General features: G+C 40.6%; 7 protein-coding genes across 11 annotated transcripts in view; 6 read left to right on the forward strand and 1 right to left on the reverse strand.

Annotated features, from left to right (window-relative positions):
- Positions 1 to 649: 649 nt before the first annotated feature.
- ncaph (non-SMC condensin I complex, subunit H) lies at positions 650 to 18,505 on the forward strand. Its single transcript, XM_083783564.1, has 19 exons — positions 650 to 704; positions 951 to 1,082; positions 2,229 to 2,457; positions 3,274 to 3,364; positions 3,971 to 4,063; positions 4,155 to 4,272; positions 5,668 to 5,801; positions 6,566 to 6,755; positions 7,398 to 7,480; positions 8,090 to 8,277; positions 10,981 to 11,126; positions 11,487 to 11,593; positions 12,389 to 12,514; positions 13,454 to 13,561; positions 13,809 to 13,949; positions 14,612 to 14,722; positions 14,995 to 15,071; positions 18,101 to 18,176; positions 18,333 to 18,505. Exons 3-19 carry the CDS (start codon positions 2,234 to 2,236, stop codon positions 18,390 to 18,392), a joined length of 2,073 nt encoding a protein of 690 aa, XP_083639690.1. The 5' UTR covers positions 650 to 704; positions 951 to 1,082; positions 2,229 to 2,233; the 3' UTR covers positions 18,393 to 18,505.
- A 2,484-nt stretch (positions 18,506 to 20,989) lies between these two features.
- On the forward strand, positions 20,990 to 31,116 carry vamp8 (vesicle-associated membrane protein 8 (endobrevin)). The gene is made up of 3 exons (XM_083783244.1): positions 20,990 to 21,159; positions 24,763 to 24,927; positions 28,600 to 31,116. Exons 1-3 carry the CDS (start codon positions 21,145 to 21,147, stop codon positions 28,813 to 28,815), a joined length of 396 nt encoding a protein of 131 aa, XP_083639370.1. The 5' UTR covers positions 20,990 to 21,144; the 3' UTR covers positions 28,816 to 31,116.
- A 6,139-nt stretch (positions 31,117 to 37,255) lies between these two features.
- Positions 37,256 to 44,353, forward strand: vamp5 (vesicle-associated membrane protein 5). Its single transcript, XM_083783985.1, has 3 exons — positions 37,256 to 37,541; positions 39,425 to 39,568; positions 42,780 to 44,353. Exons 1-3 carry the CDS (start codon positions 37,539 to 37,541, stop codon positions 42,933 to 42,935), a joined length of 303 nt encoding a protein of 100 aa, XP_083640111.1. The 5' UTR covers positions 37,256 to 37,538; the 3' UTR covers positions 42,936 to 44,353.
- A 1,542-nt stretch (positions 44,354 to 45,895) lies between these two features.
- Positions 45,896 to 52,857, forward strand: rnf181 (ring finger protein 181). The gene is made up of 6 exons (XM_083784772.1): positions 45,896 to 45,947; positions 46,354 to 46,447; positions 47,712 to 47,845; positions 51,396 to 51,511; positions 52,072 to 52,146; positions 52,264 to 52,857. The coding sequence occupies exons 1-6, from the start codon at positions 45,923 to 45,925 to the stop codon at positions 52,321 to 52,323; spliced, it is 504 nt and encodes a 167-aa protein (XP_083640898.1). The 5' UTR covers positions 45,896 to 45,922; the 3' UTR covers positions 52,324 to 52,857.
- Positions 52,858 to 53,009: 152 nt separating this feature from the next.
- On the reverse strand, positions 53,010 to 75,987 carry LOC310872718 (transmembrane protein 150A-like). Of its 3 annotated transcripts, none has more exons than XM_083784770.1 (8): positions 75,909 to 75,987; positions 73,906 to 74,203; positions 71,781 to 71,828; positions 69,818 to 69,904; positions 67,773 to 67,840; positions 65,956 to 66,083; positions 60,073 to 60,250; positions 53,010 to 57,523 (listed from the first exon to the last, which is right to left on the reverse strand). In XM_083784770.1, exons 2-8 carry the CDS (start codon positions 73,968 to 73,970, stop codon positions 57,204 to 57,206), a joined length of 894 nt encoding a protein of 297 aa, XP_083640896.1. In that variant the 5' UTR covers positions 73,971 to 74,203; positions 75,909 to 75,987; the 3' UTR covers positions 53,010 to 57,203. The 3 variants fall into 3 exon arrangements, with proteins under 3 accessions (XP_083640896.1, XP_083640895.1, XP_083640897.1); XM_083784769.1 differs by having other exon boundaries at positions 75,905 to 75,961; XM_083784771.1 differs by lacking the exons at positions 67,773 to 67,840; positions 69,818 to 69,904; positions 71,781 to 71,828; positions 73,906 to 74,203; positions 75,909 to 75,987 and adding an exon at positions 67,031 to 67,601.
- Positions 75,988 to 78,183: 2,196 nt separating this feature from the next.
- Positions 78,184 to 96,780, forward strand: LOC310872650 (prominin-2-like; the record flags this gene model as incomplete). The annotated part of the gene is made up of 17 exons (XM_083784694.1): positions 78,184 to 78,403; positions 79,207 to 79,238; positions 80,339 to 80,541; positions 80,964 to 81,084; positions 83,074 to 83,142; positions 84,046 to 84,109; positions 85,281 to 85,431; positions 86,470 to 86,628; positions 86,847 to 86,970; positions 90,000 to 90,146; positions 93,429 to 93,500; positions 93,582 to 93,671; positions 94,965 to 95,045; positions 95,129 to 95,197; positions 95,777 to 95,866; positions 96,290 to 96,402; positions 96,636 to 96,780. The coding sequence occupies 17 exons, from the start codon at positions 78,184 to 78,186 to the stop codon at positions 96,778 to 96,780; spliced, it is 1,950 nt and encodes a 649-aa protein (XP_083640820.1).
- A 4,351-nt stretch (positions 96,781 to 101,131) lies between these two features.
- The window catches only part of LOC310871654 (cytotoxic granule associated RNA binding protein TIA1), a 16,861-nt gene continuing 1,207 nt past the window's right edge, over positions 101,132 to 116,785 (forward strand). Inside the window, exons 1-11 of one of the 3 annotated variants that reach the window (XM_083783281.1) lie at positions 101,133 to 101,375; positions 102,305 to 102,401; positions 102,912 to 103,010; positions 103,893 to 103,947; positions 104,763 to 104,850; positions 104,993 to 105,068; positions 106,766 to 106,874; positions 108,408 to 108,503; positions 111,254 to 111,338; positions 112,929 to 113,067; positions 114,196 to 116,785. The exon at positions 114,196 to 116,785 is cut by the window's right edge and continues 1,207 nt beyond it. In XM_083783281.1, coding sequence (XP_083639407.1) covers positions 101,344 to 101,375; positions 102,305 to 102,401; positions 102,912 to 103,010; positions 103,893 to 103,947; positions 104,763 to 104,850; positions 104,993 to 105,068; positions 106,766 to 106,874; positions 108,408 to 108,503; positions 111,254 to 111,338; positions 112,929 to 113,067; positions 114,196 to 114,351 — 1,032 coding nt within the window. In that variant the 5' untranslated portion in view covers positions 101,133 to 101,343 and the 3' untranslated portion in view covers positions 114,352 to 116,785. Of the gene's footprint in view, positions 101,376 to 102,304; positions 102,402 to 102,911; positions 103,011 to 103,892; positions 103,948 to 104,762; positions 104,851 to 104,992; positions 105,069 to 105,282; positions 105,432 to 106,765; positions 106,875 to 108,407; positions 108,504 to 111,253; positions 111,339 to 112,928; positions 113,068 to 114,192 lie in introns of those variants that run through there. The other 2 variants (XM_083783280.1, XM_083783282.1) reach the window with 2 other exon arrangements.

Here is a 116,785-nt window from a genome sequence, read left to right on the forward strand (position 1 = left end):
CGAAAATAAATTGGTGAAACTGAGGCACATGTCTCTGTCCTTTTCTTTCTCTTTAAAGTTATTTGAGGAGTGCTGTCATGTGTGTTTTTAAAAGTATATTGGGTTCATATATATATATATATATATATATATATATATATATATATATATATATACACACACACACCGGTATATATACAGTATATACACACACCATATATCTAGGTGTGCCCCGAGATTTTTAGGCTATGAAAAGTGTGCCCCGGGACAAAAAAGGTTGAGAAACACTGCCTTAGAGTATATGTATATTCATATATACTTAAGGTCGCTACTCTCCTAATCTACACTTGGTCTGGACCTATACTAGGCCAGGGGTCTCGACTCGATACATGCACCTCTGTGAAATTATCTTTGTGGCTGTTTTGACAGCTGTGTAAAGCAAAGTTCAATGTGTGGACTGTGTTGTAGTGCGAGTCTGTGCGACTATAAGAAATGGAATATGTTCAAAGTTTTATTTTCTTTTAATCAAAAGGACAATTACGTAGTAGACCAGTGCAGACCAGTGCAGTGCCCATAACACTCAACATAGTATACAAACGTGCATACAGTGCCAAGGATTTAGATATGAGTAGTTGAGTACCGTACTCCGTAGACTAGTTTTTATTGCCACCTAGCGGCCACCTTCAGGAGAACCTTTTTTCTTTTGTATATCCATATCTCAGTCAGTAAGTACAATCATGAATCAAATATTTTTTGATTAATAATAATAAAAGCATGTTAATTATTTTAACAGTATTTACAGGCAGCAGTAAACGCTGCCTGAATATAAATGAAATGTGTATCTGGAATCTGAATTTCCAGTAGACCTAATGTTAGAATCATTAGGTGGGCGTGATGAAACGTAATGACGCAACACTGAACACTTCACTACGTAAACCGTTCGTTCGGCAATCGGCGCAAATTTTCAAAAGGTACAGAAAGAAGTAACAGAACACAACAACAACACAGGAAGAACAGTTCGCCTCTGGTAGTGATCCGTGATATATCGTCCTTATACGATCATATCCATCGACACCGACCCAACCTTCTGTAAACATCTGAAGGTAGTTTGTGCTTAGAAAATGTGACTTTACAAATCCTAGTTACTCCCTTTTGGCTTGTTAGCCGTTAGCAGCTTTAGTTAGCCCACAGCTACGTGCAAATGCTAACTTGTCGAGATAATGTCTGAGCTGCTACATATGTAGCCCTGAAACATGACTGTCATGATTATCGTGAAGTACGAGCGTCATGTGAACCATGGCTACTACATATGTTCCTTTCTCTTTTTAATGCGTTAAATAATGGTTTTAATCGTTTTTTATATAATTGCTTACTCTTAGCCTAAACAGGCGAATTAATTTATTGCTGTTATTCTGGAATGTATTTTGTTTACATGATTGCTTGACCTCAGTACTGGGTAACTAACTACAATGGACACTTAAACATTGTGGGCAGTGCACTGGGCACCTTAGCCCTGGTCCAAGGCTTACAGCGAGCCTCTCTCTGACGCCCTGTGGAAGTACCTTCCACAGCCCTCTGGTCATATTTCCACTCCCGTGCGCTGTTTTTCTAATACCAGCAAATAAACAAAACGACGTAACCACTCACCGATACAAAGCCTGCTAGACCTTGGTAAAAGTCTATTCTCGAACCTGGGAAGCGTCTCAGGTCCCCAGTTTATCTCTAAAATGCACTTTGTGCCATTTTAATAACGCAATGTACCCTGAATTTAATGACAGTAACGCTATCCTACACTCGCGATCCTGGCGGTTCGCGAGTGTAGGATAGCGTTACGCAGTTTGTTTCGGTGAGTGGTTTCGTCGTTTTGTTTATTTGCTGGCATTAGAAAAACAGCGCACGGGAGTGGAAATATGACCAGAGGGCTGTGGAAGGTACTTCCACAAGGCGTCAGAGAGAGGCTCGCTGTAAGCCTTGGACCAGGGCTATGGGCACCTCAAATCTTAAATTCTTAAATTGTTATTTTTTTCTTCCATGTAAATAAAATAATGCACAAAAAAACCCTGCGGCAATGTACTGTCATTATGGAAGAAGGGTACGTTTAGGTTTGATTATCGATGTACCGTGCATGTACAAATCATGTATACTTTACATTACTTTATTTTTTTACATTGTGGGAACGATTTATGTGCCCAATTTTGCTCTTCCAATAACTGAGACCTGAGTTGCTGTTATTTGTCTCCACTCTCCAGCTAAGATGAGTGCGTCCTCGACACCCGTGTCCCGGGTGCGTCAACAGAATTGGGGCTCCGCCTCTCTGAAGGGCAATAAGGGACTGTCCCCAGCAGCCTCCAGCACTCCACTTCTAGCTGCGTTCCCCGGCAATGACGATGAGCAGGAGAGACGTCAGAGACGCAGGTCAAAAGTTATTGACCTGCAATCCGCAAATGACTCTTCCATCACCGAGTCTCCGGCTCACAGGTTAGGCCTCCTCCATAATTCACTCAGACTGTCACGGAACTAGACCTAGAACGCCTGTGATCATTTAATTAACTTCGTACATTTTCATGTATCAGAGGCATAGAACGGTCCTGCTTAATTTCTGGTCAGACGTAAAATGGCCTAAATGTGATAAATGCTCCATTTGTACTCACCCATTAAATAATTCCAAAGACGTGGAGTAAAATATGGTTTTAAATCCATGTGAAAGTTCTGGCACAAAACGTGTATTTAGTCAATTATCTCCACTTTTTCAAGAGATGCACACGGACGTCTTTCTCTCCGGGCAAGAGGGGCCCGGAATGATCGATGAACTGATTTCAGCAATACTTCCTGTGCACCAGGTGCGCTGACATTTGCTGGGAGCAAATGTCAGCGCACCTGTCAATTTGTTCGGTAAACAACAGGAAGTATTGCTAAAATCAGTTCATCGATCATTCCCAATAAAAGCCTTGATGCGGGAAAGGTCCAAAGGATGTTCTGGTTTAGAGGGTTGCGGCCTGATGACTACAAAACAATGACTACAACATGACATAGTGATATCATCCGCTCCCAACCAGATTATAAACCCGAAAAGGAATGCTGCCCAGGCTAAAGGCTGCTTTGAAAAAGTGTTTTTGGGGGTAAAATCTACAAGTTAATGTAATGCTGAGAGTCTGTGTACAGATTTGATTACATTTGTAAACAAATAGATGAATTAACACTGAGGATTTTACTGTGTGTTGTTGCCTTCCTTTAAATGTTTCTGTATAGACTTCTACGTAAGTGACCATCTTTGTACTGTATTTTTGTATGCAGTCTCTCAGGGACCCCTGCTGCTGTTCCCAAGTTGTCAAATGCACAGATCTCAGAGCATTACTCCACCTGCATCAAGCTCTCTACAGAGAATGTAAGTATGGTTGTGCATATACATGAATTTAGATTGTATTTTAAAAAACAACATAATAGTTTAGATGGAAGCAGAATCATGTAGTGCTGGGTTCCCCAATTAATTTTCCTCAAGGGCCATATTTTGACTAGCGTACCAGGCTGGGGGCCGAGTCTGCACGCGGAGGTCGAGGTCTTGCCCTGAAAATGAATTTTCAGGGCATTTGAAAAGGATGCCCAGTTTGACATGCATAGGCTACTGACCCCCATTTAATGCCATTTATATCTGGGACCCTTAAAAAAAAAAAAAAAAAAAAAAAGAACATATATTTCTTTTTTTTTGGAAATTCTTTCATGGGCCACAAGGGGGCGCTCTGTGGGCCGCAAATGGCCCGCGGGCCGCCTATTGGGGAACCCTTTGTAGTGTATCATTATTTAACATCGGAGCCAGAAGCTTAGAATATGAATAGAAAAGTAAACGTATTACAGCAATGATGTACAATACAGGCTAAAAGAGACATTTCGATCCTAATGGATCTAATGGTTTGAACCTCATTCGAGCACCCTAGAATGGGATGTGTGATTGTGTGTAATGTTAAATGTTTTGTTTTCTTCTTTTTTGCTGCAGAAAATCACCACTAAAAATGCCTTTGGTCTCCATCTGATTGATTACATGGCTGACATTCTGAAGCAGAAGGATTCTGAGCTCACAAACTTTAAGGTACGATTCTGTGTCATTAAGTGTCTAGGAACATTTTATGATTCATGGGTACATCTGTCTTTGAAATATATCTCTGCCTGTGGTCATCCAGGTAGCTGCCGGCACTTTGGACGCCAGTACAAAGATCTATGCTGTCAGAGTGGATGCTGTGCATGCTGATGCCTACAGAGTGTTGGGTGGCCTTGGCGCAGAAACAAAGCCTGGAGCGGGTGAGGGAGAAATAAGCCATTGTCCAATGTGTCCATGGCCTCTTATTAGATGAGATTATCTCAGTGGCTGCGGTTACATGAGGGCTTTTTCATTCAGAATGAAAACTTCAGAATTAATTAATTCAGAAGTAAGTTTTTTGCTGTGTGTTTACATGGGAAATGGTCATTCCGAATGAGTGTTTACATGGACAATACTTTTAAATCCCATTCTTTCATTCCACATCAGGTTGGGGGCTGGGAAGGCTTCTGATTGGATAGGGGGCGGGCGGATATGTTTACGTCCAGTGGTGGAAAGTAAATAAGTACATTTACTTTAGTAGTATTTCTACTTTACTTGAGTATTTCAAATTTCCAATGCTTTTACTTCTACTCCACTACATTTCAGGTAAAACAAAATAATAATAATAATAAAAACACTTTTATGCCATATTACTTTATATTTGATGTATCCTGTAGCCTATGAGAGGTTGCTCTCAGAGATGTGAAATTATTAATTAAACATGTCTAGTTTCTTATAATTAATCGCAAAACAAGAGCATAATATAGCCATACCAATTACATGGAAACAAGCATGCACAGAAAGACCAGAATGAACTTAAATCCGAATGAGTGTTTACAATTACATGAGTCCACAATTGTTTCAATAGGATTTAAAAATTGAATAATCCGGTCAGTTACATCAGATCTAAGTTTAAATCAGATTGGCCATTTTCATTCCGATTTAAGTTTTTGTAGGTGTTTACATGACAACTTTTAATAGGATTTAACTTTTATTCTGAATGAAAAGGGGATTTAACTGTCCATGTAAACGTAGCCACTGTCAAAGTTAAAGAAAATAAACTATATTAAAGCCAAAATAGAGGTGCTGTACAGGTTTTTCTTTGTTCAGTACGTGTATGCCATTATCTGTGAAGCAGTAAAGTAGGAGTGACCGTGATCAAGTAATTTCCCCAAATTCAAGGTACAAAAAGTTAACTCTGAACTTGGTAGATCTGCTTCTAGCTTTTGTGGCCCTAATACATGGAATGACCTGCATTCCACAACATTAAAATTGACCACATTAGTACCCTGGAGTTGTTTTAAAACCTTGGTGAGCATACCCAGACCCGCACAATATGTTTTTAGATCGTTTTGAAATTTGTCTTAGCTTTTTTATTTGTAAACCTATGTAATTCACATGTATACCTTTTTTTTGTTTTTCTTTTCCTGATCTTCTGATGTATTGTGATGTTTTTTTCTATATGATATTGTACTACTCGACGACACTGAAAATGAGTTTAATAACCAAATAACTTTTGGGGCTGCCAGTCAAAAACCCACTGCACTACTACACTTACAGACACTAATAAAGCATTCTTTCTTATGTGTGTGTTGATTGTGTATTCACTGTTTCAGAGCCTGGTCATGAGGCGGAAGATATGGATGGCGAACTGGCTGTCAAGCAGGTCAAGAGAAAAAGGCCCCCTAAGAAGACTGTAGAACAGAATCTCAGCAACATCAACAGTGCAGAGTCTGAGAGAAAGTGCGAGGTACAGTATGGCCATTACATCCCAAAGAAGACATTATCTTCTGTCATTTTGGTTACCCCTAGTTTTCCTCGACGTGGCGAAATGGAAAGCTATTCCTTGAACTGGAGTGGAGAACCAGTCTGTCTTGCATTACATTCAGTTCCAGTGGAAGACTTTATATTGTTAAACTAAGTGGACATATACTGGACAAGTGGGCAGTCCACTATACTTGGTATTTGTTTGTTTATTTAGAAATCTTGTGTCGATAAAGGTAATTTAAGGGTGTGGCTTTTGAATTGCACTGTGCTTTGTTGACAGTCACTGATTGTATACAACCTGAAGGTGCTTGAATTTTATATAGCACATTCTTCTGCTAGTTTAGAATAAGAATCAGACCTGTCTAAAGTGAGTGGTGCAACAGCGCCACTTTGTCACCTGTTGGTACCCTAAACATGCATACATACATATGCCATCTGGTGGCTAATGAACCAAACACAAATCTCAGAAGTTGAAGCAGTTTTTAAGGACCCACTTTTAGGCCAGTGCAATAGAGCATGCTTTTGCCTTTTTTAAACCTTACCCATTTTAACCAATTACACACACACACACACACACACACACACACACACACACACACACACACACACACACACACACACACACACACAGGGACGGACATTGCTAGTTATAGGAGTGGTTGCACCACTCAAAAAACTGTAGCCATGTAACCATGAATGTGCTCTAAAGGTCATGAACGCTCACCTGTGCTTATTCCTGCCACCCAGGTTGACCCCATGTTTCACCGCATGGCATCGTCCTTCGACGAGAGCAGCACGGCGGGCGTCTTCCTGTCAGTGCTCTTCAGTGAGAACTGCCGGTGCGAGCTTCTCTTCCCCTCCGATATGACCTTACTGCAATCCACGTCTACCTACAGCGCCCCTCCCCTGCAGCGCGTCCCTGCAGCACCCTTCACGTGTAACGTTTCTCTCACATTTCCAATGACAACAGAACCACTAGTGGAGCTTCTTCTGTTTAGTTTAGTACTTTGTGACAAATCTGTTTCTTAAAAATGATCATTTGTAATTTTTATCAGTTTTACGATGGTGATGTACCGGTAGTAAAGGAAGATTTCATTTCCCGTTTTGGGGGAAATGAAAGGAGGGGGCTTTCAGAGTAAAATCTCCCTCATCTGCTTGGCACCTTTATTCAAAAGAATTCCCGGCACCCAAATTGTTCATTTTTGCCACCTCTCCGGCCATCTATGGACGGCTAATTTCCAGCACCATTCAGTCAGATGTTTGCTGATTTTTCTTTTATATATTACTCCTACAGATTTTACTCGTACATATTTCACAACAGCCTGTTATAGTGAGACCAGCAGGAGGATTTCTGCAAAGAAATGTTTTGCAGAATCTACAGATTGTGTTCAAACATCATACAAATAGCTACACATTATCTCTATAGTATTTTTCACATTTAATGTCTTCAAATCTTTTCTAGTTTACCCTGAGTTACAACACATTCCGACCCCAAGTAGTCAACTTTGACCAAGCAATGTACAATACTGTACATACAGTCACACACCTAAACAATTTGAGTGTTTACTGTGTCTGTCAGGTGGTCTTCAGCGCGCCCAGGAGAAGAACGCTATCTGTCCCACTCTGAAGGGCTTCTCCTTCACCAGATATAACCCTGACCAGGTGAGACAAAGTAGTCAGATAGATTTTTTTCTTCTGGGGAGGGTAGGTGGTGTTCATCCACCTGTACGTTTTTCTTTATTGACAGTACTAATTAAGTCCAGAGGGTGTTGTGCAGAACAATGAGAACTTGGCTACTTTGTTATTGGGCTGTCAAAATTGGACTCCAATATTCATTATTAAGTTAACACATTGTGTACACACACAACACTTACATTCATTTTCTTGACATATATATATTAAAAAGAAAAATTGCCAAGACGTCCACAGACGTCTTGGGCACAACATGTGTTAAGAAGAAGAAAAAGGTTGTCTGTCGGCAAATGAGGTGTCATAACTTTATTTTTAATATTCAGGATTTAATATAGAATATTCTTTGGTAGACCTACTCTGCTAGTACTACCAGTTGGACTTTATCTGGATGATTTGCAGCTCCTATTGTTTGACCAATGGGTTGCAATCTCATCATCTGTTGTTCCCTGTGCCCTGTGTGCATTAGTGTGTTGAGTTTGTGTAAGAAAAGGAGAAGGAGAAAAGGATAATTATATGCAATTGGATAGGGATCTGTACAATGGACCTCCTTTGTGATTAACTAAATGTGGATCCTTGCAGACCATGAGTCAGCTGCTGGAGAAGGTGACGCAGGGTGAGCATGTGTTCGACGTAAACGCAGAACCTGAGGCAGAAGAGGAAGACTGCCAGGACTTTGGCCAAGACTTTGACGCTGAGTATGAGGATGGACCAGGAGACGGTGGGGTGGAGTACAAGGAGGGCTCCGAGGCCCAGCGCAAAGGAGGACGGTGAGTACCCAGATGGGGGGCTGAGAGAGAAGGGATAGAAGGGGTGGCCATAGATGAAGGGTTAGTGAGCCCGCCTGGGGAGCCAGATCCTCTGGTTCTATCAGGTATGATTCCAGGCCAAGTCAGCAATGTGTCGATGTGTGTCCCTCTCGCAAGACCATTAACCCCGAATTGCTCCCAGAGTACCTTAGATTCCAATGGCAGATGGCATTTGGAGAGAGAGAAAAATAAATTTAAAATGAATTGTGGATTAGTCAACCGGAATGGGTCTTAGTCGACGTTTTTTTTAATGATGATTCAACTTAGAGATTGGCCTATTTTGTTATATGAATTAACAAATATCAAGCACCCCCACAGCCCAAATGGAATGATTCTCTGTTGCAGGGTTCCCCAATTAGTCTTCCCCAAGGGCCACATTATGTCTAGGGTGACGTGCTGAGAGCCACGAAAATGTTATTGTATTAGTTAGAAATTGAATAGCTGTAGAAGACCTATTTGACAGTTGCAGAAACATAATTGCCTTGCTTGATGCAATAACGAGCGTCAATTTCTCTCCAAATGCCCTTGAATATGATGTAATTTGATTAAGGATCACTGTGGTTATGGTAAACTAAATAGATAGGAGTGGGGACTATTCTATTTAGGTCTGGTGGCTCAAAGGTCATGAGTCACAGTCTACCCAGTCAGTTTTTGTACTCAAGGGAAGCACACCATTGGGCAAGTCAAAATCTTGTTGAAAGAGGTTAAAATAGTTTTTTTAGGTTATAGGATTTGCCTCTGTATTGGGAATGGATAAGGTAACAAAAAAATCATAACGTTTTTATGTCTATAATTATATACAGTATATCTCGATAATAATTTGTGTTTGGCACAAAATCCCAAAGCACACCTGAAATTCTCACCGAACACCAGTGTGCCTCCGACTCAGCACACAATTCTGCAACCACTTCATAGACACTTCGAAACACACACGTACTCTTTGTTTGACAGATATCTTTTTCTATGCAGCTTCATCTGTCAGATAGTCTGTAAAACAAGAATACTTTTGTTGAGTTTTTGTTTACTAAATTTAAAAAAATATGTATGTTTTAACAAGACTGAAGAATATTGTAGTAATTAGATAAGTACGCTTTTTGCTGAAGATCACTGGTTCAGACTGACTCCTGCGTGGAAAGTGAACATGATTCAAGGAACAATATCTCCTCACCTTTCGCCTATATTGACACCAAAGGGCCTTAGGGCCTCTGACTGCTGCTGTTCAGTGGCCAGCAGTGGAAGTACTGTGCCAGCTCATGTGTAAATGTTTGTACTCACTTCACATCTAGATTCTATAAAATAGTTTCTTATTCTAAAAGGCCCGAAAAAATGGGAACATGGGGTTTTCTTGTGCTGATGGCCTCCTTATTCTATCTTTGCTCTGAAAAGTATGAAATTAATTAGTAACTTTGTCTTGGGAATGGTAATTGGATTCCCTGTGGTCCGTAAGTTGGTGGTTAATTTGTTAAAACATGCTGATTGGGACAAAATCCATTTTTATTTTATTTTTTGACAAACTGAATTAACGAGATAATGAATTAATGAGTCTTTTGTCTGTGCCTGGCTTGCTTGCACAGTGATACAATTCAAATTAAATTAAATTTAAATAATTAAAGTAAAGTACAGTGGGGGAAATGCAGTGATTTTAAAAAATGAAAAGAAAACTCAAAGGAGTGACTCAGTGGAGGTCTGCAGTTGTTCCTTTTTTTGTCAGTCTATTTACACTGTGTTAAGTCCCTTATAGCACTGATAACAGGTCTTCAAACATTCTATTGACTAGACAGCCTCTATTACACATTTTGTTCAGGTGAGATAATGACCCCAAAGACAAGAGGAATGCAAGACAAGAAACGAACACCTAGGGTTTCTGTCTAGCATACTGATAAGACGGTTAAATTGGAACCACAGAGTGCTGGTGGCTTAGCATTGATAATGAATATCGACCTTCCCTCATCATCACCTTATTTATACTCGGAAATACAGTTGAGGGCAAGCCCTCATTTTCAATGTAGCCGAGGTTACAATACACAAAATGCAGTCAAAGAACTACATCCAACACAACATTATAAATCAGGATAAATTACAAAGGAACTTTATGCAGAACAACCAGTCAGTAAAATAAATTAATTGAAGCAGGAGCAATCGCGGTGAAAAATGTTCTAGAGCATTCCTTTGAACTGACCGAAGGATGGCAGGGATCCCTAGTATTATCCAAGGTTTATTGATAGGCTACAGTCTGTCTGTCTGTCTGTCAATAACGTTTTTGTGTATTTTACTCAATATGTGGGGGTATATTATGTGTCCTGTGTTTACTTTGGACATGTATTACTCTTTTTTTTTTTTTTTTTAAGATATTTTTTTGCGGCTTACGCCTTTTATTGATTTTTGAAGGGACAGACAGTAGGCTGACAGGAAACGGGAGAGAGATGGGGGGATGACATGCAGTAAAGGCCGTGTCGGGTCCGGGAGTCGAACCCGCGGCACACTGCGACTGGATTACCAGTCCGGTGCCCAGACCGTTACGCTACGGCCTGGGCCGACATGTATTACTCTTAACTGTATCTTGAAGACCTCATCACTGATTCCATCTCAAACACCCTCCTAATACCGTAATCTTGATGGTTAGAGTTTGTATGATACTGAGTGTTATTATCCTCGACGGTGCAGGGATGTTATCCCCATCGGGGAGGGCGACATAACCACCATGTGTCTGCAGCTATCCTCTCAGCCCAGGGAGTATTCCTACTTCAGCCCCAGGACCATGGCTACCTGGGCAGGACCTGGCTACTGGCAGTTCAAACCCAAACACAAGCGTGAGTGGCATCCACGCATGTTTAATACTACTTTTATTATATAGATAATTGGTCACTAGTAGGTTAACTGTATGTCTTTTCTGTATCTCCTTATGTACTTGCTCACTCACTGTATATGTGTCTGTTGTACTATTACATGACGTTTTGTTGTGTATCTATTGCTCGCTACAGATAACATAATCTGTCTTTTTTTTGTACTTCATGTGCTTCAACTTTAAGTTATGGTAATATTTTTTACAGTGCTTTGCTTTAGAAGGGAATTGAGGGACAAATTGAGCAACGCTGCAAATAGTATACCGATGGCGTCTGTGCTGAATGTATACAGATGATTCACTGAATGTATCTTTCCTTTTATTTTAGTCGATCATATGCCTGACAAGGAGACTCGTAAAAGGAAGCCCAAGAAGACATTTGAAATAGACTTCAATGATGACATTGACCTTGACACCTATTTCCGAACTACCAGAGTAAACTTAACTTCTTTTTTTTACAGGCATTTCATATTGCTGTATAGTTAGTTACTTACTTTTTGGGGGGGAAATAATACCTGATGTAAAATGTAACCGTATGTTAATTGTTAGTTAAAAGACTTATGTTGATTTGATTGCAAAAAGTTATGCGCTATGGTATATGCTGGAAAGGAAACACATTGTCACCTAGTCTTTGTTACCTGATGATGATGATGTCTTGTTCAAGGCAAACTTGGGTCTCAGTGAAAAATCACTCCAAAAGATTAATATTTTGAGTATGTACCTGTAGTCTATTGGGCCAACATTGGCCTTTTTCCCATACATCGGATATACCACTTCCCTCTCTTTACGTCGTCCTCAGACGACTTCCCTTGTTTACTTTTGACACTTGATAAATAGCACAGAACAGTCTGTCTCGATATACTTTCCAATAGAATGCCAAATGCATCCAGACTATCTAGGCATTAGTTTTGGGTTCCATTGCTATATCAACCACTCATTCATCACTTTGGGACAAGATAAGATCATCAGCATGTCATGACATGTAGACTTGTTTAATTTCACTGTGATGCGTTTAGTTTTTTTCTCTCATAATTTATAGCTAATTCTTATAATTAACTATATGGATTGATTTGGATTCATTGAACACACACGACACGAGGTCCATGAAATGCCATAAATGACGGTTAACTTAAAACCTACATAATATTGAAATGTAAACTGTATAGGTGCCCTGTAGATTAGAATACTATTCACTTTGAACTGAATGTGTCTTTATCCTTGTCCTTTAAGGCTGCCACCACTCACACCAAGTCTGCCCTCAGTACTGCCAGGTCCAGTAAAAAGACCACTCTTCCAGCAGACTTTCAGTTTCCCCCAGAAACACTGTCCCAGCTCAGCCTAAAACCCTCCAGCACGGTAAGGCTATCCACACATGTACATGCCTGCTCACATTTAAGATTGATATCAATGTGACCTACCTCATCTTAGAACACTTGAAGCCAGGTGGTTTAATTTATTTTGCACATAAAACATCACACCCGTGTGAAATGAGGGGTGCTCTTATCATCATACATCATCTCATTCCAGCCAATTAGAATTTGCGTCCCCACCTTTGTCTTCAATGTTTATGATGGCCATTCATTGTCAATGGCATTTCATGTTTGTGTTGGGACAATGATGTAAAACTGCCCCCCCCCCTCGCTCTCATTAGCAGGCAACAGTGCAGCACTATCCCCCTCTCTCTGTTTCTGGCACAACAGCGCCCCTACTGGTACTCATAGTCATATACTGGTGCTCATTAACCAACACAGACACACATACTGTAGGTGAACACAGGCATAGGTGAACACAGACATTGCTGTTCCTTGGAGTGGTTGCACCACTCAAAAACACAATAGAAGAGGAGGGTGGACACACTACATAAGGAATATGAAATGAGTATATCAAGTAATATAGTAAATCTGTCTACACGAAAAAGAAGTTTTGATTGGCAAGATTTGAAGATGTTTGCTATCGTATATCTTTTAACAGTGTGACAGAAGCAGGGAACAGGTTTTTTCTGTGCATATCTGTGTGCATATCTCTGTACTGCATTTTCCCACAAAAGCACATCACGACAATTGATGCATGTCAACAGAAATGCCACAGTGAAACTCGTGGAGAGTGATTTTTGTGTTGTAGTTGATGATGTGTATAATATGCAAGTGAGTCTCATAGAATAGTCCTTGTGAAGCAGCAAATTTGTACCTATGAATCTATTCTTTACATAGATGATTTGATCAACAAAAAAACGGGGCAAGGCATGCAGCAAATAGGGGCTGTTGTCAAAAAGTATTGTATCCTACTCTATTATAGTTGTGTCAAGAATCCACAAAACGTTTGTCTGGAGAGCTTGGAGAAGGTATTGGAGACTACGACTATAACAACGCCAACGATACAGCCAACTTCTGCCCTGGTCTACAGGTCTGTTTTTTATTTTACACTTTGCATGGCACTGAAGTATACATACAGTGTCTTTAATGATTGAGCAGGCAGGTCTTGCTCAAGAACACTGATTGTAAATGACTGTTAAGTGTATCAGGCTTAACTCTCTAAACACTGACTAGAACACCCAGCTGTAGATAGGCTTAAAGCTTCTGATCAATTATAAATGTTCTCACCCATCTTCACAAATGTTCAACTCTGTGTTCCCACATTTACCAACCTAAAGGGTGGAGACAGTGATGATGAAGGAGAAGGATTTGCTGGGTCAGATGACGCCCAGCCCCCTATGGACAGCATGCCCATCTCCCAAGACCCAGACAGACTCTCCACCTATGGAGAAGACAACTTGGTCCCAGAGCCACACAGGGTGAGCTTCTTATTTTGGTCAGGATAATTGTGACATAAAATGTTCATATTGTCCCATGCCTAGTCTTAACTCTACAGTGCACATTAAACATTGCTGTTCTCAACATAGCAATTAATATTGTTCAATGGTGTCAGCAATATTTTCATACTTTAAACTCTCATAGGGCTATGTTTAATAATTATCTTTGGTGCATAATATGAATGCTTGTAAGAAGTTAGAACATAACTATATTCTAAAAAAGATTCCAAGGGTCATCGGTAAAACCATGCATATTCAAAGGACGGGTTAATAAAGGTTTGCAGTGGACCCTTAGAAGAGGAACCACGCCAAAACGCGTGATGTAATTAATATCTGGGCGATGTGAACGACGACCATTGGCGTGGTTCTCGTTTTGTATTAATATGTTTAGATTAATTCGCTCTGGAGCCCTGTATAAAGGGGTATACCACTCATTTTCAACGTTTTACTATGTCATTAATATACCTTAGAGCTGTTGGAAATAATAAAACAACGTCCCCCCATTCTGTGTTCTTGACATCATCAAGATGTACTTCACCATGTTAATGATTTTTTCTTTCCAGCTCTAAGGTATATTAATGACAGTAAATTGTTGAAAATGAGTGGAATTCCCATTTAATGTAAAGCTGTGCTTGCTTCTTTAGGTCAACAAGATTGAGATCAACTATGCCAAGACAGCCAAGAAAATGGATATGAAGAGGCTCAAGAATTCTATGTGGACACTTCTCACTGAGAGCTCTGAAAAACCTACAGGGGTGTGTTTGTTGGCCTTTAGTATTCCTGCCTATATGTATGTGTTTCACTTTGTAAGTCAGTGTCTGAAATTCCTGATTCATAAATTATGTTGATATGCTTGTTATGAGTTTGTGTGTTTGGCTGTTTCCATGTCTAGGTGGGTTTTATCTGTGCGAGAGAGGGAAAAGCTTATTTTTTTTGTCTGGGAACATGGATTGGTACAGTACGTGTGTGTGCGTGCGTGCGCACATGCGCTCCATCCATTGTGTTCACCTTGCTGTGTTCTCTGTAGGAGGCAGAGAAAGTAGAGCCACCAGAGGTGCCTGGACAGAAACTCTTCAGTGAGACTGCAAACTCTCTTCTTCAAAGGTATAAGCATCATTGTACTTGACTGCATAACTGTTTATAAATTATCATATGACATATTTCACTGAAAACAAATCAATAAGAGTTGAAAATCATAGTTGGCACTACAAACGGCTACAAAAACCTACATAAGGTTGTTGTCCAATATACATCCAAGGTACTTGATTGCTTCCTTGGCCGAAATTTCTTTAGTTTCGCTCTAGATGCAAAGAGAATCGACTCTGTTTTGCCGAGATGTAGAGACAGCCCATTGTCTACTAGCCAGGAACTGATCTTGAGCAGCTCTGAACTCGGCACTCTTTCTACCTCCAATTTGTTTTGGTGTGAGACAAGAAGAGCAGCATCATCAGCAAAAAGATACAGATTGCAGCCAAAGGCTGACTGCATATCATTAATGTATACTAAGAAGAAGAGTGGACCTAGTATGAGAGGTGAAGATATTGTGCCATTAACGTCCACCACTTGTTCTCTGCTTCCTAAATAAGAATGCACCCACTGTAGTGACCTATTGCAGAGCTACCAACCTGCACACATTTTGTGTACCAACCACGCAATTCTAGGTGTTTATACGCCTAGAATTGCGTGGTTGGTACACAAAATGTGTGCAGGTTGGTAGCTCTGCTATTGTAAAACCCTAGAGCTTAAGCTTCATTAAAAGAATGTTATAATTGACTGTGTCAAATGCCTTTTGGAGGTCCATGCCCATGACCATGCCACAATAATTCCCCCCATTAATTTCAGACCTGATCTGTCAGATATAGCAGACAGGTATCGGTGGAGTGGGATTTTCTGAAACCTGATTGAAACTCAAATATAAGGTTCTGGGATGTCAGATAGGAGTTTATTTGATCATAAATGATTCTTTCTATGATTTTCGATATAGAGCTCAGGGGCTCTTTGTGGGTTTACTTGACCCTAAATTCATTAAGTGGAGTCATAATGATGGGCTGCATCAATGAACTAACCTGACGCTGCCAGATGAGGGCGGTATTGGGTAACCATGTTCCCCAACACAGCCTTCATCTGGGATCTCTCAGGGAGTTGAGCTGACAAAAATCCGTTCCGTACCGGACCAATCAGCGTGAGCTAAGGGCGGGATATGTGCGAAACCGGATGTGAAGCTATCTAGACACGTCAATATGATTGGTTGTGTTTGCACGCCCACACGGTGATAGACAGACGGTCCCATCCAATCATCTACCAAGTATCTTGAAAAAAAGGAACAGCCCCGTCATCGAATTTGCTTCCGCGATCCCAGATCCCAATAAGCTGTGAAACAAATTTGTGTAGCAAGCTTCTTGGATCTGGCAGCGTCAGGTTATCAATGAACCATACTACAGAGCAAAATCTGAATGGTGCTTTGCAATGCATAGTACAGTACTTTGCATAATCGATTCGTCGCTGTCGGGCAGAAACATTGTAGGTCCAACATGGTTCCTTTTTTATTAATATGTATATTTATTGATTTTGAAACATTTAAGGACAACAAACAGACATTACACAACAAGAACATGATAACAAACGACAAAAGAAAAGAGAAGAAAAGAAAAACAGCTCAGGCACAACACTATTATAAATAAAAAGATTGAATATACAAAGACATGGCAAGGACAATGAACCATAATGACAATAAGTGGCTTTTGAATTTTGATAGACTCCCATTAGGAAATGCATTCATACAGTATATAAATAAAAAGGCAGACAATACAGTTATCATAGGCATAGCCTCGATACCCAGGCTTTCATTTCGTCTGCGCGAAAGATGAAAGCCTGGAAAAAGCCGTGGGCTGAACCAGTCTAAAAGTGGGAGTCAACCCTTCCGGGTGGGCGTCGCTCTAAATGATGTGACGTAGCGCTGCACTAGGGGGGAGAGGAGGGGCCGGGGGTGACGGACAGATCGATGAGATCCAATCAGGGTGCGCGCATTTCCTGAGGCGCGACCCGCCCCTCTAGACCAGAAATGTCTCTGCTTAGGTCAGGCTATCATAGGCACCAAATCATTACAACAAGAGCAGACCCATGCATACTCCACTCAAAGGCGGCAACCCCCCCCCCCCCTCCAGGCGGCAGGGCCACCGCCCCAAGAAGCGGCCCCGATGCAACGCATCGAGACCCCTGCCCGGGCGACCACCCCCCCCCCCATACCAAAGGGCAAAAAAGCCCCCACCCCAAAGCAGAGCACCCACTAGGGAAGAATGCTGGCATATAAGAAAGCTAAGGTTGGCACGGAAAACCTCCAAGTACTGTGGCAGACAATGTTGGTCAAATATATAATCTAAATAAGGGTCCCAAATTTTGTAGAAAGTGTCCAATTTAGAATGCAACATTCGACATGATTTCTTTGATGGAGCAACATCCTTTTTTATTAATATTTTAAAATAGCTACTTTTGTGTGACACTCTGACTCTTGTATTATGAAGTAGGGCATTCATTTACAAAAAAGTAAAAACATGTGAAATATGGAAATGTGGGGTTTCTGCCTGACAGTGACATTATATTGAGTAATATATTACTATGCTTCATTTAATAAAGGGGTTTATACCAGATGTCATTGACGATACCTCCATTTAAATTAGGCAAATCAGTTGCTTTCTCCAATTCTTTTTTAATTCGTAGAAAGCCTAGTATTTCGAGAGGCTGATGAAAGAAGGCGGTGGTGGTCTTTGATCCTTTGACAGCAGGCCAAGGTTTAGTTAGGCTTCATTCCCTCTGGGCACATACTCACATCTCCACTATTTGGTGAGCTCAGGGCATCTTCAGGTCTGGAAACGGGAGTGTAGTTTGATTTCAAAGTCTCCAAATAGAAATATCTTCAACACTTTTATACATATATCAATATGAAATTAAGAAAGCGAGAAAAGGCAGTCTGTGTTCTGTATTGTGGCACCAGAGCAGAAGTGTGTGGGGACACCAGGTTGAAAGTGGTATTAAAGGCACATAGGCAGGTCCGTGCCCCTCCTCTACTGCCTCTCTCAACCTCACCCATATGTATGTTTCTTTCCTATATCCTCTCTGTCTCCATGTTTTTTCAGATTGCCCTCCACGATGGCTCAAAACCTTTCCGTTCCATTGGCCTTTGTGGCTTTGTTGCACCTCGCCAACGAAAAGGTAGGCTGTGTTCACATCACACATCTGTTTTGGGCATGAGTGTATTTAAGTGTTTCATTCATTCAAAAATCACAGTTCAGAATTAATCAACATTTCTATAATATTGTGAATCCCTGGTTTACATGTGACATTACGTTTTATGATCTTTTTCATTAGAATTTGGAGCTGGAGAAGGTTGATGACATGACTGATGTAATCATCAAGCAAGGCCACTGAGGGGCAATGGATGTACTGTCGCTCTGTTTCTTTAATAGTTTCTTTTTTTTTATTGTGTTATATTGCTTGGTTATTTTAATCAAAAAAAAAACAATAAAGGTGCCTAATGATGATGTGGTGTTTATAGCCTAATTCATTTTTTGCCATACAAAAGTGTTGCCCAACAGATAATATTTGAGAAGTGACAATGTTGTACGACCATTACATTAACCCATTCTGACCGGGCACCCATTTTGGTGTCGGCATCATGTTATGCTTTAGCTATTTAAAAATAGCAGATCTACAAGCTCATATCGCGCCACCGAGTGGCGCGATACGAGCTTGTAGGTCTGCTCTTTTTGAAAAAAATCGAAGAACGACTGAATTTTTTTTAAATCTGATCTCAGGTCAGAATGGGTTCATCAGACCAGCGTGTGTCCGGCGGAAACCTCGTGTGAATCTGATCTCAGATCTCAGTGCCGTCCAATGGAATGTGGACAGCAGGATTTTGGCCAGTTTAGCCCTCTTCCGAAGTTCCGGTGGGGTGCTTGTGTTTTCATTCCCACTAACCATGTATACACGTTCTGAATGCCCCTGCCGACAGATTTAGTAGCGCAGTTCGGAATCTGTTCTTGAGAGATTACTATATCAGTGGTGCTCAAAATGTGAAGGACCCCATCTCAAAATATAATTAATTATAGCATATCTACAAGTCGTAGCGTGGCACAAAGTGACACACTATATTTGTATACCTGCTATTTCCAAGTACAAAATAATTTTAGCTCAATCTAAAATGACACAGATGCTTTCCCGGTTTTTTCCCCATTTTTCTTCTGGTGTTTTTTTTTTTTTAGTCTTGACAGAGCTTTCTGTCCTGTTCCTTTTTTTCTTTTCTTTTTTCCCCACTTGCCTTCCCTGACTTTAGCAACCGGTTGGACCAGTACAGGGTTAGTGGTGCTGGCAGGGTGAGACAATGTGACTTTAATACCTTCTGGGCAGGGAGGAGGCTGTCTGTCAACTGTGAGAGAAAGCAAAGAAAAACCATTATTATATGGTGTTACTTGCAGACATGCAGAGTTCCTTAGTTCACAGGGCTAAGGAATATCTGGATTGACATGGACAGATGTATAACAAGACCAGTATCAGAAAAGCTGCCAATACTGCTTAAAATGCTGGTATCTGCCAGTCCATGCCATTCCCATACCACCGAATTTATCACATTCATTTACAGTAATATTTTCAATGCTTCATGTTGCATGACTTGTTTTATACTCTAAAGGTGGTTGCACACTGGACGTGTTTTTCGGAAAACGATGGAGAAACGCAACTAAAACTGTGGGGACCTTTACTGTATTTGCATTATTTTATTGTGGCTCTGCACGTTAACAGTTATGAATGAAAAATTTGTTTATTCCTAGATCAGTGGTTCAAGGAAAAATGGTATCGTTACATCTCTAATTTGAGAGTTTCTGTCTAACCCTCCAAGAACATTTCACAACCTGCTTTGGTACCCGTCCGGTCTCTGGCAACATCCACAAAAATGTACACTGTTCTTCAAATAAAATGAATTCCTGAACATCTAGGTTACATTTATTATAGTCCAATGTCCCTGTGAATGTGTGGACTGAAATTGCAAAGTGATTGGATTGGAAAGTTGGATTTATGTAGCTATTTTACCAGGTCTGATTTAGTTCTACCCTGGTGAAGACAAATTCACAGGCCCACTACATACTACATCACAGTTGTAAGCTGCTTTTATACAGAAGTATGCCACTGTTAATGTAACTTTTGATCTCACGTGATTGGCTGAGAGGAAAGGTACTCTCATAACTCTATTGGAAATTAACCTAATGGGTTCATTCGCACACTAGTTTACAGACCTCTAAGGTTCCATTTAGAACCCCCTCAAGACACCACATTGAGAACTACTGTTCACACACTGACACTAAAACACTGTGGCCACTGGCTAATTAAGCAATAATACACTTGAGGTCATTGGCGTGAATGAATAAAACATTAACCAATCTGTTTGGTAGTATATTCATACAATATTAATGTGTCTGTCAATGTGTGTATCTGCTGTGCCAGTGGTTGGAGGTGGTCTGCCCATTCTTCCTTGGAGGAATGTTTTGTGTTTGGTTTCCCACAGGGTTAGAGACTCATGTTCGAATCCTGTAGAGTTGGAATTCTCTTTTGGGAGAAGACCTAACATTGTCATTTTATTTCACAGTCAGACATATATAATTGTATGGATAATTATTTTCAGCTCAACTGGATAGGCCTATTCTTAATTTCTTAGTTAGCCTAACTTGTCAACTACATAACATCACCATTACACGTTTCAACAGTGTGGAACCTGAGTCTAACTCCTGAGCATTATACATCGTAGATGATTTTGTTCTAAAGCAGAGTATATGAAATAGTTACAGTTACAGGTTACAGTAGAAGTGTGATTTCAATCAATACCCAGGCTGTAGTGCACACCTGAAGGAAACGCCCTCAAGAGGGATGGAGGGGAACGGTTGAAAGAGGAGGAGGGACAAGGCAATGGAATTTGGTGACTGGTGGCCCTGGTGGGGGGAGAAAAAAACCAGGAAGTTCAACAAATTAACATACGGGTAGGCTGGGGAGGAAACAAAACAGTATCGGGAGCGAGCGTTGAAACTAACTTAAAAAAAAAAACAAGTTCGTAAAGATTTAACTATCACCCATTTGCCCAAGACAACTTCCACCGCCGTCGTCAGGAGACAAGGGTGTCGTATTTTCAGACAAAATGGACAAAGATCCGGTAAGTGAGAAGTTAAAGAAACGCAACCTGTGTGTTTCTGTGTTGTCTTCATGTTTAGAGCTCAGGTGGTGCAACAAGTGTTTGTTTTTCCTTCTCCATCTTGTTTGTTGGACTTTGCAAACGTATTTTGAACACATATTGCTGTTAGATGTCCATGCTTGCTTTCTCCACCACAATCTATAATTAATTGTTATGCATTTGCATTTTGCAACGTTACATGAGATGATGAGACCACAGAAAGGACGTATAGTAGGCTAGCCCGGACAACAGGCCTCTTTACAGCCACTACGGCAATTCAAACTTTATCTTTATTGGCTTGAACATAAATCTGGTGTTTCGAGTAACATCGTCGTCCCACATATTTTGGTTGTAAATATTTTATAGTTTACGTAGCGTGTATTGACAATTCAATAAAACACATTTAAAGTTCACATTTTCAGCAGATCAAATATACTAAGATTTCGTTTGGTGTGCATGATGATGATCAGACTATCTCAGTGTTTCCTTTATTTTTTATTATGCTTTAAATAAAATAAACATAAATCATACATCACATTAAATGCTTATGCTTCCAATGTGCTATGCTAAATGGTGACAGACATGACCTCAGTGCTGTGGGAAAATTATATGCTCTCATTTGTGGAGGTTTAGACAACCTTTGAACTGTGGTGGTGGTGGCACCATTTCTCTGCTGAGAGGAAGTCCAAAATCAACACAGTCATGGCCTTTCCAAAAGACTGTTTGTCCATTACATGCACAAATAATATCTGCATGTTATTCTAACTCTTGGGTGTACAAATTATGGACCCGTAAGGTTCCATTTTGTTCACACTTGAGTTACAAATGCATAAATGAACACGTACACTTCAATACATTAGAAATAGTCCAGAGGGAAAAATCTATAAATAATTATTCAGGTGCTGAACAAAAACAGGATTGAAGGAAGTCCCCACACTGTTCCCCACATCTCCCAATTATAGTTTTATTTTAATTAAACATATATAGTTTTATTTTATTTTTTATTATTATTATGGTTTTAAATAAAACTACTTGGGAGCTGTATAGAACAGTGTGCGCAGACTTCCTTCCTTTAATTCTAGACATGAAACGTCCCTTCTCTAACAACCCTGCATTCTCGAATATGTTAAAATTCATGAATGGATCACATTTAAACAGAAGAAGTAGTCACATTTGTAGCTGTGTGAATCTTATTAAAAGTAAACCAATGTTCCTCTGGGTATTTTGTCAAAACTTTGCTCTCTTTTGCATTAAATTCACACTGCATCGAGTTTGTGGTGTCAGTGTGACTGCTTCATTTATAACATTCTTCTTCATTTATAACTCTTCCTCGTGATTGTCACCATCTTCCTGATATTGGTGTCCCCTTGTCTTGGAAAATGGAAACCAAGTACATCATATACCTATTTGGGGGAATCATTTCCTTTTGTTTGTTGAATTGATCAATGTTTGAAATTGAATGTAGTCTGTTCATAAAAGTGACACTTTAAGTTTATTATGTAAATCATGTTCATAGAGAGTTAGTGCCATGTTTTTTATTTTAGTTTTAACCACTTAAACCTCTAAACTTGGTAAACTGGACCTGTCTACATCATATCTTTACCAAAAATAGCACAACTCGCAATGTAATTGGCTGGTTTTGGCTAATGTGTCCCTGTCCCCCGCCCCAGAATGTGGATGCTGGTGTTTAAGTGGTTATTGAAATCGTATTATCAACTGAAGAAGATTGATGCGGCCTGGTACCAAATTAAACTAAATATATCCCTTGTATTCACAGTGGGCTGTTTTATCTTAGAAAATAACTGAAAACACACGTGACTCATCACCTGACTCATTTTTTGATTATTAAAGCGTTACAATTAGGACATCTCAGTTAATGTGCTCACTGCAAGTTACGTTACGTCATTCCAAATGTAAGTTGGAATGACAATGAAGTTGACCTGAAGTCAAAACTTGTTTTTCAGGGCATGTTACCGTTTCCTTTTCTCTGATGGAGTTGGCTGACATGCGATAGCAGACCTCATGGAGTTCCTTGTGCCTGTTGGCTAGTTTGGAGAGGGGGAGGGAGCAGTCTTTTCTACAGGAAAGAAAGACAAGAAGGGAGGGGAGGAGAGCTGGATGACGTAGCCAAAGCAGCTGGTTTCCCGGAGACGGCTTTGTTTATTGTCTGATGGCATCACAAAGGACTTAGAAGGCCTATAGACATGCACACAGTTGCACATTATGTGTTCCATTAACCGTAAAATGACTACATCCTAATTGAATTTCCATATCATTAGAAGCCACCACGTAACAATGACCACATTGCTAAACTATTTTGGTAGGGCAGGGACAGGTGTCATTCACATCCATGCAGGTCTGGTGGCTGCAGGCTGCACTGTAAACTAACAGGTTGGGCTGGGGGAGTGTCCAAAGTGACACACTGGCCAACACCAAGTCCGCACACAGACTGGCAACTAGAAATATGTTCCTTCCTGATACACATCATTTGATTGCCTCCTTAGATACTGGTGGCATGTGAACTTGTCCTTGATTTAGGTAGAGCTAAAGAAACGCTGTATGCTCAGTTTGCTTTAGTGTTTCCCCTTGACTGACACCTAGTTTGACGCAAAAGCCGAACTGCAGTTACGTTTTGTATATTAGATATGTGAACTATATAGAGAAATTAATGCAGTTAATTATACCATATAGTTACCTGTTACCTATCCACTTTGTACCTCGTGGTACATAACATAAGGCCTTCACAAGGCGCTTCCACTTTTCACGGTCAGCAGGTGACTAGTTATAGTTATATTTTATTTTACTTACCAAGTACAGTAGTTGTACAGGAATTTACACGGACAGTGATGCACACTTATTTCTTCGTTGTTTATGTGCCCACACGTCATTGTAGCTGTTATGCTGGTATGAAAACACTCTTGAACTAAGTTTATTTTTGCATTATAAGCCCAGTGGAACTGCACTTTTCAACTAACTTAACTTAGTTAGTTATAAAGTGTTCATTATAAGTTGTTATGCATAATGATATACACTTATGAGTGTTATGAAGCATAAGTGCATTATAATGCATTTAAATGTTCCACTGAGTTGATAATGCATTTGGCCAGCTCTTATACATTTACACATTTTACATGTTATAATAATACAAACAACTGTTATAATACCTTAAGTATTAGTGTGGGTATAACGCATTATAGACCTGACCTAAAGTGTTACGTTAGCACACCAACTTTATCTGAAATCACTAGTATTTTTATGAGCCCATCTAATGTAAATGGTAGCTACGGTATCCTTCCTGGGTTGGTTGTTGGGAGAAATGCGAGTGTGGTTGCTAGCCTATCATCATTAACAAGAATTGAATGTGGTTTTGTAGATCACTGCTATGCATTTTACGAGAGAGACTACAATTAATTGGAAAAATTGTAAAATAGACTGCCGCAGTGTCTCAGTGGCCTCTGGCCTGCAAGCTTTATCAGAACAAAGGGTGCTGTGTAGAATCAATATTGACCTCAACCCCACTCTTTCCCATTGTCTCTCTCTCTTTCCCCCTTTTTTTTACTCCTCTTTCCCCCTCCTTTTCTGTAGGAGCGGAATGCGGCTGGTGCTGAGGTTGCACAGGATAAGGTACAATCCCTGAGGTCCCAGGTGGATGGAGTTAAAGACATCATGACCCAGAATGTGGACCGCATTCTGGCGCGGGGAGAGAGGCTGGACGACCTCATGGACAAGTCAGAAGACTTGCAGGCAGGGGTTAGTAACTTGGTATCTTTGTGTGGGATTTAAAACATCTTGGAGGGGTGGGAAACAATTACAGACTTAACCTCTTGACTGAGGAGGTAGGGTGGACCCTAACCTCGCGTCACCAGGCTTTCCACCTCGGAGGAAAGTCTGGTCTTTGTTACTAAATCGCTGTTACTAAATCGCTGTGTGAACCAGCTGTCTGGAGTGGAATGGTAATTTACGTCATGTTGTAGTCATCAGGCAGGAAACCACAACCGGAATAAGAACTTCCCAAAATAATTCCCCATGATCATAATTTTAGGGCCTACCCAATAAAATGGAATTTTCCCTGTGGGATAACAAAGGTATACAGACGCTAAATAGTCTCTGGAAAGTACACTCTCATTTATATTTTAAAAATCAACCAATAGCCATTGTTGTTGTTTTTTCCCCTCCTTCCTCATGTGTGTTGCGCTGTGTGATGACGCTGAAAACGGGCCTCGGCGCTGATTGGTTAGACCCACCCCCACCACCAATTCTCATTGGATAATACATTTTTGTACCGAAGAAATTATAGGTTCACAGTGCAACACCAGACCAAGAGATGCAGTCCACTCAGAGAGTGGGCGGGGTCTTTGGGCTGGATCCAGGCTAAGGTGGACCCCAGTTGCAGTGCTTTGCCAATTTTACATTCGATTTGGCAGCAATTGTAAATTATCTCCCCCTTTTGAGATCTTGGGCCCTCCAGTCACAGGCAGGGGTTGTCGTCTCTGTGTGATGTAGAGCCAGAGTAAAAGCCAGAGTGAAAGATAACACGTCTTTGATGCCTAAATGTATTCACCACGGGTGTACTTGGTAGGGTGCTGCTATCTTGGACAAACAGCTGAGCCAGATTGGGCTCTTGTGGAGCATATTACCTCTCTAATTGCTCAATCTTACCATAAACTTGATGTTAGTTACATAATTTTTATACTCAAAGAGCTATTCCTTTGATGGTACACGACACTTGTAAATTTCCATTTGTAACCATGAAAGTAGGGCCAAAAGTTGGCATCAGGTTGTGCCACGAAATGGAACACTTGAGGCTGTATCAATTTTCTGTATAAAATACAGTAACAGAAAATGGCTACAGGCTGTATTATGCACAGGGCTGCACATAAGTGGTGCGCAGGTGCGCATGCGCGGTAAAAATTAAAAATGCGCTGTCAATCAAGCGCCGGGAAGCGCTTCTGCGTACCAACAGCTGGGGCCGCCCAGAATGATTATTATGGCCAGAATACTAGAAAATGTTGTGGCGAGAGCATTTCCCACCGACTGCCACTCAAAGTGGCTACTGGCCCAATCACAGCGCGTCCTTACTCATAAGGGGGAGGATCCATGCTTCTTTCTGAGTGCTAGGAGCCTGGGAGGAGGCGGAGGGCGGTTGACAGGAAAACCTTACACAAATAGTTTCGTCTTCTCTTCTCCGTTTCAGATAGCAAACTACTGTAGTCCCCGGTGTAAAAGGTCATGCTTTGGATGCTTTGCACTCTTCCCATTTGCCGCTGTGCTTGTGTTTGTTTTCCGGCTGCTGGAGCAGCATGGTTGCTCGTGTGCGATGCCGTCTCAAAACCCGAATCCGAGGCAGAAACCATATTAGCGTCTCTCACAGCCTAGGCACCGGCCACCGACTTTTTACGGGTACTAAGGTTTTAGTTCCGACATAGTGGAGTGGGAAGAGTTTAAAGCATTGCGGACTGGCACTGCTGCTGCCCAACATGAACACCGTGTCTCGACATACTGTCCCTTATTATCGTAAAGTCGGGTAGTGTACACTGTTTATTTTTTTCACCGAGGAGCCATGTGTGTCTGACTGTCTGACTACGTACGTCGCCTCATCTAAAAACAAAAGGGAACTAGGGAAGCCTGATGTATGATTCGCCGTACGATGTGTCGCATGTTAAAAAAATAGCTGATCTGCAAGCTCACAACGTGTCGCAACACGTTGTGAGCTAGTAGATTGGTTATTTAAATACAAAATAATACAAAATCTAAATATTGCTTTGATGCTCATATCATATTATCCTTAAGTTGTTAACTTGTTTTTATTATAATATGCATTCCATAGGGCTGGACCACACATGGACCTAGATTTTAGCAAATTTATATATTTTTAATAATGGGATGAATCTACAACAAGAGCCATTCTAGGGCTAAATCTAGAGTTGCAATACCCTCCATTGACTCCCCACTCATCCAATAAATATTGTTTTGCTATAAGTTATTCATCCCTCTTTTATCCATCCGGCGAGACGGGTCGCCGCATTTTAGGAGCACCAAGCAACTCCTCCAGGTGCTCTTCTGAGTACTAGACCAAAAAAGTTGTGTGCAGCCCTGATTATGCAGTAGATGGATACAGATGGTAGTCCCTTGGAGGGCAGGCTTATTCTTAGGTTTGAATATAGGTATTTTTTCAGCATTTTATTTATATGGTTAATGTACAGTGTACTCAGTCGTACAACAGTGTGTGTTGTGCATCGGAAATAGCCGATCTACAAGCCCACAAATGTGTTGCGATGTGATGCATCATGCATAGTGAGCTTGTAGATCTGCTAGTCTCACATGATTTGTAATGTTTTTTGTAGTTCCTTTTGGGTTAATGGTAGGAGTGGTAGCTATGTGGTCATCAGAAATCATTTATAAAAGCTGGAGGCAGCTAGTTACATGGTGTGGCTCTGTAAGAGACAAGTGAAAACGTGCAAATGAAAACTTCTGTATATGCAGAAAAAAACAATCGCACAAGCTGCAGACCTTTGGCAGCAGTTCATCAAATATTTTGTACATTTTATTTTTATTTTTTTCTAGTTTCTTTTCACAAATGAATGCCCTACTTTGTCATACGACGCAGCAGAGTGAAAATAGCCAATCTTCAAGCTCACAACACGTTGCGAGTGACGCATTGTTGGCTTGTGGATGTTTTCAGTACATTGGATCCATTGGATCATGAGTTGTTTTCTGATATTTTCAGTACATTGGATCCATTGGAACATGGGTTGAAGTGTAACGATTTTAGACTTGCAAGGTTTCCGCCAGACAACGATTTGGTGACATAATCTCACAACCACATCCTGCTGTCTCTCCATATTTGGTCAGACTCAAGACTGACGTGATCATCAACATGATCACGTCCACAGATCCAAATGGGAGTCGCAGAGTTATTGGACCTGGTCCTGTTTTCTAGTTTGCTTCCACTGGATGAATTTCTGTAATGCTGTAATGTTTAGTTTGGCATCAGCTATATGACTTTGTGCTTTTAGATCCGATTAGGAGGATGTTTTTCTTCATGTAACAGACGGGTCTATGTTGTAGGCCCGGTTCTACTAGACGGCTTGGTGCCATGCCTTAATGTTGTAAAGTAAAGTTGACGCTTAACCCATTCTGACCGGGCACCCATTTTGGTGTTGGCATCATGTTATGCTTTAGCTATTTAAAAATAGCAGATCTACAAGCTCATATCGCGCCACCGAGTGGCGCGATACGAGCTTGTAGGTCTGCCATTTTTGAAAAATCGAAGAACGACTGACATTTTTTTAATCTGATCTCAGGTCAGAATGGGTTCATCAGACCAGTGTGTGTCCGGCGGAAACCTCGTATGAATCTGATCTCAGGTCAGAATGGGTTAAACACAGTATCTCTACCCCCCCCCCCTGTGTTCCTCACCAGGCCCAGCACTTTAAGCAGACGTCACAGAAGGTGGCTCGCTCCTACTGGTGGAAGAACGTCAAGCTGGTTGTGGTGATTGTGGTAATCGTGCTCATCATCATCCTCATCATCATCCTCCTGGCCACCGGAGTCATCCCTGTCGGCTCTCCTGTACCCCCTATCACCCCCACCAAAAAGCCAACATTACTCCCACCCGGAGGCGCAGGCGCAGAGTAAACGCACATACATTTCTATTCTACGTCACACAAAAAAGTATCCATATACTGTAAATTGTTCATGTAAAAACCTGTAAAATCCGTTCTTTCACCTCTTTATTCCACTGATCAATATTTATTTTGCTATAATGGAAGATCTCAATTGTCCTCACTCGGTTGAATCAAGGACAGAAACCTCTGACTTTGAAAATTTGAGAAAATACCTTTTGAGACTTCTAAAACCCTTTCTAACACCATATTATTTGGTTCCTAATCGGCACACCAATTTTTACACAATTAGTTTCAAATTATTTCCAATTTTTACTTTTACTGAGGATGCAAGGTTTTTTCCGGAGAGTTGCACAGTATGCATTTGAATGTGACATGTATAGTTTAAAATGGTGAATGTGGTTTCCTCCGATCTCATAGTTTTCCGTTTAATGAATTTGTATATGGCCTATTTGCACATTTTTAAAGTCAGTATGTCGCCAGTCACTGTGCAACCTGTGTGTTGTCGTAACCTTTTTGGTGTATTAGTTTTCTGCCTGTCCAAATATATACACATGAAAAAATCTGAGTGAAAAATGGTCCCTTGGGTTTAAGATTTTCTTTTTCCGCGAATGATCAACTAAATAGCCATGCAATTTTGAACTTCTGCTTAGGTTTCATGGGCTAACAAGATTCATGTGCTCCATGGATTGACCATGTATAGTATATTACTTAAATAAATAAATAAAGGAATATTATATCACATCAAAGTCATAGCCATGATTTTGATCTATTTCACATTATTATCAACACTGCCATTGCTGTGAGCAGCAATATCAGATTAGTTTATGTGAAATATATCAAACCAGAAATGCAAGATTTGTGAAATTGTGCTGACACGTGGTTGAATAATCATCTGTTAACTTTTAACTTATCTTGTTCATCCTTTTGTCTGAATGAATTGTAACTAATAGTAGAGATGTCATCAGCAAGGGGGCTCTGGTACAAGTGTTGAGTCACCTGGGTGTACTGCACAAGCCAGTCCATAGTTCTTTGTCCCTGCTTTTTGTCTTTTGAACTTTCCTTTGTCCAACAAGGTCTCGGATTGCCCAGCTTGGCTTTAATTCCAGATGCGTGTTTGGTCACTGTATATCGCCTTTTCCCTCGCTTATCAGAAGCACTCCGCTTCTGCTTTTAACCTCAACTGCATAATGGCCTTGTTCTCCTTCCACTGGTCCTTGAAGTCAGTGGAGAACTCATGCCAGGCAGTGAAGAAGAAGCCTATTTGAAACAAACTCTTCCAGCCAGACAGCTGTGAGAGATTATGTAGCATTTTTAGCAATGTCTCCCCCTAGTGTGAAAACTAATGGCCACATTTGCTATTCCAAGTATGGCATGTTACACATGATCAGATTGGTCAGATTAAGATTATTATTAAAGTTTCTGCAAACAATATATCTGCAGATCAATAAGCATGGCGTAAAATGTCATTACTTTGTTTTTAGTCCCAAAGAATGCTGGAGAAAAAGAGGACTGTCCAAAAGTGTCCATGTCAGTCCAAACTCCAAAGCAACTGTTCTAAAACCTCGGGTTTAAAGAGGTCTCAAACTTGTACATAATCAAAGTCCTCACCCATTTGTATATTTGTAATGACCTCAGTGTTAAAGAAAGCATATATTCTTTAGTGTATTTATTTTAAGGTCTTTGTTTTCCACACACACACACACAGTCACACACATGTATATGTATAATATGTACCGGTATATATGTGTGTGTATATATATACACACATGTATATATAATATATATATATATATATATGCCGTATCTTTCTAATCTTGTTTTCTTTTATATGCATATTGGAAAATGAAGGGGTAGTGTATGTTGTAGAAATACTTATTCTTTAGATAAATTAATTCTAAACTTGTATGAAAAAGTATGTCTAGTCTGAGACAAGACAGGCACTTCACATGAAAATTACAGAACATCAACACAACATATATTGTTCGTTATGACAGTCATGAACATATGTTTTAACAGGGATTTGTTTCAAATCCTTTTTAAGAGGTGAACCAAATGTACTTCATACCAGAATCCATTGTCTGTATTTTAGTATAGGGGAAATGCTTGCCACAGGTCACACCTACTGTATTTTTAGACTAATAGATTTATCTTGATTCTGGTGTTAGTAGTTTAATCTAAAAATAAACTAGTATTGCCTTGCACATGTTTATTGCTTTAATTTCTTTGGTTTTCATTTAAATAGCCAGATTACTATTATATTTGTCATGCCTTGAGTATTATTGATTCTCCAATAAATGGTTGTTTTATTTGAGTTCATAACACCCCAAAATCTGTGTAATGCAAATAATACCCTATTGGCCTGAATATAAGACTGTTCTTTTCCAATGGAAATATCCTAAAAAACTGGGTCGTATTATAATCGGGGACTAGACTATTTGACATTTAATGTTATTTTCCCACAAATTAGTCTTGAAAAATGGGGGTCGTCTTATAATCAGTATGATATTATGTATTATCCCTCATTATTGAGTCACTACAATGTTTTTGGGGATACATGTTTACACTTTACACTTATGTTGGATAACACAAGAGGGCGACAGAGTAATGCGAATAGAATGGATGGTAGCGTTGTGATGTTGCTCACACTGGCAGATACAAAAGATACAGTCTACCATGAAGCAGCATGAAGATACAAAGCTACATTCGATGTTTGTAGCTGTTACATCAGCTACAAAGCTACAAATATGTTGAGTAGGCTTCAACTTCAGCTACAAAGCAACAGATATGCTGTGTATCTTTTGTATCTGCCAGTGTGAATGCAGTATATAAAAAAGCATTTGTCATGTTTCCTGATCATAACCCAAATTAGTGCATGATGAGGTTACATTTTTGATTTTGAGGTGATTTAAGTTTCTATTCTATATGGCTATGTCACTCTTTATTATAGGCCTATTAGAGCAGGGCTTCTCAACATTTTAGTAACTCGAGGCCTACCACCTGGGTAGGCTGTGTGAAGATGGTCACGGCCTATGCACCCACATACCAATTTCCAAAATACATTTTATACTTGTATATAAGGGGTATTATTGCAAACTATTGCTATGTTGCTGTTATTTTTGCATGTGTTCTACAAAACAGGTCATCATTATTATGTTTGCATAATGATAGATTTGATAGATTTTCAACCTTTTGTGACTCAGGGCCTATACCTCTAATAATTAGAGCAATGATATTGACAAGGCCTTTCTCTCTACGACTTGTCACTTTGACACACACACACACACACACACACACACACACTCTCTCTCTCTCTCTCTCTCTCTCTCTCTCTCTCTCTCTCTCTCTCTGTGTGTGTGTGTGTGTGTGTGTGTGTGTGTGTGTGTGTGTGTGTGTGTGTGTGTGTGTGTGTGTGTGTGTGTGTGTGTGTGTGTGTGTGTGTGTGTGTGTGTGTGTTAGTTAGCCTATTTATGCATGTCATTACAGATTATACAGTATTAGCCTATTTATGCATTACCCATGGATCTGCTGTCTTTAAAAAAAACTGTGACAAAACACATTGACAATGTATTCACATGAGTTCCCAGAAAAACAACAATAGGAGCCCATTTATCAGCAATGAGAAATCTCAGTGGATTTCAGCTTGTCAGCCAGTCATGCGGATGTGAGTCCAACACCGTGCAATTGGACAATGATGTAGAGAGAGAGTGTGGTAGGCATGGTCAATACTCAATATGGCCTTTGTGTGGATCTGCCAAAAAAGAGCCCCATTGTTGGGTGGGACTTCTGAGACTATTAGCTCCAAGCGACCTGCTACAGAATAATATGAGGCATATGATGAGTAATATGGTTTTATTTGTATTGCAAAATGGTAATGTAAACATGTTTGCTATAGCCTGTCTTGCCATCCTGTAGAGGAGAGTATAGCCTACATGATGGACTTAAGTCTTTCTTTTTTTTTTTACCCAGTGTCAATTATCTAATCATTATTATGTAATCCTGGGCGCTACACTTCCTCTGCCAACCTGGGGAGGGCAGCGGACTGACCTCATGCTTCCTTCTATGCATGAGGAGGCTAAGCTGCTTCTTTTCACCTGACAGGGGGAGCTTCCCCGGTTGGGCGTATATAGGAACACGTTATTCCAACCAGTTCCTTTCCCCTCCATCAGGCGCCCCAGCTGGCCAGGGGGAGGTAGTTTAGAGACCAGGATTACTGCATGTTTTTTGTGAGGGTACCTACCCTAGGGGACACGGGCAGAACATGCAAAATCTTCTTCAGGAATCCTGAAGAAGATCCTAAGGGATCGAAACGTTGAGTCAAATAAACCAGTGGAGCTGAGTTTTTCATACCAGTGTTGCAGACTCTATTTTTTCTCTTGTACTGCCTTTTGTCTAGCACCTGGGCTAGAGTGGAGGTGCATGCTCTATTTCCTTTCGGCAACCCCGCCTCAAGTATGGGCACTGATGACACGGAGGAGAGAACACGCCCCCCAGCAGGAATCGAACCCAGGACCTTCTAGCTGTGAGGTGACAGCACTACTGACTGTGCCACCGTGCCGCCTGACTTAAGTATTTTGAAGACATCTTTAATTTAGTAATCCATGCTTTAGTCTGTGATTTCTAGTCTCCAAACATGTTTATGGAAATGATACAAAGAATATAATTTCATAATTGAATTGACAAAAGTAATTGGTAATATGCTGGCTTTACTTTAGCCACTGGCATTTCACAGAATATTTGGGAAGAAATGGTTATCTGGGTAATTTTCCTACATGAGAACTTTTGGTCATATAACAAAATACATACGTAAATGGATGCACCTGGGACGTATCCTCAGTGATGTATCCCAAGGTCATCGGGGTTTCGGGTCTCGCAACATCATACCCCTCACTCAGGTGACCCAGCCGGGAGTGATCAAGTCCCGACTTACGTCCCAGTAGCTACCCTCGATAAGTCCCATTAGGGAAAAACCAGGGCCACACAATCCATTCCTCCCGAACTACTCTGCCGGGACTGGGAGGTACCATTCTGGCACATGGAAGGACTAGGCTCTGTGGGTTGACACCTGTCCGGGCCCCTCCTACGTCTCACCAGGTCCACTCCTGCTCTCACCAGGTCAGGCCCTGTGCGTTGCACCAGACTCCCAGCACCAGGCACTTTATTCAGGAATGGTGGATTCTCAAGCCGCAACGGTTCCGCAGGCTCCACCTTGCCCTTGGTGGTGCCGCCGGCTCCGCTTGAGGCTTGCATGGCCCTCCTAAAGGCCTCACCGTGGGTTTGTTGGGCTTCTTCCTCACGGAAGACACAGGCTGGGGCGCTAACCCATACTGCTCCCGGGTGCCGTCTAATTTCCGGCTGCCACCCGTCTCTCCGGTGGTCACCAGACTATTCCTGGTTGTCACTTAGTCTATTCCTATGAGTCACTATAAATAGAAGAACTATAACAAAATACATACATAAATGGATGCACCTGGGACGTATCCTCAGTGATGTATCCCAAGGTCATCGGGGTTTCGGGTCTCGCAACATCATACCCCTCACTCAGGTGACACAGCCGGGAGTGATCAAGTCCCGACTTACGTCCCAGTAGCTACCCTCGATAAGTCCCATTAGGGAAAAACCAGGGCCACACAATCCATTCCTCCCGAACTACTCTGCCGGGACTGGGAGGTACCATTCTGGCACATGGAAGGACTAGGCTCTGTGGGTTGACACCTGTCCGGGCCCCTCCTACGTCTCACCAGGTCAGGCCCTGTGCGTTGCACCAGACTCCCAGCACCAGGCACTTTATTCAGGAATGGTGGATTCTCAAGCCGCAACGGTTCCGCAGGCTCCAACTTGCCCTTGGTGGTGCCGCCGGCTCCGCTTGAGGCTTGCATGGCCCTCCTAAAGGCCTCACCGTGGGTTTGTTGGGCTTCTTCCTCACGGATATTGTCACAACAACCGTTGTGTGTAAGAAGCTTACAGTATCTGTGAACATAAACACTGAAAATCCAACAGGACCAGGATTTCCCTGCCTCTGTTTATGAAGCCAGGTAATCAGTGGTATCTGATTAAGTCAATGTGTCAACATTGACTTAATCAGATACCACTGATTACTGAAGGTGCTGCTCGATCCACAGAACAAACTTTGTTTCAGTAAAGGTTTTACAATGAATGGTAAATTTCACCAAGCTGTTAAGACTAACCAAGCCATGGCTATAGTTTAAGTCTTAAGAGAGGAGATAAATTGTCTGTATAACGTGATGTTAGGAACTCCCGTCCTTATAGCAGTTGCAGTACAGCGTGTTGCGGTTCCATCCCGACGACCTTTGCTGCGCGTCTTCCCCCCTATCTCTCTCCCTGTTTCCTGTCAACCTACTGTCTATGAAGTATCAATAAAGGCAAAAAGCCCCAAAAAATATCTTAAAGTAAAAGTCCAGAATTCAAAATGTACAAAGATATTGGCATCAAAATGTACTTAAAGTACCAAAAGTAAAAGTATAAAGAATGTCCTGTCTCAAGTTATCAAATGTATAAAAAAATCTTTTGAAAATAGCAGATCTACAAGCTCATAATGTGTCACATCATGAGCTTGTAGATCGGCTATTTTCAAATGGCCGAATTGAAGTGGTGATGTTACATCACCACTTCAATTCGGCCATTCGGCTTCTTTGTAGATTTTGATTATCACTAAACATACATCACTGATGTATGTTTAGTGATAATCAAAATCTACAAAGAAGCTAACTAAAGTTTTCAAATAAATGTAGTGGAGTAAAATTGTGGATCTGAGATGTAGTGGAGTAGAAGTGAAAGTATTGGAAATTGGAAAAAACTCAAAATGTTACTTAAATACATGTATTTAAGTAACATTTTTAGGTAGGCCTACTTTTCCAATTTTTGCAATTTTTGCAGTACTTGATGTAGCCTACTTTGTTACTTTACACCACTGTGGTGCAGAGGTGCTCATACAAATGGGTCACCAAAAAACGAGGAAAAAAATGAGGATGTGGTGTGTCATTGGAGTGGTTATGTGTTGTTTTTGTAAGGCTAAATATGGAAGAGAAATTGTTGTAGCAAGAGAACAAAAGATTGGTATGATGGGATAGAATTAGCCTAAGATGACTCTCGTAGAGTTATTTTATTCTGGATCGAAAAATACCTCTACAAGAGTCTAAAACTTAGTCTAGGATAGAATTATTTTGTGTATTAATCATGTATGATCTTTAAAATATCCGATACAATTCATAAAAGCATCTCATGAATGTTTGCAATTTTAAAGGTTTTCTCAGACACACAACATCCTCTCAAAGCCTACTTTACATTAATTTGGCTTGACATATAGGGCAATAGATTGCACGGCCAGTGACTCAGGCTCAGCAGTCAGCACTGATCTTTATCATGATAATATAATATAACTGAATGGGGATTAAAATTGGGGAGATTCCAGGGGCCTTTGGAAATTTGGATGATAGCCGCATTGATTTTTAACTTGATAGCAGATGATGTTTGAAATGTTTGACATGATATAGCCTGTGATGTGACAGTGACATTCACATATGTAGAATATTTGAATGAACTTCAAATTAGGCCTACTATACTAATACTAGTACTTACAGTCACTTTATTTGTTTATCAGTGAATTCAATTCCGTAGGCTATAGGCTGAGTGGATAATCCAATATATGTAATGTATATGTATTTTAACATTAATTCGTCTTGATTTCTCTGTCACGAAGAACTCTTCTTTGGTGTGCTTTTTGGCCGAGTAGCGTCGTTGAATAGTGAATACACAGACGAAGCTTGTTGTAAGGAATTTTAATTGTGCATCTGACGCAAAGAGATACAATGGAGTTGTGTTCTCAGCTTGTTACCTCCGTATCCGCGGGGCGGGGCTGTTCTACCTCGCTTTAGTGCCCACTGCCCAGTTGTACACTGACTGTACAGTCCCCACTTCGTTTTAGTGTAGCACTGGCAGTGGCACAGCACTGCACCTATTTTGTTACAGTCTCTATGCCCTCATTGCCCTGCACACAGCAGTAACAGCACCTATTTGCTACAGTCTTGGACAGCACACAAGGACACCATTACTTTGAAAAGGCTATACCTTCTGCAGTATTTTTGTATTATTTTAATTGCTTTAAAGTTGACTACACCCGTGCTGGTTTTAGGGTTTAGCCCTTATAGGCTTACATGAGGTAATGCGCTGCAGTTCGTCCACTGGGACTGGGCTGCTTTGGCACTGTCTGTCTCTTCCACAACATATTCCGACCCATTCCACACTCCTTCCTTTAAGTTGATCATAATCATAAACACACAGTCACACATACAACAAACAAGTAAAAAGTCCTGGTTATTATCTATTTATGTGCTCACATTCCTCTTCCCCGCAAAAGAGACTGTAACTTAATACGGTAGATTCGTGAGGTCCCACACCGCGATGTCAGTCATGCAGTTGGCTGGTTTAGTTGGTGTGTTGATCAGATAAGGATGTGGGTGGTGTCAACCAGGCAAGCCCACTACCCCGCCGACAGTCACACTCACAACTGAACCGCTCAACTCAACTGAAGTGAAACTAAGTCGATGAAAACAGGGCAGTAAAAGGGCTACAAAGAACGCCGCAAAGGTAGCGGTGCGGTCGTGCGGAAGTGAAAGTAGGCCTATCGTGTGAAAGTTTTATTCTAAGCTCAAGCGCTTGTTCAAATGATTCGGTGACAAAGTCGGACAGAAATAAAGTTTGTGACGCGCGAGAGCAATGGTAAGTGCATTTCATTTCTAATACGTTTGTGCGTATGCATTGTAGCCTGGGGCTGTTGTTTGTTGTGCAAGTCAAGATTATATCGACAGTAAAGTAGTACTAAAGGATTTTACTGTTTTAAATACTTTTGTATTATATGCAGCCTATAATGCTAAACAGTTGTGCACTAGTGACTAGAGGGCAAAGTCCTCAAAGGTGACAGCGTGTATCAGGGACCACTGACCACCATGAGGTGAAGAGAACTTCACCATCACATCACGCTCAATACAATCACAACAAAATCCGGTTGATAAATTCAACCCGGGTCTCACCCGGTACTTTATTTCCTCCCCGTTCACTTCTATGAGACCGGGTTGGATAAATTATAAGACTATACTAAAGTAGTCTATAACGGTGTAAACACATTAATATGAATAGTTGTTGTCTTGTTGATGATGATGATGAAAATTGAGTTTTTTGACAAACTATAGCGAGTCGAATTGAGGGTAGGCGACATGGGAAATGTAAAATGTAAAAAGAAATGTCAAAAAAAAAGTATATCCTATGTTATTATTTTTCTCAAGGAAAATCATTCGAAAATGGCAGATCTACAAGCTCAGAACCATCATGACGTATTTTTTGCTATCTCTGTATGAGGCGGATGTGTATTGGGATGAATTGGGATTTGGTAGGAAAATGCCAGGTCCACTCATTCTGGGTAGGCCTACTGGATAGAGGGGGAGGGAGTGAAGGAAGGAAGCTAGGCACTCGAATGGGCAGTTCCTGAGCTAAGTCAATGCTCGTTTACCTTTTAACACTTTTGTTCAAATATTATGCCTAGCTATAGGCTAATTTGAAAACCTTCAAAATAAATAATCAGCTTCTGAACTGACTTCTTGCACCATGTCTTCTCATTATATACTACATTTGCTTGTGTAAGGTTATGGGACAGTCTGAGGAAATGGGGTGAATTATGAATCCACTCATAGATGCTGAGGTCGAACTTGTTTTGTACTGTCGGTTGGTTTCCTGTCCATGTCAAAAGGCTAAGCATCGTAGCCTTGACTTTCTGAGACACACATTTCCCCCCTGGCTACAGATGGCAAAATGTCATGGAGAAGTCAGGACACAAAATACTCTGGGGTCCAGCTATTTCTCAACATATCCTGCTCTAGTTTCTTATCAATCTATGTAGAGGCGTCAGGCTCAGAGGCATGCATTCTTCCTGGATATGGCTTGTTTGTTGTTAAGAATCAAGTGGGCTGCCTGTCTCGGCCATGGGAAACCTGCCTGGCAACTTTTTGTTGTCACCGATTGTGACCACTGAAGTGCTCTCTGTTCTTCTCCTGCAATGTCACTCTATCTCAGTGGTTCTCAAACTCTATAGCACACTGCTGTGCCTGGGAATTTGTAGGAATTTGCAGGTGTGGGCCAGTGGGACTGGGTAGAAGGAGAGCGCCTGTAAGAACTTGTTTTGCTATGTGAGCTACAACTGCTAATTTTGCTTTAAGTAAAATTAATGTCCCATGAGATTCTGACATCCTTGGGTGTGCCTTAGAGACCAAAAGTTTGAAAACCACTGCTCTGGCTCATTGCAGGAAACCACTCTTGGTATTGACCATTCAATTCCAAGGAGCTTTATTGGCATATAAAACAAACGTGTCACAATAAAATAAAAACAGTTGAAAATGGGGAAAGTATATACAGTTGGAGGGGGTACAGTATTTTGTAAACAGAGCTATGTCACATTGCATCGTTATGTACATGTTATAACAGGGTATAAAGCTTTTTTGAAACAAATAGCAGGACTTTTTTTGCAGTCACTGTGGGACAAATGGCAGCATTCTTCTCAGAGCTATTTAAATAGCTGCGTACTGGTAACACCTGTTTGGTCTTTTGTCCAGGAGAATGGGAGGAGCCGCCTGCAACAGACCCAGGAGGAGGTGGAGGACGTTAGGGTCATCATGTTGGACAACATCAACAAGGCTAGTGAGAGGGAGAGCAAGCTCGGCGAACTGGAGGACAGGGCTGATGAGCTCCTGACCAAGGTACAAGTTTCAGGTTTTATTGTCACAACCATCACATTTGTTCTGCAGCACCATGAAGTCGGACAGCCGGTAGAGTGCGTTTAGACTTTAGTCGGGTTGCATCCCGTCTCCGGTCTATGAGCAAGACACTTAGGCCCTCATTTATCAACCGTGCGTACGGCAAAATATGGGCGCACGCCGAAATTACCGACATTTTCGGCATTTAACATTTCCGGCAAAGCTTGAAATTGAACTTGAGTAGGACAAATAGTCACGTCTGGTCGCGAGCTGGCGTACGCTGTTTTTCTGTTTTACACAAGCGGAGCAGCCTTGTCTGAACTGCTGAGAGGCTGTCACAGGCATCAAAACATATATGTATTCACTCCTAAAATGTTTATATAAAAGGTATGTATAATGTATATGGGCTACATGTAAAAAATAAATAAATAAAAATGTTAAGGAATACATGTGTCATATGAAATTAGTAGGAGATAAAATCGCGCAATTAAAAACAATGTTGCAAGAGATGCTTAAGCCATTTAAACAGTGTTTTGCATGAGCGCATACATGCGAGGATTTGGGCTGTCTGTGCTGAAATATTTCCATGACGGGACGTTGGAGAGTATAGTGCAGCAGTCCCAACGTGGTATAGCCTACTGTAGCCTAATCTACAGCATGAAGGCCGATGTCTTTCTTACGGTATGTGCAATATAATAAACCTGACGCGTCGCTCAATGCCAAATGTACCGTGCCAGGCTCCCAGCGCAAGTGGGAACTGCATCGGAGATATATAGGTATATTACCCAGCCAAGCAACCACCAGCCACATGAGGCTATATACGGTTTTTGCTGCACATTCATATGACAGTTGACAGCCCGGCCGGCGGCCACTGCAGTGACTAACGTCTGCGAGGCAATCTAAATAGACTGTCGAACGTCGGAACGTGCATGGTCAGTTGGTCACGGACGGACCACTGTGATAGAGAGAGACAGACAGACAGACAGACACACTGGACAGGAGGAGCACCTGCAAAACAGCAGCGTGTGTGTGCCTATTTGTTATTTAATTATGGTTCACAGGTTCAGGTTTTCGTTCACTAATATATCTTGTTGTATATTAAATTAAAAATACTTTAATGATTTAATATACAACTAACAACACACAGTAAAAAATTGCGATATGTGTGCAGGGGGTGAGGCGGGCAGCAAGGGAAACGAAGCGAGAGGAGAAACAGACAGCTTTATTTAATGTGTCATGTAGGTGCGTGCGTGCGTGGACATGACAGCAAGGCAAGCGAGGTGAGAGGGAACAGACAGGGTAGACCTACAACTTTATTTAATTCATGCAGGTGTTCGTTGTTTATTTATTTAACAACACACAAGTTAGTTGGGCTTGCAAGTTGCGTGTGCGTGCAGCTTGTGTGCGTCTGTGTGTGTGTGTGTGTGTGTGTGTGTGTGTGTGTGTATATGAGAGAGGGGGGTGAGGCGGGCAGAAAGGCACGGTAACCATGGTTTCCAGATCGTATAGCAGTGGTTCAGGTCGCAAAAACGAGGGCGAGGCTTGATTTCTTAGGGCGTGCCAGATCAAATTCAGCCGTGACATTTATTAACGTGAGAACGAAATTAAGGAAGGATCAGCTGTTTGCGATCACTTTATAAATGCCGTGGAGACGTGGGTGTACTACGAAACCTGCACTCGAATTTGTGGCAGATTTTACACTCGATTGATAAATGAGGGCCTTAAACCCTAACTGCTCCCTCTGCGCTGTAATTATAGCACCCTGCAAATGCATACGTTTCACGCATGTGCCAATTATGGACCCCGGCCTCCCAGTCTCAGGGTAGACACTCAGTCTAACCCCAAGGCCTCACGGTTGGTACAGTGGGAGTATGGACTGGTAAATTGAACAGGGTTGATAGAATACTATGAGAGTGGAAATAAGTTATTTGTGTAGCCTTACTTAAAAATCACACCCGTATGAAGTAAGGGGCGCTCTTATCATCATACATCATCCTCATACACCATCTAATTCTGGCCAATCTTTGCACAAACACTCAAAACTGGCCATTCATTGTCAATGGCATTCAATGTGTGTGTTTGCACAAACACTCAAAGCTATCCATTCATTGTCAATGGCATTTAATGTTTGTGTTAGGACAATGTTTGTGTTTACACAAACCCTCAATGCTGGACATAGGAGTCCACTCAATATTACAGGATCAGTGTGGAAGTCCCTGGGTTGAACTGACAAATACAAATATTATAAGCCCATTCGCCTATCCGTAGCTGCTGGATGGAGTAGCTAATGAGGGATCCAAAAAAGTAATTGCAACACTATTACCTCTTCCTCACTGAAAACACAAAGAATACTTTGGTATGGTATTTAAATCATATAAGAAAGGTAAGCAATGTAAGTCAATGTAAGAATGCAAGACGCAAATAACGGTATAACCACAGGTAGACAGTCTAGAGTAGACTGGACATGATGATTACATGATAGGCTTTGATTAAAGGCTGTGTGAGCACTAGTTTTCAACTTACTGTTTACTACAGCTTTTAGGGGTCTTGAAAGAGCCCAGGGAATCAACTAGGAAATGTCATCTTGATGTCTATAAATACACCTTAGGTGGAGCTAGATGGGAAAACAAATGTACAATTTGCATCCTGATTGTGCTTTATGGGGCTATTTTTAGAAAGGTATTTCCTATTGTTTCCTAAGATGAATGAAGTTAACTGGTCTCCCTGGGTATGACTGAGTATGTCCAGGACATGCCACGAGGCGCATGTCCGTCCGGGGGTCAGTTAAGGGGGTCACCTCTTTCCCACATTGGCCTGTTATATGATCGTGCAGTTATAAGGATGGATGGCCTGGTCAGTGACACAGGTCATGAGCTAGGCCCAAAACACAACAAGGTTTATTTTTGGTATGCATGTTGACTGATTGAACCACCAGGACATCCCATCTGTGAAATGTAGAAGAACACTGAGAAAATAAACAGACATGAACTACCTATGCAGGATAATAATTTTCTACAGTGCCTATAATGTTTTCAGTGCCTATGTTTTCTATTGATTGAGAATATTTGAGTTAGTTACTGCTGTTGAATTATAGGACTAAAGTGCAATATGTTAACACAAGCAAGTATCATGTGAGTGTACAGGACAAATCTGGATCATCCTTAAATAAGAGATTTATAATCTTGATTGTATTTTATGTGCCTTCTTTTTTCAGAGTATGGCCTTTCAAAAGACCACCCAGAAGGTGAAGGAGAAAAAACTTTGGGACAGCATTAAGATGAAAGTGGTGCTGACTGGCGTTGTCGTCGTCGTGGCAGCTGTCATTATTGGAATTATAATCTATAGCAGTGTCGGTGCGCAAGGAGACTAAACCTATTGCTAGCAAGTAAAAATGACATGGGAAATTAAGATTTCAGGACTAAAATGACAGACAAGATGGAAATGATACCAGTGGAGACAGCTGAGAGAAGTATCATGGTGATGATTGGTCAGGCCTGATAGTAAAAAGCTGTCACATACCATGTCAAAACCACTCTTATCATGTCTGTGATGTTTGCTTGTTTAAAGTCATGGTTCCCAGTCTCGGCCATGGGTGCTCCGAGTTCTACTGGTTTTTTATTTTAGCCATGACATGAAAACCAGCAGGACTTATTTAGACCTGTGATATCATGCTAACGCAGTTAACAATCTTGCACAATGATAAACTAGCTATATGGGTGCCCAGGATTGAGTTTGAATGCCACTGATTCATTTAGGGACATACTGTATGTCAGGTTCACTCTTTTTCACTCATGTTGTCAATTGAAATGGTACCGTCGCTAACTCAGCTGCTTTTGTCCTCTTTTTTTAATGGTTACATCTCTTAACCAGTGCTCTGAGAAGTTGGAATAATGGAACGTAGTATATCTACTTATGGTATCTGTTATTAGTAATGTGTTGAATTGACAGGTTAAAGTCCTAGTATATGCATTTATAGACATGTGTTGCCAATGGCAGCACATGTCAATAAATGCATTTTCTATGTTGTTGTATGTATTAACAACATCCACAGAAGAATTACAAAATGTGAAATATTAATTTAACATATGTTTATCATTCAACAGTGGTGGACAGTAGCTCTGCTCAGAGCTACATACTTAAGTAGGCTACTTTGTTTTTGTAAGCGCATGACTTTCACTACGCTACATTTGAAATAAAAATATTGTAGTTCTGACTACTACATTTCTAGGAAGGGACTCTTAGAACCCAAAAATAAGTATATAAACTATACAAATATAGTGAGAATAGAAGATCTACAAGCCCACAACACATCACACCATTTACATTATTTTAAAAATGTTTTAAATGTCAATACAGCAATGCTGATATTGCTATATATGTTGATATAAAAAATAATATGTACTTTGTAATTTGTACTTTTGAATACTATTTACTTCAGTATATACGTTGTCCACAACTTTCATTCAATATCTAAAAAAATTGCAGTGGATCAAGTCAATAATAAATGTTAGGGGACTTACTGTAAGTTAAACTCTAGAAGAGTGTTTGAGAGAGTTTGCAGTTGATAAACGTAAGATAAACGTAATATTACCAACTCAAACAAACATGAAACAAGACATATAAGTAGATGTGTGTGCTGACTGACTGAATATTATGCTCAATCCAAGGAGTGAGCACTGTGTGTTTTTATTTGCATGTTACCATTTGTGACATTTTTCATCTCAAACTGTCTAAAGGTGTAATGAACAGTATTTGTAAAAAATAAAATAAAAAAAGACAATATCCCTCTGTCCCAAGGCACTGTTGTAATAATGCACAACACTGATCAATTCACAGTGTGGTCAAACAAGTCTATGGCGGTCTCTATGAATCTACTCCCCCCTCCACTAGTACACCCCTGACACCCAACATGACTTTGAGAACAAAAGGAACAGAGCAAATTGAGACTCTTCTATCTCTACAGAGCTGTACTTGATAACTGCTGGAATGGAGATTTAAAGGGCATACTGGATTGATTGATTGTTTGACTGAATACTTTACAGTTGCAAATAGTACAGTACTTTTTGATGTTTGTTGGTAGGGGAGTCCACATTTTGGTGACATAGCAGTGGAGCTCCTTCTGGTGCTGTGAACAGTGCCTGTGTGTGTCTTTCACGTTATTGAAGTAGTCTGACAGGTACATCGGCATCTGTTCTCTTGAGTATCGGGAAGACCAGTTCCAATGCAAGTAGGCCTACTCTGTCCTCTACCCTGAGCCATCTCACCCTAGCATAATGAGCAGGGGTTAGGTGAGTTCTGGATGTGAGGCCAAGTACATTGATTACAGTACAAGCCATGACATTGGATGCAGTGCTCCAGGGACTGACGGCCATATATGGTGGCGGGGGGGGGGGGGGGGGGGGGGCAGTGTTTCGTTCAGAACAGGTGAGATCTGTAATCAGTGTAGGTTCTTAGCTGTACTGTAGCTCATGTAATTTAGCTAGTTTTAATCTGGACCTTCTCTTGCCTCAAATAAATGAACTCATTGGGAATCATTTGGAGTGGCTATAACAACTTTGTAGAGCACCACTCTACCCAACCAAGTAGTGATGCCCACCGGCAAGTTCAGACTTTAAGATGAGCCAGGAGGGGAGTAAAGTTGGCACTGTACATTTGTTCAAATATGGGTTATATGAACACCCAAATAAACAGAACCAGAGGGGACCAGCGAAATGGGAATGGGTCAAGGGCGCGTGGGACAGTGTGGAGTGAAGTGAACCCAGTGTCATGGCATGGCCTTTAATTTGGAGAAGTTAATCTGCTTTCTTGAGAATACATGCAGGAAAGGACAGAGGAAAATTCAAACAAATTGTAAGAGAAACTAATTAACTCCAGAAGATGGCAGTAATGCAACACAAATACGAATAAGAAGAACAATAAATGCCTGAGTCAAGTACATGGCTGACTATTAAAGCTCTATTTTCGTCCATGCTAAACCCCTTATCCCTAAACTACTATATTTTGAAAAATATTTTTGAATAGTTAAAATAGCCAATCTACGATGGCTTGTAGCTATTTTAACTATTCAAAAATGTCAAAGAAAAAAAGGCAAACGGCAAAGTAGTTTACACATAAGGGGTTTAGCATGGGCGGAAAAAATAATAATAATAATATATATATATATATATATATATATATATATATATATATATATATGTATAATATGTGTGTATTTTTATTTTTCATTTAACCATAATTATGACATAAAATAAATGTATACTGGCTCGTTCTGATTGGATGAAACGGGTCTTGGAAAACGGACACGTGATTCTATCGTCATACCCAGAGACCTATGCGTCATACCCGGTAGAATGACCAATGTTGTTTACTGTTGCTAACAGAGGTGAGTCCACTGTGGTGAGAGTTTATGAGCAGTTTATTTGTTTTTCCCAGAAATGTTTTTTTTAATACAATTCCCTGCTGTCTGTTATGTATCTGCCTGTCTGACAGTTATAGGAGTGCTCAGAAAGCGTTACAAATGGCATGTTAGCTTTAGACAGCTAATAGCTGTTAGCCTGTGTGCTACTACAGGGCAGGCAACTTTTTAGTTTACATTTTTATGTCCGTGGAATGCCAGTGAGTTATTCTTGCAATTGAAAACTGGTGATAGTTATTCATTGGTTATTAATCATGTTACACGCCAAAGTGCCGTAACCATAACTGAATATATATATATATTGTATGTAGGATGTAATACAGCTTGGATGGTTTGATGAAGCTGACTGTAGTTTATCCTGTTTGTTTGTTAGGAGGACCAATGGCATCCTACTTTGATGAACATGATTGTGAGCCTACTAACCCCGAGGAACAGTACCGGCAGAATGCACTACTTGAATTAGCCAGGTGAGAGAAAATCCTATTTCGAATAAAGTAATTGTCCAACATTAAATGACCAATTTCAATGGAGCCTTTCCCCTTTAAGAATGTTAGTAGGCTGGCAAGGTAAAGTTCTCTAGCCGCAATAATATATATTTAATATATATCTAGAGTTGCAATACTCTCTATTGACAGCCCATTGATCCAAATAGAAATGTCAGATATGGTTGTATTAAATGACACTAAACTCACCAACATTGCAGCTGTAGGGCGAGCTTCAATCTGTAAAGTGTTTGTTTCATGAAAATCCACCGTATACATGTTATGAGCTACTTTATGTCAAGTACCACCTGTTTCGAATTTGCACATGATGCAGGAGACAGAAGCATGATGTGTTAAAGAAAACGAATGCTTCCAAACTCCAACATCTTTCTTGACAGAAAGTAGCTCATAACATGTCTACGCTATGGTGGATGTTTATTAAACAAAGGCTTTGCAGATTGAAAGAGGATAATTCAAGCTTGCCCTACAGTAGCCCTGGTCCAAGGCTTACAGCCTCTCTCTGACGCCTTGTGGAAGTACCTTCCACAGCCCTCTGGTCATATTTCCACTCCCGTGCGCTGTTTTTCTAATACCAGCAAATAAACAAAACGACGTAACCACTCACCGAAACAAAGCCTGCTAGACCTTGGTAAAAGTCTATTCTCGAACCTGGGAAGCGTCTCAGGTCTCCAGTTTCTCTCTAAAATGCACTTTGTGCCATTTTAATAACGCAATGTACCCTGAATTTAAGGACGGTAACGCTATCCTACACTCGCGAACCGCCAGGATCACATTACTGGCGGTTCGCGAGTGTAGGATAGCGTTACCAAGTTAGGTAACCAGGTTCGAGAATAGACTTTTACCAAGGTCTAGCAGGCTTTGTTTCGGTGAGTGGTTACATCGTTTTGTTTATTTGCTGGTATTAGAAAAACAGCGCACGGGAGTGGAAATATGACCAGAGGGCTGTGGAAGGTACTTCCACAAGGCGTCAGAGAGAGGCTCGCTGTAAGCCTTGGACCAGGGCTAGCCCTACAGCTGCAATGTTGGTTCTATTTGGATCAATGCCGTCAATGGAGGTATTGCAATTTGCAACTCTGGATTCAACCCATTATAAAACATCTAGTGTTGCATATTGCGGCTAAATGTACTCATGTCTCCAGGTTAGACGTGACAATTTGTCAAAATGGAAAAACAAAATATGAATATAAATCTATGTATTTGACAGACTGGTATTTCTCTCTCTGTGAAGGTCTTTGATGCAGGGCTTGGACATTGACTCAGGGGCATTTGACCTATCAGATTGGGACCAGCGTCTTCCACCTCCAGCAGCCAAAACTGCAGTACAAACCCTCTCAGTAGTCATCATCTCGCCAGATCAAGCAGGTGACTCGGCAGCACAGAAACTGACCTCATTCGCAAATTAACCTTATTATTTTTGTAATGCTAAAGTAGTCCACCACACACTGAAGTTGATGAGTCATTATAGAGTTAATTAAACTGCTAATTCATATTCATGAATCAGAATGATCAGAAAATCTGATAGATTGTACATTGAAGGGAGTATACCAATACGCTTATACACATGTAGAAGGGAGTTCCAACCCTAGCGCCTCTAGCCTCTCTAGCAGGCCAGTCTGGTGCATCTCAGAAGCAGGACAGGTTACGTGCGAAAAAGAAGGCACTGGAACAGCTCAGACAATTTAGGCCCTTAGGTTAATATAACAGGGTGAAAATAAAACGTTTTGATGTTTAAGTTACATCTTCGACAGGTCATGATCTGACGAAGCTTAAACACATGTATATACGCTTATACACATGTATGTACTGTGATTGATTGCGGAATTGTTTCCACATACAGCCCAGCTTCATCAGGTTCAATCTGTCAGCAGTGAAGCAAGTGAAAAACAGCGGTAGTCACTAGTTTGGAAGAGACATGAGCCAACTTTCTCTGAAATCTCTATCACTAGAAAGGGCTGTCACAAATTCCCCATAGTGTGTCGCAGTCGCAATATCCTGATATTCATTTAGCCATCAGTTACAGCAGTGCTCCACTCGCCACCAACAGTGCGAGTCGTGGTGGCTGTTGTGTGGCTTCCAGAACACAGAACTGTTATGTGGCAGTATGTAATGCAATATGTCCATCAGATGGTTTTTTTGTGGGTCAGGGTGCCCTCCTGGACCAAACAGACTTCTGGTTTAGTATGCAGCTACTGTAACAGTTTATAGAATACATAGAATTGTATGCAGCATTTCAAAATGGGGGTTGAGTGTATTTGAATATGATTGTGAGAATGTTTTTCATTATTATAAAAAAAATCAAATATATGTACTTATTGTTATTACTATTTCATCATGGTGACACAGAGACTCGGGTCATAACCTGTGCAGATTGAGCCATTCATCCAAGTGCGATGGCATGTGGTGTGTCTGTTCGGGAAGTAATTATTACTTGCGCAAGCAGAGCGCGCAAGTAATAATTCCGCCCGGTCTGTGTGCACCATGCCAGCCGACCCGCCACTTGATGCGTATGCGAATAAAACAGCAAATTGTGCCTGATTTGCTGGAACCAGAGTACATGGTGTGTGTATATGTATGACTAGCTCTCAATGATGACGTAAGAAATATGGTCATTTATGTAATCTGGTTCCAGCAAATCAGGCACAAATCTGCTGTTTTATTTGCATACGCATCAAGTGGCGGCGGGTTGGCTGGCACGGTTTTTGGCGCAAAGTAACCACAGTATACCGCTAATCAACTTACAACTACATACTCTATATAGTATATGTATATGTATACATAGATTTAGTATTAATATCACTATAGTCCAAGATGAAATACATTTAAAACAATTGACACTTTACAATAAATAATAAAATAATTATACTGTATAACATATTTTAATTCAGTTTATATACCTTTTTTTTCATCAAATATCAATGATTTATTTTTCTTTGAAAAACTAAAAAGGGATCTAGAATATTTCTAAATTGATAAAAGTGTATTTCTTATATAGATAGAAACTTGAACCATACTTAATAATACTAGGTGTTTACATGCATAAAGTAGATAGGTAGCAAATAGCTACACCTAATAATTAGACATTTCAAACGTTCCTTCACAGAGATACTGAGATTCCACAGTTTACAGCGGTCGAAAATACTTGTGCGCTCTGCTTGCGCACTAGTTGGCCATTTATGGTCAATGGTCCGTGTTGTTGGTCATGAGTGACACAGCTATACGCAGTGCCTGTATAGCGTAAATTAACCACGGTAGTATTATTGTTATTATATAATTTTGTGTTAAATTACATGATATTGCAGATAATTGCACTAACCTAACCTAGCCGACTGTGAGTTTCCTTACCTGGATGGCATGTATGTCTTTTGCCAGAGGAAATTTCGCAAACCATGCACCATAGCTGTACGTTTTCTCATCACTGGACAACAAGGCATGCATGCCAAAAGAGTGTCGCCTAAGCGAGTGCCTGCCCAGAGCAGCCGATGACCTAACGGGTGACTGCCTGTCTGAGTTGACAAAACATGGTGGACATAATAGTATATCACCTGTTTCCAAATGTTAGTGGGCTAGCTAGTAGCTAGCAAACTATGTAATGTAAACAAACTGGCTACATTTGGGCAGACATCGCTTCTACCCAACACAGGAGGACAGTGTAGCCACTAACTAGTGAAAACTATTTTGTTTGCAAAATGTTTTGGTGCAAAAGGCATTGCATAAACAGGTGAGGCTGGGGCATGCATTCCCAACTTGCATTGTTCCCGACTTGCATCTTCGACAGATCTGTTGGCCTGATAGGTGAACTGCAGAGGGTCTGACCTTCAGATGGGCCAGCACCAGTCTCACAAAGATCTTAAGGCCTTAAGTGTGTCTCAGAACTCTCCCAGATGTCCTGACTGTCCAAACTAGTTCAGGACGCCTTTCCGAAACAGAATTTTTGTTCTGACATTGGAAGGAGCATGTATTGTCCTTCAATCTCCACATAGAAAGATTAATAGGAAAGACGTGAGAGAAAAGGGATGACATGCCGAAATGGTCTTGAATTTAGGACAAGTGAACTTTGGAGAGACAGCGAAATCCATTCGGGGCGGAGACGTAGGTCCCAACGTATTATCTTCCGTCGTGCACCTGGGGAACTTTGAGAGTCTGTTAATACATTGTTGTTAACAAAGTATAGATTAACAGAATCGGGCATAAACCAGATTGGTTTTTATATTTATTTTTTATCCCACGATTTTGTAACCCATTTTTCACCCCTGTGTCAATCATCTAATGTGATCCTGGGCTCTACACACCCTCCACCAACCTAGTCCCCATATATGGGGCACAAGATTGGTTTTTAAATTGAAGTTTGAGGAGAAAAGTAATATCCTGTATAGAATAGTGGTTGGATATTGCTTGCGATCTCACAATAGATATGTATTACGATACAGAGGCCACAATATGATATATCGATATTAATATTAATCGATTATACGTTTATTCAAAATAATGACTGTTGCACAAATACAATAATTCACTTTCAGGACCACAGATATCTTTAAATTAAAATAAAATGTGTAAACATCCTAAAAAGGGGACTGGGATCGTTTGTCAACACTGCGTCACTCAGAGAATGCATGCCGTATATTGCCATATCGATACAGCAGCCTCTCGATCGATTCACTTATCGTCCGGACTTTCGATATATTATATTATATATATATATATCGATTAATTGAATGCACCACTAGTATAGAAGCACATCCTCCTGTTTTCATCCCATTTAAGCAGCTAATATGCTGAATGAGATCTGACTGTAATGATGATGATTGGCTGTTGGAGGCTTGTTATTCCAACCAATAGAGTGTACATATTTGCGAGGAAGATGGTGAATTATAGGTAAGCAAAGTCAACGTGGTTGTTGTTGTTCTCACAGATAAAGGGCTGAAGTGTCCTGTGTGTCTGCTGGAGTTTGAGGAGCAAGAGTCAGTTCGAGAAATGCCCTGCAAACATCTCTTCCACTCAGGATGCATCCTGCCCTGGTTGGGGAAGGTAAATCTCACACAAAGTTGTAATTCTTGTAAGACATCAAGACAAATCATACTTTGCGTTGATCATTGAATTATGCCAAGAAACCTAGGTTGCTCTTCTTTATTTCACAATGCTTCTTGTCATCGTTTATTCATTTATTCATTGTCACCACCACCGTACAGCGAAACCTTGGACTTTTGGTACACAGCAGGACATAATTGTGTAAATAAATATATCAATGTTTTTTTTTTTTTGCCCACTTTTGCATGGTAAAAAAAAGGAAACAGTGTTGTGACCATCCAATGCAACTTGGAGTAGGTGGGATTTGAGGTTGGAGTGGCTAAAACCACGTACACCACAACCCTAGTTCAATGTTAGGCCAGTAATAATCTATTTTTATTGAGGCAGACGGTAGGGAAAGCCGATGGGCAGACATACTGCAGTAGGGGATGTGGGCTCTGGTGCAACCCTGTTTCTGTGGTTTAAAAAAAAGAAACTCGCCATAATCATATGGTTTCTGGCACTACGTTCCCTTTTCAGTCATATCTTTTATATGCACAATATTCCTTTTTCAATCATAGACCAATTCCTGTCCTCTATGTCGCCTTGAATTGCCAACCGACAATCCAGAGTATGAAGAATTTAAAAAAGACAAGGTTAGTCTGCAAAAGCTTTACTGTGCAACTGTATTTCTTGTGTTCTCTTTACTTCTGAGTAAATGCATTCTTGTCAGTCCCTTGTGTGACTAAACTAACTGATTGTGGATGTTTCAGGAGAGAAGAAAACAAAGGGAGCACAGACTAGAGGACCTACATGGAGCCATGTACACATGACATTTGAGATGTCAATCTTAAGGCCAAATTATACTTCATCACACCACCCTTTCGACAAGTTGACATGTTTTTCACCTGAACATAGATCATTTTCGTTGAGCAACAAAAGGGTTGTGTAATGAAATGTAGATTAGTCCTTAGTGCAATTCCAATTCATGACATAGTCTGCAGTGTTTCCCACGGAATTCCCTGGAGATGTTAAGTACAAAGGAAAGAAATTTAGGAACATCCATCTGTAAAAATGTAAATGTGAGAAGGCCCTATTTTGGATATCAGGTAGGACACGTGGTTATTTTTCTTCCACTTGTCTAGGTAGCATGAATAAAAAAATTCCCATGATCCCCTCAAAGTGATAGGGTTGCATAACTGTGAGATTTATTTTACTTTTGCTTGCATTCAATTCGAATGAATGAAAAGTTTTTAAGATTTCTTTTTTTATATAACTATGGATGCTAGACATTTGTGTACAAACGGGTATTCTGCTGGAATTTGTTTCCCAAAGAAATTAAAAGTATGATTTGTGATTGTACAATACAAGGAATTCCAAGTCTGTATGTATTAGAATTTAGTCTTAACTGTTACTTTCTTTGCCTTAGTATGCCTGAATGAGTGATGATTTTCTTTAGCTACGTAGAAGGGTGCAGAGAGAGGAAATTGTCCAAATCAGTCCAAAGCAGAAGTATGGTATATTCATATACAGTAAAGGTCTCAAAGCATATTGGTGGCTATAGCCATAGAAGCCAACAAAAGAAAGAACTTCCAGCACACTCAGCAACCTTAATATAATTTATTGACTCCTGAATATATTAAATTAAGGTGGTTGTGTGTGGTGCCTGCCTGTTCTTTCTTTTGTACCACAGTGATGTCTTGTTGCCAAATGTACCGGTACCAACAAAAATACTGAATCGTATAATTTACCCTGCTGCTTCTTCTGAGTTTTGGTGCACTGTCAGGAGTATATGAGCTACACATCAAAATATCTAAACCTATTTTCAAAACATCAAGTTGCTCGTTCCCTCAAATGTAATGTAATGAGTTATGAAATGGATAGAATGTAAGTATCTCTGTCAAATGAACCTGTAGATATCATGTCAATGAATGCATTTTAATTATTGCCCAGGGTCCCTCTAGTGGTATAATTCGGGCATGCAAAAAGAACCAATGTACAAGCATTTATATTTTTGTTTTATTCCATTGTTTTAATATAAATCTCTGACAAAAGAAAATACCTAAATGATAAACAAATCATACATACTGTATGTACAGAAGTAATTTATATATATATATAAAAAGGAAACAAAATATTCTGTGTTGCCTTGTTAACTTGTTTTTGGGGCTTCATTGGTTGTCCCTTCATTGGTTGTCCCATCAAATTGAGTCAAGTGCACATTTTACATGGGGGGGGGGGGGGGAGATAAGTGTTACAGACATTTGTTTTCCATAGGGTCCCATTAAGCAGAGAAATGACATGTTGACAAAGCCAGTTGTAAAGCCACTTTTGTTTTGGCCTGTCCAGTGGAAGATGGAAGAGGTTTTGTCACAGAATGAAATTTGACTGTGTACACAAGCTGCCAAGTGAAGTCTTATGATTATTTGACTTCGTTTTACAGAATGGTGAAAATAGGCTACAGCAGAAAGCAAGATTCTACAAAACATCTGGCACAGGATGAGGCAGGATAAGGCCAAAAGAATCAAAGAACATTGTGCATATACAGGACCTAGAGTTTCTATCACAGTACATGAAACCAACCATGCACATCACATCCAACGTATCTCACCTACTGCCAGGGGCCAGATGGCTGAAAACGTTAAGATGCATCAAAATTCCAGTGCAGATTCCAATCTGTTTTTTGGCAAGAGTAGGAGTTTGAAACACCATCTTTGACACAGCTGTTCTACTTCAGGTTCCTACACAGAGAAAATCTGATTTCTATATATATTTCTAGACTGTTAGGACTTATGTTGAAATAGCACAGGAATTCTGAGAAGGTATTTGGGAAGAAACTGTTCTGTTGCATACTCTTATTCTATCAAAGTGTAGACACACTTCATTTCACATCTTGTGATATTTGTTAGAAGAATAACTTGAAGCTGTATAGGCGATATGGTAAATGCATGCATTTCTATAGCACCCTTATCCAAAGTGCTTTACAATGTGCATTATATTCACCCATTCACACACTGTCACTGATGGTGGAGGCAACCATACAAGGCATCAACTTCATAATCAGGATCAGTTAGGGGTTCAGTGTCTTAATACGAGAGCCAGGGGAGCTGGGGATCGAACCATGGGTTCCCAGGTGGCCACTCCACCTCCTGCTGCCGAAACCAGTATCGGCATACATCATATTAAACACTGACAAACGTCTCCAAAATCAATCAAAAAACAAAGTTCTGGGAAAAAGTATAAAGGGGGTGGGGGGATTTGTAAGAACCCTGACTTCCATCTTCACTGATATTCACAGAGGTAGCTGAAATGACAACGTAAATGTATATTGCTGGCATCCAGTGATTTGACATGTTATGAATCAATACTACCAACAGGTTACCCCTGACATTCGTCACAGACATGATTGACCCGACAACAAGAATATCCACACATCATTCGAACAGTGGAGGACTTGCATCCGACAGTGTCTCCTCAAGGTGGTGCTATTTTTTTGCAATTTGAGGTGTGACCAACTTAAGACATGTTAAAAATGTGTGATCATTTCACTTGTCATGATAAATGACAGGTGCATTGTATATAGGTCAATGACAACCATTCACCTGTCTTGGAGTGTATGCAGGCTTGCATTCTAACCAAACACTACTGATAAATTGTCTGGTCAAAGGCGTTCCAATGAGTGACATTATAAAACCTGTATACACTCAGGCATGTGATTGGAGAAAACCAGTATTGCTTCTTTGAACACTGTATTTAGAATTCCATGATCACATCATGCACACACACACCCAAAGATTAATGGCACAAGGTCTACAGCAGAAGTATCCATCTACGCGCCAATGAGAATGGAGTGGCAAAAGTAAGGGCGTTTTCATACCAACCCAAAAACAAAAAGCTGTGATTTGACTTGATTGGAATAAAAAGCTACCTAATCTTTGGCCCTCCCATGGCACAGGATTAGATACCTCTGTTCTACAGGCAGCATCTGTATTTCCAGCCCAAATGGTTCTTATGAACAAACTACTTCATATTTCTATCTTTTAAGTTGAGATCATATCTCAAATAAGGCTTCCAAGGGTCCAGCCTGGAATCTAAAGCAGTGTTTCTGCACTGTAATATCAGTGTGGTATTAATCTACGAGTTAATGACAGACTATCGGTTTACCCTTTTCATAACCACTAATACAACTTCAGTAGAGGTTTGGTTTTTGCTCTAGTCATCTGACCAGTTCAGATAACCAGATTAATACATTTAACAACCTTTTGGAAACCGTAGTCTAATTCCCCAGGACTGGTGCTGACAACCACTGAATTAAACTTAATAGAAGTAGGTCAGTTCAAGTATCCTATCATATAAATAAACATCCCTGGGCTCGACCTCTCCTGGATTACAAAGGCATCAGGTTACTGCACCAAAAGTAGTGTCAATGAAAGGTACAGTACATACAGAAACATCACAGCACAAGACTTTGAAAGACAATGGAATGGCGTAAAGGAAGGGATAGTACATTAAAATATCTATGAGAGTCGTAAAGCAAGTTTTGAAAGCAGTGATTGAGATTTGAGACACATGTTGGGCAATGTCCTGACATGAACTAAAAAGGGTTTCATTTCCAAAACGTAACACTTGTGTATATATGGTTTGCTGACTGAAAATGATCAAGCAATATTTCAAAAACACTATTTCCTCAAAAACAGCGGTTGACATGAGGTGCTTGCAAGTATTTTGTATAACAGATGTCTATTTTTGTGATGAAACTCTCAAATTCAGTGGTTCATTTGAGATAAAATTAGGATTTATATCACCTGCTTGTATGGGGGGGTGGGGGGTCTACTCCAGATATCAGACAGACATTGTGCACAACAATTGCCAAGTCAAATTATGTTATTGATTTTTCACCTCATCATTTGGCAGTTAATTTATACTTGATTGACATGTAAAAAAAATTGTCCATGTATGTATAGCCCCTTAAAAGGTACATAACTGTTCACTACCACGGTATTTGCTTCTTGAACATTCAGTATTTTCTATTAAGATGCTTTTACAGTACAAACTTAAAAAGAGTACTCTCTCAAAGTGTGGCGTGCGAGTGGTAGGGTTGGGGGGGGGGGTCACGGTAAAATGGTGGCTGTGGCAAGCATTGGGATAGAGGGGGTCTCGTGATAAAGAGTCTGGGGGGAAATAAAAAAGGAAAATAAAAAATCTTTGTGGCTCAAGGAAAGTTCTCTCTTCATATTATTCTGCTATGAAGATCACGGATAAATTGTTTATAAAAGCCACAACAGCCGAACAAAATGACACCTGTTGTGGAAACACAACCTGCTGCAGAGTCACAGGTCGGTGTCTCAAGTCAGTGGCCATCTTGGAAAACATTCGTTACGACTAGTATCCCACAAACCTTCACTTCCCAGGTCCACCCACACATTCAGCGTTTCCTCATGAATCCCCTACAGCAGATGTAAACAGAGGTTTTACAGGAATGGCTGAACAGAATAGCCTCTGACAACACAAAAAACAAAAACAAACAAACGTAAAAAAACGGACACAATTATCGTGCCAAGTCAAATTCTTGGGGTAAAAAAACTCCTCCGTTCCCACATGCCATAAGGGAGATCTACATTTCCCACGAGAGTTGTAGCTTATAGGTGACTTTGTGGCATCTCTGTGATGACCGTCGACTACAACCAGTTCTTTTGGTGCCTGGCAGAGCAAGCTACAACATGGCTATGCTCTCAGGGGTGCAGTTGAGATGAGTGGATGTGCTGCTGCCACCGGGCGACTTCAGTGGGCCCTTGGAGGTACCACCAAGTGCCGTGGCCCTGGCCCCAGGTCCTAAGATAACCCCTGAGCCATGGTGAAGGTGGTGTTGGAGGTGTGTCTGTAGCAGGCCCACCATCAAGGTCTCGCTGGTGACTGTGCCAAACTCATAGGTGAAGGTGCCATAGAAGACCAGGATGTCGACGGTGAAGACCCATTCGCAGATGGCCGCAGCGTGCTGCAGCACAAAGCTCTCGCGGATGAAGAAGATACCACCTAGAGGAAACAAGTTAAGGAGCAACTCCCTGGTGCAATTTTCTTTTGACATTATGCCTGTTGATGGTAATGCATTTTGACCTCTGCCACAGGTATTCCAAGCAGTCATGGGGAAAATCAATTTGATGTTTTCTCTCAGTTCTATAACTCTATCTCAAGACAAACTGCTACTTATAAAGGTTGAAGGCAATTCCCACTCTCATAGTAGTCGTACTCTATTTGTACACAATCTTCTACCATGTGTTGTATTGTCACATTTCACTGTTTTTTTTTTTAAATTATCAACATGGATATTCTTTATATTCATGTTGTGAACTGCACCAGGACACCATGCCTGTCAGTTCTCTACATGGAATTGAATAGGACGGTGTAGTATACTGAGGCATTGTCACTGTAGATCATGTTATTAAAGCTGGGACAGGCTGACAGGTCCATATGCTTCCTTTAGTACACAGCATCTGCTTTTACATCCCCCCAGCACAGCAACTGTAGCACATAGAGTATGAGGAGGAGCAGAAGGACCTCAAAGAACCTTTGCACTCTTGCAAGGGGGTGTCATGTTTTATTAATCACCTTAACAGTGTTTTATGCCCTTTTAGAATTTATTTCCCAAGATGCATTTGTCATTCAACTCAACAATTTATTTTAAGTTCTAATTTAGTGAGCTCTAGTAATGGAAATGTGTTTTGTAAAGGCCATTACCCATTACTCACCATGCAATATGGATGAACTAAACTAAAAAGCAATGCGATTACTTTTGGTGATGCCTCACTCATAAATTGTATTTGTGCTGGAAAATAAATTATGTTCATCGCCTCGATATAATCCTTCTCAGTATGCATGTACTGTACTCATGACACAAACAGCAGTTTAAATTCATGCAAATGTCCTTAATCTGTGCATACAAGTCATAATTTGTAAATCACTAGTTTGACATTATCAACATTATTCTAGTCATTCATTTGCCCAACCCACCAACATATCCTGTAACAACATACTTCACTCTTGACAGCCCCCACCACTCTTCTCTGCGGAGCAGGAGAGAAATCTGCCTAGTCATCAATAAACAGGAATATAGCAGTGACTTCAAAGAGATGAGTCATGGGCATGATTCGTTGGTTTCTCTCTCACACTCTCAAAGACACAAGTCATTACTGTGTTACTACTACTACAGGGGTAGTAAATAAAATGTTCGGGCAAGTGGAGTTTGCTTCCAGGTTGCCCGACGAGCAACTGCATCCCGTCTTCATTCAATATTATTGGCTATTCATGAAGAACAAAGTTTCACAAAAGTGACTATTGTCACTCGGCAGTTATTGATTGGATTTACTTAGAACATGACCTGAGTGCCTCTGAGGCCTTTAGTGGCAACCCCTGTACTATATTACTGAGGGGTCTTTGGACACAACAATTCTTCTCATATTCCACAGGTCTTTACCCACAGGAGCACATCTTACAAGGGGGAAATACAAAGTACATTTTTCTTAATACTTAGTTTTAAATACTGATACAGAAAACTATAAGCATAGTCAGTGATCACTTGCTACCAATGGTTAAAATACAAATCAGTGGTTCTACATACCTAGTTCTTTTAAAAACAAAATTGTCACTATACCATAGTAGCAGAAAATGTACCCCTCTGGTGGCCTTTTTGGACATTGTTTTAGCATTGCCTTACATTTGTATACTATTTTGTTTTCCCATTCTCATTATTACCTACCTACCACACCCTTGTTGAGTTTTGTTTCAGTGATTGCCTTGATTTGTTTGCATGTAAACCCTGTGTGTCTTTCAGTTGGTGCTGCGTTCTTGAGAGTTCTTTACAGGTACAACAGATCTAGAGATGTCTTTTAAAGGTTCACTCTCTAGTGTTAGACATTTTGTTTTTTGAGGGGTGCTAGCCCCTCCTATGTCCAGCTTTTAGTGTGTGTGAACACAAACTTTTGATAATGAATGGCCATTTTTACATCATTGACCCAACACAAACATTAAATTCCATTGATAATGAATGGCCAGTTTTGAGTGTTTGTGTAACATAAACATTAAAAGGTAGGATGTGATTGGCCAGAATGAGATGATGTATGATTATGTAAGAGCGCCCCTCACTTCACACAGGTGTGATTTCTTTTTATGGTGCACTGTAGCCAATAGACTTTTTGCCTTTTGGTATCTTCTGCGCTTTTTTGCTTAAACAAATCTTCTCCATAATACAAATTTCTCCACCCCTTTGCAATTGCATTTTTGAGGGTTCTCAACCCTGACAGAAAAATATGACCGTCAACTAACATTATCACTCTCTGTGGATTGTTCACAACCAGAAACATAGGTGATATTAGGTCTAGAACTACATTAAATGCACACTGTGTCCATTGATGGTGCAGTAGTGGTTGAAAGCTGATGTACGGCTGAATCCAACCTTTCTCTTTTGCCTCATTAAAACGTACAGCCTCCTCAACCGTACCACTGACTCGCGTTGACGAGTGAATACATATTCATATACCCCCTCTTGGCTTTCCCATTTCTTGTCCCAGGTGGACACAAAAGGATACTGAGTACAAGGGAGATCATGGCTCCAATTGCGAGCGCAACACGGAAGTGGGCCATCCAGTAGTCGAGGGCAGTCACCGCCACACGGTAGGTGAGCACACATTGCAGGCACACAAAAAGAAGCCCTGCCGGGAAGGCCACACCCGCACCCACGTAGTGGAGAGACTTTGCGTGGTCAACCTGCCGGCAAAAAACATCAAATATCATTACAAAGTTGCGGGCTACAAATGTTAAAAGGATTCTATTTACATCATTGTGCACGATACTGTCTTTACAGTTACTGAATGTGACAGTAGAATATGTTTAGATTCATCAGTAATCATTAAGCAATAATGCAACAGTCAGGAAGCAGAGAGTTCAGGAATACGGAAATGTGTCTGAAATAACCTGACCACAAAGCCAATCCACAGTTATTACAACCGGTTCTGAAAGGGTGTGATAAACACCAAAGATTTTCTTTTTAAATTTAATTTTAACCCATTCTGACCTCAGATTCTGAGATCAGATTCATACGAGGTTTCTGCCGGACACACACTGGTCTGATGAACCCATTCTGACCTGAGATCAGATTCTAAAAATGTCAGTCGCTCTTCGATTTTTCAAAAATAGCAGACCTACAAGCTCGTATCGCGCCACTCGGTGGCGCGATATGAGCTTGTAGATCTGCTATTTTTCAATAGCTAAAGCGCGACATGATGCCAACACCAAAATGGGTGCCCGGTCAGAATGGGTTAAGAGAGGAAAGAAAACAGGTACAGGCATACACAATGAAAACTTACTTAAAGTTTAAGAATCATCATCATAAAGGAACAATAATTTTGGACAACAGGGAATATGTTTTTGTAATACTTTATATAAATAATTAGTCATCTGTTGCCAGAAACCTTTGACTGTGGGACACTCCCACATCATGTATAAAAGTACCAGTTGTATTTAAAGAACAAAGTGTACAGTTTGGCGATATAGCAAGTCTCATTCTATAAGCTTTCTGAGGGGTTAAATGTGTTTTATGGACAACATTTAAATAGATCTGCTGCTGATTTGGGGTTTTTCGGGATGCCATAATAATATTTATAATTCCCCAAACTCTGGTCCAATTAACAAATTGATGTTGTAAATCTGTGTTCCAGGATTGGATAACAGGTATTAATGAAGTACATCTTTGGAATAGATCTTTATAAAGTATGGAAACGTGGCCTTTGGATAGACCTGCAGTTCTTTTTTAAATGAAAGTAACTAAAGGGTGAGAGGTGGTTGAGTCCAGGGAACTCCATAGGCCTGCATAACAGAGCTGCAAATACAAAAAGAAGGAAGTAGGTCTGGTACACTGAAATGATATAACTCCTTCAGATCTGAGAATGATCTTAAACCATTATCATCACCAAGTACATGAATGCCACAATTGGATCACGATTTAGCTACAAAACAGCGACCTCCACTACGCAATAAGGGGTCATAGAATAAGGGAGTCTGTTCATGCCACTTAGCCCAATTAAGTAATTTTTCATATTTACGCATAGAGATATGTCATGCAATATTATCGGGCCATAACGCAATATACACTGCTTTAACGGAATATCTATGACGAGAATGTCCTGTAAACTAATGGGTGCCACAATATGTTTTTCAAGTGATAAGGCTTGAAAATATAACTTAGAATTTGGTACAGCTAGACCGCCAGACTGCTTCTCATTCTGTAAGGTAGAAAGTTTAACCCGAGCTCGCTTGCCTCGCCATATACATTTTGAGACAGCTCTATGCAAATTCTCCTAATGAGCAACAGGTGGATCATAGAACTACAAAAGTTTACTCGAGGTAAAATATTCATTTTAATAATAGAGACTCTTCCGGAAAGGGAGACAGGTATATTAGATTGAGATTGAGAACCTAATGGTTCTATTGTAGTTTACAGACCAATTTCTTTCCAATTGAGGGAAATATATCTATACCCGGATATTTAAATTGGGATACAACCGGGATCTCATGGTCAGGAATAGAGTTAGGAGTCATTTTTAGATAAATTAGTGCAGATTTGGTCCAGTTTATTTTATATGATAAAATGAAATGCCAGCACTCAAAATGATTATTTACCTCTGATGAGCAGACAATGTGCGCATTTCGGCGTGGTCGGCCTTCCTCGGCGTTGACAACGCTAAGGAAGGCCGACCCGACCAGACTGCCGAATAGCTTGGGCTATAGGGATATAGTGGGGTTCCGTCTCCATGTTAAATTTAGTTGTCATTTACAACTCATGTAAAAGTTTCACTTTCAGTACTAATTTGAAGGTGAGGGTCTATAGAACCATTTTGGTTCGAGTGGCAATCACCAAAATAAAATAATTGGCCTATAGGGGGCGTAGTCAGGTGCCAACCCCCATCAGCCCTACCAAAATATGTAAACTGTTGTAACTTTTGATTAGATTATCCAATCTGAACATATGATATATGTATGGATTCACAATCAGGAGTAGCATTTGGTACTTCAACCTTATTACACATATAATATTTCTTTCCACCCAGTATTGGTGTATATCCACAAAAACAGCAGGAAAAACGAGCTAAAAACTAGTAGTGGGGTCCCTAGACAGACCGTCATTTACAACTCAACAAAAGTTTAACTTTCACTTCTAATTTGTAGATAATGACATATAGAGCAATTTTAGTTTGAGTGGCAAGTCTACAAATTAAAGAAATATATATTTTTGCCAAATTTCCAAAATGGCCAAAATCGGAATTATGTTTATTTGTTAAGATGTCTTAACTAAAGTTAGATATTGGAATATAATACACCACTCCTGTGTTATATTTGTTTATTTTATTTAATTACTTATACTATGTACTGCCACTATAGGGGGCAGAGTAGCAGGTGTGTCTTAATTGTTCAGACTTGGTAGCTTGTTAGTTATAATACTAAGCATACTGCAGAAGAGCATGAGCTGCACTGATTGCTCTCTTGTGGTATTGATATTTTGAAGGTAAGCAAAAAAGTTAAACATGTCATGAAGGATCCTAAAGTGTTTTTTTATGAATATGGATAGTCATGGAGTGCCACGATACGGTCTTCTCCCAGCGCAACTGCCTTGTCGTTTATCTCTTGGGTGAGTTCTACCTTCTGGAATGAATGGTCTGCTGCAAGTGTTTCTTCACTACAAAAGAGACATTTATTACGATTAACAGGTGCACCAGTCCGGCATGATCTTCTTGCCAATGCCACAGCACATCCGGAGGCGGCGGCGTGAGAGGGCACGCAAACGTGCTGCTTTCATCGCTAACCTCTTCAAGTTCACCAAGGATTTGCTGGGGCAGAAGCGCAGTGGCAAACTGGCCTCCTCGCAGGAAGACATAGACCAACATCTGAAGCAGACGTACAGCGACCCTGCAAGAGAGCAGGAGTTGGGAGAGTGCAACAACCTCATAGAACCCCCTGAACCAGATGTGCAGTTCGACATGTCGGAGAGGAGGGTCAGCAACCACCTCCGGAGATGGCTCGGACTACCAAGGAGCCTGAGCAGCATTGCACTCTACGGAAACACCAACAAACTGCAACTGCCTTTCAAATCCCTGGAGGAGGAATTCAAGGTAACTAGAGCCAGAGAAGTGGTTCAGTACAGGGACTCAAGTGATCCGAAGGTGGCTAAAGCAGGGATCCAAGTGAGGACTGGCAGGAAATGGAGGGCAGAGGAAGCAGTTCAAGAGGTAGAGGCAAGGCTGCACCACAGGTGCATGGTGGGCGTGGTCACACAAGGCCGAGCAGGGCTAGGTTCCTTTCCGAGTCCCCAAATGAACACCAGGGGGAAGGAAAGGCGACGCCTTGTTCAGGATGAGGTGAGAGCTGCAGTGGAGGAGACCAGAACCTGCAAGGCTGTGGGACTGAAGCAACAGGGAGCTTGGACGAGATGGGAGAATGCGGTTGAGAGGAAAGTGACCTGGGTAGAGCTTTGGAAAGCTGAGCCTCACCGCATCAGATTTCTCATCATGGCAGTGTATGACGTGCTTCCAAGCCCGTCAAACCTGCACATATGGGGCATAGCAGAGACACCAGCATGCCCACTGTGTTCCAAGCGAGGGACCCTCAGTTGCTGTACAAGGGCACTTGGAGATGGACGGTACAGGTGGAGGCATGACCAAGTCCTTAAGACCATTGCTGAAGCCATCAGCACAGGACTGGAGTGGTCAAAGCAGGTCCGACCATCTTGTCAGAGCTGGGGACAAGCCAACTCCTGTCAGAAGAACAACATCTGCAGGCATCCTGATGTCTGCAAGAGACTGGCAGTTGTTGGTGGATCTTGAACATCAGCTGAAGTTCCCCAGCCATATTGTAGTCACCACCCTGTGACCAGACATTGTCCTTGTGTCTGAGTCTACCAAGCAAGCAGTGCTGATGGAGCCGACAGTCCCGTGGGAAGATCGCCTGGAAGAAGCCTTTGAAAGGAAGCTCTCCAAGTATGCAGGTCTGGTCAGCGACTGCCAGCAGGCTGGTTGGAGAGCAAGGTGTTTCCCTGTGGAGGTTGGATGCAGAGGTTTTGCAGCCCGGTCCTTGGCCAGAGCCTTCAGTAGCTTAGGCATCGAGGGAGAGAGAAAGAGGAGAGCCATCCGCAGTACCACCGATGCGGCAGAGAGAGCCTCAAGATGGCTGTGGCTCAAAAGAGGGGAGCCTTGGAGTCATGGTAGCTAGCTAGCCGTCTGGACACAAGCTGGGGTCTGATCAACCCTGGCTGGGTCACCTGGAGGAGGGCGTATGATGTTGAAAGACCCGAAACGCCCTAAGATTCCAGGAACATCACTGAGGATGTGTCCAGACTAGGCATCAGTAGATGTATGTACACAGTCTTATAACTAACAAGCTACCAAGTCTGAACAATTAAGACACGCCTGCTACTCTGCCCCCTATAGTGGCAGTACTGTACATAGTAACTAATAAAATAAACAAATATAACACAGGAGTGGTGTATTATATTCCAATATCTAACTTTAGTTCCCCACATATGTACTGCATTGTCTCATTTTTGTGAAATATTATATATTGTCCTATTATATGTATTTTGTTTTTATACAATTAGTCATTCATGATAACATAGGTATAGGCACCAACATCACCATTCTATGGTTCAACAGGATAGAAGTTAGGCGTAATGTAGTAATTCAATGTACATTGGCAGCCATCTTTATTTTGTTTCTATATCAGATTATTCAAAACATTAATATTTCAAATCCAGTTGATTCCTCACGCAGGATTAACTTGATATAGCAAGAAAAACAAAGAAAAAACTGCAATATAAGAAAATTAAGACATCTTTCAAATAAACATAATTCCGATTTTGGCCATTTTGGAAGTTTGGCAAAAATATATATTTTTTTAATTTGTAGACTTGCCACTCAAACTAAAATTGCTCTATAGGTCATTATCTACAAATTAGAAGTGAAAGTTAAACTTTTGTTGAGTTGTAAATGACGGTCTGTCTAGGGACCCCACTACTAGTTTTTAGCTCGTTTTTCCTGCTATTTTTGTGTATTTACACCAATACTGGGTGGAAAGAAATATTATATGTGTAATAAGGTTGAAGTACCAAATGCTACTCCTGATTGTGAATCCATACATATATCATATGTTCAGATTGGATAATTTAATCAAAAGTTACAACAGTTTACATATTTTGGTAGGGCTGATGGGGGTTGGCACCTGACTACGCCCCCTATAGGCCAATTATTTTATTTTCGTGATTGCCACTCGAACCAAAATGGTTCTATAGACCCTCACCTTCAAATTAGTACTGAAAGTGAAACTTTTACATGAGTTGTAAATGACAACTAAATTTAACATGGAGACGGAACCCCACTAATAAAATAAAGGTCAGATCAGAGCTTCAAACGGGACAAGACGCTCACCTGAAAGTTGCCCACCATGACCAGGCCCACGGCATTAGTGCAGCCTGACACCAGGGCGCTGGTGTTGATCCAACAGCGATGACTGTGCTCTATGACCTGGGCGTAGCGCAGCAGACACACCATCACCACTGAACGAAAACATCAGGCAGGAAACCTTTTATAGTATTTATTGTTGATGCATGTATTCAGGTTGATAATTACCACTGGAGGATGACATGTATTTTAGTTTTAGGCGTTTCTAGAAGAAGGTATTCCAGAATAATTAGTTACAATGATTGCAACAGCAGAACAAGACCATAACAGTCTGGCCTCCTGGTCTGATATTTTGCTATCAATTTGAAGTTTGGAAAGAATGAAGCTGCACACATCACAATGCCATGCTCAGTTGCAAAGCCCCCCCCTACCAACAAAACTGTCTGTTTGTGGGAATGATGACTGTTGTGGTGACAGTCTATGCATGTCTATGGCATGTCTTTATAAATACTCCACCTGTAGGAATAAGAACATGTGTTCCTCGAGTGAACCCCTTCCATAAGTCAAACAGTCCATTGTGACCCAACCCGGCATTTCAGGCTTGTCATGGCTGGAGGTGGTTCTATTTCATGAGTCATACATGAGCTGTGACTTGACAACTTTTTAAGGGGATAGATAGACACACATAAGTGAGGGAATAAGATGGACCCAACAGAAAGGGTGATCCAAAGAGTGAGTGAATTGTGAGACAAAAAATGTAAGAGAAGGAGGCTGTAATTAAGCGCAGAAGTTGGGAGAACGTGGCACAGAGATTATAGATGATAAACAAGACCGCAAGGCCAGTAATAAGGGAAGGTCAGAAACGATGGGGGAAGGGGAGAGGAAAGAGAGAGAGAGGAAGGAAGAGGAAGAAAATCCACATCTATTATTGATAGCCGAGTGCCAGCTATTTAAAGGCCCTCTGTAGGCTCTGAGGTTTAGTGGCTAGCACGTGAAGAAGTCATACCAAAGTGAATGATGTCTAGTGGCTACAATAGATCTTTAAATGGCTGTACACGACTGTAAGTTCATGACAGACAAGATGATAATACTTGTTACTTACTATTATACTTTATGGTATACATCTTTCTCTCTCTCTCTCTCTCTCTCTGAGGTGGATGACACGCAGCAAAGGTTGTCTGGATCGGGATTCGAACCCGCGAGGCTGGCATTGCAGCCTCGGGTGCCCGGACCACCACGCCCGTGAGGTTAAGATATTTTATGGTGATATAGACACAGTGTTTACTACAGTGTTATAGTAGGTGTTTCTATGGTTCTAAAGTACAACTACCTTCTAAGGCTCTAACTTCACTTAAGGCGTATTATCATTAGTGTGTGTTTGCGCGTGCAGGTGCAAAAGAGATATAAAAGAACACTGAATCTTATAATACACAATAACAAGCACATCATTTGTGATAAACTACCACCAGTTCTCAGGTGTATGTACAAACAGTAAAACATTGCATTAAAAAAAAACGTAAATGTTAAATACCAATTATCAGTAACAGTAACAATGTCTGCCATGACTTTTAATACAAATTGTATGACCTTTCAACCAAGAACACAGAGCCGGAGGGCCGGCAGAGTGGTTTATACTAGCCGCGGCATGTGTGGTTGCATATTATCATTGCATGGAATGCAATGCAAAAGTAAGATTGAGCAGTGGCTCAGTCCAAGGGGTTTCACAATGGGAAACCAAATTCTGCAATAACTGTGAAGCCAGAACTTTGAGCCTATCTCACAATTTACCTTTGGGTGCAAACCCACTCTCTGAGAAACACTAGGACAGAGTATGGATGCCTTACCCATGAAAGCTCCCACGTTGCCAATGAGGCTGAACAGGCAGCTCTCTGGAGGGAAGGAACCACACTTACTGCAGAACACAAGAAGAGAGTGGACACAGAACATCAATCATTATAACAAAGGAAACCCATCATTTGACACACAAATCCATAACTCAATATTTACATCACTAGATTCCCATTACCAGTACAGCACTATTCTGTTCATTTGCACTGTATGCGAGGACCATGTCTCCCTTCAGAAACACAGAATGTCACTTATAATGAAGGGGGTGCCCCCATATTTGTGGAACCATTTTAACATATTAGACTGGATATCTAATCAGGTGTATTAAACTATAATAAAGAATAAAATGTCGTCTCAAGGCCCTTGGAATCTTCTTCCTAACCTTCTGGGCCTCTTCAAACAGATCAGATCATAAATTATATTTGTACTTAGGCTGTTCTGCTGTCATGAAAGTTTATAGTTAGAGAAATTCAAAGTCCAGCCGTCTGCTGTCCAGCCTCTCCCACCCCTCACTGGGGAAAATTCTGGGAGGAAAACAGAAACGGGGCGAGTAGTCTTGTTACCTTAGGAGGTCTTGCATTCATTCACTACTTTGTGTGTCTGTGTATGCAACTAATCTAACAAACTACTACGCCAATCTGTCATACTTGTTGTGCACGCTGCCGCCAGGCAGTGCTGCACGATTCTTGCTCAAATGTGAATCTCGATTTTCTCGATCAAAATATTTATCGTCTTTAGTCTGTAGTTACTGAACAAAGTGAACATTACTACATTCAAAATGTTGAGTCAAAACTCAGAAATGGACTAAATCGGTTCGGCATGACATCTCACACCTCAGAAACTACAGCTCCCAGAATGCAGCAGCAAGATGGCTGCTCGTTACCTGATTAGGAGCACCTTAAAAGGAATGGAGCTTCAGTCATTCAAACAAACACCAGACGCAAACAGCAAAGACTACTCGTGGGTTCTACCTCCAAAGACGCCAATGATCGGTGATATTGTATTGTTTTATTCACACTGTTTGATGTGGTTAATACCTGGCTAATTGTATTTAGTAGGTTCACACATTAACACTGCAGTATAGCCGTCATTAACTTACTTGGTTTCATTTATGTTTAAAAGTATCTTTACAAAAGAATAAGACTAAATTAGAAATGTTAAAATGATTTAAGAATTTAAAAGACTACTACAAATGTGGACAATTCATTTATCCAAGCTTAAAGGGTAAAGTGTATAATTTGTTTAAGATGTTGACTGTAATAAGTTAAGACATTTAATGTAGGCATTCATTGTTTAAAACACTTCTTAAAACTGTTTAAAAGACTTAATTATTTGAAAATATATTTAATGTTTAAAATCGAGTGGTTAAAAAGAGAACCTGTTTGAAAGGATTATCATTTGTTTGGCAATGTTGTTAATCTTGGTTTCTTTGCGTTCGAAGGTTTTCAACCTAATTGAAGAACCAACCAGTCAACAAAAGCAACTGCAACTGTGCAAAAAAGTTGAAAATAAAAGTTGACTTTGAGTTGGATCTTGGAGTTGTTTCCTTAATGTCCTTTGGAGTGGAATTAGAGTTTGACTTTACACAAAATGTGGCAGTACTGTGGCTTTAAACAGACAACATCTAAGTGCTTGACTCAAACCTCTCTTAAAGTCTCTCGTAGCAAAAACGTAAGAGTAACTCAAATTAATTGGAACAGTTTCTCGACTTTTTTCGATAATTGTTCAGCAATATTTTCGCTCAACGACAAAGGTCCTGTCCATGCGCCTTAAGCCAAGCCAGACTGAAATGCCCCTCTCTATTTGTATTGTAAAAAGCACTTGTGTGCTCAAATAAATACCAGTGGTCAAACCCTGCAGATTGAACACCTAAATGTTATACTGCATGTGCGCTAATAATGGCCACAGTTCTGCCATAAAACAAGGCGCTAAAACAAATCACGTCGGGCGGACTTAGCTCACAGACAATTGCTTCCTGTGTTGTTGTGGACATAAGAGAGTGAAAGGAACAGCTAGAGGAAGAAGGAAAAAAACAGCAGACCTGATGAGAGGAATGTCCTGAATGGTGCAACATGTCTTGGGGAAGCCGGGACGTGGCATCTCCTCTGCACAAGTCACATTGTAAGACCTGCAACCAGGACACAAGAAATAGCTGAGTTTAGTTTATATTAAAGTGACTATGTTAATACAATATAACTTTGGGCTGTTCTATTTGGTCTCCCTGTTCTCATATTGAGATATTTAGATCTTGTGTATAGGTTTGACACAAACATTGACCTGAAGGTTTAAATTTAAGTAGTACAGTACTAAGTTCCGACACGTGTTTGTTTTGGTCATTAGACCGACAACCTACCTCTATCCCTAACATAAGCGCAAGCACGGGAGCAGCGCATGTTCAAGCAGTAGTCCGACCGCTGTCGGACTAATGCTCCGGCGGAATTACGTTCGGATCCCCAGAGCAAGCACGCAGGCTCTATTACTACTCGGTGGCAATTGTGCATGTTCAAATCCGGGGTAGAAGAGGATAGTTACGACTAACTTTATTAAACGGGGATCTAGGGAAGTTTTACTTTACAAATGTGAGACTGCATAAGCTCTTGTATGGATACTGGTGGAGTATCCAGCTAGAATGAGTTGCAATTTCCTGAAGTAGCGTAAATCCTTTAAGGAACATTGTGTCGACGACCTTACAGACAAAGGCTAAAATTATGTAATTTGGTAATGTAATTTTATAGCATATTATGTAGACATAGCATTATATAGTGTATATTACTAATACTTATAGTTTAATTGTACATATATTCTACTGTTAGACGGATGTTGGGTTCTTAGCTTACTTATGATCCTTGATGACTATATTATGTATTTGATTGTTCTGATGTGTTCTTCTTGCTTAATGTAAATCACTCTGGATTAAGAGCATCTGCTAAATGTGTCCGGGTAGCTCAGTCGGTAGAGTATGAGTAGCACATCCTGGTGCAGCAAATCGTGCGGGAAGTACTGGGAGCTGATTGTAGGTGTGGCGCTCCACCTCAGCAATCCATCTCCCAGGGGTCTAGCGCATTGTAACGGATAGACTCTCACGTGTTACCGGCTGAAGCCCTACACACACCGTCTGCGAACGCCACGCGTCAAAACAGCTGCCTCCGTTATTTTCAATGAACCTATCCCACACCGGCGGCGTCCGACGCACGTTCACGCATCGCCTGACGCTCCGATACGCCACTGTTCTATTTTCCAGGCGTTGCCGCGCAGCAACACCTGTGCCGCGTCGCTGCGCACCCGGTGTGTGTTGGGCTTGATACAGACAATAAGCCACTACCAACCTACTTCTAAATGCCTAAATTGTGTGTAGGGAGTGGGTGAGAAACAGACGGAGATCTGTGATTTTGACGATGGATGTTCAATTAAATTCTGTCCCAAATACATATTTTATCCCCAAATTCCTAGTCTAGCGTACTTTTGACAATAGACACCTCAGCATTAGGTACTGTATGCGTTACATACATATACTGGTAAATGTGGGACAACTGCACCATACAGTACTTCCCTATAAAGGACGTGGGAAAGACTTTCCACTGCCAATGCCAGCAATTTGTGATACTTTTGTTCTTCAACAGTTCTCCAAAATAGTGTCTGACAGGTAAATACTTTTCAAGTAAGTCATAGTGCTGTATTCTAGATAGCCAGGACAAATCATCAGCATATTCCTGAGCAGACTAACGTTGGGCCGTAGTACTTGCGCGCTCTGCTACTTGTGTGCAACGAGTAAGTAGGCACTCGACAGAGTGCAGTTCTAGTTATATCTTTTAGTCAAATACTGTTCTAAGTCATTAGAACGTTGAACTTAATACTGTGACTGTCAGTATCCCACATTAATTAGACATTAATTAGAAGACAATAGTGCTTCGAATTCAAAGGAATTAAATTGGGTAAGATTGTTCTAAAGGTAAAAATCCAACACATCTGTTGATTCTACATCCTGGTATGAAGTCGTCACTCACCAATTCTCGACAGGACAAACATGGTGGTTCATCACAGCCATGGCATAGCTGGAGAGAGGACAGAGTCAAAATGAACAATGTTAACAAACACAAACCAAAACTAGAAATACACTCTGTCGAAGTGCCAAGTACTGCCGACCTCTACGAACTTACGATCAGCCCCTCTATAAAATATATATACCTACTATACCTTGAAGTGTACCTTAGTTATGTCACCGTCAACAGCCAATAAGGGACCACCATTCTTACCGACATACATACATACATACATGTATACATACATACTGTACGTTACCTTTACCCACCCAACATTAAAAACATATCTTAATTACATCAACATCAACAGCCAATTATAACCATGCATACCATGCATACCATACCACTTTTCATCCAGCCAATCACACTACTTGCACGCTCTGCTTGCGCAAGTTCGTCTCTTCTCCATGAAATTGAAGCTGATGCTGGGTAGTACCACACAGACGCACAGTGCTGATGTCATATCAATAACATCATAGAATGAAAGTACTCTGACAAACAGGCACATACTGACAAACTACAAACAGCTTATATAGACAGAGTGACAGACACACATACTGTAAACCTGACGTACTATGTGAGTACTTGTGTCATAGTCATAGGACTTCCATATAGCCTCCTAATACTTTGAATACCCCATACAAAAGCTCTTCCCGCTGTGCAACCTGAAAGCAAAACTCGAACATTTTATTTACTTGCCACGGGCAGTCGGGCAGCCGGTAGTGTCAACATCTATATATCTATAATGCACTGAATCCGTGTGTCTCTGCGTCGACTTCAAACTTGGCACGTGTCTATCGACGAGGTGCCAAGTGGGTTGGATCATTGCCTGATGGTCGGACGTAACTTGAATAGTATGTCTGTGTGTGTGTGTGTGTGTGTATAAACGAATCCACAGCGGGGTGCCCTGGGCGCAGCCATTACTGAGGTGTAATCAGCACTGGTTACCTGGCCAACAGGGCACTGCATCCTTGGAGCAGTGCCCTGTTCGGCGAGGTGTAGCTGATCAGTGCTGATTACTCCTCATTGGTGGCTGCGCCCAGAGCACCCCTCTGTGCTGTGGTTAGTCTATAATAGTTGCGTTTGTGTGTCCTCTGGCTCTGCGTCTCTCTCGTCTGATTGACTTCAAACTGGTCAGAGATCAGCGAGTCCACAAATCTATATCTATCTATCTGTCTATGTCCCTTTTATGCCTGTAGATCCGTATGTCATCAGTATGACATCGTAGTCCTGACATGATGGACTGGCCTCCAAGTAGTATAGTATTAAGAAAAATGGATATTGCACTACCGTACTTTAACAGCTTTTATGCTAAAGACATGTCCTCTCAAATAAAACATCGGGTGCTAAGGAAGTACAGTAGGCGTCTTTAGGTCCTTTTTAATTAATGATATAAAATGGGATCGCTGTAATCCATGTTTTGACAGCTCCCGTTGCTAGGCAACGGCTTGTTCAGTGCTCCTGGACATGTTTTGCGCATGCGCACATCATTCACTTCATTGTTTACAGGCCGGCAAAACTTGCTATATCTCTGAATCTACATCACTGACTGTCCATGGTTTTGATCAGAACGGCAATGTTCTGTCCTCATTTCTGACTTATCCAAGCATCTCGTTTTGGAATATTAATGCTTCTAAAGAGAGATCAAACTTGACAGTGCGAGGTAGTAATGAAACATAATACCTCCCGGTTTTGGGGGGAAATGGAAGGCTGGGCTTTTCAGAGTAAAATCTGCTTGGCACTCTAGCGCCTTTATTTTGACAAACTCTGGCAGCATCATAAGTGTTAATGGGTACATCAGGACGCATGACATGACATGGACTGGCGTCCAAGTACAGGGGTCGACACTAATGGTGTGCAGCGTTCACACGGGCAGATGAGATGCGCTGTGAGTTGATTTGGAGCAGCTACATGTAGCCTACATGCATCATTGCGTCTTTGCAACATCATGCCGAAGGTTTTATTTACCTGCCAGGGGCAGGTGGGCAACCCTTAATGTCAATGCCTGAAGTAGTATGATAATGGTTACTGGCTGCACTTCCCAACAGGCATCGCCCTAGAATTAATAAATAATGAAACTGATACTTACACTATCCATATTCCTGTGATGGAAAAAGCAGATAGGCTGACAGGCAGGACAATCCAGGCAGTCATTGGGCTGGCAGTGAGCTGGCTGTGTCCAAAGCATGGAGGGGGTTCAGGGGCTTCAATGGACTGAAGAAGTGAGGTGACAAGGGGGGAAAGCAGGTAGGGGATACTAACAGAGAGGGACAGACATGGACAGGGACACTAACAGACAGGGACACACACGAGGGAGGGGCATGTAGAGGACTGGGGAATGGCACACCACTTCTGCTGCTCCAGCGAGCCCTGCAACCAGCAGCAATCTGAACAGAGAGTTTTGTTTGTTTGTTTATTTTCACCTACAAAACATTAAAAAATGTTACACAAAGTCAATAAGAAATGTGAAGGAGAATCTCCAGGGGGCTTAAGAAGTGGCATTCTCCAAGAACATCTGTACATTCACAGGGCAAAAACTACATCAGAGACACAGAAGAAATGAGAAGAAGAAAGACAAATGCAGACCAAAAGACAGACATGGACAGAGAAACAGAGAGCAGGAGAAAGACAGAAAGAATAGAGAGTGAGAGAGAAGTGGACAGACAAGAGGGGCAGACAAAAACAAAAGCCCTAATCGTAAACCACAAGCAAGATCGTTGTTAAGACCTCTTTATAACACATGGACAGCTGCATTCAAGGTATAAAAGGTCATACAATCCTGACATGGAGAGATGTGAAGCATACATTGAGGAGAATGTTGACTCCACCAAGGTCAGGTCTGTAGCAAAAAAACATGGGCCAAGACTGGCAGTATCATTTTCCACAGTATACAGTTACAAATCTGACCTTCGCCAAAAGCGATTCATAGGAATTTGTCTGAAGTAAAGCCCAATAAATAGAAGCCCTAGTTCTCTAAGCAAGGTCACACTCCGCCATGAGGTAATTTAAACCACAAAAGCGTTTGCATCAACATGATACGTCATAAATCCATCTATTACATATTGTTTTGTTAGAGACAGGAGAAAATATTTGTAATATGTGTTTCAGTGTTTGTGCAATGTGTCTCTGACACTGCCCTTCTCGCTGGTACTGTTTGCTGCTGGTAATCTAATTTGGGTAAGTTAATGCAAAATAATTTAGTTTAGATAGTATTTCATAAAACATTTCATAAACGAAAGGTATATACCATTGTTTATTAATAAAATGAATGAGCATTATGAGTGGGCTACTATTTTTTGTATCGCCTAATTATTCAAATTTGGTTACATTTGGGCATTTAGGCTTGTTGTTTGAGGAGGTATTGGCATGTTGAACATTCTCTTAAAAAATGCCTTGTGGGTTGTTAGTTATCAGTGGGTCTCTTTCTACCATAGTGAAAAGTTAAACCCAGCTCACTACTTGATTGGAAGAAATTGACCATAATGGCTGATTCATTTATTGATTTGATTACCAGGTCGCCTGTTAATCATATCAGAAACTTGTGTCATATAAGACTTGTGTGTCTAACCTTAGCTAGTGTTAGGTGAAAATAGTGATAGTACGGTAGGTAGCTTAATGAAGATACAATAAAACACGTTCTTTCTTGGAATCAAAGTATGCAACTTCCTTTATTTACGACCACCAACGTAACGTTATGTGAACAGTGAACACAATGCTGCTGCAGCAGGTGTAACATTTTTGTAACAAACCCGCTCATTGAATGAATACGTACAATGTAATAACAAGCCAATGTACACTTTACAGGTAAACTCTCCAAGAACAGGATATTATTTTGATCTAACCAGAGAGTGAATATAATTTAGCTGGTCAACTGTAGTTAGCCAGAACCCTACATTAACGTTAGCCCCCGGTTAGCTGGTTAGCTTGCAGCTATACTCGTTTGTTTGGACCAAGACAGACACCCCCAGCCCGTTAATTGACGCTACCCTGAACGACAAGGCTCGTCGAACATACAGACAGGCATTCTGTGCATACGGTCAACAATAGCATTTATATAGTCATTTACATGAAGATCACTTTTCACCTACCTACCCCGATCCCACTGTAACCACCACCACCGCGGACCTGAACAACCTTGGTTTCCCTTTAAAAACTCCCCTTTATTTCAGGGCCCACTCCAGCCAGTGGATCACGTGCCACACTGTATTTGTAGTTTTTGTGGAAAATGTCTGGAATTCATCGGATACAGGACAATAGGCCAGAGGACTACAATACCCACGGAAATATTAGTGGAGGCCGGGACTTTACTCCGAGCCAATGAAAAGTTTATTATTATTATTATTATTATTATTATTATTATTATTATTATTATTATTATTATTATTATTATTATTATTATAGATCGCCCCCCCTCCCCCATAAACGTTTGCATCAATTAAAAAGAAAAGATAATATTGTTTGTATTTGTTGTTGTTCTTTTCTTTACAAAGTTAAGAGGTCAGAAAGACCAGACAAGCATTAATCATAAACCTATAATATGTGCATATAGTTATGATAACTCATAACTCATAATGCTTTATAACAATTATACGACACATTAAAAAAGCATTCTAGAATCTATAAAGTCAAGTATAAATGCAATGTAATCTGCTATAACTATAAGTACTCATAATCCAATCATAACACATTAAAGCCTCTTATAAATGACCCATAAGGTCAAGTATGATTATACTTCATAATTACTCAGACTTTCCTTTGTAGTATTATAATTATTATACTTTGTATACATTATAATGATTTTATCATGCTGCATTATAATCACAAGTAGTATTATAAGAATTCGCCCATTTATAGTAGCTATAGGACTGGTATTATTATTTTTTATTTTTTTCCTGTGCTATTGCTACATAATTTTTTATATATCATTCTCTTTGTTATTTCTTATTTTCATCACAATCTGTATCATCATTATCTTGTTGTGTGATTATTTTTTATCACAGTATTGCTTGTTGTTATATTGTATTGTTCTTGATAACAGCCTTGCGGAACATGCCCACAACAACATTTAGCTGCCTGTACCTGACAAATAAAACCCAGATCAGGAATAATGTATAATTATACAGAGAGGGCCTGGCTTCATTAAAAGATCATCACAAATAAAGAAACAATATTAGTTATAGTTATTGTGGTCTCTAGTGTTTTCTTTGATGATACGTGTGATAAGTGTCTTGGACTACATGTGCTTTGTGCTTTCTTATTCTTGACTAACTGGTTCCTACACACCTTAATTCCAGATATGCTTTTTCTATCAGAATGAACGTGGCACCGCCAAAGGAAGGACAGGCTCCAGTCCCTGGAGTGCATTATTTTCAAAGGTAATTCCCTTTTCTTTTCTAAGATGCCAATTCATTGCAAGTTTATGTACACTATATGCTGACTATGGCAATGTGATGATACTTTATTGTAGGGCAAATGTCTTACTCATCCTTGTCAATCAAATTATCTCTTGTATCTTTAGCTATTACAGCTGACATATATTAAATAAATACTACTACTACTACTACTACTACTACTACTACTACTACTACTACTACTACTACTACTACTACTACTACTACTACTATACTACTACTAATAATAATAATAATAATAAAAAATATAGCTACAAGCAGCTATATGTGGGGTCAAGCCCAAAAATAAATAAGCTATATGCAATATACACAATGAGCTATATAAACATTGATGACTGAAATTGTTTGACAACTATAATAAATCAAAAGTAACACTTGTATGAAGTGAGGGGCGCTCTTATCATCATACATCACATTCATACATCACATTTCATGCTCAGCCAAATGGTCTGTCAACGCTGTCGTCCCTGTAACCATGAGTCCAGATTCTATTTGCATGAATGGAAATGTGATTTCCATTCATGAGGAGTGTTTATTCTTTGACGTGGCCCAAAAATGGCAGAAGAGTGGATTGAGCAAATCATAACAATTTACTCATCGGGACATCTAAATGTCAGAGGTCTTTTGACGAATGACTGTGAGCTTCAGTCCCTGAGGGATCCTCACGGCCCTCTACCGTATTGCCGAATTTGGTGAAGAAGGATAGCTCAGAACTGCCAAAACAGCTAAAATGGCGGAATGGCGGAAAAGCCCTTTGGGCTTGACCCCTAATAATGACATGGGATTCAATTGAAACAGTTACAATATAGGCAAAATTTGTTGTGTGCTGGCATGATTATGGTAATGTAATAATGAACCATATTTGACATAACTGAGATGGCATGTGATTCATTTTCAATGTGTTATTATCACATTTCCAGAGCGTATCAGCGGGTGTTGTCTATACTGCCTGAATGATGCGGCTCCAGCTCACTGCCTTGCTTTGGGCCTCTGTGTTCCTACTGGGAGCTGCGGAGGCTCAACATTGTCTCAGTGGTTCCAATGACACACGGCCATTCCCCTCCTTCACCCAACCTATAGCTCAGCGGGTGGTGAGATCTGAGGATGGCCTTGTGCCCCTCTATAACTTTGCCCGTGCCTTCCTCAAGGTCGTTCAGCCAAATCCACTGCCTGAAGGTGAGTGACAATAACAGTAATTATAATTGTTTTGAAGGTGAGTGACAATAACAGTAATTATAATTGTTTTGTTTTGTTTGTTTTGTTTTGTTTTGTTTTGTTTTGTTTTGTTTTGTTTTGTTTTGTTTTGTTTTGTTTTGTTTTGTTTTGTTTTGTTTTGTTTTGTTTTGTTTTGTTTTGTTTTGTTTTGTTTTGTTTTGTTTTGTTTTGTTTTGTTTTGTTTTGTTTTGTTTTTGGGGGGTTCTTTTATATTGTCTTTGAAATATCTATTATTTGAAATACCTAGCCACCAGAAATATAAGAAAAAGTACAATGAAACATAAGACATTTAATAGCTGGCACTATACACTGTGCCTGCATAAGCTACTGTATGAAAATGTTGTTGCAAAATTAGCTACCCTTTTTCAAAACAAGTGTTTTTGTAAGAAATAGGCCCCAATTACAGGCTAACTGCATGGAGTAACAAAACCTTGTTTAATGGTTATTTTCCCATGACGCATAAGATCATTTGGTTTGTGCCTAATTTGGTGGAAACTTACCTGAAAATGTGAAAAATATGACTGGTACATCTTGATTACATGTCTGCAGAGAGAATGTGTCCTGATTTGTGTGTTGGACAAAATCTAGTTGAAAAAAGTGTGTTTTGAAGAAAACTCAAAATAGCGGGAAACATAATCCTGTGCCGGCCAAGCAGAGATCATCAAAATCATTGCAATATACCCAGACATTGATAACATGACAACAAGTATATATCATAACCATTATATGCAGGCAATGACAACATGTTAACTTGTGTATCTTAGATATTCTATCCAAAGCCTGGAGAAAGAAACAGGTACGGCAAACTCTCTTTTGTGGATATAGTATGTACTGTATATGTAAACGTGAAATTATTTGTAGATAATTGTATGAGCATATGGAAACATGTATTATTTTCCACATTTGCCATAACATATTATTTTCCATTTGAATATTTACCATTAGACACAAGAATATTATTGTTCTCCAAAAAGATGACGGATGGATTTGTTACATAGATAGATAGATAGATAGATAGATAGAGTTTTTATTAAAGTGTCCTACATCATAAGATGCCCAGCCCGCACGGGCTTACAAGACACTCACAAAATTGTACATATATAATAATACATATACACAAATAGACAGTTACTCATGGATACATCGTTCTCCAACGTAACTGCCATGCTTTCTCTATACATTTTCCAAAAACAAAAACTTCATTACTGAACAACCAATTTAACATAAAACACTCAGACATCCAAAACAGATCTGGGTTCTTATCCTGAATTTTTTCAAATAAAACGTTTCTTAAATCATGGTATAGTGGACAATAGAAAACAAAATGAAACTCATCCTCTACAACTCCCAGGTCACAAAGAGCACACAGTCGCTGCTCCTCAGGAACGCCAGTATATCTGCCAATTACAACTGTATTTCTGTTAATGTTATCTCACATTGCTAACACTATGTCACTACAGTATATAGCTTCTATTGTAAAACAATTAATGTCATACAGTGTAGTAGTGAGTACTGAAATGCTATAATCTCAACTGTATTGGACAACACTGTTGCTTTCAACCCTTCTCACTATTTTGGCCAAGCAATATGAGGTGTTCTAATTGTGCCGATAATAGGGCATGCCTACCTGCAACAATAAACTCCACAAAGAGTAGAGACAGTCACAGGGAAGTATCCAACACTAATTCAATACTGGTACCTTTAATGTGATTTACGATTCACTTTGCATTATATGAATTGTGTTGGTGAAGTTAACAAAAGTGAGTTAAAACAAGATTTATTTATAGTCTTTGTGACTCATATTAATCATCATATAAGGAGAAGAAAACTACAAAGGAAAGAGAAAACATCAGCGTCATTGACAAATGTTTTTATTTTGCTTTTCCACCTCCATAGCTGGTGCGCTATGAGGCAGGGTATGTGGTTTGTCTGATCCTGGCTTTGCTTTACCTTCTACTGATGCCAATAGCCGGTGGACTTCTAGTCTGGAAGTATTTTCACAGCTGGGAAGCACAGAGCAGCGACTCGTCCATATCACAGAGTTACTACAAGGACATCAGTGTGTCTGGCTGCCTCATTCTCATCACAATTCTATTACTGTAAGGCAAAAAGATGATCTTAGAAAGGAGAGTTCTGATCTCATCCTCTCTCTCTCTCTCTCTCTCTCTCTCTCTCTCTCTCTCTCTCTCACACGCATGCACACACACATTCTACAAATGTTTCTTTAGCTGTCTTAGTACTAATGTTGGCAGGTAGTAATTACAGTATGATGAAAAAGAAGGGTTGTCCGCACACTGTATCTGCTCCCAGGAAACTTTATTTAGGTAACCTTTGTTACCAGGTTACCAGGTTTCCTGGGAGCAGATACACATTGTGCGGATAGTTGCGGACAACCCTTGTTTTACTCTTCTTTGTACGTATATTTTTTATTCAGCACCTGTAGAATTTCTGGAGATGTGCGTGCTTCCTTTTTTGATCCTATCAGTAATTACAGTATGTTCTGTTCTTTGTTCATATGCAGGACAGGTGTGATTTTAGCATTCACAGCCAACAACAGAACCCATGCCAACATGCGCCCCAGTCTCCGACATTTTGGCACCAATGTTGGGATCATACAGGACAACCTACATTATATCCCTGAGGTTTTAATCATGTCAACACTAGCTTCAACATTATCTGTCATTACCTGTCAAAATTAATTAGATGGGTCTGATCTTTATAAAATAGTGATCTCAGCTCCCAAATAGTGTGTCAGTGATCATATGTGTTGATTTCTTAATGGGACATTGTTACATTTTCTTTATGTCCTCTTTTTAGCACTTGACATATCATTTTCATAACCACTTTCAACCTGGAGTCCCTCTTTTTTATGGAGTTTTAGAAGTGGTTGTGTTTACAACATAGTTAAAAAATATGAATAATGTAAAAAGATTCATAGTCAAGTCAAGTCATTCGACAGTCAAGTCAATTTATGCTACAACTTACAAAATGTTTACTTATACAATATTATTCATTTTTCCTCTAGAGATTGAAAGTGATCCTGGAGCAGTACAATATTCCCAATGCGGAAATCTCCAAAGCAATAATTGGTAATACAAATCTGTTGGTCGTTTGATTAATAATGATCTGTGTGTACTGCATATCTGATGTGATCGAAAGTAAAGTAAACATCTAAAAATGATAATTTAAACTAAAGCAAACATAGTTTTAATTGATGTTACAGTATGCTTCATTACAAGTGTCATAGTATTTGTTTAACTTTAATTGGTTTTACATTTTGTTAAATAATATGCGACGTTTCATCATTTCAGAAGCTAATGACACCGTTGGAGCAGCGATATTCATGTCTTTCAGCAGCGATGTTCAGAGAATCCTCAGACATTTGTCACTTACAGTGAGAGGTGTGTCATCTATAGAAGACAAGCACATTGTTACATAATATACGTATGATGTGTTTACTTGTGATGTGTTCAAAACATACAATGCATTCTATATTTATCAGACAAACCGGTTTTAGATATTCAGTGCCGGGTATGCTGTTTGCGTCTCCTCTGCCACACTTTGTTCTTCTTTTTCTTTTACTAAATGTTCAAAGCAATTCATACATTTTCACAAATGTTCAAAAACCAGCGACAATACCTGATCTACAAGCTTACACAGACGTAGATATTTTTGATATTATAGATCGGATATTTTAATAAAATTGTAATTATATGATATGTGACCTTGTTTTTTCCCTCTGTCTGTTTGTCTTTGATTTGAGGAGAGATTGTTGCAGTCTTTTAACGTGATCCACAATAGTATTATTATGTTTTGCCTTCTTAGAAAGACAGCATACAGCTTACCCTACCGTTCATCCACTGGCTACGTCTGTACATTATGTTCTTCCTATGTGATGTTTCATCACAACACACAGATGCTGCTGATACCACTGACAACCTGCAGATCATTCAGACAACAAGAGCTGCCATACAGGATAGACACATAATCTTACAGAAAGGTCTGCAGCAACTCCAGGACCAACTGAAGACCTTGAAACTATGTGGTGCCTGTGATGTTCCTGACTCTAGCAACCTTGAGACTGATGCTGATTACAGTCAGGTATTGTATCATATCTGATATAATCTTGGATACTGGGCGTATACTGGGATACTTATAAACCATATCGGCCTGTTGACAATAAAATAATTATAAGCAATGTTAACCATTTTTGTTAACCATGTTGTTAACCTTTTTTTTTAACCATGTTTTTAAGAGCGAGTTGAAAACTTTTTTTTTCAACTTGGCATTTGTTTAGATTTATCTTGTGTTCATATTCAATGTTCTGATACAAATTTCCTTACCATTTATTTCTTTTATTTGTTTTATTTTTTTGTATTGCTATTTTTATTTGCTAATATATTTTGTCTTGTATTGCTTTTTGGTTTTTCGACATTCCGCTGCTTGTTATTTTTTATGTGAAGCACTTTGGGTTGCATTTTATGTATGAAAGGTGCTATATAAATGTATTATTATTATTATTATTATTATTATTATTATTATTATTATTATTATCAGTATAACACATAGGTCTACACAGTTAATTGCTGTGTGACCATGTCTCGCCCCAATCCGTGAATTTGTCATTTCAGATCCCCAGTGTACAAGACAAGTTGGATTCAATGCCCCCCAAGCATGCTTTTGAGCACCTCGTGGTACAAGTAAGGATGATAAATATTATGATTACTACTACTTTTTGCTTTTTATGTGGACCAGACAATGCAGAAAGACAGGAAATTGAGTGAGGCGGATAATGGAAAAAAACATGCAACACAGGTCTGTAGTCGGGAATCAAAGCCGGTATGTTTCGATGATGTGGTCATCGCATGCTTCCGGTCTTCTACCATAATGTACCAGTCATGTACCATTAAAGGACCACTTCACCACTTTTCAACCTATCTTCATATAATAGGTCCTCACTAATAATCATGATAAAATGGCACGATTTCTTTCTACTCAGTCTGTGTCTCATAGGAGGGCTGTGGGCAGTTTAGAAACCGTCTACAAGTGACATCATCATTAGGCAGATTTCTTTTTAAACAAGCTCTTTTTACAAAAATGTTTAGATTTTCATTATCGTGAGAACGATGGCTTCCATTTTCGCATTGCAACTTTTCAGGACTAGAAAGCCTGCAGTTTCTATTAGCTTGTATTTCCCATCGATGATGTCACTGGAAGACGGTTTCTGAACTGCCCACAGCCCTATATATGAGACACAGACCGTGTAGAAACATTTCTTTTCATGATTATTAGTGAGGACCTAGTACTGTATATGAAGATGGGTTGAAAAGTGGTCCTTTAATGTACCAATGATCATGGATCATCTACCAGTCATCTATTCTATTCTACCGGTCATACAGTCATCTATCGGTTATCGACAGGTCCTCCAATCTTTTACCAGTCATATGCTAGCTGTCTATGTTGATCAGCATTACGTATGCCTCATTAATGAGTGTGGAGCTTTATGGTCAATGAATTAATGTGAGATTGTGATTGTTTTCTGAAAATGACTTGAACGCAACTCTGTCTTAATTAGCCTACTGTGTGACCGTATCTTCTTTTAGTGCAACAGCACATTCTATGGCATTCCTCAGTTTTGCTCCAACCAGATGGCACCTGCTCTCACAGGTATTTCCCACAGTCTAATTATGTTATTATCCTTTACTCCATGGATGATAATAACAAAGTTGTTTGTTCAATGTTTATATTCTTATTGTCCCTCCCTATTTCCACATAACCCTCTCTTTTCCAGCCAGTGCGTGTGCATACGTGTGCATGTGTGTGTGTGTGTGTGTGTGTGTGCGTGTGTGTGTGTGTGTGTGTGTGTGTGTGTGTGTGTGTGTGCGCGCGCGTGCGTGTGCGTGCGCGTGTGTGTGGGGGGTGTCTTTCCTTAGCTCTGGTTCTAGTCAGTTCGTTCATGTAGCGTAGCCTATCTGATTGTTCGGGGAAAGAAGCTTTTTTGCAGTTTGTTTCCAGTGGCATTGAGAGAGACTGCAAAGACGTTTTCCATGCAGCAGCATCTCAAACAGTCTGCGTTTGGGATGGCTTGAGTCCTTCATAATTCCACGGGTTTTGCTGACACAATGACCGTGCAGGGCTTTGATGGCGGGGAGATCATACGCTGATGCGTTAGGCTGTTCGCACAACCATCTGCATTGCTTTGCGGTTGAGGCAGCTGCCATACCAGGCAGTGAAGCAGCCAGTCAGGGTGCTCTCTGTGGTCAGAGATGGGCAAAATACATTGAAAATGTATTTTGATACAAAATACAAATACTGGGTCAAAAAATTTATCTAAATACAAAATACAAAATACATCTTCCATCCCCATCAAAATACAAATTACAAAATACAAAAAAGTATTTCAAATACGTATTTCAAATACATGTATTTCAAATACTGCCCATCTCTGATGGGCAAAATATATTGAAAATGTATTTTGATACAAAATACAAATACTGGGTCAAAAAATGTATTTAAATACAAAATACATCTAATTTCTTCCATCTCAGCGAAATACAAATTACAAAATACAAAAAAGTATTTCAAATACATGTATTTCAAATACTGCCCATCTCTGTCTGTGGTGCCTCTGTAGAAAGCTTTTAGGACTTTGGGGCCAGCTTTCTTGAGTCTTCTCAGGAAGTAGAGGTGTTGTTGTGCTTTCTTCACCACCTGCTCCATCTGTCTGTCTGTCTGTCTGTCTCCAATATCATAATATGTGCTGTGTGAAACACCACTACACCAGTATAATCTTCAGTTGTAAAAACACTCTTAGTTAAATTAACATTTGATTGTGTAGGTCTCTTGTCGGAGCTGAATGAAATCCAAGAGTCACTGAGGCATGCAAGCGAGAGCTTTCCTAGCGTGAGATCTCTCACTGAGGCCGTCTCTGATCTGAGAACCATCTTCCAGCGTTATGAAGGAGCCATAGTCTTCTACGACTATGTCAGGTATATGTAACTTTTGTCTTGTTATTTTAGGCATCTCGACTTGAATTAGATGGAGTTCCTGGCACAGAGACACTTTTGTGTGAATGGCATTAATATCCATCCCTGTTAAATGTTTGTGTGTGGCGCTGCACTGACCTCATAATCAGCAGCACCTGTATCACATATCATAAAAACAGAAAAGTCTGATCTTGATCTTAAACGGTGATCTTTAAAATACACCATACAGGCATACACAATAAGAAAAATCATATTTTATTTATTTATTTATTTGTCTGGACTGTGTGTGTGTGTGTGTGTGTGTGTGTGTGTGTGTGTGTGTGTGTGTGTGTGTGTGTGTGTGTGTGTGTGTGTGTGTGTGTGTTTGTGTGTGTGTGTGTGTGAGTGAGTCCGTATGTGAGTCGGTGTGTCCATCCGTCCACCTGTGTACAGCTAATCTCCGGCACCGTTAACCTGGTCGATGCCACATTTTGCACACACACCCTGGATGCCAATGATGAACCCACATTTTCCAGAACGGCCTGTTATAGCACCACCAGGAGGCCGACTTTTGAAAAACATTTTGTTTTATATTACTCCTCCAGATTCTGTCCAAAAATCCCGCAAATCGTTACACACTATCTCTATAGTCATGTGTTCAAGACGGATCTGTCCGATATTTCTGGCTTTCAAAGTTTGCAGGATTGGCCCGTTTTGAACAAAAAGCCTCAAATCATGAACGCATGCAGCGTGCAATTTACGTGAAATCTTTCACAGACTTTCCTACTAGGCTGAGGAATATATCCCACCCTTTTCACATTGGCCTGTGCACAAACACATTTTTAGAACAAATGCCTCAAATCAATCATCCAATTGCCATCCAAGGCTTAAGAAAAAATGGCACCCTTTTCTCATTGGCCTATAATAGCGCCACCAGGAGGCCACAACCTGACCTGCCCTGGTGGAGACCTGTGCCCAGAGGGGCACTTTTTCTAGTTATAAATTAATTCATTTGACTTATTTGCTCAACAAAATAAAATGTGTATGTGATGCCATCTACAGGTGGGGAGTGTCAGCTACAGTGTGCACAGTGACGCTATTGACAGCGCTGCTCTTAGTGACTGCCATCTCTCTGGGACTGCCTGTGCTGTTCAACCCGAAAGTATACTCCTTGTCCCCAGACATGCAACTGGAAACAATAGCTCTCTACCTGTTTAAAGTGTAAGTAGCACCCCCCCCCCCCCCCCCCCCCCCCCATACTGCTATGTATGCTCCCCTATTCTGTACACGTCCTATTTGGAGGGTTTGTTTTATAGTCACCACCACAGTGACAAAATCCTATTTTTAATGCGTCAAGATTTTGACTAATTATGTGATTGCATCAAACAATTGCTCATGCATTCATTGTACTAATAATGATGTGTTTCTTCTCTCCACAGTTTTATGATAATGACCTGTGCATTCTCTTGGGTTTCCATCATCTTAGTCTTTGTCACCCTGTTCTTTGGAGGGAATGCTCACACTTTGGGATGCCGTAGCTTCACCAGTGGTCAGATATTTACAGTAAGTGTTATTGGTCTCATATTAGCTTAAACTTTAAGTTAAATGGTTGATATTATTTTTGTTTTATCCACTAAATTTGAGCTGTAGTTGCGTCAAATGCTAAGAAAAACAAATGAATGAAGGACATGATAGTGTATAAAGTAGGCCTACAAGTTTAACATTTACACTCGCACACTCCCAGACCAACTTGTTTCAACTTCCCTTTAATTATTGTTACCTCTCAGAGCCACAGGCATGCACAGAACTGCACACCTATCAGAAAACTGACCAGTGGCTTCATTATTACATTATCTTCCTCCACAGTTCTTAGACCAGCAGGGAAACCTGTTCAGCGGTCTCAGTGTCAGTCAAGGAAATCAAAGCTTGAATATTTACCCCAACACATATGCCATCTATCAGTAAGTATCTATCACAGTATGTAAGTGATGTCATACAGTGATGCCATACCAGGGGGGCAGTCAGACAGATATTTTGTGAAGCCACAAGGAAATCGGGATTTCCTGAAAGTTCATATAATGGCCTGTTGTGGCGCTGTCATTGGGCCCAAAAAAAACCATAGCCCCATAGAAGTCCATGTATTTGGGCCCAACTTCACCTAGACTGTATTACCGTAATAAATATGGTCATGAATACTTTTAGCTTCCAGTCACTAGTTTAAAGTCTCATTTCTAATGTCATAATATTATTTTTGGAAAATTATGGTCCCATTTATAAAAAAAATGACCATAAAGTCGCGCATGTTCTGAGGGGCGTGGCTACCCTTACAGTCTATGAACGGGATCCCCCACCCACTCGAGTCAAAATAAAAACCAACGAAGAAGAAGGGGGAAGTCCCGCCTCGTTGTCTGGGCCAACCAATGGGCCAGCTGGGCCCAAACGGATCTAGAAAGATGGCGACTTACAATTCAAGGACTGACAGGCTTCATTTTACGTTCATGTTAGACCCGGGGAACGCTTTGTCCATGTGCCATTCATACACCATGGTTTTTTTTTTTGATTGATTGAAATATTTATTAACAGTTTGCAGAATTACAGTACATTTCAAGCACAAACTCAATACAAAGACTGTTAACTGTGAGTGGACGACCCAATTAAGCATTACACTCGTTTACAAGAGGGTCCTCCATGTTCAATTCATCAAAATTCACAAAGAAGAAAATGAAGTGCATTCATGGTAGGCTACTCCCAAAATCAGTGCTTATAGCCGCCAAGATGTGTGGAGTCTGTGTGAACAGCTGGTGTGTGGAGTTTTGATACATGGAGTTGGTTCTCCAACTCAACTCCATATATCATTATGAATTCTGAATTTACACATTTGATGTGCTTCACTGAGACACGCACAGCTCCCGTTTCACTACTAAATACATGATACGGATACGGAAATACTCAGGTACTAGACTAAATGAATGAAATACTCAGGTACTAGACTAAATGAATGAAATACTGCAGGTACTAGACTAAATGAATGCACCATTTACCATGTATTATGGGGTGGCCTAGTATAGTAGATATAATAGAGAGTATGAAGGTATATTCACCGCTTTCGTTTTCAGTGGTTATTGTATTATACTCACTTCTAGTAAATATAGACCATCCCTACAGTATACACAAGCAGCCAGTTAATCTCATCAATGCAAGGAGATTGTCACGCAGGCAGACTTATGCTGCAGCACCACTGAACTTTACATTGTGAATTGTGAAGATTCCTTCTCAAACTGTACACATACAGTGGTAACCTGATTGGACATGGAGGACGTCAGTGATGGCTCATCCAAAGCTCCCCCCAGAACAGTTTAAGATCAGTTGTGCTGGATTCTAGTTTTTTTGTGGTGATCGAGTTTCAGGTGGAACAAATTGTGTCCTGTATTTTGACTTTGTTTACAGGGGCTGTGGGAAAGGACGTTCCATGTTTCACAGTATGGATATGGATCAACTCTTTGACCTGGAAGATTTGCTCAATTCTACCAAGGTGTTCCAATTATTGCATTTAACAGTTTTTTCTCTAAAACACTGTAAATTCCTCAGTGTTACTTGAGTGTACAAATGTAATGGACTTGTTATGAATGGATAAATTAAAGGTGGGTATTAAATGATATGTTTTGATTAAAACAAAAATGTTTTTTGTTAAAAGGTTCAATTCTGATTAGGCTACTATAGATAGAGTGTATGTTCATTGGGGGTCTCTGCGTCTCTAGAGTTTAATCAAAACTAATTTAATTTCAGGTGGGTGGCCAATCTTCAGCCAATCAGGAGAAAGTACCCAATTATCAGCTTCAGTTTAGTGTTGCTATTCCAATTGTGTCAGCTCACTTAAAGTTTCACTGGTTTATCCTCTATCCTGTATGAGGTCTCTCTCCTGATTGGATGTAATTTGTTATCCTGACCTGAAGATGTATTTTCTGTTCACTAAAGAGCTGAAGTAATGGAGAAACACAAATGGTTACTATGAGAATATCGCTATAGAGCGGCACTCAAAACTGAAATATTTCTTTACAATATTAACCTTATCTTTTGACTTACTTTAAAGGTATATTCAGTGATTTCACTTAATTCAAATATCACTTATTTTTTTGTTTTGTTGTGATAATCCTCCCTACTATAGAGTGTGCTGGCCATATAAGGAGTTCCTCCCTGTCCCCAGTTAACCCCTGGGGGTCAAAAAACCTTAGGTTTCATTTTTGACTCTATCCTGATTGGACGAAAGGCTGGGTCAACAGCCAAAAACGAAACCTATGGTTTTTTGAGTGAAATCACTGAATATACCTTTAAGGAGTTCGTTCCTCCCTGTCCCCAGATACAAAACATTGTAGGTTTTGTTTTTGGCTAGGTCATCCAATCAGGCTAGAGAGGGGCCTTCCGCCAATCATGATCGAGTGGGGGCGGGCCTTGGTGTGCGTGCTGCTGGCGTGTTGCGTGCCCGCCCACTGTAGTGCGTGCATGTGCACATCTTGTTAACGGGGGGGACAGTAGTATAATATAATACAAAATATGAGCTATACTTTGACTGTCCACCTGTTCCCTTTTCATAGTACATGGAGAACTTCAGCAAGACTGCTGAGAGCATCTCTATAGACATGACGGAAGTGAAGTTGCTGCCTGACAGCGGCAGGCAGGACATACAGGACTTCAGAAATATTGGCCTTGATACCATCAACTACAATCTATTGATATCCCTGGTATGAATATACAGCTGCTATAAGTGTCTAACCTAAGGGTAACCTGTCTAACCTACGGTTTGTCGGACTATTGCGGGAACTTCTGTCTGTCTAATGTCGTGTCGAACTGTTGGAGTAAAAAGACGGTATTTCAGACAATAGTCCGACAGTGTCGGACCATTGTCCTGTCGGCTAAAAGGGTGTCGGAAAAAAGACTGCCTCCCATCTCACTCTCTTTCTCTGCTCTCCTTTCTGTCTGTTACTTACTTACTTACTCCTCTTTGTCCCCAATGGGACATAAGGCTTCAATGAGCACTCTCCATTTCATTCGATCCCTGGCAGCATGGTGCGCCTCTCCCCAGTAGTGTGGTACGATGCGTCAAAAAAACAGCTCCCGTAGGAGTTTTGTGCTAAAATTGTTTTTTTTGCAGATCTTGGTTCTATAGAGTCCAAACTATGAGAAAATGATGGGGTTCAAATTTTCCCGACCCCCACCCCGTTTCTGGGGGGGGGGGGGGGTCATCTATTTGGGACCTCCCAGAACAGTATGCCAGTTAATGTCCGATTTTCATAATATTAGAATTGTTTTGTATGTTTTAAAACATTCTGAGTTGATTTCTTAAACTTTTAAAGTGGTCAGAAGAATCTTTTTTGACTTTTGGTAGGGGTGCTTCCTCACCTGGGACCTCCCGGACTGACCTCTGGGCCTATAAGTTCTCATTACATTCCTCGCTCTGCTCCTGTTCCAGAATAACGTCAAATTAGATCATAAATGAAGCATAAAAGTATTTGTAGCTGGGCTCTGATATTAAAAAAATAGTAGTAGCCAATACCAGGGGTCTTCCACAGGGGGCCCATGACCCCTAGGGGGTCCTCAGGCTCAGAGTTACTATACAGGGGCCCACCAAATCATTGTGGGATAGGAACTTTTATTATTTTTTTACATTAAACCACTTGAACCATAGAATCCCTTTTCCAAGGAGAACTTTAGCCAACAATAGCTGATCTACAAGGTTGTAGTTTGAGCTTGTAGATAAGCTATTTTCAAAGTAAGGTGCCTCAGTGTAGCAAATATTGCTGCTAAATAAAGATCAGCCAAGGTGGGATGGTTGGAATCAGTAGAGATGAAGCAGCTCTGGACCGACTAGTCACTATCACACCTCATCTTTCTGGTCTAGTGAATCAGTACCTCAACATCTTCCCAAAAGCTTCCAGGTCTTCAAGGAAAGAACATTATCAGCTCTCAGGAGAGATTGCATTGAGGTCAAGAGAAAATGCTCTCAAGCAATGTAAATTGATTGAGTTGCACTGTGGAGGCAATCTGTTCAAAGAGAACACACCATTGAAGAGTCTGGTTTCATCAGCGCTTGTGTCAGATGGGGCAAAAAATGACATTCTTCCTGGGCCTACACAATTTTTCTGGTGCTGACTGGGGAGGAAAATTAGTTGGAATCTCCAAGAAGACATGGGTCATACATAGCCTACTTGAGGCTTGATGATGATGATCCTGCCATTAACTGCTTCAAGCCAAGGACCTTCGAATGGGTTCCATTCCACCTGAGCTTATTAACGGCAAGCTTCCATCACCATTGGAGTCATTGGAGCATGGAGGTCCAACAACCTTGCCATTACTAGATGGGAACTATTTCGGTCAAAGAACTTGAGGGTGAGATGCTACCTCCAACTCGTGCTGCACGGCTACCACATATCCTCTGTGCCAACTACGTCACAATGCGGGATAAGTCATTCATACCTGGCAAATTGCCCTGAGCTTCCACCAATCGAACAAAATGGATGGAATTCAGATAGTGGAGGGTATGTAACAGTCAGGTGTCTTGCCCTCCCTGCTCCAAAGGCAGTACTTGAGCTCATCAAATGTGGTTGCAAAGCAGGTTGCAAGGGACGGTGCAGCTGCTCAAACAATAACTGCACTCCTCTCTGCAAATGCTATGGTGGAGACTGTGTCAACACTATCAGGGAGGACATTCAAGATGATGATGACGAAGATGAATAGATCCTACAAATAATGTATTGTAGGCATAATTTACCATGGGCTCTTTAAGAGGATAGGTGTGTGTGTGTGTGTGTGTGTGTGTGTGTGTGTGTGTGTGTGTGTGTGTGTGTGTGTGTGTGTGTGTGTGTTAGTGTGAGTGCAGTGTGTGAAATAAATGGACACGTTCTGCATGCCCAAAGTGAGAAGTTGCAATACCTTTATTCCCTGCAGTGTCAACAATAATGGTAGAATACTAATAAACTATCAAAGTACTTTACATAAACGCAAGATATTCTAATACTATTCGAAATACTTGCAAATCACTATGGGTGCAAGAATAGGGGCAAAACTAGTCCCGGACCCCCTGTGGAAGACCCCTGGTATTAACTACTACTCATTTTTGTAATCAGTGCCAAGCTACAAAATCTTTTAATGCTTAAATTATTATCTAATTTGACATTGTTCTGGAACAGGAGCAGAGCGAGGAATGTAATGAGTACTGAGATGAGTCCGGGGGGCCCCGGGTGAAGAAAGACCCCAACCAAAAGTCAGAAAAGATTATTTTGGCTACTTTCAAAGTGTAAGAAATCAACTCAGAATATTTAAAAACCTATAAAACAACCCTAATATTATTAAAATCGGACATTAATTGTCTGGCATACTATTATGGGAGGTCCCAAAAGATATGACCCCCCAAATAAGGGGTGGGGGTCGGGAAAATTTGAACCCCATCATTTTCTGACAGTTTGGTCCCTATGAAAGCCAAAAAAGCCAAAACATCACTTAAAATAATCCTACGGAAATACACATCGTACCACACTACAGGACAGGTTCATCTGTTCCAGCTCCTGCGTCACAGTTCTGCGCCAGTTTCTGTCTGTGCCTATATGCAATATATGCATTTTGTTGAGTGTGTTTACTGTAAATGTATGTGTCTTGTACCTACACTACAGTATGTGTTTCTTTTTCTTTCAGTGTTCTGTTTGTTCATTGACTGTACTTGTGTGCATTTGTGCACAGTGTACACTGTACACAATGTGTGAGTCATTAGAATTAGATAGTGTCATTTAGCTGTTTCTATTCATGCATATATGCCTATGTTTGATTATTTAGTATTTAGTCCTTGAGCAGTTGAGACAAAGAACCATCGAAGTCCATACTATAATTATCCATAATGTATAAATTATGGATAAGGGGTGAGGACGAGGCTTTTCGGGGAGGGGTCAGAATAAATTATGGACTTAAATGGTTATTCGTTTCAACTGCTTGTCATGTTGAGTAACATTTTGACGTATTTTCTGCGTCCTCAGCTCAGCACACGTGTGGTAAAGAGAGACTTTGCTACTTTGGCTGTGGAACTGGATGAGAAGGCACAACTCCCTGTAGGTGTTTGTCTAACAAAGCAATAAAGTGAATAGACAGATCCTGCAGTGATTTTACAGCCTCTGCATCTATTCTGTCAGGGAAATACGGAGATTAAGGACGATTTACAAAAAGAGGCTGAGAAGGCACGACACCTCAACCGCCTGGTCAGGCAACAGACTGCAGACGCTGTGAGTTAATAAAAGGATTACATACATTTAAATAAAAAGGTGCATTGAATTGTCACCTATTTTAAATACCAGGATTGCTTGCATGCATGCGTGTGTGTGTGTGTGTGTGTGTGCGTGCGTGCATGCGTGCGTGTGTGTGTGTGTGTGTGGTGAACCCTCTTGTAAACAAGTGCAATGCTTTATTGGGTCGTCCACTCACTGTTAACAGTCTTTGTATTGAGTTGTGCTTGAAATGTACTGTAATTTTGCAAACTGTTAATAAATATTTCAATCAATCAATCAATCAATCAATCAATCAATCAATCAATCAATCAATCAATCAATCAGTGTGCGCATGCGCATGTGCATGTGCATGTGCATGTGCATGAGCATGTGAATGTGCATGTGCATGTGCATGTGCATGTATGGATTCTGAAAGTAGAAACAATGCGTATGCTTTGGACCTTATGGTCAGAGCCCTATATAGCTCTTGACTATGGCCAGATTCCAAATAATTGGGATGAAGGGGTGTGTGTGTGTGTGTGTGTGTGTGGGTAACAGGTCCGCTCGCCCCTTTTCCATCTCGCCCCACTACTCTATCTAGCTGTAAATAACAAACATAATTCATGTTTGTGATTATTTAAAAGGTATTATCATATTAATGTATCATTGTTAAGTTCACTCTGTATATCCACGGCCCGGGCATAATAGCATGATGATGCCATTACAGAACATGGGCTACATGGAAGAAATGTGATTAATAAAACGAAATGAACTGCTAGAATGTCATAAATTAACTTAATTAAGCAGTCACCGTCACCGTTGTTCTTTCAAAATTTTACAGAGTATAGAGATCGACTACTATGCAATCAAATATCTGTTTACAAGATAATTTCAGAGAGGGAGGGAAATACTAAATTAACTGTTAACTACATTTAAAAATTTGCGGGGGCGAGTTGGTAAAGGGGCGAGCAGTCTCGTATTCTGTGTGTGTGTGTGTGTGTGTGTGTGTGTGTGTGTGTGTGTGTGTGTGTGTGTGTGTGTGTGTGTGTGTGTGTGTGTGTGTGTGTGTGTGTGTGTGTGTGTAAGAATGTTTAGCTGACATTCCATCAATCTTCTGAGCACTTTAGGTCAAGATGAATGAAAGTGTTGGAGCCCTGAGACAAATAAAACAAACATACAAGGTACTGAATAGTGAATATTACAGTCAAGCACTCAATTTCTGCCCCATTACAAAATTGTTCTGTGCATAATATAGAAAGGATGTAAATGAGTTGATGTTGTTTATTGGAAGTACCTCTCTCATGCCTGCAGACTAATATTGACAAAACCCTGAGTGGTGTTGATGAAACGGAAGGAGCAATGCATGCCCAAGTTCCATATATCGTGGCTAATGTAAGAGATATTTTTTAAATGAATATTTTCCCATTACTGTACACATTCTGACTTCATTTTAGCTTTCTATTCTATTCTCTCAGATATCCCAGTGCACAAAGCAGAAAGCAGAGCGATCCCTGCTGCACTACTTGGGCTGGGTCCGGCATTGGGTGGGTGAAGAAGCAATGAACAGACTACACCATAATTCATTGTTCAAAAGAGCTAATATGGAGTGCCTGTGTGGTTCATGACATGCATGTTTCTTTAATGTCATGCTGTTTGGATTTACATATGTCAAGAGCTCGAAATATGTGGTATGCTCAATTGTGAAAAATAATAATAACAAAATGATTGAAACAAAGAACTAGTGAATTGTTTGCTAGCGTGCTGCTTGTTTATGTTATGGACATACATACTTTACAACTTTGTCATGAGTAATTCAACAAAAATCTAAATTGCATTAAACAGTGCTGCCGGGTGGGTCTATGCGCAACCGCTCCGTCATTTATGGTCACTGCCAGGTCACTGGTGCTAAATAGGATTGAAATGATGTGTGAGCATCCTGGGTGGTCGAGCTAGGGCCCCCATAAGTTGTCACAGTTTATAGATTTTATTGTTGATATTGTGAGTCTGGTGTGATATTTTGTCGTGGGTCCCATGAATAATTCACATGGATTGTAGACTTGGATTTACATTTGCAATGGCAGCTTAGGTCAGTCTTTGAACTTCTCTCCTTTTCTTGTTTGTAGATCTTGTATGAGGTTATGGGTTGCAGTTGGCTTGCAAGGTCTGTGGACAATGTGTATACTGCAATGTGCCTAAATGTGATTGACCCATGGGTGAGTGAAACATCTTCATTATATTTTGTACTTGTAGTTGACACTAATGTGGTGCACAATGGCTTGATTGGCTTGATTTCCAGCATTTAAACAAACAACAAACATAAAGGTCAGAGCACTTTGATAGAGAAGAATAAGTCGCCCTTTTTTATAGAAGAGTAAAGATGTGTGATTCAGGACGGAGATGATTGAATTTAATTTCTTCATAATCATGTCAATATTTTCTTTCTCGACGTCTCTCGCACTAGATAAATCAAATCATAAATCAAGGATTCCCAATATTGTCTACTCTTGATTGATTGAACACTTTATAGAAAATGTAAAAGTCTGAAGGCTGAAAACTAACCCTCTGGAAAACATAAACATCTCAAATACTCTGTATATCAAATGTATTGTTTTTATATTTTCATTTTGTTTATGTAGAATGCCTTCTGGTTGTGTTTGGGGTGGTGCTGTGCCTCATCAGTTCTTGCATTGGTCATGAGCACTTATGTAGTGACACGTCTGCGACGCATACCACCATCAGTTTTGACTGTGTAAGTGCAATTTTCACAGAAACTTAATTATGATTAGTGTTTGGTGAAAGGAAAACATAAATACAAACTTCAATTTGATGAGTTAAATCATGGCACATACAGACATATTCAGTCCAAGGTTTTATTTTATTGACCAAGGCTTTTGGAAAAATAAAATAAAAACAGTAGTAATAACCAAATAAAATATAGGCCTACTTATTAAAGTGTTTGAGTATCTTTTGTTTTTATTGCAGAAAAGACATGTTCACCCTGCCTGAGAATAAACCAGGAGAACAGAATCATCAGCCAGAGAATGACAAGTCTAACCATAGCATGTTAGATGAGCTCAGTGATGTCATGAGCTTCAAAACACAAAGCTGCAAATATGACAATACTTAGAAAAATAACCTAAATATAATATGTAGCACTGACAAATGACAATTTACAACTATTATATTTGTAGTGCTTTTAAGTGCTATCATCTGGGATTTTGTGCCATGATACTTCTTTGAGTTGTTATGCTTTTAAATCCCTAATTAAACAACAAATAATCGTGTGTTTTTTTCTCCCAAAATGAACATATATTTTTATTTTACTCTAGGGTTAGGGTTAGCTAGGCCTAATAATTTCTATAGACTGATAGCTTTATTTTTCGCTAGTAAATACTGGTCATATCTTTCTGTCAGATATGAAATAATTACATCAATAAACAGATGAAACTTCTTGATATCTGGGTATTCCATAAATGCTTAGAGTGAGGTCCCAGATATTCTGAAGTTTTATAAAATAGTTTTATACATATATCGCCTTCCATCATCACGTCAGCCATCAGTTGTGGCTTCATCTTGCTTCGTTTCCTTGGCAACCAGGGTTGTTGTGCGCAATGTTTATAACAAACGTGTGGCACTATATCTTGAGGGGAAGAAATATGTTAAGCAGTCTAACACAGATTGGTGGCACTGGCATGGGAGTTCTGCATCACAGAGTTCAGAGTCAGACCCGACCCATGGCTGCTACAAGGACAATTAAGCAAAATCTTGGCAAATAGTCCAAAACTAAAACAATAGCTCAGGAGACATACTAACTTCTGTAGGCACACTGGCACAGGCACTTTAACCATATCGATTCGACACATACAAGTGAATATATCTTTATCAGATAGCTAAATGCATATTTATTGATAAATATATTTTCATAGACTAGACCGCTAGGGGGTCTTCTACTTCTTAAATAAATAAATACAAAATGCAACACAATTTATGATATATAGTTGTGGCATCCATGCTTTGTCTCTCTCAGCTAAGGGGTCCTTGTCCTAAAAATCATGACCTCTGGTCTGCCCATCTCTCTAGATCTTCTGCAAATACAGAAAATAAATTTTCAGTTTTCTGTAATTCGAAACACCACTGTAAATTAAGTTTGAGTCCCCCCCCACCCCTTTCTCCCCATACTTTACAGATTTTCCCCTTTTCCCATTAAGAGGCGTATGAATATACATAACTAGATAGTCAAAACAGGAAATCATCATAGAGGAGGTAAAAAGGGAAAAGAAACATATACAGTGACGGGGGAAAGGGGTGGGTGGGGGATTCAGATTTTACGGGGGCCAGTTTCGAATTGTAGCCGTCCATATAGGTGCCCTTTGAGAGCAGTTTTGAAGGAGTCAAGGGATTTGCATGTCTTAATGACTGTTGGTAGCAATGGTAGGGCGTTCCACATTTTGGTGGCATAGGAGCGGAATTAATAGAGCGTCGCAGTCCCTCCCCCTTTCAGAACGGCGAGTGGCCCAGGAAATGAAAAGCAATGCATTTTTCCCATAGCCGTTTCTGAAAGTATTTATTTAAAGACGGTTACGCCGCAGACAAAGCCAACTCGGATCGTGACAAATCATGACAATGAACACAATATTTTGGGCCGATCAAATCATTAGAAAGAAGAAAATAAAGGCAGGAGACAAGACTATTTGTTTTGTTTTTCTTTTTATAAATTATTTGATCGGCACAAAATATTGTGTTCATTGTCATGATTTGTCAAGATCCGAGTTGGCTTTGTCCGCGGCGTAACCGTCTTTAAATAAATACTTTCAGAAACGGCTATGGGAAAGCGAATCTTGTGGACCAGACCCATAAGATGCTGTACTCTGTCGTCAACCCTATAAGCCATTCCAGCCTGTCAAAGTGGGCAAGGGTGAGGTGGGTTCAGGTGAGTGAGGCCAAGTATAGTAGCCTGACCAGTTTGTTTTGGGAAGTCTGGAGCCTTGTTTTAAGGGCCTTAGAGGTGCTGTGGTACCAGGAGGTGCATGCTTAGTCGAAGAAACCTTGTACAAGGGCTCCTGTTAGGGTCTTCAAGGTGTTTTTGTTGACCAGTGAGGAGATCCTGTATAGGAATCTTGTTCTTTGGTTGACTTTTTGGATTACGTTGGTGGCCATTTTATCACCGGAAAGATTTTCCTCCAGGATGGAACCTACTGTAGACATTTCAGAAAGTATTTATTTAAAGACCTTTTAAGCGTCATACGAAGCCAACTCTTGTCGTGACAAATCATGACAACACACACAATATTTTGGACCAAACAAATAATTACAAAGAAGAAAAACAACAAAAAAAGTGTTGTAACCTTTCGTTTTTTTCTACTTTCTAATTCTTTGTTTGGCCTGAAAATGTGTGTTTCTGCTCTATAGAGTGTCGCAGTCCCTCCCCCTTTCAGAACAACGAGTGGCCCAGGAAATAAATCCCAATGCATTTTTCCCATAGGCATTTCTTAAAGTATTTATTTAAAGACGGTTACGCAGCGGACAAAGCCAACTCGGATCGTGACAAATCATGACAATGAACACAATGTTTTGGGCCGATCAAATAATTTATAAGAAGAAAAACAAAACAAATAGTGTTGTCTCCTGCCTTTATTTTCTTCTTTCTAATGATTTGATCGGCCCATAATATTGTGTTCATTGTCATGATTTGTCACGATCCGAGTTGGCTTTGTCCGCGGCGTAACCGTCTTTAAATAAATACTTTAAGAAATGCCTATGAGGAAAATGAACGCTGATTTATTTTTCGAATCTCTCGAGGGGGCGGGACTGCGACGCTCTATTGGCTCGCGCGTGTACATGAAACACGTACGTGACAGGGCTGTTTTCTGCTAGCCTGGTTAATAAACCAGACTAATATCGCACGGATCCGCGGGATATTAGTCTGGGGAGGCTCAGCTTGGATTTCATTTCCAGGGAAACATTTTCTCTTTGACGCAATTGGTCAGAGCTACTGTCAGTCAAAGGTCTCAAGCATTGAACGTCACTGTACCAAAGCCCGCCCATATTGCATACCGTGTCCCTATTGGGCGCACATGTTCTCGTGTGTAGAAAATGGGCGTACAATTGAGCCTCTCCAGACCGAAATCCGCCGGTAGGCAATTTTTTTTTGCCAACGGCTGATTCGGTCTGGTTTATTAACCAGGCTAGTTTTCTGCCCCCTCAATAGAGCGTCGCAGTCCCTCCCCCTTTCAGAACGACCAGTGGCCCAGGAAATGAAATGCAATGCATTTCTCCTATCGGATTTTCTTTAAGTATTTATTTAAAGACGGTTACGCCGCGGACAAAGCCAACTCGGATCGTGAGAAATCATGACAATGAACACAATGTTTTGGGCCGATCAAATAATTTATAAGAAGAAAAACAAAACAAATGTGTTGTCTCCTGCCTTTATTTTCTTCTTTCTAATGATTTGATCGGCCCAAAATATTGTGTTCATTGTCATGATTTGTCACGATCCGAGTTGGCTTTGTCCACGGCGTAACCGTCTTTAAATAAATACTTTAAAGAAATGCCTATGAGAAAATGAACGGCGATTTCTTTTCCGGGTCTCTCGAGGGGGCGGGACTGCGACGCTCTATATCGCAAATCTTCTATTAGATGGCTCTGCCCTGATAGCCTGATAAACCAGACCGAATACTGCCCTGAGTCCTGACCCATCTGAAAAAATATTTTCTGTTAAGAGTATCTGAGAATTTATAGTTTAAAAAAACAAAACAGCACATTGAGCAGCACTAACATCATGTTCGCCTAATTAAAACTTGAACCTTTGACACGCTTGCTTTAATTAGATTCCATTAGATTAGATTTAATACGGATATTCTACCCGCATTACACATAGGCGCCGCTGGTGTAGTGGTATCATGCAAGATTCCCATTCTTGCGACCCGGGTTCGATTCCCGGGCGGCGCACTGATTTTTAGCATTATGGATTTAACGAGTGATTTTTATATCTAGTAATTATTATGCATTGCATCAACTTAAAATGTCGCACTACAAACGCATAAATACAGTTTTCACATGCACATGTCATTTCGAAGACAAATGCCCTCCACTAACACCAGCTGCCGCTAAATCACGTGTATATTTACTATTTTCCAGATGTGACCAGTTGTTATGTTATGTACTATGGCTTTGGAGTCTGGACTAAGCACGTTATTAGTTTTTTTCTGGACTAAGACCATTTATACCCTTATCTCATTTGGATATAGCTATATAGATATGAAGCCATATGGTGTGATAACATTCCCGAACTACTGTGCAGTGCACTGGCACTGTGTGCAGATGTGGCGGCAGATATCCATCGCATAAGTGTCGCTTGCCAAAAAGAAAAGATCTACAAGCTAACAACACGTCACACCGCGACGCGTCGTTCCGCATGTAGATCTGTCCTTATTGGCAAGCGACGCCGCCGTTCACGCTGCTGACGCTGTCCTCCGCCATCTTCAACTTCCCATTGTTTGCATCAGATTGAGGCTGTCTGCTGGTGTGTGTGTGTGTGTGAGTGTGAGTGAGGATATATTTTGGGCCGACGTTTGATGTTAAATTGAAGCGACCCCCGTAACGCCTGTGGCCAGTTTTCGTTTAAAACGGGAACGTATATTTGTATGTTCACGGATTAAAACATTCGCAGGACGCGACCACTGGAAGCATGATGATGGACGACGATCAACCCAAAACCTTGTAAGTAAACGGCGGGCTCCGTCTACCACCTGGCATGGAAATGTTCCTTGTTATGTGCGGTACATTCCGAAAAAACGTTGGCAACGTTTCCAAATTCCATCAATAAATACTATATGCGCTGTTGTTTTAACACACCGCCGCTCTAAACATGTTACCAGTTCAGTTCGACGTGTTCTTCATGTTCTAATGACAAGTTGCTTTATGAAACGAGCGTGTTCCTTGCGGTGTGTGTGTGTGTTCATGTAAATAGACCGGGCCCTAGCTAGCTAATAGCTGAATTTATGTTGAATTTGCTCGACAAAAACGACTCGTTTTGAATTGAGAAACTGTATTCGGTCGGAATCGCGTCCATTTTGTCGACGGAAAGGGTTATCGCGACGAAGTGTGAACGAGTCAACATTGCAGTTGGTTCTGAAATGAAAGTGAAGCGCTGCTAACATGGCTAGCGTCAATAACGTGAATGCAAACGCTGCTAACTTCAATAACCGGGGCCTCCAAATGCTATTTTTTTTTATTATTAAAGGTCGATGTGTATACGCTGTTTTCTTTTACCTCCCACACTAAAAGGAGTTATTTTAAACTTGTGTTGTATGTGTTACACGTTGATGGACAGTAGTAATTTTTGGAGCTAGCTTATTAGCACCGGGGGAGGCCCATGTGAATGCAATTTTTCCACCGGCGGGTTACAGTCAGACTGGATGACAGACCGGCCACGTCAACGCACGAACAGACACACAAGACTTTGCTTTTCAAGGGGCTCATCATCACCCTTCAATTGTGTAGCCCGGGTGTTTTTTGAGTGATTTTTATTTAGGTGTCGGCCGTTATGGAGGATGTGGTTTAATTCTCGTCAAAGTCCGACGTTGTAGCTACTAGCTTGGTTAACTAGCCTTTGTTTGCATGCTACTTCCTGTTTGACCTCGTTGCAGGTATGTGGGGAACCTTTCCAGGGATGTCACTGAGCCCCTTATCCTGCAGGTCTTCACACAGATCGGGCCGTGCAAGAGCTGTAAAATGATAGTTGACGTGAGTATTGGCCTCTAGTTTTGGACTAATATCATTTTAAGGGCCTGACAGAAACCACAGTCAATAGGCCTAGGCACTGATGGTGTTTTTTTTAACATGTTTAGCGTTAACATTTTGTCAATTTGTATTCATTTACTCAATGCAGTCATTTACCAAATTGAACAACTCCACAAACATGGCAGTATAGAGTTGGAATGTCATTTTCGCTCTAATTGTATGCCAGTTTAATGTTCAGTCAACTGCCTTTTACTAAAATGATTATGATGATGATTTAAAATACATTTTACACCATACGTCATTATCATCACCATGACAGTGAGTCCAACCTGATATGTAGATTGGTAAAATACATATTGGTACATACATACTTGAGATCCTTAGGGTTGTTGTTTTCAGTTAACCATTGTTTCCTAATTATATTACAAATTGACTAATACGTTTTGTATTGTCTGTATAGTTATAAATGTAAAGATATCATGTATTGCAATTTTCAATATCATTTATTAACAGACTGCCGGCAATGATCCCTACTGCTTTGTCGAGTTCTATGAGCACAGGCATGCTGCTGCCTCCCTGGCAGCCATGAACGGACGTAAAATAATGGGTAAGGTAAGCTATCGTATCTACAGGGTGAGTGGGGATGGGTGGGCTTGGGATGGGGAAGTTTAATGACACACGTTTCTATAACAGTGGTTCTTAACTGGGACCCTAATTTGACCTTACTGAGGTCAAATTTAAGGCAAGGGTTAGACAACATCTCCTGGATTTTAAGTTGTTGGTCTGTGACATTGTCAAGATCTCTCACAAACCTGTTTTGGGCCTAGATCCACCTGCTGGGAAGTGGGAACCACTGCTCTAGGAAATTTGAACACTGTCAATTACTGAAGTTTAGATTATCACATGCACATTTTAGGCAATACTCTTAACAAGTGCATTACATTGAGTGCAGCAATGGAATAAGCTTATACTCCTAGACAAACATTACAAACAGACTTGGCAACAAGCATAAGGTTTCTTTTGTCGTTTCCTGCAGCCATATGCATGAACTACTGTAGAAAGCCATCCAAGCCATATCAAAGTTTCAGTTTTCCCAGTTGTGACCACCTTTAGACAATACCATTGTTGGAAATAAATTACCAGATGCCAACAGTTTTACTCATGTAAAACAGATGTATTTGAGATCACATCACATTATCAACTTGTATAGGCCTGGAGGCATTAGTGCAGGGTTATATTGACATTCACATTCGACAAAGACTGCACACTTCTTTTTTTCATTTTTTTTTTCTCCCATTTTCAATTTCTCTGTAGCCGTTTGTCAGGCACTCCTCTGTGTGTGTGTGTGTGTGTGTGTGTGTGTGTGTGTGTGTGTGTGTGACTGGCTGGCAGTTCATTACCCTGGCGTCACCCCAGCTGCAGGCAGTTGTGTTATGCTGTGAATAATGTAAACATACCCCACCTGGCTTGTCCTCTCTCTCTCCCTCTCCCCAGGAAGTCAAAGTCAACTGGGCCACGACGCCAACCAGTCAGAAAAAAGACACAAGCAGTAAGTCAAAGAACTCCGCTGTCATGTGTCATTTGTAACACCGAGTTTGTTACACAGGTCACTCAGTCTGGAAAATGTGGGGCTCATTTCCACAACTTGATAAAGCAAAAAGTATGGGGAAAGTAGGAGAGCATACCGTATGCATCCACCCTGTGGATGCGTACAGGATTAGATGTTATCCTATAATTGTAGCTACCAGTCTTTTAATGGCAGCTGTGGCAGAGTTTGGGAATCTGAAGGTTCCTGGGCTGATCCCAGCTGTACTGCTTAGCGTTGAGGTGTCCTTGAGCAAGATACTTAACCTCAACTACCCACTGCTCCTAATAGTTGGGATGGGTAAATGTAGAGAATTAATTTCAGGTTTGTTCAAATGTACTTCTACTAAAGGAGTCGTAGACGCAATTGTTGTTCTTATATTAATGAAATGATCTTCAGCCATATGGCTTGATTTGGTAAGTCACAACTCCAGTCCTGGGAACCATATTAATGCTAGTTGTTGAGTGTGAACTGTGAAGTCTATCAGATGAGCGGTTCTCGAACACCGCAAAGCACCCATTTTGCGGTTCATAACACAGCATGTAGCGCTTTTCAATAATCTGCCCACTCCGAACGGGCACTGCACTATTACTGATTAATACGGTATACCACATTTCTTTTAGAAGAAAAATATTCCATCCCTATTCAAAGTACATATTGCACTCAAGTACGTATTTAGCAGAAATTTTGCAACTTAGTTTATTGTTTGTCTTCTGCAATATTGTGACAGCCTGTGTAATAACATATCATGTTATTTCTAAACGGTGCATGTTCTACAGATCACTTCCATGTCTTTGTCGGAGATCTGAGCCCTGAAATCACCACAGAAGACGTCAAAGCTGCTTTCGGCCCGTTTGGGAGGATATCGTAAGTGCAGCACTAGTTTTACCCTCGCACTTTATTGGTTAAACAAAGTGCACACTCTTTTCGATACATAATTTAAAAATCATTATTAACCGGTTTGATATAATTTCTGAATGATATTGTGTGTGTGTGTGTGTGTCTGCAGGGATGCACGTGTTGTAAAAGATATGGCTACAGGAAAATCCAAAGGATATGGCTTTGTGTCTTTCTTCAACAAGTGGGTAAGTGTGGGGTCATGGATTTGTATAAAACGTATTTGTGTAAAATGAGTCGATTCTTTTTTTTCCAATATATATTTTTTTTCATTGGAAGGTTTTACAATTGTCTGCTTATGATATTTTAACTGCATATTACATGGTAAATACAGCCTGAGCAAGTATCTGTAAATTTCCATTATATTCATTTTACTTCCCCTTAATTCTCATTAAATTCCAGATAATTCCCAATGGGAAATTTACACCTTGAATGTTCTGGAATTTTGCAACCCAAGGCACTACCATTGCCACTGTTTCTAACAGGTTCAGTACCGTATTTACTTGTGGTCTACCTGTTATCAACTAGTATCACTAGATCACTCTGGCCCGTCTACAGCAGTGCTGGGGGTAACGCGTTACAAGCAACACCCGCAACTGCCCTCTGCCCTGCTCCATGCAGTTACTCAACATTACAAACATTTGTTAATAGTTGAAGAGTGCAAGACAACTTGCGACTTGCAAACCTCTATGGATGGAATTGTCCGAATAGGTCTTGTCTGTTGCTAGTGAGAATTATCTGACCAGTAGTCGATAGCATTACACTTCAGCATTTGGTATTGCCTCAACCCTGCTTAGCCCTGCTGGAACATTGAAAGAATGTGCACAATTTTGTTTTACCCCCCAAGTACCAGGAGTTAATTGGAAACGCAAAACATTGGATAGAGATGTGGAACAATTCAAGCCAAGTTATATAAAATAAAAATACTACATTTAATACTACATTTTGTACCTTTCACTTAATTAAATTAATGTATGTGTTAACGGTTTGTCATGGTTACGGTTTTTAAGCAACGAGAGAGAGAGTGAGAGACACACCAGGTCACCAATATAGTTGCTTTGCACACCAGGTCACCAATATAGTTGCTTTTCTTTCTCAATACAATTTGCCGGTGCATGAGGGTTAGAGTGAGAGGACATTTAGTTAGCTAGTCAATCGGGTGATTACGGTATTGCTTTTTGTCCGTACCTTATGACATAAGGCATAATGCACCGTACCAGATCCCGTTAAAGATGCAATAAGTGATATATTTTGTTAGTTAAAATAAGTGTTTCATAGCTCTATATTATGATAGCCAATAGATGGCCACTATGGAGTGTTTGTTCAGGAACACAGGGTCATCTCTTTAGTAAATACTAGTAAACTTAATTGCATTATTAGATCGGGATATCAGTTTTAATGTAAATGATAAACAATTGTAACGGGAAGTGATAAAACAAAGTGAGCAGACAAATTTGGAACTGGGCCACAAACCTTTAAGTTGATAAATGGGTACTCTCTCCTGATTATCTGAAACTGGCAAACCACCTGATTCTTTTTTCTTTTTTTTTTACCCATTCTGTACGGGAACCCCTTTTTTGTTATACTTTGGCTATTGAAAAATAGCAGATCTACAGAGTGCCGCGCTACGAGCTTGTCAGAATTTAGATGACATTTGTAGAATCGTTCTCAGGTCTAATTGGGTTATTAAAGAGACAGGGAGACCATTTTTACTAAACATTCTATAGCATTGGTTATCAAAATATAGAGCTTTAAACAAAAACATTTTAAACCAAAATGATGTTGCTCTACCTTTTAATATACGTGGCACAGCCTGACCAATAATGCCCGTGTGTGGGGAAACAGAAATTTATTTAATGTTTTATTTCCCTGCCCTATGTTCCAGGATGCAGAGAACGCTATTCAGCAGATGGGCGGGCAGTGGTTGGGAGGCAGACAGATCCGAACCAACTGGGCCACAAGAAAGCCCCCTGCTCCAAAAACCAACTATGAAAGTATGTCGTCATTGATTGACATTTCATTTTACATAAAGGTGTCTTTGTAATAACATGTTGTATCTGTGCCACTCCTACTTCCTACTTAAACCTGTGCCCAATGCCCATACAATGCTAAAATGCAATCTGTAATAGACTAATCCAAAGGATTAGAAAAATTCACACTCAAAGTTTTATTTTGTATCTGACATTACAGGTGCGTAGTTTAGAAAAAAATAAGAAAATGCAACTGAAATTACTGAACTGAAGCAGTCGTTCCAATACCAGATGACATGAATGCCTGTTAATTGAAAAAGGCTCAAATTAGCGAATGCAGTATGTTTAACAAGGTACTCTTGTCTTGAATGCTTCTGAGGGATAGAGTATACAGTATGTTTAACAAGGTACTCCATTTGGTTCCATTTGTACACTCTCTGATTTACAGACCCATAAGGTTCCATTTGGTTCCTTATATCTCTAATTGAGCTAGGTACCCCCTGGAACTCCCTCAAGTACCCCGGACCCCACTTTGGGAACCCATGCCCTAGGCAGCAGAGTAATGTGTCCATGTGTCCCCTAGACAGCAGAGTAATGTCCATGTGTTCCCTAGGCATAGAATAATGTGTCCATGTATTCCCTAGGCAGCAGAGTAATGCGTCTGTGTCCCCTAGGCAGCAGAGTCATGTGTACCCTAGGCAGAAGAGTAATTATTAAAAAAAATAGTTTGTTTTTTAAACTGAATGGCTAGAAAATTAACATTTAGAGTTTTCATAGTACACACAGTGCATGCATAAACTTTCCTTGATTATACCCGTTTTCAATATTTATTATGTATTTTCTCTATTATTAAGGTTATTGTAGCGGTCAATTTTGGTGGTTGGGAGGGGGGCATGGGTCACGAGACATGGCCAAAGCATTTTCGGGGTCCCCAGCCAAAGACGTTGAGAAGCCCTGCCCTAGGCAGAAGATAATGTGTTTAAAGGACCACTTTTCAACCTATTGTCATATAATTGGTCCTCACTAATGTTTATGAATGTTAATGCCACAATTATTTTCAACTCGGTCTGCGTCTCATGGGATGGCTGTGGCCAGTTCAGAAACCTGTCCACCAGTGACATCGATGGGGAATCCAAACTAATCGAAACGGCAGGCTTTCTATTCCTGAAAAGTTGCAATGCGATAATGGAAGCCATCATTCTGACGATAATACAAATCTAAATATTTAGCCCTTCCCTAAGTCCCTCCCCAACCCATCCATGTCCAATAGGCACGTTAGCAGCGAAAAAAGCTTGACCTGCATAGCAACCGTTGCTAAACTATTTGAATTGGCATTGGACAATCGCTTTTTGGGGTGGGATTTAGTGAAGGGCTAATTGTGCTATTTTATCATGAACATTAGTGAGGACCAATTATATGAACATAAGTTTAGAAGTGGTCCTTTAAGTAAGGTTGGGTTATTTTGAAAAATGAAATTACTTTTTGCACATTGACCCATTTGTTGTATTGGTTGGTAGATTTATGTGAACATGTCCCGTGTCCATGGTTTCCTACCAGGCAACTCAAAGCACCTGTCATTTGATGAGGTGGTGAACCAGTCCAGTCCCAGCAACTGCACTGTCTACTGTGGTGGAGTCAGCACAGGACTTACAGGTCAGTACAATAGCACAAAATTATGAACCTGAGAGTAACGCAGACGAGCAATATAGTAAACAAAAGAAATGTATACATTCAGTGACATTCATATCAGAATATTCATAATGAATGACTCTTCCTATTTTGCTTACACATGTCACGCATACATGTCTGTAGTTGGCATATCTCAGGAAGTGTCTGACTTAAAACAGCGAGTTCATACAGTCTTCTACATGGTTGGACTGTATAAGAAATAGGGATGGCCAACCGATAACCGTTAGCCGTTAGCCGTTAATTAATTGGTTACCGACAACACTAACGGCTAATGGTTTACCGATAAAAAAATATATATTTTATTTTGAAGCGCCGAGAGCAGGCACCGCGGCCAAAGCACCAAGCCCCTCTTTCCACCTTTACTGTCAGTGCAACCAGTGACCACGCATGTGCTGTGACTTACTTCCCCCAAAACAAAAACACAAAAACAACTGCATGTAGTGGACTGTGGAAGCAGGAGGGAAAAAGAAAAAAAGACGAACACACACACAGCATTGCGCCGCTGCGCGCCCGCAGATCTGCCCTTCATGCAACGAACGTTGGTTCCGATCTGCGTTGTGGATCTGTCGTTTTATGGATCATAGAACGAACGAACGTATGCTGTTAGCTTGTTGCTAACGGGACGGACGGACGGGACCCCCCCCCCCCTCTCTCCCTCCCTCTCTCTCTCAGACGTTCTCTCTCTCTCTCTCTCTCTCTCTCTCTCTCTCTCTCTCTCTCTCTCTCTCTCTCTCTCTCTCTCTCTCTCTCTCTCTCTCTCTCTCTCTCTCTCTCTCTCTCTCTCTCGCGCGCGCGCGCGTGCGTGTTAGAGAGACGCTCTCTCTAACACGCGCGCGCGCGCGCGCGCGTGCGTGTTAGAGAGACGCTCTCTCTAACACGCGCGCGCGCGCGCGTGCGTGTTAGAGAGACGCTCTCTCTAACACGCGCGCGCGCGCGCGTGCGTGTTAGAGAGACGCTCTCTCTAACACACGCGCGCGCGCGCGCGTGCGTGTTAGAGAGACGCTCTCTCTAACACGTCTTTCTTTCTCTCTCTCTCTTCCTAATCCTTCCCGACCGGTCCGCGATACATGTGTGCGTATAGAAGACTGTAGCCTACGCAGTGCGCACTAGTGCACTGATTGACAGCAGGCCACGTGTAAACGGTGTATTTGTCTATTTTTTATGCGCAAAATAGCGCTTTTCTTTTCTTAACGGATAACGGTTAATTAGCCGGCAAGTCCTGGCGGTAACCGGTTAAGACAATCTTTCCATTTGGCCATCCCTAATAAGAAAGTCTGATTTCTTGTGTTTGACGAGTGCGCAGCACACACACTATTAGGCCCCAGTGCTCGCCTTAACTATTTGGCTTTGTGAAAAGTCTGCTTTGCTCTTAGTTGAGATTTCAGTTCCGTTGCCTTAATTTCGCTCAGTTCATGTCTCCTGGTTTCTCAGAAAATGTCAATAAGTTGGCTTTCTATGCAACTTGACAAAATAAGCTGTGGTTTAAAAGTAGTTGTAGCTCTTATTAAACCATTGGTACTGTATGCAGACAGGGCCATTCTTGTGTTAATTTTAGCTGTGCACAACTCGCTGATATGATTTGTTCATTTTGTTGGGGTTCACATTTAAACCAGCAAACCTGAGAGTGATTAGACAATGGACAGTCCAGATGGTTTTTGTCTGGGTTTTCAAATGGAGTGCCAAAGTCCTGACGTCACATGCTCATCCCCTGGTTCATGGAAGTTTCTCTTATCTATGGAGAATAACATGGGGTCATTTTAAAATTGTCTCCTATAAGAATTGTGGTCCAAAAATAAACAGCCTCTGCGATAATGTCGGAGGTGTCTCTGTATCGTTTGACAGTCAATCCCTCTATTTCTAGCGAAAATGTAACTAATTCAGCAGCAGTAACATTAGCGTTTCTCTCAGTAGTTGAATCTTCATATCCATATGAGTGAAATGGCCGGGATGATTTACTTATATATTTTTTTAATCACAGTTCTTCTTATATGAGGCGATCTAAAATCCTCCTATGGGGATTACAATGCAAATAAAAAGTACATTAACCCGTGGACTTAGCGCCCTCTACTGATATTGACGTCAGACGTCGGTGCGCTATGGCTCCGTGGGCGACTTAAAAGCCAAATGGCCATCCGAGTTACCTGGGCGCTCAGATATCCTTCCACCTAGGCTGTATTCAGAATTGGAGGTGTTTAATGCCACGATTTTTTTAATCAATTAAAAAATTCGAAATCATTTTCTTTCTTTTTTCATGTCGTAAAAAAGAAACTTCAAGTTCATGTTTTATACTATTTATAATTTATTTTTAAATGTAGTACAAATTATAAAGTAACTTTGGGGCAAAACAGAGTTTTATTTCCGAATCGCTACAATCGCAGAATCTCAATATAAATCGAATCGACACCCTGGCTATCGAGATCTTATCCAATTGGGAGGTAAGCGCAAGATTTATTTTACCCTGGTTCCATCAGACGGCACAGTTCATAGTTTTGTCAAATGCGAACGAAAACAAAAGCCTGGGTACAGAGACTAATAGTTTAGTGACCAGTAATGGCAAAAATAAGACCCTGCTTTTGAATTTAACTTCACTTAATTTGGTTTTAAATAAGAATTTTCTGCAGATCTCAGGCTGCACACTGTCATTATAGCACATTTAACCTCTTGGAAAAATAGGTTTATCTGATGTTTTTCTGTCCTCTACATTTGTCCTCCAGAACAACTGATGAGACAGACATTCTCTCCGTTTGGACAAATCATGGAAATCCGTGTGTTCCCAGATAAAGGCTACTCCTTCGTGAGGTGAGAGAGAAGAGTCCTTGTACCTTTTTCAGTGCCTGTGGGGTAGTCATCCAGTCCAATTGTCCTATGATTAGTATAAACATACCATGTGATGTAGTATAGTCTGTCTAGTCTTTATTTTCTATAACTTTCCCTCAGCTGATAATTAATGTGACTTTTGGTCTTTTAATAAATGAGGGAAAAGATGCTTAGTATAGTGTTTTTCATTGTACATTTCCACATCCTATATTAACCCTTTCTAGCATCCATAGGCCTCTCATTGTAGAAACAGCCTACATGATAATCTGTGGTACATTAGTGGATTATTAGTGGTATTTATGCTCAGAATGGCATAAAATGCCATGTTTATAGCCTATTATTAAAACATTAATCCGAGCCGCGCTGATCATGTTGCTGCTCTGGGGGCGATGGTCCGTCCGTTCCATAAGCTTACACTACAGTACAGATCCTGACTAAATCACTTCCAGCTTGGGCGGAAGGGACCCTTCTCTGCTTATTTCGCAGATTTCTCTGGCACTAGTGCCAGGATCTCGCCTAGAGGGCTGGGCAATAATTGCGAACGCAGTGAGCCACTTACTATGACAGCAAGGGCTGAATGTCTGTGTCCCGCTGTTACACCACCCACCCGCCACCAGAGGGCGCAGCTGTAGCACACACACACACACAGGGCGCAGCTGTAGCACACACACACACACAACCACACACACACAAGCTGCGTTCGCTTCCCGCGTTTGCGCGTCTTACTTGTGTGTTAAAATTGCCTTGTGGGGGAGCCCGCTGGCCTTGTGGTCCAGTCGCATGCCACATATAGGCTCTGGCCTGACTGCGTTGCATGTTCGAGTCCCGTTCACGACGACCTTTGCTGCATGTCTCCCTCTTTTCTGTCAATCTTGCGCAGGGGCAGAGAGAAGGAAATAAGTTTGTAGTTTTCACATTCATGTTGGTAATTGGCAAATAAGTATAGCCAGTAACTGTATAATTGATATTCTGTTTAATGGCTAGAATTGGAGTCACAGAATGCATTTCCATGCTGACCTTTGTAGATGTTTGTTAGGTAACCATCAATTAGAGGGTAACAAATGATTGGAACTGTCCTCAATAATGAAAATCCTGGCATTGTCTCCTCTCCTTCATGCCAGTTTAAATATGCATTATGGTTGTCTAATCAAGACAAGCATTTTTGCCAGCAAAATGTAGCAGCTTTCTCCAAAACTAGCCATAGGGTTTAGTGTTCCAAAAGGGGTCAACAAATGAATTACCATAAAATTACAACTACTTGCAACATTATCCAAGACATTTGAAGCCAAAACTATTTGTGCACATGAAACATTAAAAAACATTGACACTTGTTTTAAATGTCACACTTAAACCAGGCATTGCAGAGCTCTTACTGTTTGTTTGATGTCGATTAGATTGTGAACTTTGATTATGCAGTATAAGCTGAGTAATTCTGTGTAATTCTTTTTGCGGGTAAACTCCTTTTGTATTGTGGACAAAGAAATATATCTTTTTTAATTGAGGGCTAAGAGATGACACAATTTGCATTTCTGGGCGAACTATTCCTTTTAATTGTTCCCTGTCTCCATCTAGGTTTAATTCCCACGAGTCAGCAGCCCATGCCATTGTGTCAGTCAATGGGACCTCGATAGAGGGCCATATAGTCAAGTGCTACTGGGGCAAGGAGACGCCAGATATGATGAACCCCATGCAGCAGATGCCCATACCCCAGGTAAGAATAAATAAGGGTGAATTACTTTGTGCGCATGGGGTAGTAGCCGATCTACAAGCTCAATGTAGATCGGCTAGTTTAACTATTTTAATATGTTTATCAAAATAGTAAAAATCACACCCGTTTGAACTGAGTGGTGCAACTTCCACCCCCACCCCACCTCTCTCTCTCTCTCTCTCTCTCTCTCTCTCTCTCTCATATTAGCAGGCAACACTGCAGCACTATCACTCTCTCTGTTTCTGGCGCCCCATACTGGTACTAATAGTCATATACTGGTGCTCATTAACGTCACATACATAGGTGAAAAACACATAGGTGTACACGGACATTGCTGGTTGTAGGAGTGGTTGCACCACTCAAAAAAGGCAAATGCGTTTAGGGATAAGGGTGGCGCAAGATGGAGCCCCATGTCTCTATACCATGTGACGTCTGTACTACCACAACGTTACTTTATCCAGCATGAGATTGCACAACCATAGCCTACTGAGGCGCTCCAACACAGATAAATGGAATTAAGGTCCCTGCACAAGGAGCGCGATTTTCAGATTTTTAGCTGCGTTTCTCCATGGGTTTCCCGGTGCAACCACCTTTACTCGCCTAATGCCGCGGAGGTTCAATATGTAACGTTACTCCAAAGTGTGTACATTGTTTAAGTGACAGTTGCATGGTTTTCATATCGTCAATATAGTCTCTAATGTGGGTTAGTGACTAGCGCTCTGAACGGCATCATAAAAACCTTCCATTTCAGTGTTTCAACAACTGTCATGACAGCTTGGTTACAACCGAAACAGACTTCCTCTGCAGTCTGCTCTGACTTCCTCTTCAAAATAAGAGCCACTTGTAATGATTACTCAACACTAGTTTTATTTCCAAGTCTACTTATAGGTCATAGATAGACATTTTGAGTGCCTGGCTGTATGCACAGGAATGTGTCGGGAGTCTCAAGAAGTAAATTCCTGTCTCAGCTCTCGGTACGCAAAAGTGCCTCGCATGCCATTGCCCTGCCGCGCGGCAAGCATTTTGACGACACCTGAGCACTGGCGCACCGGTTATGTGCACCCCTTTATACATGCTGTGTTAAACTTAGATATGTGTGAATTCATAGTCCCTTCATACCCTCTCCAGCAGAACAAGATGAGTTTCCCTGCAGCAGCTCAGCCATATGGTCAGTGGGGCCAGTGGTACGGCAACGGCCCTCAGATCGGCCAGTACGTCCCCAATGGCTGGCAGGTGCCCACCTACGGCGTGTATGGCCAAGCCTGGAACCAGCAAGGCTTCAAGTAAGTATCAACAACGGTGCGCACATGGCTTCCCACCCACCTCCACAACATCCTCATCCTCTCCAAGCATCAGTTGAGGTCTCATGTGTGGACTCTTCCAAGACCAAGGACAGGGGCATCAATTCTGGGCCACGTGAGGGAGACACGTAACCCTCCTCCTCTCCACAACTCCACCTTTACCGCCCTCACCATGTCCAGCTTTATGAAGATTGAGACTAAAGCACACCAACAATATGTAACATACACATTATCTTTTATTTTGTAATTGACTGTCGTTTAGGATGTTGTAGTAACCACCGCCAGCCACGCAATCAAACCCTTCTCTGGTAAAGCATGCTCCATCATGTGAAGGGATTTCAATCCAAAAAGCCGCTTACCGTTTTAAAATTTATTTTCTTCCTTTTTTTTCATTTTTTTTTTCAAAAAAAGTTAAACTGTTCATAAACAGATTTCCCCTCTTGAAAAATGCCAGTGATTGGCTGGCAAAACCCTTCAAATGGCAAATGTTTCTCTTAAATGAGTAACTCATTGAATAAAGTATTTTGTTTTAATTTGATATGTCATTGAGTAGCAAACCTTCATATATATGATTTATTGATTAACATTTGTGACCTTCTCTACCAAAATCACTTGGCTGAATTGTGAGCTTTGTATTTTTCTAGCTTACAAATGGCATTGCACATCCAAAGCGGGTCACAATGCTGTATTTCGTCCTTGTGGTAATTCGATGGTCTTGATACTCGAGTCTTGTAGACGAGTCATGTTGTCAAAGGTTGACTGAAGGACAAAAGACTGCGAGTTTGCATTTCACATCGCCCAACTTTGTATGAGTCCTGACCTATTTACTGAAAGCCAACACTTAGTTTTACTGCAGTGAAATCTTAACAGAGCCCAAAGTCAACAGTTTGTCGTAAACTCTCACTTTTCTCTAAATGAGTTTTTGCAACATCTGACAGATTTGTGCTAGTGCAGGTCACATTTGTTTGGATGGCTGACCCAGGCTACTGAAATGTATGGAAGGATTCACGCCCTTTGTTTTTTGTTTGTTCAACAACCATATCATCGCTTTGAGACTTTCTTTTCTTTAATTTTCATTGAATTGTTTTTACATCGATAACTGAATAAATTCTGTGTGAATATTTGCTTGTAGGCCATTTGATTTTTTTTCTTTAATTTTGTTAATGTTGGACAACATAATTATGTGCAATGACGTTTCGTGTCTCCAACAAACAAAATGCCATACCATGTCAACAACAATTCCTATTGAAATAGCTGCCGAAATGGATAAGCTAAATTACTGTTTATCTACCAGTAGTGTCCCGACATGTGCAACAGGGGACCAAATGTCTGCAGATCTTAATTTCCATCAAATGCCAATTGGTGTATTCCATTAATTTGTGAAATTGCCTGGTGTCGTGTCTGTTCAGAATTAAAATCTACCTAGTCTTTCTCTCCATAGTATATGACACCACAAGTCTAATGGAATTGCAAAATTCATGGCTTTAGTTTTGGACATATAATCGGTAGATAAACCTGTATAAATTGTCAATTTTCATTTCTTGTGAGTTTTATTTTGTTGCATAAAGATGGTAAGAGTCACATTATTTTGGTTATATTTTTAGTTTAAATTATGGCCAAATCTAAAACCGTTGCAATTAATATCCCCTTGGAGCTTGAATTTTGGCAATTTGTGTTCATTAGCGGTAAGGAGGGTGCTAGGGGTCCAAAGCTTGCTCTGCTTATTAGCCTTTATGCTCTTCGTCTGCTTGCTCTCTCACGCTCCCTGAAATTAAGCCCCTCCCTTGGACCTTCCAAAATGCCCCCACACTTTTTCTCAACTAGCCTGTTTCGCCAGCTTCATTTTTGCCCCAGCCTGCCTAAAAGTCCTCAAACTCCCATAACTGCATTTACCTTCTTGTTCTCATTCAAGTCTGTTGAGATTCTACTTGGCCCTTAATGTTTGCCCTATCAAACCTACCCCTCATCCCCACCCACCCTTCCCTCCCTCAGCTCCCTATCGCCTCCTCACTTTTAACCTCCTGGCGTTTTGTCTCTCTCTTTCTCCTCTCTGTCTCTCTCTTTCCCTCGTTTTTGCAGTCACTTACCGGCCAGTGCTGGGTGGACTGGCGTGAGTGCCATCAGTAACGGTGGGGTTATGGAGCCTACGCAGGGATTGAATGGGAGTATGCTAGCCAACCAGCCAGGGATGGGCGCCACCGGATACCCCACACACTGATAAGGGTTGGGCGGGCGGGTTATTTCCGGGGGTGGGAGAAGTTTTGTTGTCAACTCTGTGCCAGCCCTCTAATTGGCTGAGAGGTTCCCCCGCTGGGATGTGTAACACCGCCTCCCTTTTGCGGCAGGACCTTTTTTTTAAATGAAACAAAACAATGGGACACGGAGACCTGAACATCTTAAAAAAAGAAAAGAAAAAAAAG

This window comes from Protomyctophum parallelum (genome assembly GCF_964188405.1).
Source record: "Protomyctophum parallelum genome assembly, chromosome: 15".
NCBI classification, from domain to species: Eukaryota; Metazoa; Chordata; class Actinopteri; order Myctophiformes; family Myctophidae; genus Protomyctophum; species Protomyctophum parallelum.

Bases quoted from the DNA above. Each gene is read 5' to 3' on its own strand.
- ncaph (XM_083783564.1), top strand. From the start codon at position 2,234: ATGAGTGCGTCCTCGACACCCGTGTCCCGGGTGCGTCAACAGAATTGG. The intron at 8,278-10,980 runs GTGAGTACCCAG...TCGACGGTGCAG, and splicing joins GCCCAGCGCAAAGGAGGACG to GGATGTTATCCCCATCGGGG. The intron at 11,127-11,486 runs GTGAGTGGCATC...CTTTTATTTTAG, and splicing joins GTTCAAACCCAAACACAAGC to TCGATCATATGCCTGACAAG.
- vamp8 (XM_083783244.1), top strand. The intron at 24,928-28,599 runs GTTAGTAACTTG...GTTCCTCACCAG, and splicing joins CAGAAGACTTGCAGGCAGGG to GCCCAGCACTTTAAGCAGAC.
- vamp5 (XM_083783985.1), top strand. The intron at 39,569-42,779 runs GTACAAGTTTCA...TTCTTTTTTCAG, and splicing joins CTGATGAGCTCCTGACCAAG to AGTATGGCCTTTCAAAAGAC.
- rnf181 (XM_083784772.1), top strand. From the start codon at position 45,923: ATGTTGTTTACTGTTGCTAACAGAG. The intron at 47,846-51,395 runs GTGACTCGGCAG...TTGTTCTCACAG, and splicing joins CATCTCGCCAGATCAAGCAG to ATAAAGGGCTGAAGTGTCCT. The intron at 51,512-52,071 runs GTAAATCTCACA...TTTCAATCATAG, and splicing joins TCCTGCCCTGGTTGGGGAAG to ACCAATTCCTGTCCTCTATG.
- LOC310872718 (XM_083784770.1), bottom strand. From the start codon at position 73,970: ATGACTGCCTGGATTGTCCTGCCTGTCAGCCTATCTGCTTTTTCCATC. The intron at 66,084-67,772 runs GTAAGGCATCCA...GTTTTCGTTCAG, and splicing joins CAACGTGGGAGCTTTCATGG to TGGTGATGGTGTGTCTGCTG. The intron at 60,251-65,955 runs GTGAGCGTCTTG...TTTTGCCGGCAG, and splicing joins TCATGGTGGGCAACTTTCAG to GTTGACCACGCAAAGTCTCT.